Source organism: Strix aluco, chromosome 3, assembly GCF_031877795.1.
Source record: "Strix aluco isolate bStrAlu1 chromosome 3, bStrAlu1.hap1, whole genome shotgun sequence".
Classification (NCBI taxonomy): domain Eukaryota; kingdom Metazoa; phylum Chordata; class Aves; order Strigiformes; family Strigidae; genus Strix; species Strix aluco.
Window position 1 is genome coordinate 82606645 of NC_133933.1, and position 119207 is coordinate 82725851.

The 119207-nt window shown below is 38.9% G+C and overlaps 1 protein-coding gene across 4 annotated transcripts; it reads left to right on the forward strand.

Annotated features, from left to right (window-relative positions):
• The first annotated feature begins 8725 nt into the window (after positions 1 to 8725).
• Positions 8726 to 93864, forward strand: ATG5 (autophagy related 5). Of its 4 annotated transcripts, XR_012622581.1 has the most exons (9): positions 8726 to 8806; positions 9628 to 9785; positions 16935 to 17062; positions 26900 to 26978; positions 32893 to 33055; positions 46742 to 46836; positions 66414 to 66531; positions 87687 to 87853; positions 91492 to 91607. XR_012622581.1 is itself a non-coding variant. In XM_074819417.1 (8 exons), the coding sequence occupies exons 2-8, from the start codon at positions 9678 to 9680 to the stop codon at positions 91626 to 91628; spliced, it is 828 nt and encodes a 275-aa protein (XP_074675518.1). In that variant the 5' UTR covers positions 8726 to 8806; positions 9628 to 9677; the 3' UTR covers positions 91629 to 93864. The 4 variants fall into 4 exon arrangements, 3 of the variants coding, with proteins under 3 accessions (XP_074675518.1, XP_074675520.1, XP_074675519.1); XM_074819417.1 differs by lacking the exon at positions 87687 to 87853 and having other exon boundaries at positions 91492 to 93864; XM_074819419.1 differs by lacking the exons at positions 8726 to 8806; positions 87687 to 87853 and adding an exon at positions 9157 to 9340 and having other exon boundaries at positions 91492 to 93864.
• The last annotated feature ends 25343 nt before the right edge of the window (positions 93865 to 119207 follow it).

Below are 119207 nucleotides of genomic sequence, written 5' to 3' on the forward strand. Positions count from 1 at the left end.
TCTATGCCCGTGGATTGTCTTCTGGGAGCAAGGACTGGTCGGGGGTGATGGCACCAGCGTGAGAAAGAGAGGCAAGAGCATCTTTCCCAACAGTCTTGCTAATCTATTCAGAAAGGCTTTTAAGCAGGTTCATCAGAGTATGAAGATCAAAGCCTAAAAGGAAGTGGAGAAACAGGTTGAATTCAAGATGTTAAGCAAGTGAGAAAGGAATGTAGCAGAGTAAAGACCTGGACTTCATGAGAGTGGACTTCAGTTTGGTCAGGGAATGGGTAGGCAGGAATCCCTGGGGAGCCAAGAAAGAAGAAGTTCCCATTAGAGCTGATCTTCCAATAAGATCTCCTTGAAGCACAAGAATGGCCCATGATAATTGCACAAGAAGATGGGCAGATATGACAGGAGGCCAGATTGGCTGAAGAGGGAATTTCTAGCTGAGCTCAGACACAGAAAGGAAGTATGCACAAAGTGGAAGCAGAGACAGGCTACCAGGAAATCTAGAAGCATCACCCAGGCATGCAAGAGTCAAATTAGGAAAGACTGGGGTTGAAACCACCTAGGGATGTAGAGGGCAACAAGAAAGGCTTCTACAGGTAAGCAGCCTTGAAAGAAAGGTAAAGAAAAATGTAAGCTCACTGCTAAATAGTGCAGGGAAGCTAGAAAGGACCTAGTGACAAACTACATAGAAAAGGCTGAAGTATTTAATGCCTTCTTTGCCTTGTTTTTTACTGGCAAGGCCAGGTCTCTGTGCCTAGTGGCAAACTGGGAGGAATGAGGTACTACCAACTGTACAGGAGGACCCAATTAGGGAGAATTTAAGTAATTCTGGACATAGGACCAGATGAGATGCATCCGCAGAAATTGAGATGGCTTTGTGAGGCTCTTTATCACCTTTGAAAGGCTGTGGCAATGAGGGAACTCCCCAGTTGCTGGTAAAAGGCAAACGTTACATCAATATTGTAAAAAGCCAGGAAGGAAGACCTACAATCTGGTTGGCTCCTGGGAAAAGTAAGGAACAAGTCCTCCCCATTTCAGGCACATGAAGGATAGAAGGATGACTGGAATCAGCCAGCAGAGATTTATCAAGGTTAAATCATCCTTGACCAACCTGATTGCCTTCTATGATGAAATGGCTGGCTCTGTGGATGAGAGTTACAGATGTAGCTTATCTGAAGCAAGACTTTCAACACAGTCTTTCATAGTATACTTGTAGCTAAACTGAGGACATGTGGACTGGATGAGTAGACTGCAAGGTGGGTGAAAAACTGGCTGGACTGCTGGGCTCAGGGAGTAGTTAATGGTTCAAGGTTTTACTGGGTTTGCCTGGCAAGGTTTTGGTAAGCAGAGGAGCTACAGGGGTGGCTTCCATGAGAAGCTGTTAGAAGCTTCCTCTATGTCTGATGAAGCCAAAGCCGGGCCAGTCAGTGACGGTGGTAGTGCCTCTGTGATAACATATTTAACAAGGGGGAAAAAAACCCTCTGCACAACACTAGCAGCAGTCAGAAGAGAGGCATGAGAATATGTTGAGAGAAACAACTCTGCAAACACCAAGGTCAGTGAAGAGGGAGGTGCTCCAGGCACTGGAGCAGAGATTCCCCTGCAGCCCGTGGTGAAGCCCATGGTGAGGCAGGCTGTCTCCCTGCAGCCCATGGAGGTCCATGGTGGAGCAGAGATCCACCTGATGCCCAGGGAGGACCTCACGCTGGAGCAGGGGAATGTGCCTGAAGGAGGCTGTGACCCTGTGGGAAGCCTGCGCTGGAGCAGGCTTCTGGCAGGACCTGTGGCCCCATGGAGAGAGGAGCCCATGCTGGAGCAGGTTTGCTGGCAGGACCTGTGACCCCGTGGGGGACCCAACCTAGAGCAGTCTGTTCCTGAAGGACTGCACCCCATGGAAGGGACCCGCGCTGGAGCAGTTCGTGAAGAGCTGCAGCCAATGGGAAGGACTCACTTTGGGGAAGTTCACGGAGGACTGTCTGTTGTGGGAGGGATCCCGTGCTGGAGCAGGGGAAGAGTGTGAGAAGTCCTCCCCCTGGGGAGGAAGGAGCAGCAGAAACAATATGTGGTGAACTGATCGCAACCCCCCTTTCCCATGCCCCTGTGTCGCATGGAGGGAGGAGGTAGAGAAATCGGAAGTGAAGTTGAACCTGAGAAGAAGGGAGGGGTGGGGGGAAGGTGTTTTAAGATTTCATTTTTATTTCTCATTATCCTACTCTGATTTGATTGGTAATAAATTAAATTAGTCTTCCCCAAGTTGAGTCTGTTTTGCCCATGATGGCAAGTGGTGAATGATCTCTCCCTGTCCTTATGTCAACTCATGAGCCTTTCATTATATTTTCTCTTCCCCATCCAGCTGAGGAGGGGAGCGATAAAGCGGCTTTGATGGGCACCTGGCATCCAGCCAAGGCCAAACTACCACAAAGGTCTAACCAGAAGCTGGTTACTAGTGGCATTCCTCCAGCATCAGTACTAGGCCCAGTGCCATTTAACATTTTTGTCATTGACCTGGTCAATGAGCTGGAACATACACTTGGGTTTCTGGATGATACAAACTGTGGGGGAGGTGGCTGATATGCTGGAGGGCTGAGCTGCCATTCATAGGGATCCCAGCAAATGAGAGGAATGAGCCAGTGGAAAAATCATGGAGCTCGACAGAGGCAAATGCAAACTCCTGTGCAGCAGTGAAGGCCAAGAACATACTGAGCTACTTTAGGCACAGTGTGGTCAGTAAGTCAAGGCAAGTGATTGTGTCCCCCCACTCAGCACTGGTCAGGCCACTGGTAATTATACTTCTTATGGAATCAGATAGACTTTAGGATTTCTACTTTTTTCCCCATCAATGCTATCATCCATCTTCCTATTTTATATGCATGCTACGCTTACCTTTTTTCCCTGAGAAATCAAGAGTGATTTAAGAACTAGCTCATGTAACAAATACAACAAAGAAAAGAAACAGAACACGCATTCAATATTGATTTTAAATTCACCAAAAAGTCTTTGTAAATTTAAACCTTCTTAACACACTTCATTAATGGAGAAACAAAGATAGAGCTTCAGAACTGGACTTATTGAGACTTTATTATTATGAAATTATCAAAGTGAATTTGGAATCACTGAGAAAAATTCATTCCCTAGGTAAAACTGCTGAAGAATATCCAGTCATACCACAAAAATAATTTTTCCTGGGGTAGAGAAATCCTGTATTTTAGTACAAATCAGAAGTATTTCCTTTCAGAAAGCTAAGAAAGAAACTGTGGTCTAGGTCAGATGTAATAGATACACAGGTTTACTGAGGATATAAAATTACTTTTCTGAAGCCATGGTGACTTGTATGGGCAGGGAATCTGGCCTGCTGTACCTACGCCACACTTAGCACTGTGTTACCCATGAACCTCGATGATATTTGATACTTTATTGTAATAGTATGTCAGATTTCATAAATTAGCCAATAGACTAGGTTATAATGTGTATCTGTGGATCACTCTCTTAACTCTGATGCTTGAAATTATGCAATGTAACACAGAAAATGGATTAAATCCTTTTTGAAAGGATTTTAATATAAAGCTGTACAGCAAGAAGTCTTCTTACCAAGGTATAAAAGAGTACTTGTCAATAAACAGCAGTTAATGCTAGTTTCAGTTCTGGGAGTTCCTGAATACCGGGTGACACACGGGTGTCTTGTACTGAGGACTGGACTGCCCTTGTCTCAGAAGTTGACATTCCAACAGCATTAACAGGAGCCTTCTGTTCAGATTAAGGGTGAAACATCTTCTTGCCTAAAAATAAACAACCTAAAGGCTGTTCCAACAGCCAAACCGCACAGGATTATTGTATTATTGTCCTTATATTTTTGGTTTACTTCCTGACCAATTTACTTCCTGATTCAGCACTAAGTTAGGGGTGATCCTTGGTCATAAACAGCTAAATTTATGTATCAAACATAGATGGAGCCAATCCTGTCACATGTCAAGATAGTACTGACAAAGCCATTAACCTTTCTTTCAGTATTTCCGACAGAAAAAAAGGGAATCATCGGGAATCATCATCCTACTGCCTTTTGAATAGGAGGCACTCCTCTTTGATAAGTGACAATACTTTTAGAATAAGTATTACTTAGCTATGCAGAGGGGTGAAAATCTAGCCAAGTGAACAAATGGTTGTTGGCACTATTAATATATTAAAAAAGAAATCTTCTGATCTATGTTCATAAGAAATGTCCATACATACATATTGTGAAATCTTTTAAAAGGGTATTTCCCTCCCTTCTAAGACCAAGATGTCTTAATAGGGCTACAACAAAGTAGCAAACACAAAAAATTTTGTTTAAGGTAAATACTAAGCAGCAGACTTAGAGCTAGGAGTTCCTAATGTCCAGTCACTTGTTTTAGCAATAAAAGATTATTTTGATAGTCTGAAATATGACTTAGGAATTTAAAGTTATAATTAAAATAGGAAATCAGCAAAGTATAACAAAGTTTTACTTACTGTGAGGGAAAAATAGGATAGCTGTAAGCACATTTCAGATACTCAGACAAGAGTTTAAAAGCAGTCTAGTATATTTCCAAACCTATGCAGCTGTTGTAGAAGACAAATATTAGTAGGTGAAGAGGGCATGAAAGGAGAACTATATCCAGGTAAGAGTGATTTTTTGCCTCCACAAACATATAAATTAAAATTGTATCTGGAAAACATTAAGTGCCATCAGATGTAGTACTTGGATCTTGTAATATTTCCAGACAGGTTTCAGATGAATGAATCAGCTTCTCGCATAATTAATCAACTTAATTCTTCACTGGGAGTAGGCAACAATGAACTATTTAGCTAGATATAAATAGCAGCATTATGAGTTTCAGTTGACTCTTACTCACTGTTGCATGTTAAAGGTGTACATTAATGATTCTCACAATCTGTTTCTGTTTACATAATAACTAAGAAATGAAAACAAAATATGTTTTGCTTTCTATTGAAAACTGCTAGGGAAATGAAGGGAAAACGTAATTAGTGATTGCTGATCAGTTCCTAATGAAGCAACACGAATAAGTTAAGTTTCACATATCTTTGCGTGTTTTGTCATTGATTTAATAGAGTCAGGATTTTGCACAAAGAGGAACCAGGCCCGAATAAAAGCAATTTTTTGTCCACCTGCCAGGCTTCTTTGTTATACATATGAATGATCCTTACTTTGTGTATATGTAGGTGCCATAAAATACCAGTTCTATGAAACCTGCATTAAATTCATTCCATATGAAACATATATAGAGGAATACTGTTTCACATTTTATTTCAGGTGACTTTTAAGGAACCAAATGTTGGCATTATTTGCCTTCACCAGCATGATCTAACTTTGTAGCTACTCCTGATTTGAGAAGGGGTGTTGGCCTAGAGGTCAGGAAAGGACTCCAAAGGTCCCTTCCAGCCTAAATTATACAGTGATTCTGTTTACAAATCTTCATCTCCATTGCCATTACACAAAAACATAACTGCCCACAAATATGTAAACCATCTGTTCCATTTCTCTTCTTTCTGTTAGAATTAATGCATCTTTAATTATAATCTTGTTCTTTACAAGCATCTTCACATTCCATGGGTACTCACTAACAGGTGTTTTGATTTGGGTGCCATTTAGGCGATGACTCACGGTGTGTTGTCTGATGATGACGTTTAAAATGGGGGAATACTGCTTGAGGATCTTTGGAACTGGAAATATGTTTGTTAAGCTCTTTCCCTTCCAATTTAGACTGGTCCATTCTGCTGAGTGATGATGCAACTTAGATCACAACACGGAAAACAATATTCCAAAGGAGGTAATTCCTTTTTTATTGTATTTTTTTTGACATTCCATCCTAGCAATTATTTTTGTTTGAATTCAGATTCATTATTTATAGTCATATTAACAGAAAAGTTGGCATTCACTTCAGGTCTACTTTACTTGTTCAGTAGTTACATTATATCTCATGTATTTTTCTACAGCCAAGTTCATCTCAGTAGCAGAGCCTAATTTGCCTATAGAACTACTGTCTTTATAATCTCACACAGATTTTACAATGTATCTTTCTTCATCTGTGTCTGATAACTACAGCAGCAGCTTGCTAGGATGTTTAAATAGGAAGATACTCTTAATAGCAAGTTATCTCATTTTATAACTTACTGTGTTTTATTCTCTACTTAGCATCTTGTATCTAGATCCAGCAAAAGACTTGGGCACTCAGTGGTGTTCAGTTTGCAGCCTATGGAGAGGAATACATATGCCTGAGTCAGGTGCCTATGTTCCTTATACTATACATGAGAGAATAATGCAAAAGTGAATGTTTAATCTGTTTGGGAGTTGTCATTAGTAATCAACAGAACGCCGATTACACAGTCGAGCTGGCCAGTGGTGTGCTTCAAGAGCTGTAGCAGTAAAGGTTAAGTAAGACCTCAGGAGGTAAGCACAGGCAGCATCAAGAATGGGTCACATCCTTGGTATATACACACTATCAGTATTACTGCTAATAGCAGTGTCAGCAGAATTCTTCCTGCTCGTGAGAAAAAACGAGTGGGAGCAGTTGTGCCAGTGGATGTTTCTGGGCCACTTTCTTTTCAATACAAGCTGGCATTATCTTTAGTGATGCTGCTACTATGATCAGTCAAATGCTTCAGCGCTACCAAAGCAACCCTTTCCTGTAGAAGACCTCTGAGGAACTCATAGGAGGAAAGGGCAAAGAATAAACATGTGGTTCTCCTTGGTTTCCTGTAGGGAAATTCATATGTGTAAAGTTTTCTGAAAGTTTAAAAATCTTGTAACCAGGGCAAACTACTTTTTTTTTTTTTTTGGTGGTGCTGGCACCTCACAGTAGCTCCACTAGTCAACGCATCCTCATCAGACCAGTTTCAACGGACCTGTAACAGCGTTAAGGGGGTTCCTGGCAGAAATCCATAGAGAAACCTGTAGCAATGACCAGTGCTTGTGGGTTGGATGCCTTTGTAATTGCGGGATCAGTTCTGCGCCAGTCTCCATGGAAGTGTCCTTTTCCTTTTGCATCCAGAAGTTTCTGCCATTGCAGGTCTGCAAGACAGTCATTTCCACACCATCCACACCAGTTAAACTGTTTTGAGTGCACAGGGAATACTTCTGGAGGAATCCCTCCCCTTCCATCATCTCAGCATTAGCATGCTCTTTAGAGGTGCTGCCCAGTACATGCACCCAAGGCAACTAAAAGTTGCCTATATTTAGGAGTGTAAGGGAACTGGTCACTTGAGAGCCTAAAGCCCCGGCCCTATAGCATGTGCTATGTGCCGTCTTTCCCCGTGCTTTAGGGTAGATCATACCAAATATGAAGTTTACTCCAGGTGTACACCAGTTATCTGTTTTTCAATTGAATGTGTCACAAAAACCCTTGGAGAGAAGATAGGGAAAGTTTCACTGTGTACGTCCCAAATCATAGAAGTGTCACAGCTAAACTTTTTGCTTATAGAGCATTATCCCAAAAAATGGGGTTTTCTTCTAATCATTTATCGTAGGGCTTGTGTTCAGAACATTATGTTCTATCAAACAGAGGTGATCATGACAAGCTTATTTAAACTGGAAAAAATAAGCTGTTCAGACTTCTCTAATCTTTCAGATAACTGAAAAATACTAAAATTTCCCGGATCATACGGTTGAATCAGCAACGTACAAATTCTTTAAAAGGACAGTCTTTGGGTAAAACCCGCAAAAAGTAGTAACTAGTTAGCTCTTGAATTCCTTCAGCCCCCTTCAGCAGCAGTGGCCACTGCATGACATCTGGTGGCTACAAGCCAGCATAGCAAGAACATCGCACTACTGAAATTGCAGCGCGTGCCATCCACATCAGGTAGAAACTCATTTTATCAGTTTTCTTTCAAACTGCCAAAATACCAGTTGTAATACCTTTGCTACAGCTATACGTCTTGCCACAGAAGAACCCCGCTTTGACAACTGCTAGTGTCTGGCACACACTAGCAAGGAAGCTATGACACAGATTTTCCTTGGAATTATGGTGTTCCCTCTCACCTGAAAAGCGCTGTCCTTCCTGCCCACTCCCACAGTTGTAGGACATGGAGATGGGGATTTGCGGAGTGACAGAAATGCAGGAAATGTTCTTTAAAACGCAGAGATGGAATTCACTGCGAACTTGCAGCCGTTGGGCCGATAAAAACTGATCCAGAATGATACTTTGGTATGTAAAAGATGTTCCTGGTGGCAGCAGGTACTCCTCACCTTCCTGTGACCATGGTATAAAATCATGGTGTATAAAATCTACTACATAAAGAACAGGAAAAGAGCGCGATCGGGTAAGAGAGAACAGAGGGCTTAAGTGTTTAGGTTGCTCTCAAAATCCTCCACAGAGCATTTAAACCCGTAAGCACCCACAGCTTTCCGCATTAACGTTCACCGCCTCCCGCGCGCTGGCAGGAGCGCGGCCTATTGCCTGCGCGACCCCGCTGGCTCCTCCGGAGCGGGCCCGGCGCCCCCCGCCCTCAGGCCGCACGGCCGGCCGGCCGCCTCCGCCTCCCGCCCAGCGACTGCGAATCCGCCACGCCCCTCCCGCGAGCCGCCCCGCGCCCGCCCTTCTCCGCCGCCACCCTCCGCCCCGCTTCCGGCTTCGGGCTTCCGGCGCCGGCCAGGGGCGGGGCGCGCCGCAGGCCGCCCGCCGGGAGACGGGCGGAAGCCGGGCGGAAGCCGCGCGCCGGACAGCGCGTGCGCCTGGGGGCGGGGAGTGGGGCGGGGCCACGGCGGGGGCGGGGCCGCGGTTCAGTTCCTGCCTGGCGGGCCGCGCACCCCGCGCGCGGACAGGTGGCGGGGGTTGTGACTGAGGTAACGGCTGCCCCCTCCCTGCCCTCACACCTCTCCCTCCCCCACCGCCCTCGGCGGGGCTGCCCGGGGCGGGCCCACCCCCCGCGGGGCGCCTCTCGCCCCCGACGGGTTGGGGCGGGGCCGCTGCGGCCCGCCCCCCGGCCTTGCCGTTGCTCGGGGAGAGCACGTCGGGGGCTGCCGCCGTAGCGCTCCTCGGTCCGGCCCCGTGAGGCGGGAGCGCCGCCACGCCGTGCGCTGCTGATTCACCTCGGGCGGCCGCCGGGGAGGGAGGGACACAGACAGGCTCTGCGAGGCCTGGCCTGGCCTGGCCGGGCCGCTGCCGTGGGCACGGAGGGCGGCCGCCGCCCCGAGCCTGCTGGCCGGGTGCCTCCGGGTCTCAGCGCGGCGCTGGACGATGCTGGGCCCGTCCTGCGGCCTCGGTGACCCCCCCGGGGCCGGCCCGCGGCGCCCCCGGCGAGAAACTTGCTTGCTTCGTCGTTGCCGTCGCTGCCTGTCGTCCTGCCTGTCTGCGGACACCGGTTCTGCTGGCTGCCCGTGGGTCCGGGGCCTCGGGGGATGTGGGAGCTGCGCGGTGACTGCAAGGCTGTAACGGGAGCCGTCCCTTTACCTCTACAGTTGGGGCGTGATGCAGGTTTAGCAAACCATCAGCTACAAAACGGTGTGTTTGTAGTTGGGAAAGCATTAACTTAGAGGCCTTAACCCATTCTTCATCCAAACTGATGCATTTAACATCTCGGTGGCAGCGTTGAGAACCTTCAACAAGATGTATTTTATTTGCAGTCATGCTGACTTTGTTTCTTTGGGGGGGAATGGGGTTACAGTTCTAGCAGAAGAAAACTGATCTACATGTGCTTCGCTATCCGTTGGAAGAATGACAGATGACAAAGATGTACTTCGAGATGTGTGGTTTGGACGAATACCAACCTGTTTCACTCTGTATCAGGATGAAATAACTGAAAGGGAAGCTGAACCTTACTATGTGAGTATAACAAAGGTAGTCACAGATAGTCCAATGCCATAGTTATGTTTGTTTCCTTCATTCTCATTGTGTGTTCTACTATGTGTTGTAAAAAAGAAAAAAACCCAACTTCTTTCTTCTTACTCCTGGTACCTTCAGAAAGTAAACTGTATGACCACATTGCATGATTCGTCTCTCTTCACCAGTGAGAGAAACTTACTGCAGATAATTAAGATCTTTAAAAAATTATTAAAGAGTCAACAAGTAATTAGGTAAAAGGAGGAGGCTCTACGTGAGTTTGTATGTTCTTGGATAACGACCAGAAGAAGGGAGAAAACTTTCACCTTACCTTACACAGAAATAACTTCAGTCAGAGCTTTGTGCAATCTCAAACACTAAGATCAGTCGCCCATGTAACATAAACTCATAACAAACACTGGCTCCAGTATTTCTCCTCATGGACAGCATCTTCTCGTTTTCTGTTCTTGAAATGCTAGCAGCCATGAGGGATCTAGCTCAGATGTAGGAAGAGCAGCTACAATGTCTTAACAGTACAGTACCTGAACTGGATTGCTAGCCAATGATAAAAATGAGGATGATGGATGTATTTGAGTTGTAAACTAGAAGTGCCTTCTGTAATCATGTGGTATTTATTTATAGCATACTCAGCAGTTTTCATTCTTTTGGCACCTAATAGATGTTTGATTGCTAGAGAATGTTAGCTGATTCAATGAAACCTAAATTTGAAATGTAACAAGTATGTGGGAGGAAAATCTTGTACTATGAATTTTTATGTGATTCTGAAATCCTTGTCGTAATCCCATTCTACTCTTTTTGAAAATATTACTGGATAAAGATACTATTAAACACAGGAAAAAAATATTTGTATCATCAGTTTCTGATTTACATGTGCATTCAGTGGGGTTTTGAAGCCTAATAAAGCATTAATGCTTTTTGTTCAGTGATGATAATACTCATCTTTTGATGTTTTAGTTTCACCACTGGTAAAACAGAAGCACTTCATGTGGTTGAACTATTGCCAAATGCATCTGAGCTATCTAGAAATCTCAGATGTGTGTATATATATATGAGTTTAAATATATATGTATATATTGTATAAGAGCTACATGAAAGATAGGAGTAAGTATAGAGACATGCAGTCTTGATCTGTTTAACATCAGCATGGAAACCCTGAAACCATGGTATCTTCATGGTGTGGCAACCTTTCTAAGCCAAGGAGATAGTTTTAACCTGGTAGGGTTTCTTTTATTTAGTTCACTTAAAGTGTGCAGAAAAATTCTCAAGGCTTAATTCTCCATTTCTGCAAAATCTGGTTGTTCACGGATCACAATTCTAAAACTTCAGCTTCTTCCCTTTTCAGGTCATGTTGGACCTTTGCTTCTTGAAGGGACCAAGAATTTATAATAGCAGAAGGTTAGAATCACAATCAAGGCTTTAAATCATGGTTTCAGAGTGCATTTACATTAATGCGTTTGTTCAGATCTGGAGTGCATTTCTGAAGCAAGTCTTCATCCTTTCCACTTAATGTGCCCAGGTTTACATCACCCAGCAGTCTTACAGCCCACAAGCTGAATCATTTTCATGTGAACCTGAAGCAGCTGTGCTTCAGCTGCTAATGGGCATTTAGTGTTTGGGATCAAACTGGAGCTAAACTGAGGTAAAAAACATCAGAATCCTTAAAACTGAAGTAAAAAAGCATATGTAGTGAACATTCCCAGCTCTTGATACCAGCTGTTCAGCTTTACATGTCTCCTCTTATTACACCTCAGTACTTGTTAATATAGGTATGACCCCTGTGTGCCAGACTGCCTTCCATAAATGGGAAGGCTGCATGGGAAGGAAATACTGGCATTGTTATGTTAACAGGGGAAAAAAGCTTGTGCTCTGAGGAGCATGCTTCATGAAGATGGAAGAAGATACAGACCTGGAGGGTGAGAGGTTAGAATCAACAACCCTGAATCTGTGTGATGGATTTCAGTTTGTTGTGAGTGGTGTGATGGGAGACCCATATCTGTTAGATATATTGGCACAACGCAGGAGTGTCTGTGTGTATCACATTATGGCACTGCACGGGGGTAGCAGAGCTAATTTAAGATGAGCTTCTATGTATTTTTTGGAAAGAGCAGTGACATCAAGACTAAGCAGCTTAGGTAAAACACTGTCCTATTTCTCCCTGTAGTCAAGTCAGGTAGGTTTCTGCAGTTACACTGGAAAAGGATATGTCAAGTTTCTTCGGAGTGTTTCCTGCAGATGCTTGTGTTTGGAGTAGAAGCGTAATTAGGGACAGCTAGGCTGAACTACCTTTGTTGCTGAACTATCTGATTTTTCCCTAGTCCTAATATTGTTATGATTTTTATTTTAAAATGGTAAAATGGTGTACTGTCTGCTTCTTAGTGCAAACAACAGTTGGAAGTAAGATGTGTACAGGAAGCAGGGTACTCGTTGGCTGAGATTTGTCAGGTGTAAAGAACAAAATTACAGCAGAAGGCAGTCTTAGAATGATACTCTGCCCAAGGGACTAGACTTTACTGTGCCACTCTTTAAGCTTCTCCAGTGTCAAAAGGGTTGTTTTATTAAGATGTCTGTAAGAGTGAGCAACGTGAAGCTGTTCCATGTTAGGATGCTTTGTTTCTTCATACTGGATACACTAGTGATCAGACCAAGTCAAGTTCCTGTTAAATCTAGAATTTTTCTGTTTTGTAGTCTGTTCTGCATGTAGAATGGTGTTTTGCTTCGCAACAAAACCTGTGGCAATAGCTGGAGAGGTAGTCTTCTTACACAAAGATACATTGCAAGCGTGTACTTAGGCATTACTTGTTTCTTGCATTTCAGTTAACCTCTACAGAATGCATTCCTGGTTATTGTGATTAAATACTGTAGCAATATGCAACATGCAAAAGAAAGGTGTCGCGGTTTGTGTGATCTTGGGGATGGCATGTTCTAGTCTACTAGGATTTATTCTGCCTGGTAATGTATTTGGAGATTTACCTTTGCTTTCTTAATTTTATAAGAACTCCTCATGTTATTTGTTTGCTCCCCTTCCCCCCTGCTCGCTGTCAGTTTTGTATAGCTTTTTTGGTTTAAGCTGAGCAGATATGAATTGTGTGCGTATTTGTCACAATTTCTTGCAAAGCTAGGGCTAGAAATCATGTCAAAAACAGTTGATTATTCTTGTGTCTTGTTTTTAATCAAGAACTAGTACCTGTTTGTTTTAAAAGGATTAAATAATTACCTTGCCTATGGCCATTGACTTAAGAATTCAGATGTGAATATGAACTTTAGGGTTTTTTAAGTTCTCAAATGCAATTTTTTTAATTGTTAGTACAGAGCAATTTATTTATCTTGTCTTCATTACTGTTGCAATGGTTGGTCTGATCCCAAAAGGTTGTGAACATCTACTTGGCTTTATACCGTGTACCCTTGACTACTTCAAGGGAGTTTATGCCAGCTTCTTGTTTTTATACCGAGTGGGAGAAAACTTACAGAACTGGTTGCTGGAGGGAAAGGCACCCAGCCTTACTTAACATTTCAGGAATCCTTACTTGGTCTTGACACTTAAAAGCAATTCTTCCACTGACTGCTTTAGACTTCCCTGGAATCTTCTTACAAGTCTGTCCTTTCTAAGGGACACGGCAGATGTGGCAGCTCCTCAGCCACAAAGCTCAACTGAAAGTGGGGTTTTTCATTCAGGTTTCTTTGTTACGCAGCATAGTGAGTGGCAAGCATTACACTTGTCTGCCATTGATCAGCGAGCAGCACGGCAGTCAGTTGCCAAACAACTTGAATCACACCTGGGATTCTCTTCTGTTCTTTGCTTCTGTGTTATACCATGCACTTTCATGTGAGTTTCTCTCATACACTATTTAAATTGGTAACTCTTGAGTCCATGCTAAATATGCACTCAGTCTGTTCGTTAAAAACTTTGATACCACCTTGTCAGCATATTTGCCTATTCAGTACTGTAGGTTGTTTAATTTACGATGGGCATTCTGTCTTTTAGCGTATTATGTAGCAATTTATCAGTTCTACATTCAGGTTGAAGTTGTTACATTACTTGCATCGCTGGATGTGTTCTATTTTCATAGCATTGTTCTAACCTTTAGCACTAGGTCTGCTGACAGAAGGTTATTTGTCCAAAGGAAAAAAAAAAAGAAAAAAAGAAAAAAGGCAGTTGAACAAATTTGACCTGGTGGAATGTTTCGCTTGGATTAGTATGTATTGTCATATGATCATGTAGGTTTTTTATTAATTAGGTATTGCAGCCCTAAACCAAGAATTACTCTTATCACTGAATCATGGCTGTTCATTACCAGCATCTAGAAGTGCTGCTGTAGGGCAACCAAGGACTGAAGGGGTATAGCCTCCTTGGCCTGCAAGGAGTCAGTAGCAAAAGTGTTTGTGGGAGAGGTATTGTTCTAGAGAAATGGCTTTGCCTAAAAGGAAGGCTTCTTGCCACATGGCTGAAGTGTTAGAGAAGCTTATGAGTGTCTAATAGTCTAGAAGGCGAACTGCTGTGTAGAATTAGGCTTTTCATATGGAGGCCTTTATAAAACAATTAACATGATTCTGCTGTCAGAGAGATTGACTAAAGCCCAGCATATAGTTATATACATTAAGTGTTTTTTTCTAAATATTGTTTAGTACCTTTCCTCTGGAAATAGTAGTAGCATTTAAAAGCCACAGGATTTTTGGAATAGAAATGTTTTGTGTCAACGGGTGTCCTTCACTGAATGTAGACAGCTGGTGGAGAAGGGGTATTAAAAGGGATAACAAAATGAAAATGTCTTTAAACTATGCTTTTAAAGGTCTCACATAACAGATTTAGTATACTTGTAAATCTCTAGGATAATTACAGCTAGAAAAGTGATAGAATTGGATCCTTTCGTGTCTCCCATGCAAGGGGAGAACTGTAGCAAGGTAGAAGAGGTGGGAAGACGGAATAGAGTTCAGTAGGTGCTGCAAATGCTCAGCATCTCTGGAAAACAGGCAGTCCCTGTTAACCTGATGAACTGTTGGGTTTTGTACTCTGGAGAGGTCCGTTTGGAGTGCTGGCCACATTCTGTTAAATTCAGTTAAATGCTGTTTGGTTATTGTCTGTGATTTCTAACTGTGTTGAAATAGAAACTGCATCGTTGTTCTACACTACAAACTGAAGTATTTTACAGAGGAAGTTAGTTACGCAGTTTAAAGGGTTATGTTATACACTGTTGCAATCAATAATGCTTTAATATATTTATTAAATTCCTGCATGGCCATGCCACATGTAGCATGGTGAAAATTGGCTTTTGTAGCAGTCCAAATGGGTCTCATATTAGAATATGCCAGCATTAATTTAACTGTAAATATCACACAGAAATAATATGGAATTATTACCCAAAATATTTGGGTTTGAATGGAATAGCCTCGACTATGTTGTCTCAAGAGCAATCAGTCTAGATATGTGGAATTAGGTTGATAAAGGAGATTATCTTGTCATTCAAGTTATAGAGGTTCCAAACAGTTCTCACTTGAGTGTATACATGACTTCATTGAATTTGAGATTGTTCACCTTTTAAAACTGAAGGCTGTGTTCAGTTACCTTGCTGAATTAGACTCCTATGAAAGAAGGTAGAAACAATATGGGGATGGTAGTAAGAGCAACAGATGGAAAAAGAAAACCATATGGTACATAAAAGATCGAGTGTTAACTGACTTGATGACTGTGATAGTGGTGAAGCTTGATCTTTTGTAGTTTTATATAATCCTAAAATTTAGTTGTTTCATGGGTGTATGCAGATTAGTAACCTAATGCAGAATTATCTAAAAGACAAATCCATTATTTTTCATAAGCACTTGATTTACTCTCCATACTTCTTTGTGAATCTGATATTTATAAATAAATTGTTGTATCATGGCCAAAATATTATCTAATTTATATATCAGGTTGTGGTCTAATTATTGGAGAGATTCTGGAAGAATGTTGCAACTGAGATAAAGTTTTCTGTCAGCTAAATATATTCTTACATAGTTTGCAATGTCTATACCATAGACATTTATTTAAGGCCTAGCATTATCCATATACTAAAAAGAAAGTATTTTAAGAAACAACACTGGTTATGAGGAATACTGGAAAACAAATGTTTCTTTTTCCCTAAATATGCAAAATATCATTTCTATTTATTCCCTAGACCCATCTAGTTTATTAATAATTACAGGATGAATATGATTAATTTAAAATGGTTTAAAGCTAAATGTTCTTTTACAGGGAGATTAATATTTTCTCATTGGGATACTGAAAGGCATTGTTCGTTAAAGCTTACGGACTGATTCATCTTAAGTAAATGTGCTATACAGTCGCCAGTCAGTATGCTGATTGGTGCAGTCTGCTTAACCACTGTTACTAGGCATGAGACTTAAAAAAAGGTGGGGGGAGGGGGTTGCAAATAATAACACAGCATTCTGTTTTGGATAGTACATAACATTACACTTGAGAAAAAATGATAGTATACCAGAAAGCTGTAAGAAGGTGTCTTGTTTCAACTGGTAAAATATTGGCGGTTTTCTTTCTGATTTTAGAAGCTGGGCAAAGGATAAATAATGGAAAAATCATGGTAGCCTTGACTAATATGTTGCATTGGCAAGCCCAGTGCAAAGAAAATGGAAATTGTCAGTTATTGGAAATATAAAACTCACTTGGAAGCCAAACCCTTAAGCAGCTAGTTTTCATTATTTTCTTTTTTATATTTTGTAGGAATTTCCATTTTGAAATAATAGCTGATATACAGTTCCTCATTATATTCAGTAAGAAGTTAGAACATGTTCCTATGTGTTCATATGAAGAAGGTTAAAAACTTCATTCCTTGACCTGCTTAAATACAGAAAAGCAGAAAATAAATTCCATTCTTCTTCCTCCCACCACATCAGAAGAATCAATAACTTATTTTTTCACTTGTGTGTGTTCGTGTATTGGATACTACTATTCTGCATCTTCTGAGTACATAATTTTACAGTCTTTCATTGACCGTTAAGAAACTGTCCAAAAGACATCTTACCTTAAAGGGGGGGCGGAAAGAATGAATTTTGGTTATGAAAATGCATACTTGTTACAGATTTTTATTAATTTAGTAAATTTTATGTATACATAAAGCTTCTATAATTTTTTTCTTTCAGTTGCTTTTGCCAAGGATAAGCTATTTGACACTGGTAACAGACAAAGTGAAGAAACACTTCCAAAAAGTTATGAGACAAGAGGAAGTTAGTGAAATATGGTTTGAATATGAAGGTACACCACTGAAATGGTGAGTTTAACTTTGTACCTTTACTCAATTTATCATGTAAAGAGTTACCAAATTCAGCACGGTGTCAGTACTTTTCCTAAACTAATCACTCCATTGGGTTTCAAAGATGGCAAAAGAGAAGGAGTGTAAGAAAAGCATGTTTTCTGGGAAAAACAGAATAATGTTTAATGTTGAACATATTTCTGATTATTCTGCTTGTACTTACTATATGTATAAAGCAGAGGTTGTTTTGCAGCTATTGTTTTTGTTCTAGTTGTTACTGTAACACCAAATGCCTGTGGTTTTGGCTTTACTGTTTCTTGCAGTAGAATCGCCAAATAAATCTTTGTTTAGCTTATTTTACCTTCTTAAAAGATGTCTAATAACACAGATATGGAGTATGATTTTTGGAGTATGAATGCAAATAGGATATATGCTTAAAGGTAGTAAAATGTGCATAACCTTCACCTCTTGCTGGTGTGATATGTACTTGTACTGTAAAACAGATAATCTAATACTGACGCACTGGCTTTTGTTGAATTCAGTTCAGCTTTATTGAACTAATTGCTGTTGATTCTATTTTTGTTCTGTCATATGGCCTATTAAATCTTTTTTTTTTCCTGAGAGGTTGGGGAATCAGACCGACATTGTTTCATTTACTTGGCTTTCATAAATACTATTCATCAGATTTTGTATCTTTCTATTTTTGCCATGAAGAGTTTTAAAGAAAGCATTTTGAGAGCTGCAGTGTTTGCTAGCTCTGTATAGATAGCATCAGCTCTCCAGAAAATATTTAGTTTTTGAATGCTGAAGAGATTTTATTATCTCTTTTTATTTCCTGTATCATAATAGGAAAGAAAACGATCAGTGACCGTTTTAGCTTCTTGAACCTGGATTGTCTTGTGATTAGCAAGCATCGCATCATGGAGTCCCTTTAGACTTCGTGATGCAGTAGATGTCTTCTAGTCTTTTGTTTCTTTAAGACCAACCTAGTGTAAACCTTGAAAAATATGTGAATAGAAAAGCATAAAAACTAGCTTTATTCACTTTTTCAAAACTGGCTGGCAAAACCAGCTTTAGACTTCTATTTAAATTATCTGGAATTTAACAATAATTGGTGTCTTGGTGTGCCATAGTGACCTTAAGTAATGGATACTATCTAAATAAACAGCAAGGTACCAAGTTTGTTCCAGTATTCATAATCTTAGGCAGATGATGGGAGGAAACTTTATAATGAAGTTGTAACAAGAAAGGAAAGAGGGGCTTTTTACTTCAACCAAAAATACATTTGTATTTTCTGTAAGTTTTCAAATACTATGATGTTTAAACTAGAATGAAAAAAAATTATAGAATGTAGGTATAGAGTAAAAATATAAATTATAATTCTAAAATTAAGAGTTAGTAAACTCATTGAACATTGAAATTAAAGTGAATAGTGTAATTATGATATCCTAATTAAGGCTCTGATCTTTCAGAAAATCTAAGCATATTCTGCCGGGAACAGCTCCACTGATTTCAGTGGAACTGCTTTTCTAAGGCAAATGCTATCTGCAAACCATTATTTTAGAAGAATGGTAATCCCCTAAATAGCTGAAGCTTGTTCCAAGGAAGACCCAAATACCAGAACTGAGAATTAGATTGAGCTAGCAGTTTGTAGAAAAAAAATAATAAGCATTAAATGTAACTTCTGCATTCAGAATCAAATAGAATTCGCTAATGATATTACTTATTCTAATTGTGTGGTTTCAACCAGGTGGTTGGGATGTAGTGTGCGTCTACAGCTGCAACTCTTCTGTTTTCCAGTGAGATTTTGGAGGAAGTCTGAAACGTAGTTTCAACTTTATGGCACTCAGGCCAGGGTCCTGAAGGAGGATGAAGCTCTCCAGATCTGGAGCTACAGGGGCCTGGTGCCTCTTGCTGAGGCTGTTGGCACAGGGGAAGATGGTCTCCTTGCTTGCAGGAGGCGTGTGCTGCGGGAGGGTCTGTGTCACCAAGTTAAGGAGCTGCAGGAAGAAGTCATCAAACTGTGCAGCATCAGAGACTACAAAAAAAGGTGGATCAGATCTTCTCAGAGATCCTGCTGCTACAGGAGCCTAAACCTACAAATACATTGAAGGAGGTGAAGGCAGAGTCAGTCATTATTGTATTGGAAAATAGTCTCCTAAGATATGGAAGGGCTGGAAGTTTGTGACCTCTGGCAGCAGGAGGGAGGCTCCTTCTCCACTTGCAGTTCTGTAACTACAGGATAGCTTCAGTGCTCTGGCTACAGGCGAGGGACTGAACCTCTGTTCAATGATGCATCTGAGGTGGCTGAGCCTGAACTGTGCAGGAGGAAGTGGCAAGTGAAGTCAAAGGTCTGTATTTCACTTACTCTTCCTTGTCAGTCTGTCCAGGATCTTGAACTCTGACATTTCATGGTCACTGCAGTCAAAGCTGCCACTTACTATCACATGCAGAACTATTTTGTCTTGTTAGTAAGTAAAAGATTCAGCGTCAGCTCTGGTCCATCCAATGCCTGTATCAAGAAATATTGCCTACTTGTGTCCCACCATGTTGCTTTTCCAACAGATGTCAGAGCTTCTTGAGTTGTTTAAAGAAGACTTTATCTACTTTCTTACCTGGATTGCATGATCTGTAACAAACTCTCCATGATGTTGCCCTTACTAATCTCTCCTCTGATCCTAAACCACAAGATCTCAACCAACCTGTTGCCTGTTGTTTCATACATCTAAGTTGCTCCCTCACATGGAAGACAACCCTCATCTGCCCTGCCTGTCTTTCCTGAGCAGCTTGCATCCATCCATCTACAACAGCATTCCAGCTGTGCAGGCTGTTTCACCATATATCAGGTAGCCCAACGCTGTCACAGTTACAGCACTGCATGTGGAGCTCTAGTTTCTCCTGCTTGTTTCCCAAGCTGTGTGCATTTATGGTAGACTCTGTTCTACTCTCTTTTATAGAATCATAGAATCATTTAGGTTGGAAAAGACCTTTAAGATGATCGAGTCCAACCATAAACATAACAATGCCAAGTCCACCACTAAACCATGTCCCGAAGCACCACATCTACATGTCTTTTAAATACCTCCAGGGATGGTGACTCAACCACTTCCCTGGGTAAGCAGAGAGCATATTGCAGGGAAAGACAAGAATCTGACAAAAATCACCTCCCCCCTCCATAAAATGAGTGTGTCACTAGAACTAAGAAGGATGAAAAAAAGAAAAAAAACCCAAACACTTAGAAGTATGTGAGAACTCTTGAATCCCACAGCTACTTCAGGCCTGATGCTCTAAGATACCAAATATCATTTTGAGATCTCCCTTATATCTCTCACCTTTCATCACTTGCTGTCCACCCATGTCCATTAATTTCTACTTGTCTGTGGGTTGTTACTCATACCCCTGTTGTTTATGCTCTAAAGCTTTCCTCACCAGACTGGCCAGCCTGAAGGCAAAGATACTTTTGTCCCATTTAGGTGGATTCCATCTCTCCCTAGCAGTCCTTTATCCCCAAAGAGTGTCCTGTGGCTGTAAAAGCCAGGTCCTTGTTGTCACACCAGCTGCTCAAACAGTTGTTGACCTGCAGTCATGCCTCTCTTGAGACTTTCTCCTTTAGTGACAAAATTGTGGAGATGCTACCTTGCCCCTGGAGCTGTATAGTCACTCTTGATACACTCAAGGGTTCCCTCACAGTGCTTATGATTTGTGCCCATGTGGTTGAACAGCAAGGGCTAATAATCCCAGCACAGGACAAACCTTGCCAGTCTGTCTGCAACTTCTTAACAAGCAGCAAACCTCTGCAGGTAGCAAGGAGATTAGCAGATGGGGGAGGGCTCTGTCCCCTGTAGAAGGGAGTCTCCTACCGCTATGACTGCTGCTTCTTGGTGTAGATGTGCTGTTCAGGCTGCTCTGATGCTTCCTCAGATCTTCCAGCCCCTTGTCTCTATTGAGGCACTGACTGCAGCTGGAGAAGGAACTGCCTTCTCTTGCCAGACATTGCAAGACTCCGACCTTCACCATCTTGTGCGTCTCCATTCACCACTCCAATGACTACAGACCCTCTTTCCGTGCAGCTGGGAGTTCAGGCTCTCACCTCTGCAAGACCTCAGTGAAGATGCCATCAGTCTCTTTTTATCTTCCCTGATACTGTGCAACCAGCTGACATCCTGCAGTTCCTTAACTTGGTGACATAGCTCCTCCACTAGCACACAAATGTCCTCTAGGCAAGGACATATCCTCTGCTTGCATATCACTCAGGAGAGGTGTCAAGCTCTCCTGGCAGCTTGAAACCTGGAGAGCTGCATCCTCTTCTCAGGAGCTCAGCCTGAGTGAGCCTGAAGGCCTCTGATGTGCCAGGGATGGTTTCTTCAGCAGATGCTAGGAGATGACACCCTATGGCTTGTTACCATCCTATCTGAGGGCTTGTGCATGGTCTTCAGCAGAGTTTCTGTCCCATTTCTGTGGATTGTGCTCTAGCCATGGTAGTTACGCAGGTGTTTCTCTAGTACCAACTGGATGGATGCTTGACCTCTACTAATCAGGAATCGGTGGAAGACAAAAGGTCAAAGCGCCATTTGATCAGGCATAGCTGACACGTTGTTTGAAAATGCTAGCATTTGCTTAAAAGATCTAAGAAAAATTTATTTCATATTGAATACTAAGGGAAAAGGTAAGACTATCTTCTGATGCAGCCAAAATTTCCCTCAATGAAACATTTGTTCATAGAAATACCTAAACACCAGATTTTGGCCATTTGATATACTTGGTACCCCAGACAGTTCTGGAGCATAGGATTTTTTGTCATGTGACGTGTCTTACTGAATTACCACAGTAAATTATTCTGGTCTGAAAACAACCCACCAACTCATGCTGTCACTTTTTGTCCTGGATTCGTAATGAAATTAGTATAAAAGTAGTAATTAATTTTCCTTACTGTCCATCTGTCACTTTCAAAAATATTTTAAGTACTTAACATGGTGTTTTCCAGCACTTCTCTCACACTCTGAAACCACCCTCTGTATATTAATAAAGGCAGTAATAAATTGAGAATGGCTGGAAGTCAAGGTGCTGCTACACTTCTATAGATTGAAGACTTTCCAGAACCAATCATTATTCTAGCAACTTGGAAAAAAAAGATTTGTGGTCTCTTAGACATTTTCTCTTTGATATTTTTCCCATTATGTCCTTTGAGAAAGTTCTGCACAATCTGCCTGTCCATGGCTCCCACTCTAGTTAAGACCAGTTTGATTTCAGCAATCCAATACTGGTTTTTTTCAAAATTATACCATCTGGGCTGGATGTTTCCCTTTGCTGTTGTTTTGTTTGTTTTCTGTTTTTTGGGGGGGCAAATCTTTAAAGGCTCTCCTGGGCTTTTGAATTCTCTTTTTTTAATTCTCCTGGTTACTGTAGGTTCTAGAGAGCATTTGTGTATATCTTTAATTGCAATGCTTATTTTTCAAACAGAAGTTCAGAAACAACATTGCAGCAGTACCACTGGAAGCTATATCTTTAAGGAGGGAATGCTGGCTCATAGCACAAGGTGGATACACTCTTAAGAATGGAGTGAGGGAATGTTGGGGTTTTTTAATTTCATGTACAGATTGACAAGTCCTCTTCTCAACTTCTCTGTTTGTACCTCCCTTAATTCTTTATCCTAGTTAAGAAACCAGGTTTTATTATGAGGTAAATATAAAGGATAGCTTCATCATTGTTATATGGAGTGCTATTATTTCCAGACTCTTAAAAATGCTTGTAACTACATCTCAAAAATAAGTTAAACATGGCATTATGTATAGGCATTACTTAAGGCTTCTACTGGCTTTAGATTAAATGCCAGTGTGTGAGAACTGAAATTTGAAGCAGGGCACATCTTATGTTTCAGGATTACTTCACTCCTGCTGTGAGCTCTACTCTTAATGGAAGGCTGTGCTTCTGAATAGACAACAATTTCTCTCAGGTCTACTGTCTTCATTAATCTCATGTGTTCTGCTATGGAACAAAATTAATTTAGGGCTGACCTCTTTCAAAAAAAACCCCCATCTATCAACTCTGCAAAGCACAAAGATTTGAAAAGCAAACCACAAGGATTTGAAAGCTTGAGTACGTGAAATTCATTTTGTAATCTAAACTGGGTATAAAATACAGAAGCAGGCCAAGAACTGATACTTTTTTTTTTGGTAGCTAGCTATTTTGTTGGAAAGTAACTAAAAGTCATTGTTCGTGTTTAATTATCAAAGGAAACCTGATTTTTGTTACTTAGTTCACCTGGAAAACCATTCTTTCATGGAACTCTTGCTGAATCCCTGTTGAAGTACTCAAGACATGATTGACAGTAGTAAAAAGCCTCAGTAGTAAAAACTTGAGCATTAGCAGTGAATCATCATAAATCTGGATACGCATTATCTATATTCTTATCATAGAATCATATCATAGAATGGTTTGGGTTGGAAAGGACCTTAAAGATCACCTAGTTCCACCCCCTCTGCCATGGGCAGGGACACCTGCCACTAGATCAGGTTGCTCAAAGCCTCATCCAACCTGGCCTTGAACACTTCCAGGGAGGGAGCATCAGCAACTTCTCTGGACAACCTATGCCAGTGTACATTACCAGCTCACATTCAGTTTTCCATCCACTAATACCTTCAAGTTGTCCTCCACAGGGCTGCTCTCAATCCACTCGTCGCCCAGCCTGTATTTCTGCTTGGGGTTGGCTCGACCCGTGTGCAGGACCTTGCCCTTGGACTTGTTGGACTTCATGAGGTTTGCACAGGCCCACTTCTCAAACCTGCTAAGGTCCCTCTGGATGGCATCTCCCTTCCCTCCAGCATGCTGACTGCACCACACTGCTTGGTGTCATCAGCAAACTTGCTGAGGGGTGCACTCAATCCCCCTGTCACCCACAAAGATGTTAAACAGTACTTGCCCCAACACTGACCCCTGAGGAATGCCACTCATCACTGGTCTCCATTTGGACATTTAGCTGTTGACTACAACTCTTGTGAGTGTGACCATCCAGCCAATTCCTTATGTACTGGGTGGTCCATTGATCAAATCCATGTCTCTTCAATTTAGAGACAAGGGTGTCGTACAGTACAGTGTTGGATGCTTTGCATGGGTCCAGGTAGATGATGTCACTTGCTCTTCCTTTATCCACCAGTGCTGTAACCCCATTGTAGAAGGCCACCAAATTTGTCAGGCCCAATTTGCCCTTAGTGAAGCCATGTTGGCTGTCACCAATCACCTCTTTATGTGTCCTAGCATAGTTTCCAGGAGCATCTGCTCCATGATCTTGCCAGGCACAGAGGTGAGACTGACTGGCCTGTAGTTCCCTGTGTCTTCCTTTTTTCCATTTTTAAAAATGGGGGTTAGGTTTCCCGCTTTCGGTCATTTGGAACTTCACTGGACTGCTGCAACTTCTGAAACATGATGGATAGTGGCTTGGCTACTTCATCCACGAGTTCCCTCAGAACCCATGGATGCATCTCATCAGGTCCCATGGACTTGTGCACCTTCAGGTTCTTGAACCTGACCTTCTCGTACAGTGGGCAGTTCTTCGTTCTCCCAGTCCCCACCTTTGCCTTCTGCATCTTGGGCGGTGTGGCTGGAGCCCTTGCTGATGATAACTTGAGGCAAAACAGTTTTTGAGTACCTCAGCCTTCTCTATATTCTGGGTGACGAGGTCTCCTTTTTCCTTCTGGAGAGGGCCTACATTTTCCCTATTCCTCCTTTTATCACCAGCATACCTATAGAAGCTTTTCTTGTTGCCCCTGACACCCCTGGCCAGATTTAATTCTATCAGGGCTTTGGCCCTCCTAACCTGATCCCTGGCTGCTTGGACAGTTTGTCTGTATTCATTCCAGGCTACCTGTCCTTGCTTCCATCCTCTGTAGGCTTCCTTTTTGTGTTTGAGCTTGTCCAGGAGCTCTTTGTTCATCCATGCAGGACTCCTGGCGTTTTTACCTGACTCCCTCTTTGTCAGGATGCATCACTCCTGAACTTGGAGGAGGTGATCCTTGAATATTAACCAGCTTTCTTGTCCCCTCTTCCTTCCAGGGCTTTATCCCATGCTACTCTGCCAAGCTGATCCCTGAAGAGGCCCAGGTCTGCTCTCCTGAAGTCCAGGGTAGCGAGCTTGCTGTGTGCCCTCCTTGCTGCCCTAAGGATCTTGAACTCCACCATTTCATGGTCACTGCAGCCAAATCTGCCCTTGAGCTTCACACTCCCCCCCAGCCCCTTCTTGTTGGTGAGAACAAGGTCCAGCATAGCACTTCTCTTTGGCTCCTCTATCACTTGGAGAAGGAAGTTATCATCAATACCTTTCAGGAACCTCATGGATTGCTTATGACCTACTGTGTTGTCCCTCTAACAGATGTTGGGTTGGTTGAAGTCCCCCCTGAGGACCAGGTCTTGTGAATGCGAGGCTGCTCCTATCTGTCTATAGAGGGACTCATCCACTTGGTCTTCCAGGTTGGGTGGCCTGTAGCAGACCCCCACTATAACATCTCCTGTCCCTGCCTTCCCTTTAATCCCAACCCATAAGCTCTCAGTCAGCTCCCCATCCACCCCCAGACAGAGCTCCATGCACTCTAGTTGGTCATTGACATTCCCTGTATCAGGAAAACACAGTTCTAGATACTTTCTTGATATTTCCCCTTACTCTTTCTTGTAAGAAGTTACAAATGCCATAGGGAAGTTCAAGAATTATGGTACAGTTTTGTTTTGGTTTTTTATTTTGCTGTTGTGGTGACTTTGTTTTAGTTTTCAGGTTAGCTCACCTGTAGAGGGTGCTAAAGCACCATTGTGTGAGAGTTTAGCAGGTCAGGAAATTGGTTTGGCGCAGGTGCTTTTAGAGCAATGCTCTCAGTTACTGCTCTCTGGATTTTCAAAACTTAAGTACGTGCTTGGCGCAGTGTCCTGTGATCAGCCCCATTTAATTCAGTGAAGCTACTGAGTTTACAGTTCAGTTTGTGTTTATCTCTGTAGAACGAAAAGCTAGTACACTCTTTTAGTTTTTTGAAACATAAGAGAACAAATGGAGCTTGGTATGCTGAATGCAAAAAAAAATATTTATTAAAAATCTTGCCAGTGTCTGCTTGTGAGAAAATTTGCAGAAAGACTTTTTTAGAGTGCCTGTGGGAGTTTTGTGTATGTGATATATATTCCTTACATTGCTGGAGGCTTCTTCTGGTGAATTTAAAGTAGACAAAGCTGTAAGGCAGAAGTAAATATTTGGAGAAAGCAATTTCTTTGTGTCACTCCTTTAATCCAGAATACCACTGAAATGCAAAACTCCAATTAATCTTTCTTCTCTCCTTCCAGTCTTCTTCATTTGATAGTAAAGATAGAGAGTTCATCTTGATCTGTCTTCTTTCAGCCCTTTTACAGATTTTTTCACTTTTCTACTTATTCTCCACAATGACATTAGGCAGGTGGGAGAGGAGAGAAATGTTAAGGGTCAATGTGGTATAAACCCGTTGCATTTAAATATCTGAAAGCATGTATACATTTCTGTCAGGCCAGCTATTCCTACCATTATCAAGCTTTTTAACTAAAAATCCTGTTTTGAAGGATTCCACAGAGCAGCTGTTGGCCACTTACGCTGTTGCAAAACTAGCAGCATTTTGTGGGTGCAGCTGGGAGACCACTGGTTTAGATATTGAACATGTAAATTCCAGACTTGATTCTGCCAGAAACTGTCAGTCATTTCTACCTGCCTGTATAACCTTTCTGAGTAAGCAATAATGAATGTTAATTGTGGGAGTCAAACAGCTAATTTTTTCATGTAAATGCAGGTATGTTAACTGTTTATATGTAGAATTAAATGCACAGCTTTCATGTTTAGTATCTCTTAATTTTTAGGCATTACCCAATTGGTTTGCTGTTTGATCTCCATGCATCAAATACAGCCCTTCCTTGGAGCATCACAGTGCATTTCAAGGTAAAATTGAAATACACCTTTAGTTATGAACAAGTGAGCGTGGGATTACGTGAAATTTGGAAGCTAGGACAAGGTTTCATAATTATTTTATAAATAAGTGAATGGTATGACAAGGGGAGAATGTTCATTCTTCAAGAATCATCTGAAGTTTTCTGTAAATCTACGGCTGTTTTCCAGGGGACTGTATGTGCTTTCAAATTACTTTCCTTTGAAAATTATTCTATTATAATCTGAAAATCCAAAATTGTTTTCCAAGATAAGTTATGAGACTGTCAGTGCAATTGAGTGAATATAAGGGAAGAAATTTCTTTGATCTTTTTAATTCATTCAGTTTGAGATGACTGAAGATTAGGAAGATTGAGAAGTGCTCATCCTTTTAGGCAGATGAGTGTGGATATGAGATACTGGAGAAATCCTTGAAGTTAAGGAATGCTGTTGTACTTTGTGTGGGTCCCCTTTAGAGAACAGAGTGAAATGCGTTTGGTCTTGTGACATCTTAGTCACAGGAGAGACATTATTTTGATTGCACATTGTAAAACCATTAGGTATGACTTCATAGCACTACTGATCTTTGCTCAGAAGAGCAGGGTTAGTTTTGGTGCAGGATTCTTTCATACTCTGAAATGCATTGAGATGATAATACCAGGTCTGTTTTGAAGTCAAAATCACAACTAGAAGTCATGGTATTTAACTTTGAAACTTTCATTTCTCTGTTGCAGAAGAAACAATGCAAAGATCCAAAGGAAAATGCTAGGTTAATAGGCTTAACTTTAGTGTATGAGATATGAGATGAAATGAAAAGCATACTGGGGAGCAGTTATGTCAGAACGTTTTCATTCAAACAATTCTTCTCTTGAAGGTGTTTTAGAAAAGGTCTTGCTAACAGGAGTAGTCTGATTCTTTTTGGAAGTGTGCACTGAAATCATACGTTCTTATATGTATTTCCACATGTTGGAACTTTTAAAATGACTGACTGAATCTGAAGTTGGAGATGTTTTTGAAACCACTGTAATTGCTACACTTCTGTCTGATATATGTCAGAGAGAGCTTGGATGAAGAAACTTCCAGAGTGTTTTGAAGAAACTGTAGGGTGTCTAGTTTCATAAATCATGATTTAATTATTACATGTTTGGAGAGCTCTGGGAGATTAACAGTGGCAGCGTGTGGATGTTGCCATCCCAAAGTAGAGCCATCTTGAGAAATAAGTTGCAGCACCACAGTGCTTTTTGTTTTCATGTGGTAAACTGACTTTAATGTCCTTATATTTCTGCTTGCCAAAAGATCAGCTAATTTAAGTTTGTCTCAAGGGTGTACATTAAAGATCAGCAGGAATAATTTACTGCTAAGGCAGTATTATTTTAAAAGCTGATGTAATTTATTTTTTAAAAGTATAACACCTTGGATTAAGCACCTGCTTAATGTCTCTTCCTGTTTTTGATGTAATCTGAAAGTTTATTTAAATAAACCCCTCTTAATCCTTAAAGTCAAAACATAACTGAAATATATCAAAGTACGTCAAAATTTCAAGACATTTTCATGTGTTACAGTTTCTTACAGCTAAGTAGTTCAGGTGTGGGATTTCAGCCTGAATTATTCTTTTCATTTGTGTGTACTTAATCTTCAAAGAGCCATAATTTTTATTTGGCTTAATTGAACAGTATTAGATTTTTCTGAGGTTTAAATTTTGCTGTCATGGCTTTCTCCTTTCTTTTACCAAAGCATGAAGTCACCAACAGATACCTTGAACATATGTAAAGAGTGGTTTTTAACCTTTTTTTTCCCTCCATCACTTTTCTTTGTTTAAAGTTAAAAACATTTTAAAAGTTTATTTCTGTTCAGCAGAAGTTTGAAAATTGACAGATACTTGTAATTGTCCTCCTGTGTTATGTATGCAGACCAAATAATAAACACACTTATTGTTTGCATTTAAGAAACAGTTTCTTCACTTGTATTTCCACTATGCAATAAAATAACGTGTATTTATATCTCTAGTAAAGTTGAAATACAGTTGCCTTAAATAGTCGTAGAAGGATGAGCTTGAGGATGAGGAAGAGTGCTAAGGTCTGAGAATCATGAGAAGCCATAGTCTGGGAAGTTGCTGTTGTTACCCAGGCGTGACTTCATGGGGAAGAGGGAAACTATCCCTTCCTGTTAAACTCATCTCATGCCGCTCTGCGGCGTGCTTAGCGCTATTCATGTTCTTAGCGTGGTAACCAACTCTCCAGATTTTGGGCAGTAGAGAGGAGGTGGTGAACTGGCAATGGCAGCACTATTGGAGGAGAGCAAATTGGGTGTGCCAGGAGAAAGGCTGACCTTCTCCCTCTGCTGAAGCCCTTATCTGCTGGTGTCTGCTTCTCCACCCGTGAGCTGATGTAGAGGAGGAGAGACTGCATCTGGTTTTGTATAACAGCTGTCATCTTCATTTTCTTAGTTAAAAATTGTGTGAGGTGGAGTGAAAAGGAAGTACTTTTCCATGTAGCATATGGATAAATTGTGGGACTGCTAGGAGACATGTGGAAGCCAGAAGTATAAATATTTTTAAATTAATCTTTTTTGTAAAAAAGACCACTGATGGTAACTAAACACAAATATATGAATGCTGCCCCTGCCACTGGATATGTTCCTTATGGTTTTTAATGCCCTGTTATTGGTGTAATTTTCTGTAAATGTGGCCTAATGCAACTAGACTGTCACAGTATAAACAGACGTTTTGTGAACCAGAACTGATAAATATGGATGGAATGGAGTTATGAAACCAGACTGTTGAAATTACCTGCAATGTTTTTGGAACAGTTTTATGTGAGAGATCATTTAGTACTCCTGTGTACAGATGATACCTTCTTCTTCATGACAAAGTTTATGCTGCAAGTGTCTGCTGGTATGTGAAACAAAACCAGTATTACTTGAGCTTTCTAAGAAAATCAGAATCAACCCTTAACTTTTCTTTCAAAGATACAGAACATTGAGGGAGTAAGACACCACCAATAAGAGTACTTGAATTAAAGCTGCTTATGGGATCTATTAAAACTTTCTGCAAATCTCATAGTTGTATAGCCAAGGGTGGCTAGCAGCTTGTTTACAATTGTCTCTTTTTTCAGGGTCCTGAATAAAGTTATTTCCTTAAAGATCACTATTTCCTTAAGTAGAGGGAAGGCAAGTAGAATTTTTAAAAAATGAAAATACAAGTATACATGTTCTATATTTAAATACAGAACTTATTATTCTGTGCCCTAGTTTATGAATCAGTGGGGATGCCATATTTTCTGTTGGTAGTCTCAAGTAGGTGAAATTCTTTCATATGCTTCTTGTAGATGCAGTTTTCCAAGTTACACTTTCATGTTCAGGTTTTTCAGCTTCTACTCACAGTACTGCATAGATATGTGTCAGTGTTTTTCTTCTAAAGAAAAGAGTAGACAGCACTTAGATTGGAGGAGTGTTTTCCAGTCTTCCAGAGTGTTATCTCTTAGAAGCTGGGAAAATTAATCATACCACACCTTTGTACTACTGTGGCTAGATTCTTTCCACTAGCTTAGCTAGTTTTGACCGATTTTAAATATTTCTTTGCTGTTCTGCAGACCACACCATGTGTGTTCTCTGGAACACATCCCCAGGGAGTGACATTTCCTGTAATTTGAAATTCATTGGAAGAAAGTCAGCAGGGAAATGCCTACCTGTAGAAAGACAGGAATGTCCAAAAAAAGGACCCTACAGTTCAATATTTAGACATGTGTAGCAAAACATTTTTTGTAACAAAACTGTTGTTTTCATAAATGTAGCTAAAACTTCAGCTTTTAACTGTGAAAGTTTCTAGGTTCCTGTATTATTTGGCATAAGGTATATTCCATTGTCTCATCGTTCTTTGAGGGATGCCCATGTCTTACTTTTGAATTCCTGGATGTAAAGAACTTTTTTGAACTTGAAGTATGCTATTTCTGACTGTTCTTCTGGATTGGTTACCACACTTTACTTTTTTTATTTGAACAAGTAAGTTAAACTTCTAAAAGTATTCTACAGGCCTTTACAGATGTCAGCTGGCAAGTAACAATCCCAGTAATGTTTTCCATTCATCTTGGGCCCAATTATGCTGAGACACTCAGCTTTGTAGGGAAGAAAGGGAGTGAGGTCTGCCCTGGAAGGAGAACTTTCCTTTCTGTTCTGTCCTCTTTAATGTCTTCCTGCTTGGCCATCCTCATTTGAGAAACAAGCTTTATCTCTGTCCTTAGATTTCTAGTCAGCTCCACATACATCAGTCCTAAGTAGCAATAGCACTCCCTTTGTGAGTTCAACACTAAACTGTGTATACTTCAGTGCAAAAGGTATTAGCAGTCTTCTTGTCCCTTTATACTCCTGTTTTTGGAAGATAGTCATCCTTTCGATCCACAGTTTCCAGAGTCTGGGCTCACTGTCATAAGGAGGAATCACTATATGAAATTCCATTATTTAATTTCCAACTCTTTTCATTAACCTAATTATGAGGGAACTATTATTCATGTCCTCAGAATTACCTTCAGGTAAGGCAATCCCCAGCTCTCTTTCATACCGTCAGCTGTTAGTGCTTCTTGGATATTTTGAGTTCCTGTAGCTTGAAGCAGTCTTCGCTATTTTTCCTGGGTTTATGTGGAGGAGGGAAGGCATGTGATTTTCCAGCATTATATTGCTCCTACTGTGACATGTTAACTATGTTGTAAAAGTGGTTAAAAAATATCCTGCTATATATACTTGCATTTCCAAAATGGTTTTGACAGTCTCTCACAAAAGCTTTTTTAAATAGCCAATTTGTAATGGGTTAAAAGAAGAAAGGTCCTCTTGTGGAATAGCAGATGAGAATTAAAGTATAAAAAATACATGACAAGCCTTTGTTATAAAGAAGAGTACTAATGATGCCACTCTGACTCGGCTCTGGGGGTTTGTACTGTTCAGCATGGTCATAAACAACTGTGAAAAGATGATTAATAAGGAGGGGATAAAACATGCTGGGTTTTTAAACTTTTGAAAGCTAAAGACAATTAATTTGTGATAATGAATGCTTGTAAAATGCGAAATGGCAAGTGACACTAAATATTGCTAAAAAAAAAGAATTAGAGGAAGAACAACCCCTACTGTATACCTGTGTAGGACTGAACTGCTGATTACTTAATTTCCAAAGAAATGTTTTTTCTCTCTGAATGAGATTTACTATTATAATTTCTTAATAAGTGAATTGGAAAGGTAGCTGTCATTTACTGAGGGGATAAAAGTTACCTGAGGAGTAGTAACTGCATCTGCAATGCTGAATACAGTGTGCCAACTCTGACCAAATAAAAGGGGTATAGCATGAAGTCACACGGGATAGCAATAGGCATGTGTATTAGGTAAAGTTGGAGCTGACAAGGGTTTCCAGTAACTCTTAAGGAAAAAATCTTTCTAAGTGGAATATATGCTATATGTGGATGATGATAGTTGGAGGAAACTTTCAAAGGTCTGCATGGAAATGGGTGATAAACTGCTATTGAGAGTTAATAGGAATTGGGTGATTGTCACTTACTTTGCCCCCTTTTCTCCTGTTCATTGCCATAGAATTGAACATCTGCTTGAAGACATGTTAAAACTTTTCATCTCCTGAATTTTGGACATAAGAGCCTAAATACATTCACTGATGTATTAATTGTATTTATGAAGTTGAGGTTGGGTGATAGAAAGTAATTTCTGATTTTACAGAAAATTGTTCAACTTTTGTTTTTCCTGAAATGTCTTTTACTGCAAAACATTACTTGTCAACAGGGTGAGAGAATGGTTGTTACCTTGTTCCATAAGTAGAAGATTCCAGTGTGCTGCTTTTGTATAAATATAAACCTGATTAAAATTATAATTTATTCTTCATCTTCTAAGGTATGTGATGCATTTATTTCTCTTGATCTATCTCTTCTCTTTATAGAATTTTCCAGAAAAGGATCTTCTACACTGCCATTCTAAGGATGTGATTGAAGCACATTTTATGGCTTGTATAAAAGAAGCAGATGCTTTAAAGCACAAAAGTCAAGTCATCAATGAGATGCAAAAAAAGGATCATAAGCAACTATGGATGGGATTACAGAATGGTAAATACAGTGCATCGAGTATTATATTTAGGTCTAGCATGCTAATAAATAAATTTCTTCAAATTTTAGTCATGGTACAGGATATAAAATGTCATTGTTCTGCAGAATTTTAGTCTAATGTCATGGAAAAGATTTTTTTTTTTAATTTTTTTTAAAGTCACCATTTATGTGATAATCCAAATGTGGCTTGAGTTATTCAAGGAACTGAATTGGGCCATGACTCTATTTTAACAAGCCAAAGGTAGCAACGAAACAAAATACACGGATAAATATTGTCTAATGTACTTTTGTGCAATTGATGGTCTTTATTTGGGCGACACCTGGGGTGTAAGTGTTGTTCAGTATTGATGATCTTGGACTGTAAAGTAAAAAAGGTTGTGTCCTCTAGTTAATGCTTAAGGATTGTCACTGATAAACAATACAGGTAAACTTCAAAAAAAGGTTGCCCAGTAGATTAATAATTTTACTTTTCTCTCTGCCATTTTTTTTTTATTGCTAATATTACCATGGCTTTCACAAAGGTTTCTGCATAGATAAGTATTGACTTTAAAAAATCAGTGAAATAATTCAGAACATGATGTTCTAAAATAGTGTTCTTACTTTGCACAGATGGCATGAATCTATGTTGCAGTGCAAAATATAACTTCTTTTGGTTTTAGTGTCTCCTCTTTCTTATGATGGTTCTTAGAGGCCTGTAAGTTGAAAAGCTTTGTAAGTATTTCAGAAACTACTATCTGGAATGGGTGGTAGCACCACTTTCAATGTATTTTCTTCATCTCCTGAAACTTGTCATTTGTATTATTACTCGTAAATTTATTTTAGGGAAGCTGTAAGCAGAAAGATGTTTATTCTATGTTGAGATACAAAATACTTAACACTTAGAATTAACATCTTCACATATGTTTGTAAGGAAAATCAAATGAAAAGAAGAAGCTTTGAATGCAAGAATACTTGAGGCGTGTGTTTGCTTTAGACAGTGGGGTTCCAAATTAGTTTGGGTTTAATGTGTGTATCTAGTGAGTGTGTGGGTTTTCTAATTCTTTCTTTTGTGTGTTTTTAGTGGTACTACCTTTCATATTAAAGGTACTCCTGTAATAATTTTGAAGATGAAGTGCTTATTAAAAAATCTAGTTTCTATTTTTTTATTTAATTGGGGGAGAGTTAGAAATTGAGGTATTATCTTAAATTGCCATTTGAGTGGTAAAATCTTGAGGGATGCTGTACATACCAGCAAAATTTATCAAGTAAGAAATTGCACTTTATCTGGTTCAATTCAAAGTACTTCTTGAGAGATTCTGTTTTGTATAGATATTAGTCAGCAAACTGACTGATAATATATTTGCTTCTGTGAATTAGCAGTAAATGAAGAGTTCTGGTCCACTGGAAGCCAGAATCGGTGTAAATAGATGTTTCCCTAAAGCTCACATTGTTACAAGTCAACTTAAACTACAATTTTAATAATTGTTTGAAAAAAGTATTCTACTGTAACAGTATTTGTCTTGCAAGCAGTTTAGTTTGAGAGAAGCAAAATGCTGTACCAGCATACTTTTGTTTTCTATTTCAAGGATTATTAGCTTTATTCCAAAAAGAAATCCTGTCACTTTGTCCCGGTGCTCAGGTGTTCTCAGCAGTGCACCTTATGTGCTCTTTTTATTAATGGTTTTTAAAATTAAAACGAAAAGACCTCTAACACGAGTTATGAGTATAATGAGTTATGAGTATAATAATGGCAGAAGAGTTGACTACACAGTGAAGTGGTATGAGTTAAGGTTCTTTTCTTAACCAGAAGTTCTAGAACCTCGATACCCTCAGTATGTGTTTTTTCTGTGCTCATCTTGGGCTCTACCTTTTAGTTGGTTATTTGTCTAAGAGTATCTTCAGCTGTAGAGAAACCTGGATTTTACTGTTTTGCTTTATAATGTTAAAAACAGGGGTTGCCTAGCAAGGTTGATTTCAAGAAGGTTTCACTGTACTTAATGAGAAATCGCACCTGTGGAATCTGACACCTAAATGAGAAGTTTAAATAATCTTTTGAATACTTTCAAATGCTAATTTTAATTTCTCAGCTCTTCATAAAAGAGAAACAAGAAAAGCTTGTGAAACCAAGAAGACTCTTTTTAAGCATGTTGTATCTTTCAATATGTTTTTATAGGCTTTCATTTGAGATGTAATAGTTTTAAACCTCTTTGTGAAACAGAATGAACGACCACAAAAAAGAAAAGAAAGTAGCATTTGTGATAACTGCCTTGTAAGTAATGATACATCTGCAGGCTTTTTTTTTCTGTGAAACTTCAAACAATTTTCTTCAGTTCTTTAATATAGGAAGTGTTATTTGTTTAACGAGTGATAGCAGTACTTACAGGATATGTGTTAAACTTATATTTTTGGGGAAAAAAAATTTGCATGTTTGGAGAAATGTAACTAGCAATTACAAGTGTAATTGGGTATAAATGTTTCTGCTGAGAAGGACGTACTTGAACAGGTAGCATGAGAAACTTCTCAGTTGCCCGTAAATGGCTTTTAGGGGAAGAGTTATAATAGTGAATTTGTGGCAAAATCTTGTGTTGGTAACAGCTGGTAGGTATTCATAACAACCTTTATGTCCCTCCTCCCACCATTTCTGATTTTGTTTTAGTTTGCTACCAAATCAGGAAGATAAACATACTTTTCTGTCTATTGCTTGTGCTGTGGTTTTGCTTGTTCTTCACACTTCAGTTAATCAGTTTTCGTCCATAAACCAGATATTTCTTAGCTAGAACACTTCTATGGAATGGGTACATCTGTGTTGCCCTAATTTTGACCAGGTCATAAATGTCTGACTGTGGTAGGGAAGCGATAAAGACAGGCTATATAGCTATAATCACCTCTTTTCCTTTGTAAGAATTGATAAAATTCTTTGGTCAAAATTGATGCAAAATGTTACTACTGTTGCTTTAATAGTGTTATGGCCATTTTTATAATGAATAAAGAGGATTTTCAAGTGGGTGTTTTATTTCTTCTTGCCTTTTGTGTGGAAACATAAAGGCTTTCAGCTTTGAAACATTAAGACTCTGTGGGCCTAGTGATGACTCAGGATCAAACAAATGAAACCTCAACTGTTTTTAGGGGGAGAGCTGTATTTTTTTGCATGGTTCAAAGAATTAATATGTATAACTTCAGTGTACAGTGGTTCTGATAAAGGAGGGGGTTTAGATTCAACACAGCTGCTTTTCATCAGTTGTGGAGAGACATAAGCAACCATACCCTCAAATTTTGACAGGCATCCTTTATAACAGGTGAAGACTAGACTTGGTATTTCTGATACATTAGCAGGGGAAATAAACAGTAAAAACTCATAACCATTTTTGAGGTTGCTTTAAATATTATAAAATATAATTAAGTTGTCATTTTACTGAAAATACGGAAAAATAATGTGATGCTTATTCATGCTGTAGGACTTACCAGAAGTTAAGTGGCCATATTGAATTGCTCTTATTAAAGGAGAAAAATCCTGCAAACATTCAGAATGTGCAATATTTTATCTTTAAATGCATGTGTTCTCTTTCTTGTCTTACTGACAGAATCAGGCCTGTGCTGTCGTGCATTTATTTCTAAATTGTATCTAAATCAGTCCTGGGTTTTTGAGGGGCAGAAGTTGTGGGTTTTTTCTGGATTATCACATTGCTGTTTAGAAATGTTTGAACTGCCAAAAACAAAGTGTCGTACATTATCAGCAACTCTTTTTTGCTGTGTGCACATGGCCTACTCAGGTTTGATATGTATGTTTCTCCTCTTAGTAGAGAACTGTAGGAGCAATGCTGTTCTCTACCTGAGTCTGAGATGATGAGCGTGCTTTGGTAGCTGAACAAATCTCTATAATCTCAACTGATCATTTGAAATTTAAATTAAGCAATATGTACTTAAAAAAACCTTGGCAGTTTAACAGGAGAATGAATGAAGAAGCCATTAGTTTTTAAATCACAAAGCCATCTTTTTTCCTTCTTCCCTCTATCCCTACCAAAATGGTAATACCTTTCCATGTTCTATCTGTAGAGATTTGGGTAGCTGTGAAGAAAGACTAAATAATTCTTTTGAGCTTTGTAAACGGGTGTATTGGTTAAAAGAGGATTAAAAAAAAAAAAAATTACCTTCCTGGACTGGTGGCTAAAAATTCCTGGAAATGCATCCAGTTTTCTTATAATTAGTGTCAGTACCTGCTTATTCTGGAGTTAAAATAGCATGGCATACACCAAACACTGAGGTTGCTGATACTATGAAATCCAGGGGGTGCAGTGTAGACAGATTCAAATAGCTCTGCAAAAAGGCAGCCCAGCACTGTTCTGGTGCTGAGCCGGTGCTAGGTTCAGACAGGCTGGACCTGCAGAATGAATCAGATGCATCAGAGCAGGCCTTCCCAGGGATTTTTTTTTGTGGTGGTGGTGGTTTTTGTTTGGGGTTTAATTGGTTGTGGGGGTTTTTCTGGTAATGAATAGTGACCTAGACTTCAGTGTTAGTTCTGCAGTGTTTAGTGGCTTGTCACCGTTTCTGCACAAATGACTAAACTAATGCTCCACCCGTATAGGTGCAGTATCATGATTCTAAACTGTCATCCCCCCCAAAACTGGCTTTTGCCTTGTTACTCTTCTGTGCTGGCCTGGCACCTATTTGCATTGCTGCCCTTTGTCACAGTGCAAAGGTGGGGAATTAATGGCAGCCTGACTTCTCCCCTTGATTTTCTCTGCTCCGCTCTCAACAAGAGGGCAGAGCAGAGCTGCCGTGTTTGTGAGGCTAGTGAGAATTGGTGGGTCCCAAAGGAGGACATGAACTGCACAAAGGCAGAAAAGGGAGGAATGCAAAAGGTAACCCAGCACTCACAATGTTACTTTATACTGAAGTCTCCACCATGAGAGGACGTTGTCTAGAGATAGATAGACAGAGATAGAGATGCTTTCTAGTGTTTTCACTATCTTGTGTTAGATGTCCATGTGTCTAAAGAAAACTGTTAAACTGAGGGAGGAAGCTTGGAGGTCTCTGTATCTTTGGCACAGGGAATCTGCCAATCATATAATCTGTTCGTATGTATAGGGAAGTTTGAATTTATATACCTGTTGCAGTTTCAAGGGCTTTGTGTTTTGTCTTCATTTTGACTCTCTTCCTCCTGGAACGTTACCATTTCTTGAGAAATATAGCACCTTCCAGACTTCCTGCTAAAGCAGGTGTGCCTTTTGTCTTCAACCTGAATCACAAATAAGCTGATTCTCTACCTTCACTGCTCCCATCTTCTGTAGTTTTTTCAGGTACTTGGTAGACTTGGATTCAGGTTGAGAGAATCTTTGACTGTATTTCTCTAAATCTATTTTACTTAGGTATAAGTGATGCAGAACCTTTATTTTTTACTACCTCCTGCTTTCCCTCCTCCCCTCCCCCTCAAAATATGTTGTTTTCTGAAAGACATGTAAGGTCTAACTAAATTTCAAAGTAAGAAATCTCTAAAAGATGGACTTAATTTTAAAATTAACTTTAGTTGTTGGGGTTTTTTGCTTTGCAATTTAAAATGCTTCTAAGTGATTTTCTGCTAGTAAACTCCTGAATTTGACAGATGTATTAATATAAATGTTCCTTAACTTTTAAGAAAAGCTGTATTTTAGAAAAAGCATAGTACAGAAAGCAAAGTAGGTTAGCAAGTTATGTGGAGATATGCTGCTCTATTTTCATATATATAAACAGAGTATAATCAGAGGCAAAGACGATGTTAAAATATCCAGCCTATCTAGAGTTGGAGCAGAGAACTGGACGATGGGTAAAATTGTCTCCTTTTAGATCCATTGAACTCCTTTTTCCTTTGACTTAGGGAAGTCTTTAACAAGCCCTGCTGCTCTATTCCTACACAACCTGTGGGTTGTGTTTCAAAAATGGATTACACACATTTTTAATAGTTACCAGAGCTTTCTTTTTCACTTAAGTGACAATACCTACTGAGATCACCTGCTTTGAGGCTACACAGAAAGCTTAATTTTGGTAGGATATATGCATTTTCATATTTGAATAAAGGAAAGAAAGTAGCCAGTCTTGATGATTTTCTTCCCCTGAACCTTTTCCAGATAAATTGATGACCTAGAAATGAAGGAAGGTGGTGTTAAGCAAACAGTGTACTTAAAGTGAAACTTCTGTTTCGTGAGTACGTTTAGTAAGTGAAAAGAATGTTGGTAAGGTATGTCTCCCTTGTGTATATTAGAAGAAAACAAGGGGGAAAGGCCTTTTGGATCTGAAGAGTAAAATGCTCCTTTGTCATACAGTTTTCAAAATGTCCTGTTAACCTGCAAAACTTAGGCAATGTGCTTTTATTTCTTTATCTTTAGAACACTACTTTGCTATAAAAACTAATGGATAAATTATAGCATAAATGTAAATGTGTTAAATACACGTATCTCAAACCTAACTGTGCAGTAGTAGGGGAGGGATCCCCCCCCCCTTTTTTTTTTTTTTCTTGGGTTGCATCCATAGCTCAATTTATAGTGTGGCTTATGAATTAGTATTTTTTTAACTAGAATTTACAGCTAACTATACATAAGGAATTTTTTCCTAATTGTTCTCTGGTTGTCAACGCTGCTGTTGGATATTTGTTATAATGCATATAGGCAAGCAGAGTTGAATTGATTTAATTAATTTACACGATAATAGTATTAAAAAGGGAGTGACAGGCTTAGGTAGCCAACTTTGAGGTCCATACCACTGTACTTGACTATTATTAGTACTTGAGCTAGTTATAATGATGTTTAATTTTGTGGTGATTCCATGTCTTATTTCGCATGGACTAGCCAAGTAAAGCCTATTTTTTTCTTTACTTTCAAATTTTACAATCTCTACTGCTTTCCTGTGGTATTATATAGTAATATGCAAGCTGAATGTGAATTTGGAGGGTATGTAAGATTAATGGGCACATCATGCGGCAGAGGTATTTCAGGTAATGACTGTTGTGTAATTACAAGGCAAAATTATAACTAGTCCATATATGTACCTTTATGTTGAATGTTGTTACTTTGCATCTGTGACATGAAGAATGTTTCCACATATTTCTGTAGCTAGCTTCTGTCACATTAAGTCAAAACAGTTCTAAGGTCCTATCCATATCCGATAGTTACTCGTGCCTGAAGATAGTCTGAAAAGACTAATAAACTTGTGTGCTCTCTTCAGTTGTGGATTTGTGTTATATACTATGATCTGTCAAAATACCCAAGTAACCTAAGCATTTAGTAGCAAGAATATTTTAACTGTGGATGGTAGCAATACGTAAAATAGAAAAGAAAAAGAAAATCTTATGTTTAATGATGCCATACAGTATTTCAAACTGTGTTCTCAAAAAGGATGGCACTGAACTGTAGTGGTGAGCCAGAGTCAAATATGTATTGGAGTCTTCCTGAAGTCTTTGATAATTGTAATTATCTGTGTTTTTATTGTACAAGAATAAGCACAATGAGTTTAGATGGCCTAAAGTCATTTAGAGACAGGTCTTTAAATAGCTGAGAAATGAGAGTAACCAGCTGTAAATACTGTTTCTGAATAGCACAGTACAGTTAGTTTTGAAGTGTTTAAGGTATTTATCTTTCATCAAGAAAGCTGATTCATCCTTGAGGCATACTGCACAAACTTTAGCTTTTTGTAACATCGGTTAAAATTTCTCACCAGTCAGTAGAACTATGTATGCATGTAGAGTCTTAGTCTTTCTGGAAACAATGTGGAAGTAGAATTGATACTCAATTTTGAGAAGACTCTTTTCTGGCTGTAGCAGTTAAGCACAATGCTTGTTAGAGCACTTACTTTATGTTAAGAAAATACACTTTGTATCCTTGACTTGCAGCTGTAGATCTCTGAACAGTACAGTTTGTTTGATTATATGTTTGTGGCCGATTAAACCTGTAGTGAGTTTGTCTATGAGTAAAGGAAAAAATTGGTGGGAGAGATTGATAGACTGGAGAGCAGATCTGCCATTCAGGACAGCGAGGAGGTGGAGCAGGAGGCGAGCAGGAGCCTCCTGGAGCTGACAGATGCAAGTGCAAGGCCCTGCACCAGGGATAGGTAAAGCCCTACACATAGGGGCAGGCTAGGGACTGACTAGGAAGCAGCTTTGTGGAAGTAGGTAATGGTGAACAACAAGCTGAATGAAAAGTCTGTTGTGTGGTATTACAGAAATGAAGATTAACGAGGAAGCTGCTTTAGCCCTTGTGCCCCCTAGAATATAGCCAGATGGTGAGTAATTCTTCCCCTCAGCTCAGCACTTGTAAATCTGCGCTGGGAATGCTGTGTCCTCTTTGGGACCCCGGGACAAAAGAAATGTGGGTAAACACAAAAGAGTCCAGTGGAGTGCTGCTAGGATGATTAGGAGCTGGAGCATATGCTGTATTAGAAGAGAGTGGGATAACTGCCTTGTTTAGCCTGAAGACAAGGAGGCTGAAGGTGGATCTAATAGCCGCTTTCCACTACCTAAAAGTAAGGCTTGTAGAGCAGACGGAGTCATACTCCTCTCAGACATGCCTCCATTGGCAGTGGAATTGGGCAATTACAAAAGAAAATGATTACAAGTTGCAGCAGGAGAAAGTCTAATGGGCTGTTGGGGTTGGGGGGGAGTGAAAGTGGTTGGGTGGAAACCCGGAGACAATCAGAACTTCACTAGGCAAGGCCTTGAGCAAACTCATTTAACGTTGTGCAGACAGCTCTTTTGGGGCGGGGGGGGGGGGGCAGGAGCTTTTATACCAAAGCTTGTCCTCCACAGGCATTTCCAATCTAAAGTTTTTGTATGGTTCTGATACATCAGTTGGAAAGTCTTTGATCTCTTAGTTAATGCTGTGGTTGGTTCTGCCCAAGTACTTCTAGCTGTGCATCATTTCTATGGTTCATATGGTTATTAGACAGTGGTGAACCACTGAGAGTAGACAAAAGTTTTTTAAAGTCAAGGATTGGACACATTTTTATGCAGGCTGCAAATTGGTACTGCTTTCATAGAGCTAGAGATACAATTAAACTCCAAGCTTTTTTAAAAAAACTTTATACAGCTAGATGGCTTTTAAGAAGAAACCATGAATAGTCCAGACAAAAAACGTGCATATGTGCTACCCTGAGGGCTATACCTGTTTGTTCACTTTTATGACTTTCTAAAAAGCTATTGGAAGATAAAAGCTGTGAATTACCATTTTCTTTTTGATTTTAAACAATCTTTCCCTCTTTTTGCATTAATTATTCCTGTTATTTAAACCTTCTCCACAGCCTTCTTGAAATATATCCAATTCTGGAGTCAGCACTGTGATAGCAGTTGCACCAGTGTCGAATACAAAACCAAAATAATTCCTTATTATTAAGATACTTCTGTTGATAAATTTAAACATTAGGGTGGGGTTTCTTTAGTTTTTACCCACTGTTCTACAGTGGGAATTCCATTTTAACTGGCTATATGCTGTGACCCTGTGTCTTATCGCAAGTTACTTGTAGATATAATTTCTCATTCTGTGGTAATTGCCCATATTCTTTGTGTATGTTGATTTAAAGCTATGCTGCATTGAAACGCGTATGTTGATTGCAAGCACTAGAGCAGTGTCCTTTACCCTCACAGTGATCTATTCTGGTTACCAGTTTCATAGAGTCAGGTGGGTGGAAGAGACGCATCTAACATCAAGATCCATGTGAAATTTCAAGTTGTTTGAAGCATGACAGCACTTGAGTTTCAGAGAATGACTGTAAGACGCTAGCACGAGTGAAACTAATTTTTCTGTTTGTCTGAAGAACTTTGCCCCCAGGTCTCAACCTGAGAAAGAGGCCCAGCCTTCAAAATTTCAGCCTGGACTAATAATTCTTAGTTAAAAACTGCTTAACAGTAAAAGGTTCAGCAGTTACTGTCTATTAACTACAACCTATGACTGGAGTTACCAACAACTTTTTAATATCACAGTTATAAAATTGGTTTAATTTAAATGACTGCTAAAGGCTCTCCAGTCTTGCTTAATGGAGGAAACGATTCTCAAAGTGTCTACCTCTAACAGTTTGGGGTTTTTAAAACAGTTTTAAAGGGTGCTTTAAAGGCAAGAACTTTCAATTATAGATTTCTGAGCCCTAAATGCATGATGTGGCATACTGTATTTGTAAATTTATGTTTGAGATTTAATTTGTTGCTTAATGAATTTGTGTACTGAGGTTATTGTTATGGATGACATTAAGTCCTTGTAGTTTTGCCAACTCATACTATTTCTATATATATAAACAGATATTTTCAAAGCTCTGCTTAGATTCTGTACATCTCTAGCACTGAAGGCTAATGTCTGTCAGTTGTTTGGGCATTCAATGACTGCACTTCTAATAAGTAAATATTTATAAATATAAGTGATTTAGCTGATAGATTTTTTTTTTTTTTCCAACTGGATCTCTCCTGCATTATTTGGTTATTAGCTTTCTGATCTTTGACATAAAATACAGAGAGAAAAGTTTTTATATTTCACTTCAGGCAGTTATATAGCAACCATCCTCTCTTGTTTAAGAAATATGATTAGTAGAGTCATCTGAGACTTTTATACTGTCACTAATCTCACTTCTGTTCAAATCTTATTGCCATTACTTTAAATATTGTTATTCAGATATGAACATCTGCCTTTTGCAAGTACTGTTTTTTGCTAATACAGAAACTCTTTAACGCATCGGTCAAGCACTTTCTTAAAAACGGATTGTGGAAAACAAAAGTAATCAGATTTGACTGTTATGGGAGTTTAGATATCATGTAGACTGCATCAGCTTTTCACAAGGGAGGGAGATGAGTGTGTAAAGTGCTTTTGCTGATAGGTAAAGAACTCTTTCTTGTTTACTGGCTTGATGAAAACTCAGTTTTGTTTTGATTGTCAAACTTCCGGCCAGCACCTTCTGTCTTTAAGTCCTGTCTAGCCAAAGCACTAATTAGTTCTTATAGCTCATCATAGCATTAATAGCTTTCTTAAGTCTGTTTTGCATAAATAGGAGGTACTGACACACAAAAATGGGAGAATGATGAGTCCTTTCACTTATATTTTCAAGGAGATTGGGGGAGGGGAGGTGTTGGGTAGTGTTGGGTCTTTGTGTTTGTTTTGAGCTTTGAGGGTTAAGGGTTCTGTGAAAGCAGTTATTTTCGGATTTTGTATTTTGGAGCTTTAGGATTCTGGCGTTCAGCCAATGCACCTAATGCTAATAAAAGCTCTTGCCAGGTTATATCAGTATGCAAACTGGATAGCCTTTTGTGCTGCTTGCTTTAAAAAAATTGTGTTAATTCTCTTACACCCAGCTCAGTTTCCTGTAGTACAAATATTGTATCCATGGAAAGGTGTTTGGAGATCAGCAGTATAAAGTTACGAGGATGAATTAGCTTAGATGTCTTCAGACAGTGCTGTACACACAGTGGAGATGTGTCTAAGATGTCTGACTCTGTTATGTCTAGCCAATTTACTAGAAAGTTTTTCATTCCTCAAGGTATCAGGTGGATTGACAACATACTTGATTACAAAATGCAACAAGTTCATCATTCAGCTGTTGCAGATTTATTGCTGTTATATTTAGAAACTACAGAAACTATTAGAAATGTAAACATCTTGATAAAACAGTAGAATGTCTTGAGCATTGTCTGAGTGTTCAGAGAATAATCTGAGAAGTATAAGTTTGTAAATTTACATGCCTTTAAATAAGATTACCTGCATGATTTCTGGAACTTGAGGAAGCTGGAATGAAAAACAGAGGTGAGTTAGCTGTACATTACCACTGTTTAACTTTTTTTGTCCTTGAAAGATTCACTTGTTTGCCATATATGCCACAAGGGACAGTATACTTAAGCTCCTACCATAAGTCTGTTATTTGTTCAGAATTTCTTGTTCTTCTGACCCATAAGTTGTGTTGCTCATCTCTACTGCATTTTGAGAACAGTAAGCTGTTCACCCAACTTTCCTAGTTACTGCAATATGAGTGTTAAACAAGTAAATGAAGTTAATATTTGTTTTAGTTTTGTTCAGGTGGGATGTCTCCAAGTATGTAGATTCCTTATTTAAGAGTTTGCTGAAGCTCACTAGTTTAAGTAGATCTTGATTATTTTGTTTTGTGTATCACCATAGTTAATAGTTTTATCAACTGAGTTTATAGTCAGAAGTGGTAATTAAAGTATAAATTGATCAATGCCTGTCCACACGATCTGTAGTGAAAGCTGTAAGCCGTTCTCAATGCTGTCTCCAAGGATGAGGAAAGTACACTAAATCTTCACCTTCCCACTGTCAAGGGTTCATGAGGAGGATGCAGTCGTTCTTTGTGCCAGATACTGTAAGAGTAAAGCTCTGACTCTGTAGGCTGGGGTTCCCAAACGCAGGTTTGCTTGGGTACAGTCAGCTACAGGGTGGTCACTGTCACTGCTGCCTGCTGAGCTTCCCAGCCAGTGAGCTGTGGGGTAGCTACTACAGAATATCTGGCAGGAGTTTATTTATGGTTTCTTGGAAATTCCTGCCTTGTGTCATATTCAGTCAGGAAAAGCAAGGTTTTACAAACCCTGCAATATGTATTAACTGTGTCTTTTAGAGCGCTGACAGGCATGGAGTGAAGCAAATCTCAAACTCTTAATTTTCTGCAATTGCTTTAATTGTTATCAGCAGTTTTGAAAGCAAGAAGAACCTGTGTTCCACTAGTAAATTTCTGAATTTTACCTTGCTTCAGGGGGGCTGAATTCTGTAATGGTTATACTGCGGGTTTTTTGAGACTTGGCTGAACATTGTGCCAAGGAGGGAAAAATTGGAGACTGTGTGTTCCATCTGAAGAAACTTAACACTGTGTTTGGTGTCTTTGACAGTTAGGGTCTGTAAGGAAATTTATCCCTTGCTCTTCTAAAGCTGCCTTCTCCAGTAAGGCTAGCAGCAGCTTTATTCATCTTAGCTCTTCAGGTTCCTTTCTGACACTTTTGGTATTGGTTGTTTGCTTGGTTTGAATAATTGATATGCATGTATAAAAGCCTTTACTACTCTAGACCTATGCTGTCCTTAATACATTTTAAGTGCAATAAAATATTCAGTCCTTGTAATGTCTGAACAGGATGAAATGGTGTGCTGTCTCAGGCTACTTTTACTAAACCTAGTTACTTGGATAATATTAACAAAAATGTGTTTCAAAGATAAACTTTTATTTTCAGGTTGTGTGATGAAACTGGCAGTATGATTTCTGATTATACCATACATTGTTGCAGATTATTTTAAGATTTACATATCCGAATGTACACCCCTCAAGTTTTTCTACTGCTTTAGTTTCTCTACACTTTACACCTATTGTTCACCTATAGTTAAGAACAATTAAATGTTTTTAAAACAAACTGTGAGACACTGTGGACCAGTAGCAGCAGGGAGTGGAGAAACAGGCACTGTTAATTGAGGTAATGAAATCCATAACTTGTGGCCCAATATTTCCTTAACAGTGGGAAACACAATATGAATTCAAGTTGCTTTCTCTTTCAGTTTGGTAAGTTGCCACATCACTGTTTTCATTGGAGAATGCAGATGACTTACCTTTGGCTTCAGGCTAAATAGGGAAGAGAAATGTAGGAAAAATAAATTCATACAGGTCAAACTTCTGTAAGAAAAGCTTGCATGTTGTTCCAATCGTCTCATTTACCTCTTTTAGCTGAAAAAGAGTATATGTTGTTAATATTAACAAAATCTAATTTTACCTTCACAGATAAGTTTGAGCAGTTTTGGGCAATAAATCGAAAACTCATGGAGTATCCCCCAGAAGATAATGGATTTCGATACATCCCATTTAGAATTTATCAGGTAGGAGACAATGAAATAAAACCACTTTTATCAAACTGTGCCACTGAGGTGTCATATATCATAATCTGTTTTCAGAATTATACTTTCCCTTTTCTAACATTATGGTAAAACTTTGTATGCTTATCTTTGCTGGACCCTTGAATTGTATGAATTAACAAAGACAGAATAGATTGTCTTTATTCTAATAAGTAATTACTATTCATTATGATGTAAGTGTGTAATACTTGAGAATGTGCTACGGCTGGTATAGGTTATGTTTGTTTGGGGTTTTTTTTAAAAAAAAGCTAATTCTGTCATTAAAAGTAACTTCTGACTATGAAGACTGCTTTGGATGCAAAATGCCCTCTGAAAGGTCTGAGTCAAACATTTCTGGAACAACACTTTTCCCTCAACCACTGTGTAGACTTCTTTTCTTGTTGGCATTATAAGGTGAAAGTAGCGGCCTAGGTCTTGGATCTAGTTCTTACCTTTGTCTTCTAATTGTATACTTTACAATCCAAAACTAGCTTTGAAAATTTTTCTGGTTTAATATACCAGTGCTCTGTTTTTCTCAGCAGTTTATTTGGAGACATATTCCTTGGAATCCTTACAATTTTTTCTTGTCTCCTTAGTTTTTGTAGCATTAAGGTCATGATGAAGTTTGGAATTAAGTATGGTTAAAAGCTTGTACAGAATTCACATAGCCTCTCCATAAGTTAAACAATTCTTCTCTGTTTTGTCTTTGAAACATTTTCATCTAAGTTTTGCACCTGTGACTATCAAATAAAAGTCCTTTATTCATAGTACTGAATAGTCTGATACTACTTTATAACAGGTTTTAACGACCATAAAAACCTATACAATCTTGCAATGAGACTGAAGTAACTTTTAATGTTAGATATAAGACATTTACCATCATAGTGAAACCTTAGATTGAGAACGGAAGTCAGTTATTTTGCCAGAGATCATAGCAGATGGCAAGGTTTGTGTAAGTATCAAAAGGTATGTGTCAGGAAAAGTAGTTCACTCACAGCATTTTGTTTGGTTATTAAGTTGTTTGTTTGTTCTATGATAGGTGGGGGGGGGGTTAAGTCTTTTCATAGAAATCACATAAATGTGAAATGGAGGTTTTGCTGTTTGAATAAGGTGCAGACATTTACACCATGAGGGAAACTTTCTGTGATATCACATGATTTCATGCTAATAAAGCTTTTTAAAAAAAGAAAAAAAAAATCTAATCCAGTAATATCTATTGCTTTAGCCAGTAGTACTTGTCTTGATTATCATTATCTTTTCAATTGGAAACCCTTACTTGCTGTAGTTTAAACCCAAAATATCTAACTAAGAAGACCAAACACAAATAAAGATGATGCTGAGACAGCCTTTGAGAAGGTTGGTGTATATTATTTTCAGTAATGCTGGTCTTAATATTTCTAAATATTTTCAGTAATGTTCCTCTTTTTCAAAAAGTAGATGCAGGTGTTTCTAGCTTTTTTGTTTGGTTTCTTGGGTTGTGTACTGATTACTGCTCATCAGAAAAGTCTGTATATTTAAAGGAATCTTCAGAAAGTGTTAGGAAGGGTGAGATTATAATTTGATTCCAAGCAAGAAGTTAATTCCTGTAGTTTTAGACAGTTTTACAGTACTTAGTGACAGATTTACATATACTGAAGTAACTGATTCAAAAGTATTCTGAAGGTGTGTTTAACCCCCACCCCTATGGCATTTAATTTCCATTAGTGCTGGTAGAAATCAGGTTTGCATTCTAATTAGTTGCTTGCATATCCTTACATAAATACCTGCAAGCCAATTTAGCCTGGGTTTGTATTACAGTGGATATTTATTCCCTATGTGTTTTCACATAGTGTTTTTGTGAATACTTAAGGATATACAGGTGGATTGCAGGAAATCACTAGGCATTGCCTTCAGTGGGGAGAGTTCTTACTCTTACTCTTCATTCCTTCCATTACCCCAAAATTATTAGAAGGAAATTCTGTGAAGGGAACTGCCTAGATTGAGTTTTGGCAATATGAGGTGGATTAATTTCTTTTCCTTCAAAGAAATGTACTAGATTATGATATCAACTAATTAAAAATCAGTCTTAGCAATGATTAAATGTGACTGGGAAAAGTTGCTGCAGAAAAAATGCATGCGATAAAGTGATCTGACATGCTTTTCGCCGAAGGCCTGACATCTTCAAAACTCAAAGGCTCTTTCAATTGTAAAGCTTGTCTATTAAAATACATTTCTAAAGAATAATATGAATCATGCCTCATGCGGTATCCAAATCTGATAGTGTGTGGGGGAGACAGAGATGGCAAAAATATGAACATCGTACTTGAGTAAGTCAGAACTAAACTAACCACAGGTAATTTTAAAAGCCCTTGTCCAGTGCCTCCTCTTTTAAGTGTAGCAACTCAGATTGGACCAGAATCCTGGCATCTACTGTACAGTATGAAGAAAAAGCCCGAGTATCGCTAAGGATCAACTCATTTTCAATTTTAAAAGTTAGCTAAGAGATCTTGGAGATTGTATTAACAGCTGTCATATTCTAAACTGTGTCTTATGGAACTTGCACCAGATGAACCTTTGACATAGGTGGAAACTTTTTCTACCAGAGACGGTTTAAAAATAGTGATTATATTTTTGTGACACCTTTACTTAACATGCGTCCAAAACAAAAAATAGTGCCCCACTTCATCAGTTCAGAGGTATAAGCTGCTGTGTCTTCAGTTGACAGTTGCTCGAAAATGTTTTTGCCTTTTTTCCTGATAGTAGTGTTGATTACAGTGCTTTTTTTTCACTTGTTCTTTAATAGCAGGAGATAATAGTAATGTTTTGAGTATATTATGCATTTAAGAGTGTTGCTTTTCTTATACAATATTAGAGCTAGTTTGGTTTGAGGACTTTTTCCCCAGGTTTATAAGACCGGCTGGTTTTGCACTTTCTAATTGAACAAACTGTATGACTGATAGATGGCAGGAAGTTTTCATCAGTCTTTGGCTCCAGGCCCTGTGATGGGGCATATTAGTCAGGCACCGGAGACGACTCCGGTGTAATCTTTATCACTAGATAGAGACTACCCTGGTGAACTACTGTTTGCTGTCTTATACTGTACAGGGGAGCACTCTGAGTCTCAGTAGTTGTGCACTTAGTTTGCATTCATTTGTTATCTTGCTCTCTCCCAGTGTCATGCTCATCCACTTGTTCTTGCCTGCTCTCTCTCTGTCAATCTTCCTGCTTTCCTCTGGAGTCTGCCCTATGAGTATATAGGATTTAAAGTTGTAAATAGCATTTCATTCTTGAGAATAAAATTACAAAAGTGTGTGAAAGAACATGCATTAAAATTATTCATGACAAGTTCTTCTGAGCTTTTCCAGAGTTGCACTTGGCTTAAGGCAGGCTGGCTGTTGTGTGTTTGCCAGCACAAAAGGGGATGATCTGGGATTGTCTGTTTGCTTGTTCCCTTATGTAGGTACTGGGATGTGCCATGGTACTGGAACGAGCATTTCCTTTGCTTCTGTTTTCTAAGGGTTTTGATTAGGTTAAATTTATAGCCTAATTACATAGTAGGCTTTAGCTTTGAACAGGTTTTTCATATCATAAGTCCCTTAAGATGTTGTGATGAAATTGTATGATCACAAATTGTTATGTTGTTTATCTGCTTTAGTAATATGAGTGGAATTTTCCATACTTGATAATATATCTGTTAAATCCAACATTTTGCTCTTTCTGTCAAAGTTGCAGTACTAAGATGTCAGACAGTTTTAAATGTCTACCTGTCCTCTGAAAAACAGCAAGGTGGGAGGGGGAAATGAAATATTTGAGGACATTATTAATATCTGGCTTAATAAATGAATCAGAAGCCCAAGCATGGCCCTTTCCCAAGCAATGAAAGACTGTTTTATTTGTATTTCCACATTGATCGGCAGAGCTCAGATAGTCAATTGCAAAACCCATTACAAGTATGCAAATCAGCAACACAATTTGGGCCATGTTATGACAACTACTCAAAAACTGTTCAAAACAGATTATTTGGAAAGATACTGGGTCCGCCTGTAAAGTTTTCAAGTAATAATGAATCCATCTTTTTTTGCTAGTAGATTATTAAAGTCTTTCTTTGTTTTGGGGTGAAAAGCCTCCATTGCATTTCAAGGCTGAATTTGTTTGACTTCAACTCCAATTCCTAGATTTTGTTTTGCCTTGCACCAGTTTAAAGTCATCTGGCTTTTAAACCTCCAAATTTACTTACGGAGTGGTTTCAGCAACTTCCATTTTCTTTGGTAAGCTGAATCAATTGAGCTCTTTAAGCCTGTTGTCTTGAGGCTTGCTTACCAGTGCTGACATTTTTTTTTTTTTAGTCATCTTTTTGAACACTAGCTGATATTTTGATAATCCTCAAGATTAGTATTAAAGTTAGGGACATGTAGAGATCAAAAGTAAAGTTTATTTCTGTAGAATTTTAGATCAAAAATACTTCAAGCACTGGTGGGATAGAGGTGAAGTTAGCTGCTACTTGAAACTGCAAATCTGAAAATTTTTATGAAAGAAATTGAAATGCGATGACTCATCAAGCAAAAGAACTAGAAAATGTAAGTGCTGTCGACCTGAAGAGGGCAACACAACACAGCAAATTTGTGTCCTGTTGGCTAGTGCAAAATGATCTTGAATAGACATGAGCGTAATACCTTATTTAACTTTTTCTTTTTTTATTAAAAATGTCATTTTCATAAAAGACCTGCTGAAAATAGACTAATTTCTTTCTTAAAACCTTCCTTTTACAAAGAGGAAGTTTAAGTGACTAGGAAAATGTGAAATGATGGTGGATTTGTGTAACAGCTGTGCTCAGCTGAATTTCTGCGCTGTAAAGAAAAAAACAGACTGTGATTCTCATCATTTGAGTACACAGAATGACTTATTCTAATAACTGATGGTTCAGCACTGAAGAAACACTAGCACACTTTCACCAGTTTTAAATTACTTGAAAATCAAAGCTCTTATGGATGAGAAAGTGTAAAAGGTGTGGTAGGTAAAAATTTTCCTAGTGCCTCATTATAGAAAAAATACAACACCCTTCTGTCAAGTATTGCATATGGGCAGCATGATCCATAAGTTGCTATGAATTCTTGTTTTCTGAACTTGATTGCTTAGGTCTGTGCTGAAAGTAATAGCAATTTGACAAGTTGTCAGCTTGAGTTGAAGGTCACTGTTACCACAGTTGAGGTTCCATAATTGCATAAGCTTTTCTAGTCTATCTAGGTGCAAAGTGAAATGGGCTAGCTCAAACCAACGCTGTTAAAGATTACTTTTATACATGTTTTGTATTAAGGAATGTCCATGCAGTTCTTTTAAAAGACTTAATGTCTTTTAAGATTTGCACCCATGTGCAAGATTAGCCTTGGGCCTTTAAGAATCTCAGTACAGAATGGGGGCTATCAATCAGTGTTTAAAAGAAAAATTCTAAGATTATAAACTGTATTTGTTGTCAGAGATGTGACTAAAGTTTACATAAATATGCCCCAGTTATCTGTAAAGCTCTTGATTTGCCTAGTTCAAAGCACTTGTAAAAGTTGCATAGTGCTCAGGGAAGGAGGCACAGAAGAGATGGAGCTATAAAACCTCGATTTGGGTAGCTTCTCTGAGCCATGGTTGAACTGTTACCAAGCTGGATAGTTTTAAGCTAGCTCAGACTTGTCAGTAGGAGCTACAGGAATCCTTCTACTACTATAAAGTAGTCTTGCTTGTATGAAAAATAGTTTGTTGAGGTTCTGAATTACATTATAACTAGTTTAAAATAATTTAGGGATATAGTGGATTCTGCATATTGGGGAAAACTGGGTAGTTTGTTTTAAATCCTTTTTTTATCTTATCAGAAACTCTTAGCTCTCGGAAGAATCTAAGTGTATCAAAAACCAGTAGCATCTTAGTAGTTAATAAATTAACTTTGTGTAAACAGTTATATAGCTTTTTTTTGTTAGCAAAAGATAAGTCAAAATACATTTTGAGTTATGATGAAATAGTGAATACTTTTGGTGAAAAAAAATTGTCTATTCCTACTTTGAAAATGCTTTAATTTTACCAAATGTCTTATGTACTCCCTAATCACAAACTGGTGGTTACTTTTTTAGCAAGTTATTTTTGTACAAAAGTAATTTGTTACCTTTTCTTTGAATCGTCTTATGATAATGAACTTGGATATAAGTAAGTTTTTAATGTAAAAATTTGAATTTAAACCATGTGGTTTGAATTCTTGTGGCTCTATTTCCCTCAACTGTTTTATTAAAGTAGTACTCTTGTATATTTATATATCATCCTAAATTTGTTAGGAAAGTTAATGTATGCATACAATTAAAAAAAAATAATTGCACTTTTCACCTCATCCTTGAGTGTTAATTCTTAAGAATATGAGTATGTTGAGAGGCTGAGTTGAAGACAATGTATGAAGCAGTAATTCAGTCGCATTAGGTCTGTGTAAAGTTACTGTTAGATCTTGTAATTTAAATGCAGTGCTCTTTAGTATATTGCTGCCTTTCTTTTGATCATTAAAGCCGATCATTTTACTTCTCTGTTTCACATGGTTTAGTCAACACAAACTGATTTGCCACTTTCACCACATATATCATTATGTGGTCAGGTTCTTATTTTGTAGTAAGAGGGATTTTTGCTACCTGAAACTTGCAATCCAAAGCTGTATTCCTCTGAGATAGGCTCTTATATTCTGTCATAATAGCAAGAAAAACCCCAAACCCAGTCAGTGAACTGCTTTGCATTCAGCAAAGGGGGAAGAGCAGGTATGGAATTTTTTCTTCAAAGGGATGAAGAATTTCATCTTTGAGGGTTATTTCTCTGGCTATGCAGCATATGCAGTGCCTATTGCTTAGGAATTAAACTAGAACAAAGTCTAGTCTATGATGATGGTGCTGCAAAAAATTAACTCTACATAGATGACAGTCACAGCAGTACCTGTTTTGATTTGTCAATATCAGTATGCCATCTTATTTTTAAGTAAAATAGGTAAATAAAGAAGGTTAACTTTTGCACAAAATTGAGGATTAGAAAATACAGAAAATGTTCAGGGTTTTTTTGGAAAGTACTAAGACTTTTATTTGCACTTTCCAGAAGACTGAAAGCAAATTGTATACAGGTAAGTGTGGAATGGAACCAACCTATGAGGAAGTGGGATATACCATAATACTCTAGGAATACATTATGAATTAACAAACATAAATTTCTGAAATTTTCCTACCCTTGACTATAGGAGTTTCTTCTAGTTAATCATTATTGTAGAATATTAAGGAGTATTACTGTTTTTAGTGCTTTTAAGTATATTGAAAGTGTTGTATGAAGTATTGTACTATTCATTGTTCTTAAATGGATGTAAATCCCTTTCTAAAGTTGTTTGCTTCATAGGTAGTCAGTACTCAATTTTATGTGAGGATTAGGTCTGCATATGTGCATAAGACACTGCAGCTGTGAAAAGCAGTATTGATTTGTTGTCACTGACTCTTCAGATACCTTGATATTTTACCAGTTGCAAATACCTTTTCTGGGAAGGATTAATACTTCAAGGCCATGTTTATATTGTAGATGTCTCTTTCTTCTCTGTGTTCCACAAAACTGTCTCTTGGAACTGTTTCTTCTATTTAGTCTCTGTTATTTCTGGCCTTATGACTGTTGCCTGCTGTCCTGTGTGTTACCACTCTCTTAGATGTTGACTTTCTTCTGCTTCTAGGGTCTGTACAATTCACCTGAGGTTAAATAATGCAAAATCAGTTGTTCAGAGAATACAGGGCTATTTTCCCTGTACAAGCAAGTTTAACGGATCATTTGAAAGACTGACCAGAATGTGGCTCAGCCATGCTGGTTTAGGTATTTTGACATGAAAGTGATTGTGAGTGGTACTTCTGCACTTTTGGTATGGAACTGGTAATGGAACTTCTGGCAATATATATTCTTGCTAAAAATGACCCACAAAGTATAACAGGACATTTGCTTTGGATAATGTTTGTTCCAGGTTGTCCTAAAACCCTTTGATTTTTGGTACATTCTGCTGCTTGATTTCAGTGCCCAGAACTCTATCAGTTTTTCTTAGACCCTTGTAAAGCAGCTGGATCATCACCACCTTTCAAGCCTTTGTTCCCTTTTTCTTGCAACACAGACACTGGGTTGCTTTCATAGTATTACAGATGTACTCTATCCCTGTCACAAATGTAGTGCAGAAGGCAGCAAATAAAATGCTTATTTAGAGAAGCAGTTAGAGTTTTAGATTGTTGTGAAGCAAAATTGCTGCCTCTAGGCAAGGTATCTGCACTGTATTTTGGATTACAGCATGTACCCCTTTAGTTCTAGAGGGATTTATCCCTTTCTGGCAAAGTTGCTATCTTTCTTAGTTGGATGTATCAGCTATATATCTGCAGATTAAGAGTTTTTCAGGGTTTTTCATTTACTTAGTTACTGATAGGCTTCTTAGAGATCTTGATTTCTCTCTCCTTCCTCTCTTATGAGAGATCTTTTTCCTCTGTGGGAGTCTGTTGAATGAATGAATCTGTTCTTAGTGTCTTTATGTTACTATTACCTATTATTAAAACTCCAAGCAATTCTTTAAACCAAAATGGCCGGACTATACAAGCTCTTATAGATGGTCCTTTTTCTATCGCTACATATAAGAACAATACCATGTTTTGATCAATCCCAAATACTTAGCGTTTTCCCAGGTCAATATTCAAGATGCTGTGTTGCCAGAGTCTTGCCAATACTGCATGCATCCCAGACTGAAGTTTTGCTGCATATTTTTTTTGTGTTGTGGACTTTGTCTTTTGACTTGGACTGGGAAGAGTCCTTTAGGAGAGTTCTTCATCTGTTCAGCAAAAACCCCAAAGCACTGTCCACTTCAACACAGCTTTTTTTAAACCCCATATTCAGTTAAGAATCTTGTCCAAGTTGGTTAGGATACAAGCAAGTATTGATTAGGGCTCAATCTCTTTCTGCTCTAGCAATATTAGTGGCCATCTTGCAGACTTAGGGAGATTCTTCACACATTTGTTAATTTTTGTCACGTTAAGGAAACCAAAATAACATGACTTTTGTGGTGCTTCAGCCTTCGTTTAATAAGGGACTTTAGGACCATTATCCAAGTGATCATGCTTTGTAATGAATACTGCTTGGAGTATTATCACAGCATAATGAGCATTTTAAGGGTGTTCTTTAACACACCTTGAAGAACAGATGTACATACATTCTCAACCCTTCGTCTGTCCAACTGTTTTCTCACAGAAACGTTGAAGAAATATGAAAATCTTTGTTGAGAACTGAAGAAAGAGTAAACTCAGTCCTTCCATAGATGATTTGGCAGCTTGCAGAAGAAAGATCTGTGGACATAAAACACACTTCAAAGAAGAAGAATTGCTATTAAATAATCCGTATTTCCCAACAGCAATGGAATTTATCAACCATTTGCAGACTTGCTCAGAAACAATATGAAAATACCTTACTCTTAAAGGGATGTGGTTACATTGTGGCCTTCCTTAATCTAACAGGTCTGCAACCACTCTTACAGTAGACTCAAGTGTACCCAGTGGGACTGAAGTTCTACAGTAAGAACTTTTTATAAAACAGACAGATTCACTTCAGATGGAAGAGAGTACAATCTCTGAAGATCTCATAATGGTTTCAGTGTCTACACTCATAAATGTGAGGGTTCTTCTAGATAAACTTTGAATTCAGAGAATACAGGAAGTTCAGCCATGGGACCTACGGCAAGGAATGTTAAATGGTGTCCTGGGCTGGTTTAGGAGGAGTGTTGCCAGCAGGTCAAGAAAGGTGATCCTTCCCCTCTACTCAGCACTGGTAAGGCCACACCTGGAGTACTGCGTCCAGTTCTGGGCTCCCCAGTACGGAAGAGACATTGAGCTACAGGAGAGAGTCCAGCAAAGGGCCACTAGGATGATTAAGGGACTGGTGTATCTAATATGAGGGGAAGAAAAGTCTGAGAGAGTTGGGACTGTTCAGCCTAGAGAAGAAAAGGCTCGGAGAGATTTCATCAATGTGTATAAATATCTGAAGGGAGAGTGCATTGAAGAAGGAGCCAGGCACTTTCCAGTGGTGCCCAGTGACAGGACCAGAAGCAATGGGCACAAACTGAAATGCAGGAGGCTCCATCTTAACATCAGGAAACACTTTCTCCCTGTGAGAGTCACTGAGCGTTGGCACAGGTTGCCCAGAGAGAGTGTGGAGTCATGTTGTGGTTTGAACCTGGCTGGCAGCCAAACACCATGCAGCTGCTCCCTCACCCTCCCTCTGCCTGGGGGATAGGGAATAGAATTGGAAGGGTGAAGGGAGACTCATAGGTTGAGATAAAAACAGTTTAATAATTGTAATAAAATAAACCAATAACAATAACAGAAAGTACAAACAGGTAATACACAATGCGATTTCTCACCACCTGACGACTGATACCCAGCCCCTTCCCGGCTAGCGATTCTGAAAAACCAAGATCCCACAATTGCAATCCTGGAAGCGAAAGAGAACCCTCTTCCTTCCCGGCTGCCCCTCATTTATATACTGGGTATGACATTACATGATATGGAATATTCCATTGGCTAATTTGGGTCTGGTGCTCTGGCTGTGCCTCCTCCCAGCTTCTTGTACACCTGCTCATGGACAGGACATGGGGAGTTGGAGAGTCCTTGATGTCTTAGCAACTGAAAACATCAGTGTATTATCAACATTCTTCTTGTACAAAATCCCCTACTGAATCCAAAACACAGCACTATTTGAGCTTCTAAGAAGAAAAATTAACGCTATCCCAAGTCCCCATCCTTGGGGTAGTTAAAAGCCACTTGGATATGGGTATCTGTCTATAGGTGGCCCTGCTTGAGCATAGGATTTGGACCAGATGAACTCCAGAGGTCCCTTCCAGCTTCAGCCATTCTGGGATTCGGTGATTCAGAATCAACATACTACCATGCTGAAAGGCCATTTGGAAAACCCAAAAGATGTTCTATCAAGCCACAGAAGCTTAGACTGTTCCTTAGGAACCATTGATCTTATGAATTCTGTGACAGGCTTCTACTTGATGCTACAAAGCTGAAATCTAGGATTGCTAGAAGGATCTGAGAGAAGTTTGTGCCTTTTTTTCTCCTTTATGCCCTTATGCAGTGTGATGTGAATATGTTTGACATGGACACAAAATCAATGTGGACAGCATGATGCATCTTTAGAAACTGTTATAGAAACTGAAGCAATGTCTTCTATTCTGAAGTGTTACAATTAAGCCAACCCATTAAGCCAACCCATTAAATTTTTAATCACTTGAATTAGGTAAAGGATATGTTCTAACTAGGCATATCTCTTCTAGATTAGAAGAACATGTGCTAGGACTTTAACTGTCAAATGTTTTATGTGGTTATAATAACTCGTTTTGTTGCTATTACATAAAGCTTTTTCTAAAAGGTTGCAAGGAAGCACGTTGCCAAATTAAATAATATGGAAAAGGGTGGTATTTTAAATGATTCTTAATCTTTTTAAAGATGAGCAAGTAATGGCCTCTACATGTGTGGGAGAATTAATTGAAATAGTTGCCATATTTCTCTGTAGGTTTGTAATAATGATAAATTATTGTTGATTGTATAGGAAGTTAGGATAGAACAGCAGTTGCTTCATACAGTGTGGTCTGTTCAACAAAAGGCTTCAAGGAAGACATGAGTTGTTGCCCACACATGATTAGGAGAATAGTCCTTAACCATTCATGACCAAAAGTTGTTCAATATTACTATCTAGACATAACTGTAGTAAGCCCTACTACATATAATTTTAACCTTATTCCAGATGGGTTTTTAATTCTAGTTGTGGCTTTAATTTGACTACAGTCTCAACTAAGACACTAGTTAATTATGTCACTAAGTATTACTTGCATCAGTTCTTGACACAACCTTGCCACATAACAGACCATAATGAGTTAAAGCTTCCACCAAGGGAACACATCATATAGTTGTTCTTGCTTTTAAAACAGTGATCATTAATGTTCAAAAACTAAAGGATTTCCAGCTTGTGTAATAATGTTAAGAGTGCTTTCAAGAATAACAAAATTTTCACTTTACTTGGTATGTGTACGGGTTATAATTTTGACTGCAAATTTATATTTTCTTGACCATGTAAAGTATGCAAATGTAAGAAAATCAGTTTGAGGTAACATGCTTCTATAGGAGAAAAATGATCCATGGAGCCAGTTTGTATGTCCTTCATGCTACGCAGTGTTCTTTTAACAGTATATGTTATTTTCATATCTTATCCTTTCATGTTACTTCAAATCTTAGGAGTAAGAAGTTTTAAAGATATATCCAAATACACATTTGTTATGTCCATATTAAAGTGTATGTACAGGTATTCATGGAATTATGTGAAGCTTCAATCCAGTGGTATACTTCTGCACTACTAATTTGTGTGACTGCTGTTAGTGTGAATTAAATGTATAAAGTGTAGCTTGTTTGTTTCATCTGGGTTTTTTTGTTGTTGTTGCATGTCTCTTAAAAATATTAGAGTATAATGTTCCTGTTCATCACCATAAAGACTTTTCATGAGGAACCCAAAATTTCCTTCACACCACACAACTGCAGAAATCCTAATACAAACTCAAGAAAAAGTGAAAGGATACGTTTTTTTTCTATAGGTTGTAATCAGGTATATGTTGTCATTTTTACAGCCACTGAAAATATGTAATTTATTAGAGCAATTTAAAATGTATTATGGGAAAAACAAGTCATTTGATTTATTCTATATGTTGACTTTACAGCTTTACAGTTGATATCCCATCCTGTCAGTGAGTCAGTTTTTCTGGTAATTTTAGATGTGTGTTGAGCATGTTTATACTTCTTTTCATCTTACAGTTTTTAGTTACATATTGGACATATAAAACCATTACTTAGTTCTTTTATTCAAAACATTTTAATTAGTTCCATTTTGTAATGTGACGTACTTTATTCTCTGAACAGTGATGTGACGTTGTAGGTAAGCAGTTCAAAATTCTGAATGCTAACAAAAGCAGGGCCAGCTTTATTCAAAGCATACAAAATCATAACTAGAGCATCTATTCGATGGAGTTTGCAGAGACTAATTAAAGAAATACTAGAAATAGTCTTAATTTTCTTGGAACGTTGTTCCAGTCCTAACAACTTAGAGAGTAAGTGAAATAGAAGTCATCAAGGTTATACAATAAAGCAATGGGGTGCCTGGACGAAGTCCTCTATAGCTTCGAAGATTTGAAGGAGAGGAGAGGAGGAATGGTTACAGGAGAAAGACAAATAATGTTGTCATGTTTCATGCCTCTTGTAATGGAAGCTCAAAAAAAAATGATGAAATTTAAAAGGTGGCAGATTTCAAATGGATAAAACGAGATCATTTCATTTTGTGTGTGTGTGTTTGTATGTACTTCAGTTTGTTGAGCTGAAAATCAGGGGTGAACTTGCTGCCTTACAAAAGATGAAGTTTGTAGGTTTTTAATAGGTGATTGAGGAAGAGTGAGTTCTTTGAAGCTTCTTTCAGTGTGTATATGTATTTCTGATTGAGTTTAACTTTAGCCGGTTGTCCTTCATATAGTCAATCTGCTTGTGGATTTGATTTGAGGAGGGGGATGTTGCCTGAAACGAAGAAGAAGAGCTGTAACTTTAGTTTGTTTCACTGGGACTCTGGATTTCTCTTACGACCCACTGCTTTAATATTTCAAGGGAAGGCTAGCAGAGGGAAATGGAGGAGAGCAGTTCCTGCTTTTTAGCTGAGTCTTTGTAAAGGTATAAATGTTAAATCTGAGTAATCAGTTTGTGAGGTCTACTGCTGAGGGAGTTTCTTTAGTCCAAACTGCACTAATATGCTTTCTAAGCAAATGGTATGTTCTTCTAGCAAAGAAATTGTTTGGGATAAATTATATATGATGGCAACAGTGTAACCGATGCTTCTGAGAAAATTATTTAAAATAAGGGGACTGTGTTCTTTTTAAGAAATAAATAGATAAAAATAAAAAGAGGTATTTTAGTGTGTTTCATTTTGAGCATTGGGTTTCCTGAAGGTAACCTCTCATTTTGTCACTGGAAAGTTCTACATAGCATGAAAGCTGTGCTCTAAAGTGTCAGAGACAACCTTGCACTGCAGCTGTAAATTAGGCTTTGTGTAGGAATAAGCTGGTTTTACTTTTTCTTTTTAGTGGGACAAACTTGTAGAAATACCTTGTTTCAGTATTCTAGTTAGAATAAATATTATCAGCATTTGAATTTCCTCCCCTCTGTGTTGTCATCAGAAAGCAGTGATTTGCAAACAGACCCTTAAAGCATTAGTTGAGAGTGTTGCTGCAGAGTCTTGGGCATTAGAGCAATTACAAAATAGTTACCTTGTGTCCTTCTCGCAAAAAGAAAGGTGTAAACTTGAGCCCATCTTTCTCTGAAAGTCTCTGTTGGTTTTCACACTGTCAACCTGTGAGCATAAAAAGTGAGAGAACAACTTTTCTTGAAACTCCTTGCATTCTGGCAGCTTAAGAGCCCCTGCAGAATCTTTGGAGGGAACAGACATAAAAGTAATTTTAAATGGTTTAATAACAGAGTTGCAAATTCCATCCACTCTTCCTGCTCTGTGGACTGTTAGCATTGAATTTGGTATGTTGAAGTAAAATAATCACTTAAGGAAACAGAGGTGGGTAATTAATACTTTTTAATGCAGAAATTCAGTTAACTTCTTAAGATTTAATAAACCAATATGATTATTCTGAGCAGCTTATTTACTTAATTTTATATTTTTCTGGAAGTCAGCTTTGCTGTTACCACAACACCTATAAATTGAATTTTATAACTACAGCTTGGAGCAAATCTGTGGTGAATAATACATGATTTTAAGGACAGTGATCAAAGTTCCTTGCAGCACAGAAAAAATACCAGACTAATAAGAAAAAGTGATCCAGGGATATTTTAGAGGCATTTATTAAACTAGCATTCTCATGTTATATTTGCTGGGTTGGGTTTTTTAGTTGGTCAATATATTAACATTATATTTTCTCTCTTGCATTGTAATTCCAATTGTCTGAGGGCACTGAATGTGATGCAATTATTTAATCTTTGGCTTTATCACATTCATCTTGGTAAAACACAGTGTTAAACTGTGTATAAATTTAACAAAGGTACATGGTGACTAAAATGATTTTCCTCCTTTGGAAATCTTTGTGATGATAATTTCAGAGTGAATGGGAAGTCTCCCTCTGTTTTAGTCATCCATTTGTATCAGAATTTTCATTTAAACATTCTTCCATTTTGCTTCTATCAAGTAACTTGCTTTGAGTTGCTTTAATAAGATGTATTTTGGGGTGTAAGATTTCTGTATCTTATATTGAGATTTTTAAAAGCTAAAGTCAGAAAGTGTTGGTTTTGGATCATAATAAATATAACTATTATAGTTCTGTCTGACATAGTAACCATTTCTGAGTCTTGTTTGCTATCATACAAGATGTGAAGTGGAAAGAAACATATCACTTCCTTTTTTTTTTTTTCCCCAAACATTAATGAAGAATTAAGAATCAAACAGTTTTTTGCTTTAAATATGTTTTGTATCAGAGAGGAATCTGTTTTTTTCCTTCTGCTTCTCAAACTGCTCTTTGAGTAATGGCAGCTTGTTAAGAAAAGGCTTCCTTCATTTGTACTGAAATGAATAAATTACCTTTTTAATTCTTTGGGAAGAGGACACAATTTAAGTCTGTAAGTAACAAACATGGATTATTTTACATAATTTTTAAAAAAATCTGTAGGTTTGCAGCTAATTTACTGGAATATAGTGTTTGTGTATAGGTATACTGTACTACAGTTCAGTAGTGAAAATGCAGTTACCTTGATGTTGTGTATTTGGCATTTAAATAATGGATTTCAAGTTACGCTGTACCTCAAATCTCTAGCCTTAGGGTGTATAAGTATATTATTTACTAGTGCACTTTGAAAATACTGTTTCAAGGTTTTCCTGACTGAAGCATGAAGTGATTGCTTATAAAATAGTCAATGAAGAAATGAGTATAATAATTTTTTGAAGTAAAATACTGAGACTCCAGCTGACACAAATCTTTCAGAATCTATTTATTTAGAAGCATAAACTGGAAGGTATGCTGGGAAGTAGCAGCAATTGTGAATAGGGAAATATTTTAAGATTGAAAACACAAGTTAAAAGTAAGATTGGACCATAGGAGAGCAAATCAATTTAGTAAGTAATTCAGTGTCTCCTGTGGTTTTTAATTTGAGATTACAAATTAAGTGAAAGGAGAATTTGAAGTTTAACATCACAAGTTTGGGCCTAGAACAGTATTTCCTTCAATACGTGTTTGCCTAGCTCTTTTTGTAAGCTTTTGTTAATAGAATGATGAAATAGGAATCACAAGTATCAGTTAAGCAGTATTGATATTTTTAGCTATGTGATCACCTTTACTCTGTTGTGGAGTTGATTAGGATGCAAGTACCACACTAGATTCTTCTGTTGTCCTAGCATAATTTTAGGATGTCTTGATAGGTGGAACATAAATTAATACTTCAAAATGTTAAATATGTTGTATAAACAGGAAGTGTGCAGGGAAGTGCAAAAAAGAACTGTAGATATTGGCCAGTTATTTATACAGAAATATTTTGCAGCATTAATTTAACTTATAAAATTGTTTTAATCTGTTTGAGTCACACTGCCAATTGCAAAAGCAAATGATTGATTTTTAGTTTTGCTTTTGTTTAAGAAAGCATGATTGGAGATAGGAAGCTCAGAACAGCAGCACTGAATGGTGTGGAGTTAGAGGTCTACATACACACAATTTTGCTTATAAAGCATTTTATTATCTGCTGTGATCATCAGTTTATGCAGCCTGCAGGCATGCCAATATTGCAAAATAATGAATGTGAATTGGAATAAATCTGCGCTTATCTTTCTTTATTGTATAGTCACCTGTTTGATGATGATACTCAAATCTTTGGCCTGCTATTCAGATGTTCTCCCTCCTACATCTCTGATGTTATTTGTTGCATAGGCTGCCTTGCTGGCTTGTTTTGGCCATCTAATGTTAGCTGTTTACATATGTAAAAGCCCTCTCTGATGTGGTATTTTTTATTCATTGGTGATTTTTTCCAGAAGCCAGTCAAATGTTTCTATTTGCCTTATTCTGCAGGTATCAGGATATATGAAATGAGTTTAAGAGCCAAGTAATCCCTCTTAATATGTGACTAGTTTCAGAATGACAGTCAAAATATGGAGCAGTTGAAGCAACTGTAGATGACATTATTAAAACTGTAAAACTTGGAACAAGAGGTAGGGCAAGTTAAGGAGGACCACCTTAGGCTAGGTCTTCAGAACTTGCTTTTGCTACACACCCAGAAATAGTTGTTTCCCTTTCTGACACAAATTTTTTCTTACCTGAGTTTACTGGTGATTTTCAGTCTTAGCTGCCACTTCCATTTAATCTTTCAGTCTGATAACCTGCCTGTCTAGTTTCCTGTGAGTGGAGTCTTTTTTTTTTTTTTTCTTTTTTTTTCCCCAACAAAATAGAAACACTGGAAACATTGCTTGTTTCTTTTCTGCAACAAAGTACTTGGTGATTCTGGTCTAATATTAAGCAAAAAGAAGCCAAAGATACACACCCAAATACCAGCAGAAAAATTGTGTTTCAGCACCAGTGAAAGAGCAGTATTTCAGATGGGGCTTTGCCGCATATTGCTTTCAGACAGACATGGTATTGTGATGGTTCTGTGACTACAGCAATTTGTCATCTTTTCAATTAGTCACTTTTAAATTGTGCATTGAGATTTTTTAATTTAAAACATTTCTACAAAGCAGAAGACATCTTAGAAAATATATGGAAAATGTACTTTTGAGCAAATATTTAATAAAATTGATATGATATTTTCAGGGAGTAGTTAATTTTCTTGTACTTTGCTTTTTATATAAAATAAATCATTATGCAAACTCGTATTACTTGTAAAGCTTCTTGGTTGAGTTTAAATCAGTTTAAACAAAATAAGTTTAAATGATGAGAGGTGTTTTTTAGTGTAAAGTGGTTCATTACAAAACAGCAGAGACTATGAACTTGACAAGTTACTGAAAATATGATGGAGTATGTAGGGAAGCCTCAGGTTTTATGGTTTTGGGCTGCCAGCTTATGCACATGTAGGAATTCTTTTTCTACTTTGTGAGTTCAGTATGTGCAGTAACTTTTAGTTGTTTCAATACTGTTAGAGTAGCAGCAGAGTGTTTAGGCAGAAAATTCAAATCCTTTCCTTTAGATGGAAATACTGGTAACTCTCTGATTAAAACCCAGCAATTCTTGAGTTATGTTTTTCATTTTAAGATGCATCCTGTATAAAATATCTGACTAATTAAATTGTGGATTTCATTTAGTGTTTGATGTTCTGTTGATTCTGAAAAGGTCCAGGCAAGCTGACTACTCTTTATTTGGCAGGATGATAGGGAAGAAAAGTTATAACTGCTAGCACAGTACGTAACTGTATAGCTTGTCTCTGATCCTGTGAGGCTTTATGCTGCCTTAAAGGGCCTCTCAAAATTTTCCCGCACCTATAACTCTTCTCAATGCCACTGTACCTGAATAGGTAATTTTAATCTGTTTATTTTCTCACTGTAATTTTGTTTTCACTGTCACTTCCCTATCACTGTTACTATTTAAACTTTATTAAAAAGAGTAAAGTCTTCATTTGTTCTGCAATGCACAAGATTTGTGGTGCTGTGTAGTAGTATAGAACAATGAGAAATTTCAATTGCAGTAAGTCCAACTTCCTAGAAAGTATGTTAACTTAGAGTTGAATATTTACTTTTATAAAAATTTGATTATTTGATACTAAGTTGTGGACATGATCAGTGTAAAATGCACTGCAAATTTTGGGCCAGGTGATTGTCTTCATATGCTTGTATATATTTGAAGGCATTTCCTTTGTAGATCTGTCATCAGCAATTACTGATTGACTCTCACCTGTTGTATCCTGCACATGCATTTAGCATCTTTTGAACAGCTCACAGCTACATTGGGGCTAGACTGTAAAATAAAATAATTTCAAAAGCACTATATTCTGTTGGAGCTATGATAATTGTAGTAGGAACAAACAATGGGTACTGTACAAATACATGCTTTAGGCCTATGTAGAGTATTTAAAATCATTGTCAGTTAACAGTTATGCAGTGATGTCTTTCTGGGCTAGATTAGAGATAGTACTGTTTTGCGTGATTGATTAAGCAAACATTGTACAAAACTCAACATTATGTAAGCAACCCATAACAGAAGGGTTTTTATTTAAAATGAAAAAAAAAAAAAAAGACTTTAACACTCTTGTATCCATGACACTGTTTATAAATTATGTTCATGGTTTTCTTGAGTGTCAACTTGCTTTCAGTTGTTAATAAACAAAAATGTCCTTGCATTTCATGATATGAATGGAATGCAAGGAGGGAAAAAAAACCTCACAAATGGAAATGCCAGACACTTCTTCTGCTAAAACCTCTTGTTCTGTGCTATCTTCTGCCTGTCTCAAATAGTAATACCAAATATTTGCATGGTCCTTAAATTGTTGGTTTTGCTAATTTTGTTATTAAAACAGGCAACAACAGAGAGACCTTTTATACAGAAGCTATTTCGACCAATTGCTTCAGGAGGACAGTTGCATACTTTGGAAGATCTGCTAAAAGATGTGTGTCCTAGTGCTATCGTCCCTGAAGGTACTGTAGAAATAACTTTTGTCCAATAAGATTTTTTTTTTTCTGTTGACGTATTGTTTCTTTGTTTGTTTTTTTTTTTAATATGGGGATTTTGGAGGTAGGACTATGTTTCAGTACCAGAGTTTCAGATTTCACTCCTTCCTGGCCCTTTAGTTGCCCATTATACAGCACCTGCAGTGTTTGGAGAGGAAAAGATTGAGTCCTGAGGCATTCATGAAGGATTAATCTCTGGAAGTTTTATTTTAAAATTCATGTCCTCCTTTGCCATCAAGTTGTTCTTAATAAAAACATTCACGTTATTTTCTGCATTTTTAAAAAAGTATTCTTAAAGCAACATCCACAGAAGTTTTATTTTAAGTTACCTTTAATTTTATATAAACTTTTCATGTATAAAACTCCAAAATTGATAGAAATTGAAGATGTTTTCAGAATACTTTTTCCCCCTGTTGAAGCTCAACCTTGAAAAACGTACCAGAAAAGATTGTTATAAGTACGTAATAGTTTATGTGTACTAAGTAGTATTGTGTGACAAGATACCAATTAGTTCATGTAACATTGTATCATTTCATACAATGGCATTTGTTGAATAGCACTTTTCAAGAAAAATAAGCATTTCTGGATATTATTTTAGCTTCAAAGATTAAAACTACTGGAACTCTGATATACTTTTTAGGTGGGATAATGTAGAAGTTATGAACTCTGCAAATTAAGATCAAAATTATTTAGTGTGAAATGTTTTTCATCTTGTTCTTGCTGTACAGGTTCTTACAGTACCTGTACAGCATATGTACCCATATGCCCATACAGTATATGGGTAACTTTTTCAGTCAAAAAATCACAATTTGTTTTGAGAAATGTCTGATATTCTAGAGAAGATCTTGACACAGAATTCACCAGTGTAGCATCAGCACCTTTTGACAGTAAAGCACTAAATTTGAAATCAGTGTCAAAATCTATAAGATGTTGTTGTACACAGAAGTTGTGTAATTCAAAATCAAACAGTTGTCATGGATTTCTTTAAGTGTGGTGATCTTAGAAATCGACGGAAATCTCAAAGTATTCTTTTTACCCCTGTTTAATACTTGTTAACACATGGAAACCATTTCTAAAAATAACAAAAGGTAAGAAAAATATGGAATGTTGATAGCCATGTATCTGTTTTCCAAAAGCTACTATAAATTTTAGAGCATAATTTTAAGTAATGCTTTCAACTAACTGTCCAAAAGATAAAGTAAGATACAAATAGATACTTGAATGTTAGCACAAGCAAGTTTAACCATCTTTAAGTAGTTAAGTGTGAGGATCCTACAGACACTACTGAAAAGGTACAAAGTGAATTTTAAAGAGTAAGAAGGATGATGCATTTTGACTTGGAAGGCAGTCGAGTACAAATTAAATGAAAAACTCAAAAAGCATTTGTGCAAAAGTTATTCCAAGATATAATGCATGATGTTGTTTATGTGGATTTGCTAAAGCTGCAGATGGGGAATGTGCTGGTTACATTTAATGAAAGTGGGTTTTATTAAATGCGTGAATGTTATATAGTTTTATCTGTGTACCAATGACATGATGCTTCCCATTAGCAGTCCTTTTCAGATGTTGACAAATGTGCCAGCCTTTAATAGCAGAATAGAATTGTGCTATGCTAATTGCTTGCTTCATTTTTGTTAAAGGCTAAAAAAACCCCTTAAACTGTTTACTCAATGGGGGCAAAAAATGGTGATTACTTGGAAGAAAATAGGTACTATCCTTACACTTAGGAGGAGAAATTTGAAATTTGGAGAGGATAAGATTGAGTCCTTGGGCATTCATGAAGAATTATCTCTGAAAGTGTTATTTTAAAATTCATGTACTGCTCGTATTTTTATTTTTTTCCTTATATTGGAATATACTTGTCTGTTCCAGTATAAATCTGCTTCAATTTGGCCTAGTTCTGATATTTAAGATCCTACTGAGCAACTTGCAAACTTAAAGTTCAATAAATTTGATCCTTCTCATGGGTATGAGCTATCTGGGATGCAGCAGAATTTCTCCTGTAATGTGGCTTTGTATTGTTGCATTGTCCAATTGTTGCTCTTATATTCAGTGTGTTCTCCTCTTTTGGTAGGTAACAGAATGAAAGCTGAGCTAAATGCAGACAATAATATGAACTCTTGAGGAGATATGGGGGTAGACTGGTACATAGAGCCAGTGGAGGGGGAGGCAGACTGACTCAACAAGTAATTCGGAAGAAAATGACAGATCTGGGAGTCATTAAATGTGATGGGGAGAGCAACTATAAACAATGTGGCAGGATGAAAGAGACTGGAGCGACAGCCAAAAACTGACATAATAACTGTGAACACCTGGACAGAGTAAGTGGGTTAGGAGATGGTAAAAGGATGAGAGAGAAAAAGCAGCATATTGCATCTGGATCATACACAGAGATTGTGTAAGGCATCTGTGAAAGAATGGCAGTGGAAGTCCTGCTGATGAAGTGATTCCGATGGTCTGGAGACCCATTTGGAGAAACAAATTGAATCAGAAGTTGAAAAGAAGGGCAGTTTGCACTGGCAAAGTGAGAAGATGCAGGTGGATAGGTGGTCAGGTCAAGCTGGAGGTAGTCAGATAAGGGACTGGGGGAAAACTTGTTCAGGGTTTGCTGTACAAGTAGACTGCACCCCAGACAGGAATACAAAGTAGAAAATTAAGCATGGCAACACAGAAAGAAAAAAAGACCTAGGAGATAGATCAGACGGAAGGAGAACTAGGACAAAATTATGGAGAAGGGATCAAACTTATGGAAAATGACCTGAAAAGATGGATGTCCGTGACAGCAGTGATTCTTACTGCTGAGGAACATGCACAGGTAAGGTCAGTGCAGTTAAGAGGTCTGAAGGGCAGCACTGATTTAGACTTGACTGCTTCAGTTCATGACTGTTCACTGATGATTCAACCTAGCCAGTAAGTGAACTTTGATTGTGCTCTTGCTTGGCTTAATCCACTCATCTCATTCACTATTCAAATCTAATGTGCACCATATTAAGTGTTCGTGCTCTAATACATGCTCTGAGCTATTAAAAAAAAACCCCCACCTTATTTACCAGACTGCATAGTGCCACTTGTGAGTTTTGCCTATAGAAATGTTAGCCATAATGAGGACATACTTAGCCGTTTTCCAGCAAGTAGACTAGACTCCTGAGACTAAAGAACCTCAGCATGTCTGTGCTACTGAAGTCTCCATGAAACCCACTCAGTCAACTCTTTCTCTCTGATATTGGTTCACTGAGAGTTTAACAAGCTTTCTCTGTCAATAGATGCTCCATCGGTTCAAAATGCAGAGGAGATTTTAGAGCTGAGTGATTCTATCCATTTTATGGACATATGAGAATTTAATGTGCAAGCATTTTTTGGAAACCTTGGAAACTATGCATAAATGTTTTTCTTCTAAAGTAGTTGTATCCATTTGAAGTTGAATACGTAAAATTTAGGAGATACCAGAGTTGTAGACTGCTTGTACAATCTTAATTTCCATGACATGCACACTGCTCATTATACAGCTTATAATCACTCTCCACCTCTCATGTCCCTTTGTTTTCACTTTTGTCTTCCTGCACAGGCTGGGCATGTTTTGGTGTCAGAGCTGTGTAGTGAAAAATGATTGTCCTGACTGTTGAAATGATGGATGGAGAATGAATGTACTTCAGGAAGTAGTATAATTTAGGCAGCTGAAAACTGACTTTGGGAATTGAATTCAGTTTTATCCTCTAGGGATTTCATTCATGTGATACTAAGCAAGCTGAGTGTTACAAAACCACCCATTTTATAGAGAGGAGCACTGGAAAAACCCAGTGATCAACGTGAGTGTTCTGCTGAACAGCTTGCTTGTACTTGGAATCAGTGAGAGCTCTGGGGCTTTGAGTGTGCAAACACCAGGCACTCTCTGAATCAAGTTCTAGGCCTCTCATTACTCTTCGTCTTTCCCGTCCTCCAAAAAATGGATACTTCTGGCCATAATGTCTCTTTGACTTAAGTATATCATAAAATGATGATAATAGTCTCTTTCCACAGAAATATCGTGATGAAACAGTTTCTGAAGGAAAAAAAGCTTGTGGTCAAGACCGTTTGATTTTCATGATATTAAAAATTTGTCCTCTGGACCTTTTTTGGTATCTTCTAATTTTTTGTTCTTGTAAATTTATATGGTTTGTCTTAATCTACAATTTATATTTATTCTGGTCAAGGCGTTAGAATAACGTTGCAACAAAACAGTATACTTTATCAAATATACGTTAGAAAATGATGACAGACATTTCCACATGTGCATTTTCAGACTTTATTCAGTGTTACCAAAGTTTAGATCTACTTAATTTTTCTGAAAAAAAGGAAAAAAAAGTAGTGTCTTGTCAAAGATATGCTTAAAGACATAATAGATATTGGTGAAGCAACTTGCTTTCAACCTTTTTCACTCTTGTTTTCAAAAACCTAGATATTTTTCCAAGACTCTTTTTTAACCCCCTCTTTAGTGAATGAATGCATTGGTGACATTAGCTGCATCATTTTGTCAGTGCAGCTTCTCTTTCTTTCTGGTTTTCTCTGTCTGTTGAACTCTTTTTTTTTCCCCCTTTTTCCTCCATGTTTTTCTCTTTTCCAATTACTTTTCATTCAACTGGAAGCTTCGTGGTAATTGTGATGATTGCTTGTCTATGGTGACATCCGTAACTGAGCTTTGTGCCGTGGGAACACAGAGAATATATGATTTTCAGAGTCAGCATTTGTAGCCATATATGTGAGCTGTTCCTGCTGCCAGATACTTAGGGACCACCACAAGAAGAGGGAGGGAAGGCTTTCAAGAACCACCCACAGTGTCTATATGCCTTTGCTTTAGGAAATATGGATATAATTAAGTCTCTCTTTTAACTGTGCTGAGAAAAAATATTTCAATGAAAAAATGTATTTTTATATATATGTGGATTGAATATATACATTGATTGCCAACTGTTGAAAACATGATGTGAATAACATTGTCAGAAGTAGAACAGGTTGAATAGTGACATTAAAACACTGATAGTGGAAATGGTCTTTGTGAAATACTGTGTCGATGTTACTTTGGACTGTTATAGACTGTGGGTAACTGTTTAGATACTGCATTTTATTTAAATTAGCTTATGAAACTATTTATTCAAGGCTTTTATTGTTTGTTGAAGTTCTCTAACAAATAAAAACTTGGAGCAGCTATTATCCCGACCCATACTTCCCCGTCTGTCCTCAAACTGATCCTTTATTCAATTATGTATATATTTTCCTGCTTAATGGAATGCTGTACAGTGCTCACCTTTCTGGAATGCTGAATAGTTTCATCTCCTTAAACTGTTCATCAGAGGAAAACTGATGGATAGAAGTTAAAGGATTTTTGTCATGGGCATTGTTAGACCAAAGGAAAGAGTGGCTTCTACTAGAGTCTGTCCTTTAACTCTTCGGACTGAAGGAGTGTCACCTTGATCTTTTTTTTTTGTCCTAATCACTGCAGTGGAATTGTTGCAGAGAGTATAGCAGTTTGGAAGCCATTTGTCAAAATGCATATCAAGCAATTTATAGATTACTAGTAATGATCAGAAATTGTGAAGAAAAGCAGTACTTCAAATTAGAACAAGCACTAAGAAGCCAGTGTAGTTCTTAAAACTTTTGGCAATTACATTAATTATCTTGACTGTAAAGGATACCCTGTTCCTCTAGAACAACAGGGAGAACGGCTACCTTTATTAATAGCAAACATCTTTAAGAATAATACAATGTGGAGAGAACCTTCAGAGAAGCTGTTCTTTTTTCACCTTACAGGACTCCTACTGCAGTACTGTACAGTACTTTCTTCCGGAAGACTAGGTTAGAACTGATCTAATATAACCCTCTCTTAATTTTCTGTCTAAATGAGTATTTAGACAGCAAATGTGTTAAATCAGATGTTTTCTCATTAGCTGAGTAGTTTTTCTTGGTGCCTGTTTAGCTGCTTCATAGGCAGAGGTTGTGGTTATGTGGCAACAGAAATAGTAAGACCAAGTCATCACAGAAAGTGCATCACCTTGCATTAAATATTGATGCATTTAATTTGTTTCAAATTTTTTTTCTTGCTTCTGGTCCTTCTGTGTTGACATGAAGTCTGGGAAACAGTGAAGTCCTACTTGTCATGTTTAATAAATATTAAAATTAATATTCTCAAAGACAAACTAATCCAGTAATCACTTCCTCTGTATTGCAGCCTACTGAAATCTCTAAGGCATGTTATAATTTGGGTTTTAGTTATTGTAAAAATAAATTGTAATTTATCAGTTACACAGCAGTTCATAAATGAAAGACACACACCTTGGCCTGACATTTTACTACGGGTAAACCTATGCTGTGTATTAGTACATTTTTTATTTACTGTATTTCCATAATTATTGTTTACTTAAATTCATCTAAAAGCTGCATACAATTGAAATTGAACTTGGGAGTTCTGTGGTTGTATAGATAATACTTAACTTGTTATTCATGGACTACTATTCCTGACCTCCTAGAGTTATTGGTAATCCTTACTAGAAGATGTGCAATTTCATTTCAGTTTTCTAAAGTAAAACTTTGCAAGTTCTGCAATTCGAACATATTAAACTGTGTTTAGTTCTTAGTTGTGATCATATCCTGTTGGGGGGGCTGTGCTTGGTTTTGTTTTTACATTTGTTTCTCCCTGGTTGTTCATACTTAAAACCAAGGCAAGCTAATCATTTAGGTTTTGGACAGTGTTTAATTATTTCTGATCTTGATCCCAGCATCATGGAAGAGTGACACTTATCTTTCAGGCTTTTTTTAATTGTGTTGACCCAACTTTTTTTCTTTCATGTGAATGGCTCTATAGCTGTTTCCTTTCTTCTTCCTCCATCACGTTCCTTCAATACCTCTATTCTAGTTATACATAATTCTTGTTGCTCTGTGTTACTCTTTTAATATCTGCTTTTTTGTCCTTTAAAATTGGCTCCTCTTCTTCTTTGACTAAGCTCACCATAATTTGTATAACTATTTTTGTAATTTTTCAAACCTTAGTTGATTTCTTAATAGAAATAAATCTAGATCTTCAGGGAAGTAGTTATTCATTGTCACTTCTGCTTTAGTTCTTTCTTTGTGCTTTCCATCCTTTTGTCCTGTGGTGTTCCATTACCTGTACTTCCACTTCAGTTTCAATGAGTTTTTCAACATTTTTTCTACCGTTGGATATGAAAATATAAAATATTTAGATATTAAATAGGGACCATGTCTCTCTATCAACGTTCTTTCATTTCCCAGTTTAGATCTCTTGGTTTTCAGACATCCTCCAAGAAGACTTATGTCCTGGTTACTCAGGGAAGTCCAGAATAAAATTGTCCAGTATCCCCCTTTTTGTTCATCATTTTATACTCCTGAAATTGTACAAAGATCCTTTCCAACCAACAGTCCAAAGTCCTAGTTTTACTTCTCATAGACTGTGCATCATGTAGTTTTGAATCTAAGCTCATGACAGATGTCTTTTTTTATTTTAATATGAAACACTCATTCATGAGGATTCCAGGGTTAGAATCAGATTATTCTGATTACTCATGCTACAGCTTGTAAACTTGTCTGATCTTTGTTCCTGTGCTTGTGGATGCCACTTGCACAGACAAAAGTTGATCCTTTAATTGGGCAGTTCTTGTGTGGTAAAGTGAAATTGTCAGCAGTAGTTCCAGTTCCAGAAAATTAGGCAGTCTTTTAAAAAACTTGAGAGTTATTACTATTTGTGAGAAGATTTAGTGTATTATGGAGGAACAGGCTAATATGAAGCTCGATATTACCTGTGGTCTCTTAGACTGCATAGTTAAGGTTTCTGTGCCGATAAGGAAGAGAAGATGTTAAGACCATGTTGTTGCCTGCAAATACAGCATAAGGTCACGTAGCTGATATGGTAGAACACATTACTTAGGGGTATTCTTCCCAAAACTGCTGAATAACAAAATTAATTATCTGTGCCTGAAGGAGATAGCACCATGGCTGTTTTTCCCTACTGTCTAATAATCTCTTTCTTAGTGAAATTAGGTAGATTAGGCTACCTGCTTACAGCAACAGTGTCATTTAACAGATAAATAAAATTAAGTGCTACCTATCTGTTGCTGCTAGAGAGGTCATGCTGCATTTCCCCATGGTTTTATGCATGTGATGATAGGTGTTCCTGTTACCAATTAAGAGGCCTTTGTTTCCAGAAGTAGTGATAATCAGTTCTGAACTTCAGAGTTTATAAAACTTGAAAAAAAACATGTGAATAATTCACAGCAATTTAAAAAAAAATAAAATTGTTTAGCAGACGTTTATGAGGTTCCTGTAAAAGAACATCTTAATACTGTAAACAGTTCATTTAGAAATGGTGACTCATCTTATTAGGAGAAGGGGATGAGCACAGTATGATCTTACATAACTACAGAGCAACAACTGCAAGAGGAAACAGTGTTGAGTTCAACAGAATGCTTTGAAGAGGCAAAGGGTTAAAATGATATAAACCAGAGTTGTTCTGGGGGAGGGAAAGACTTCTTTCCTCTTCCACACCAGAAATTTAAGACATTGTGAGTAATGCAAAGATAAAAATTGTATAATGCAGAAGGAAGCAGTTTTCTTCCACTGCTATCATGTCTAAACAATTCTGGATACAATTTTAATTTGCCAGTGTTGTTGAAGTCTTCATAAAAGTTGTTTTGATTTTTGTCTCATGCTTCCTTGAAGACTCAAATGGTAAACATTTGGACATAATGACGCAAACAGTAGGCTATCAATCAATCCCAGTTTTCACAGCATTGTTGTTCATTCAGAAAAGCTGTGTGAACTGACCTCTTTCTACTGCAGTGTCATTAGTTCTTTCAAAAATAAAACAAGGATCAAAAAGACTTCCAGGATTTTTCTCTTAAGACTTGCTGTACTGAATGATTTTATGAAATTAAGGATCAACTGTTTTCAATTACCTCTCAGCTTTTTTTAATGTATATTGTATGAGAGACTACATATTAATTGTTTTTGTTCTCCCTCAGTTTTCTAAGCACTGACTTCCAGTAAATTAGTCAAACAGAAAATTGAATTTAGATGAGATTTGCTGTGTGGGCTCCTAATTTTGATGCAAGTGACAAATAGTGCAATAGAAGGAGGTAGATGTGTATGCAGTGTGCATGTCTTTGGATTAACCTGAAATATAACTGAGCTTGCTCTGTCTGAGGTCAGAATTAGCTGGACCTGGCATATACCACAGGAGCTGCACGGCACCATCCCAGTCCTTGCTGCTCCAGTTGTGAGCAAACTTACAAAGCTTTTGCTCTCCACATCTAGGTAGTAAGTGTGACAATCTGTGCTCCCTGCAGGCTAGTCTCTCCATTTCAGTGCTATGGAGGTACAGTGTTGAAATACTTTTCCAGACCACCTAAATTTAGAAATATAACTAGCCCTCATGAGTTTTAGGCAGTTACTATCCACACTTTGATCCCACATGGGTATGACAGTATTGTGAAGGGCTAGAGGTCTTGTAGTGTACATGCATACTAAAAAATTATTAAAAACTCACCAGTGATAAGAATTCTAGTCCAGCGTTTACTATGAGAGTCATCTTGCAGGTCAGAACTGAACTTCAGACCACTACTTAAGCTATTCCACTCTCCTTGTGTCCTTGACTCGGTGGTTGCTCTCCATGTTAGAGGAGGTCATCACGTACGTCTCCTTTCTGGTGTGAGTCATTATTTGTGACTTATCTTTTCCTAACCAGGCCATCTGCTTGGATTATCCTTCTGCATCTGCCTTTCATCTGTCTGATTTCTGACTTTTTGATTTTTTTTTTAATTTTTTTTTACACCCACACACATCTACCTGCCCCAGTTACCTTTTCTTTTTAAGTTGAAGTGGAAAGATTTAATTTTTCTCTGTGTTAAAATTGCATGCCTTTTGATTTAGTAGTTCTTTTTGATCAAAAGGGGTGGAAGTCCAGAGGTTGGCTCGAGACTATAGAATTAATAGTCATGACTACAGAATTAATATAGAATTAATTGGTCATGACTACACAGAAAGGTGCAAATAATCTGAGAGTTAATAGTGTGGCAGCTGTGCTATTTATATGGCTTCTTGTTAGCCATCTTCATTTCTAAACAAGCTCTTTGAATAATCAGAGAGGGCTTCTGTGTATACAGACTGTTCTGTCTTGCTTCTCTCAAAAGAAAAGAAAAAACATGGTGTGGATATAGGGCTGGTTGTGGTCTTTCTGCATAGAATTTCTCTGGAAACAGCAAGCATAACTTGGTTTTAAGGATTGCTCCAACGTTACCTCAATTGACTGTACAAGGATTATCCATTTGGTAAGTCGTGAGCCCTCTGCACCTTTCCTAGTGGCAAATGGGATGAAATTTAAGAAGTCCAAATGCCAGACTCTGCACCTAGGATGGGTTAATGCTGGGCATAAGTATAAACTGGGAGAGGAGTGGCTGGAGAGACCCACCTTGCAGAAAGGTATCTGGGGGTGCTGGTTTGACACTAAGCTCAACATGAGTCAGCAGTGTGCCCTGGCAGCCAAGAGGGCAACCTGCATCCTGGGGAGCATCAAACACAGCATAACCAGCAGGTCAAAAGAGGTGATTATCCTCCTGAATTCCGTGTTGGTGGGGACTCACCTTGTGTACTGTGTGCAGTTCTGGGCCCCACAATTTAAGAAGGATGTGAAGGTCCTTGAATGCATCCAGGGGAGGGCAACAAAGCTGGTGACAGCTGGAAGGAATGTCCTGTGAGGTGTGGCTGAGGACTTTGGGCTTGTCTAGTTTGGAGAACAGGAGGCTGAGGGGTGACCTCATTGCTCTCTACAGCTTCCTGAGGAGGGGAAGTGGAGAGGGAGGTGCTGAGCTCTTCTCCCTGGTATCCAGTGATAGGATGCATGGGAATGATTCAAAGCTGCACCAGGGGAGGTTTAGAATGGACGTTAGGAAGCATTTCTTTATCAAGAAGGTGGTCAAACACTGGAATAGGCTTCCTAGAGAGATGGTTGATGCCCCAAGCCTGTCAGTGTTGGAGGCATTTGGACAATGCCTTTAATAACATTCTTTAACTTTTGACATCCCTGAATTGGTCAGGCAGTTGGACTAGATGATCACTGTAGGTCCCTTCCAACTGAAATATTCTATTATTCTAGTCTAGTTTTTCCTCTTCCATCCAGCAACTGTCTTAATATCACAAAAGTAATGTGCTTTTTCTTTGCGACTTAGAAGTGGTTTCTGGGCATGCACATGCATGCACATTCAAAAGGGTAGAATGTAGGAAGAGGTACAGCAAGTAGGGGAATAATCCTGTTTCTCGGACAAGCCTTTAGAAATTTGTTCAGCTTCAGCTATATTTGTTCTGTTGGCCACCCAATAAGTTTTATTAGTATCAGACTCCAGACTGTTCTCTTTAAATTTGTCAGAAGGCCAATGACTTTATTCAGGCACAACAAAGTTTTTTAAGTCTATTATTAACAGTGGTAGTATGAAATGGAGAAAGTAAAATCCTCCACAGAGCAAATAACTTTTTCAAAACTTAGCTTATTCTGTTTAGAAATCACAAGCCAGCACTTCTAAAATTCTCTGCAGAAGAGAGGTGGGATTTTTCATCCTGGAGTGGTCTTCTTCATGAGCTGCAGCAGAGCTGCGCTTCCTGGGAGCACCAGCGTCCTACCCCCAAATCCCTGATGGAATGCTATGGATCTGAAATCTAGGCAGTCAAGAAAAGATTGTGGAAAATTACTAGAAATTGGGCAAGCTTTCTGTCAGTAATCTGCCATACATATGACTTTTCCTAAAACTGTTGGAATCAAAACATCTTGACAAAATGTTTTGGTTGTGGTGAATTTTCAGTTTTAAAAGGAACATTTTTTGTATTTTAGGAGGAGACATCAGGTTCTTTATGCGTTGTACGGACATGGCAGTGTGTTCCCACAGAACTTATCACTTAGACAAAAGATGAGTGAAGAGATACAAAAAGGAAGGAGAAATTAGAGGCACAGAGGGGTGATGTGGCTTGCAGCTGGTCACACTGAGGCCAGTAGCAGAGTTAAGAAGAATTGGATTTTTTCTGAATCCTGATCTAAATCAGTTTGTCTTACCCCAAGGAGATCACAGAGGTCACTCAGTATGACTGAGTCATCAAAAACTTCACAGAAAAAAACACAAAACAAACCTTTCTTCTCGATTCTCATATATCTTTGCTCACAGAAACAAGCTTGTCAGCAACAGCTAAAGTACACAAAGTGTATAGATTTACAGGATATCATTTATGGTTAGTTTCATAGAAAATGTGAGAATGCCCCAGAATTCTTTTTTTCAGTAGGGGTCATCATGCTGTTAAATGTTCACATGCTGTATAATCACTGCTGGCTTTAGTACTGTAACTGGTGCAAGTATAACTGGAGAATTTAGTGGGTATACAAGAGCTTTCAGGAGACAGCAGTAAACCTTCATGAAGAATTGCAACATGAAATTCTCAACCAGGACACTGCAGTGCACGGCTGGATTTAGACATTGTGGTGTCAGTGTTTTTATTTATACTAGTAAACAAAAGAGGGCTAGAACATGTGGTGTTTGTGCTGTATGATTATTAGCAGTTCTCTGTCATAATTTTGGTCTAGGCCAATTAATACTCTCTCAGAAAATTTGAGCAGTGTTTATGGATTAACAGTCTGGGGACTATTCTCAGTAAGCAATATGAAAGGGGAGATAATTCAGCTGAATAGGCATGAGCTGTTCTCTGACACTTGCCCTGAGGTCAGAGAGTGGGTTCTGGTCCATTTTGAGCTACATCTATACCTTTAAATCAGGTATATGGACTGTATCTTTAAGGGGGGGCTGAGAAAAATCGTTCCCATCTTCCTTGCTTCTCTCTTGCAGTCTTGTTCTATTCTGCCTTGATGCGTATAGGTATAACCTGATTTTCCCAGGAGATAAAACATCTTACAGGACTAAAGAGAACCTTCAAACTAAAGGACCTACAAAAAATAATTAAGAGAAAAGTAGGAGCCTTACCGATAATGTAGAGTAATCCACTAATAAACACTATTTATTGTGTCCTACTCTCTTCTTTAAGGATTCTCTTCTTCAAGGAGAAGCACTTGTTAATAGTAGTTGTCCCCCTCTTGAATACCTCATTTTAATCAGAGATTTTGATAACTTCCCATTCAGTGGATAAATTGTACTTTCTATCTTATTTGGCACTTGTAGCAATTTGGAGGATATTTGTAAGAAAACAAAGGTAAAACTTTTTCTTAATGTCAAAACCATAGTCTTATGCAGTGGCTTGGCATATGCACAGAGGTGGTATAGTCATGGAAGATTTGAATGCCCCTTACACTCCTTGCCCTTTTTCCTGATGGTATCATCACCACACTTACAATGAGAAAATGCAATGAGTGGCTACACTTTGGGAAGCTTCACTAAGGCCAGTATCTTAATGCCAACTGTTACTCACTGGCATTTTAAGTAAAGAAGCCAGATGTATGGACCAGATACACAAATAGATGCCATTCTGCCACTTGTGATATTGGGGTCAGTATTCTCAGATGGAAGGGTGGTTGCAAAGCCAGCTGTCTTCAAAATTGCAAACTAATGCGGCAAAATCAGCTGTAACTCATTTCAGAGCTATGTACCTGAAGTGTTTTGTCCACATAGCTTAGTAATATTGCGAACTAATTAATGATACTAACTTAGCAAATTCTGTTTGCATATGTTGTATGTATGTGTTGTAAGTTTTATGAATCTACTTTTCTGCTGTGAAGTGGAAGATTTCTGAACTCGAATAAAAAGAATACTTAGGTTACTAGTCAAACTCTCTTTAAAAATAAAGATTATATTATAATCTATCAGCTTTGAAGCTAACTCTTTTGATATTTTGGAATGGAAAAATTAAAACGAGCTTTTGATGAAAATTCACTTCCAATCTTAACGCTGAACAGGTAGCTATTGGGGGGGAGCGATTATTTATTTATTTATTTTTAAAGTTACTGTTCAGTGTAAAGAGCCATTCAGGTATTCCATTACTCCTTTATCCACTCTTTCCTGAATTTTTCAAGAGTAAATTCTTTAATTTTACTGTGGTAGAGATCTCTAAATACTTTAATCTACTAGCTGTTCAAAAGAACTTACAGTGGATGTACAGAAAAGATATTTCATGTGTGCAAACTCTATTGCCTGCTCATTAAAGAATTTATTTTTCAATGAGCAAGGGCCCGGAAGAAGCTAATGTAAGTATTTTAGCAAGGGTTTGTATTTCTCTGATAAACAGCACTCCCCTTCTGTTTGTGATCACAGGATGAAAGCTCTCTAAGCTTGTATATGTACATTTTTACTGCTACATCATGTAGTGTGCTCTTAAGATTGAGATCTCATTCCCCAGGAAGCATTTCTGTCTAAGATTAATTGCCCTTTTAAAATCAGTGTTTGATGTATTCCTTTGGCTATATCCTGACTCACTTTAACCCTCTTTGACCTGACCCCACTGACTATTACCGCCATGGCTGAAGCAGAAATCCTTCAGCTTGATGTATGCAGTACAGACTTGAGCCTGTGGTTTTTCACATCGATGGATTCAATTAGGCAAGTTTTTACGGATCAGCTTAGCAGAGGTTGAAGAATTTGTCAGACATGGAACAAAACTATCCATACTTTGGGGTTAATTGAATAGCTCATCTCCATTTTCATGTGTAATTTGCTTGTGAAGTTGTTTACTTTGTTAAATATCATCATAATATTACTGGAAGTAGCACTTTAAAAAAGGCAAAACCAGTTTATTTTTCTCCAGTTAAATGGGGGAAGGTAGAAAACATGAAATAGCAACCATTAAGCCTTTGATCTGTATATATTGCTTATCACTTTTCAGGCAAATGTTTTTAAACTAATTATGTTTGAATGTCCACTTTTGAGTTTGATTTATTAAACTGGGCAAATAAACTAACAATTAGCATTATGGCTTGATGAAAACAAGTAAATGTGCTGGTCTTTTCTGCATTGACAATGATTTTGCAGCAACAGTAATTCTTTGCTTCGCCTTGCTAGGAATAGTTCATCATTTGATTAGCTGAAAAATTCATTATAAAAGATGAACGACCATTAGTATTGAAGAGTATTTACGGGCATGATGTGAATTATAGTAACTTGCAATTGAAATAAAATAGAGGTTGAAAGTTCAAGAATGCCATTAAAAACCTTTAAAAGTATTATGAATGTGCATATGCACAGAAAATATATAATATGATTGTATAGAGAATTTGCTATTTAATTGTTTGGCATAACAGTATTTTGAAAAAAAAATACACTATAAAAGTTCTCACAAACTATTAGCACAAGAGGTCTTTTACAGCAAATTGATTTGCTTTATACCAGTCTTTATAGAGAAAGATCTTTATCAAATGTTTAATTTTTTTCAAGAGCCATATTGATCACATTTAGCTCCCTAGCTGTACACAGAGATAGCCTTAATTTCTGAGGGTCAGTTGTACACAGTTTAGAGGGAAGGGAAACCTTAAATCAAATTAAGGACATAGTGCATGAAAGGGTTAACTTTTTGTAAGTCAAGATGCCTGCTGTTTAGAAAAGCTACACAGCTCCTAAAAGTGATTTAGCTCTCCTTCAACAATGGAAAACATATCATGGATGAGTTGGGCTCAATTTGTCATGCATTCAAGTGCTTATCTTTTAATGCACACCTTGCCTGTTCCTTGTACACATAAATGTATTGTGTGCTTGCTTGTTACATGGAACAGCAGCATGATTTGCAATGAACTTTGCCACTTTGTTCACATGTGCATAGACCAACTTAAACGTGTTGCAGAAAATTGTTTTATAAGCTTCAATTGCTAACCCCAGTCTTTTATAAACTAGCACAGGTTTATTGTTTGGTTCAGGACTGAGGCTAAGGCACTGGTGCTAAGTAAGAAGGAGTATAAGAGTATTTCCTAGGAGCTTCATCTTATAAAATTATTTGGTTTTTTTCTTTTCTGCCTGAAGCTACATGTTTGATGGGAAGCATCTCAGGCTCAATCATTGTAAGGTCTTCTAAAACCTTTTAACTACTAAAATGTTAGATATTTAAGAAAAGTATTTTAGGGTTCTGTCATAAATTAGTTTGGGACTTATTACAACAATCCCATTAAAAAGCTTCTATTAAATAGACAAGAATAAAAATTAAAAAAAAGAAAAAACAACTAAGTGTAGTTAAGTAAAGCTTTCATTTTCATCCTCTGCTTTTCTGTTGAGCTGCATGAACTCTTTCACAGAAGGAAAAATCCCCTTGGTTGTCTTAGATGGCATTACTGTCAAATACTGTTAACTGTATTGGACTGCATGGAGAATTGTTAAAAGTAGTCTGCTCAGGCAACCTGGATTTACTGGTGTTTGAAGCCAAATTCACTTTCTCTAAAACCTTTTTCAGTAAAATAGAAAAAAGTTTTCTAGATTGTATATGTACTTTCTGGCTGCTATGAGATTAGAAGTGTAACCCAAGTTCTCATAAACTGCTCCAAGTTGTAATAAACTTTTGCTTGTGGTGATAAGTTTAATCCACATTTTTTGTTATGTTTCAGAAATGTGGCTACCTAACCTAAGGATAGACTTGAGGTAGAAGATGACTGGAAATAATAAGAGAGGAAAAACAACATAAGAAAATTATGAATAGGGGTGATGCCAAGTATTTGATTTTATCTCAGTATTTCATGATAATGTAGATAATAATGTTGCATATTCATCTACTTTCGTTTTGGGGATAGAGAAAGCTAGTACTGTGCTGGAATATAATCCAGGGAATATAATCATACTAAGAACTGTGACAAAGAAACTTTTTTCCTCTCCTTTAAGTCACAAATGTCTAAAGTCAAGTAGGAAGATGTTTATGCCATGAGAAGATCATGTAGAGATCAGCCAACTGACCTATGTCAAAACCATGTAAAGAAATACAGCAGTAATTAAAGTGAAATCATATTCACATATGGACTTCATGACAGTGTCACAATGGAGGAATACTTGAGATATCTTGCGTGGAGTTGGGCTTCTGTAGTTAAGTACTGTACAAGAACAGAGTTCACTGGGGCTGATACAGGTCTGGTTCTATCATAGCATTTTGGACTAAGAAGCAGTAGTTCTTATGAGGGGCTCTGGTCAGATGACATCAAGGGCAAAATTGACACTTAATATGAATGACAAAACACTCCATGATGGAGAGAAACTGATGTTTTGAACTGTTTATTTTGAAGAAGAATTTTAAAAATCAAAATAATGAGTTAGAAAAGATAGATTAAGCACTCCTGTTACCTGTAAGGACTCGTTCAGAAAACCTGATAAAAATTAACATTCCTTTTAAAAGAGATTTTTAAATAAAATACAAAGTTGTGGATTTTATTTAACGTTAGTTGGCTTTGAGGACAGGAACTTGCCATTACTTAAAAGCTCTCTGGGATATCTGTGTAGATACCAAGAATATCCAGAGCTGAGAACATGTATTTAGGAAAACTGTGACCTTCTGTTTGAGCAACTGAACTCATCTTACTACCAGTGGTTAAAATGAGAGCTATCATCTTGTTGCTGTGAGTTAACCAGAGCTACCTGATTGTTTATTTATATTCATATTGGGCAGTTAGATTATATCCAGGAACTGAAGTTCTTATTCTCCAAACCACATCTTGTGTTTATTCCCGATACAGAATCATTTTGAGGAAAGAGACTTGTTCTGAATGATGCATTGACCATGTATTTCTGTGTGCAAGTTCTTCACCTGAAATCAGCATCAGTGGTTTTCCTCAGGCCTGGTGGGATATGTAGGCAGGAAGGAAAAGTCAGTCCTGTGCTTTTGTGTCACATATCAGCCCCTAAATTTTTGAGGTCAGAGCAACCTTTTGTTGTGGCTAGGCTATTTTAGCATCAGCTTTGCAGAATTTTTTGTGTGTTCTTGCTCTTGGTAAGAGTATACTGAATAGCATATCCTGCTGATTGTGATCCAATATATCATCCGTGTTTCTGTTTAAACTGATAATTATTCCAAATTAGGGGAGAGGAAGGGAATAAGGATTTTGGTAGTTTGTGTGATTAAAGTGAGGTGAAAACTGTGTTAAGATTGCTATGGAAAATGAGTCACTTCTAGCAATGGACCCTACTACTGTGGTGAGCAGGGTCTTTTTTGCAATAGGGTGGAATTCATGGAAAAGTAAGGAAAACCTGGGATGTGATCACTGAAATAGGCTAGTGTGAAGCTTCTGAAAACTCATGCTAAGATTTTATTCCTATTTTAAAAAATTTAACTAAAAAAACCCCCTGCTCAATAGAATCTGTAGTAACCTTAGACCTCAAAGCTATAATTTCTTAAGTAGAAAATATTTTGTATCAGCAAAGAGAAGTTAAGTGTTCATTGTCTGAAGTACTTGTGCTGCATTCGTTCAAAGAGCAAGTGATTGTTTGGCCAAGATTTGACCAAGCTCATCTTTTTTGGTATGTACTTCCCATAAAATTGCATAGGTACTGAGCACCTGTTAGTACTCAGCTGAGTAGGTAAGATTTGTTTAAAATACGTTTGTTTTTCTATTTGAGACCTGTATACTGAGGTCATCATTACTGTGGAATCTGAACATCTTGCCATGTTTCTGTACTTTGGTTGCTGTTACATATACACATGCCAGAAACTGACTGCAGAAATGTTCCAGTTAGATTTGACTTTATGAATGGAAAAGCCTGAAATAATATGTTTTAAGTTCTAATTATTTAAAAAAAAAATATATAAGAAAAGCCAAGTGTGAATATTTGATTTATAGATGGGTTGAATTCATTCTGTAGCTAAGCTTGCTCACTGAGCAAAGAAATATTTTGCCATAAATTAGAAAAGATATGGTATCTGGCTAAAGTAAATATTACAACAGTGATGTCAAAATGTTCATAAATACCCCTTAGCTTAATTTTTTTGAAGTTTATGGATATTTTATGAGCACATGTGATTTTTGTAGCACACGCAATGAAAATAATAGTGAAGCTTGTTTTGTTATAAATGGTATCCAGTCATTGCCAATTTTAATATCAGACATTGGAGCTGGTTTCAGTTTTGGACAAGTTAGATGCTATTCATCAGTTTCAGTGCTAGTAGTTGAAAGATCCCTGTATCAGACTGAACATTACTGACAACATAGAGGTTTTGGGTTTTTTTAGAGATGTTACCTACTTAAAAGTGCAGAAGTGAAGTATGTTCGTCAAGTGCTTGTTTGTTTATATTCCACTACTGATGCAGAAGTCACTGGAGTACTTCTTTAGACGATGGGGCTTGTCTGGGGCTGTCTCTTCTCTGTACATCCTAGAATATCCCACCTGAGGTGCCTAGAGAGAGGACAGATAACTTCAACCACTATCCAGTTCTTTCTTACCACCTGTGGTTACAGGTTAGAACATAGTCTTTGAATTTGCTTGCTAATATAGTGCAGTCTTTTGTAAATGATTGCAAATAGTTTCATATGCAATCCTCTGTGCTAGACCAGAAGTCTACTTTCAAGAAGAAAATTTTCACCTTTGCTTGCCAGGGACTTAGCCCCACCCAGCTTTGGCTTTAGACTTTAAAAATTGAGTCAGCAGTATCTATCAGTAATGAATTTAGTGGCTGCATCTACACATGAAGCACATTACTCAAAGCTATGTATCTGTAAGTAATTTCCTAAGAGATCCTAAAGAAGTAGATTAAAATGTACCTGGTGAAGATGTTGGTGTGTCTCTTCAGATTCAGAGATGTCCCAGGCACCAGCTGCTGAGCACACGCTGTCAAGGAGTGCTCTGACTGCTTCAGGGTATCTACACCTAAAGGCCTATTCTCCTGCCTGGTAATCTGAGGAGCAGGAAGGGTGGAAGGGAAAGCAACTACACCACAGCCACAAAAGGAGAACTCTGTTCCTTCTAACCCTGACCCAAGATGTGTCTTGTTTTCCTACAGTGTGGTATAACCTATTGTCAGGAATACCTTTAGTATCATCTAATCCAAAATATATGATCTATTCTGAAGATAAGCAAGCAAATGTTTATGCCCTGCTTCATAGCTTGAAACTAGTTCCATTATTGATAAGGCTGCTACTACTAGACAGTTTCCTTAGTTATAGTTACTCCTTACACTTTTTAGTGTTCTTGTCCAATGTAGTCCTGTGGCCTTGTATCATGCAAGAAGGTCATTGTTTGCTCCTACTTTGAAGCACAGGGTTCTATTTCCCTTTTTAGGGTTTTAAAGCCAATTTTGTAAGTGGTGCTGCCCTGAGTAAGAAGCTGTGGTTTCTGCATTGTCCATTTTGATGACTACAGGCAGGTTCTGGGACTTGCTATGTAGAGGACTTGCATACAGAGGATTCTAATCAAAGCACTCTAGGGACATTTTTGCTAAATCCTGAATATCTTGTATTGTCTGTCAGTGAAGGAATTTAAGCCAGCTAAATTGCCCTGACAGGTGATTGCTAGAGGCCAGAAATCAGAAGGGAGAGGTTTCCACTAAAGAATTTTAAGTGGTGCATCACAGATGTGGTCTGGCTGTAGGTGAGAGTATGTAGCTGCAGCATTGGTGAGTATTGTGGTGCTGATCTAAGTGAAAAATGGCTGAAATATGTACCTTTGCCAGAAGTAGTGCCTTCTCACTATTCTGTTCTTAAGTGCTTGAATCTATCTCAAAAACAATCTCTTCTTTTCCCTCCATCTTTAATTCTTCCTTTCTAAATAAAAAGATAATTCAGTGGAAAAATGTATTTAGATTGCAGCAGGGGAATGTGTAACAATCTGAATTGATGCTGAATCAGCTAATTGAATACTTTTGTTTCCTAGTATTGAGTGGTTTACTCTGCAAGCAATAACTTATAGCTAAAGGAAATAGAAAAACTTATCATGTAATACCATGACATTGCACGTCTTCCTACCTTCTCTGAAGACTACAGATTTTCTCTCCGTTGTTCTTTCTCTGTGTCTCACTGATTCTTGTACATTAAGGGTTTTCAGAGGAATCTTGGAATTAGCAGCAAATATTGTAGTAGTTAGGACACTCTTCTTAAAGAAGGGAGAGTGGACTCAAGCTGCCTTAGGTTGAGGAGGGCTTTGAGCCACTGCCTCAAGGACTCTGTCGAGATGCAATCGCCATTATCTCTTGCTTACTTTCAGCAGATGCCTATCTGCAAAAGACAGTCCTTTGCCGATACTTTCTTTGGCTGGATCAAGGTGGTTTCCTGATCAGGAACACTGAGGCACCTTGTAGATGAGAGAGAAGCAGACTTCTTCTTAAACCCTTCACTTGAGAGCTGCCTGTTGGAAAACTCTTCTGACTTGACATGGTATGATTTATTAGCCTGGGGTCAGGTACCTACTTTAAGTGTTTCAGCCTTTGAGTTAGTGTCTAAATAAAGTGATCTGAAATGTCTCAACAATGTCGTAGTGCACAACATGTAAGCATAGTTATCTGCCTTCAGGAGATGGAATATTGTTAAATTTTACCAGAAAGCTTTATAATCTGTGCTTATCACTTGCCAGTAGTGAATTCTTGGGGCTGTAGTGCCTTCTGTATTTGTGGATTTCCACAAGGAAAGCAAAGAAAAATCATTTCATTGTCGGACAACCACTCTGATGACTCAATTGGTTTTGAGGCTTTTTTTTTGTTTTGTAAATGCCAAAATAGTATTTATTATTTGTGCATCACTTCAGTAATAAAAATACTCCTATTTTAAGTAAATAGTTACTATGCACACACATTATAAAAACTGCCTATGAAACCTGTATTTCTATGCTTTTATTTTTCTGATATTTCCACTTCCATCATCTTCCTGAGATTAATCTGCAACAAAGTAAAAGAAACCATCTTTAGGTCATATGATAGCTAACATGTAACTCAGTTCTGTCATGATCTTAAAAGGGAAAAAAAGTCAATGAGGTGACTGGAAAATTTGAACTTCTTGTTTTTGAGGAAATCATGGGGTTTTTTTACTACATTACTGAATATTGTAAAATGGGTATTGACAGTAATGATATTATCATGTCTGGACCCTGTGCACTACAGATGAGCAGAATTACTTGCCCTAATTTTTATAGGCCTGGTCCAATGACACAGAATGGCATTAATCTTTGTAATTAAGTCATTTAAATCTTATACCACTCATTTAAATGTATGTTGTGTTTAGCAACCTGCACACTTCTATAGAGGCATTTTGTCAGTCTAAAAAGACTTCTTGTTATCATAGAATATGGGTTGGGGAAGAAGAGGACAGCACTTGGTGTGTCAAGATGCATAAATACGCTCTTAAGACTATGAACAGTAATGGAAGGAAAAATGTTTTGTAAATCTATTATATCTACATATCAGGTGGATGAAGCTTTCCTGATAGCTGGCAAATCATCCAGAACCCAGATCACAGTGGTAATGGTGGATATGAATTAGACATCTGTTGAGAAAAGAATAATATTTTCCAGTAAATTTTTTAGTGTATTTGCTGTTGACAACTTTTTGCTACATAAAGCGGAGGAGCCATCTATAGGAGAGAGGCTCTGAATGTGGTTCAAAATGGGGAAGTTACTGAAAACTTGAAAGTTGAGGAAAGTTTGGGTAAATGTGACTTAAGTGAGAGTTTATGGTCTTTAGTAACAAAAGGAGGGAAGAATGCTGAAGTAAAAACAATGGATTTTGTGAAAGGCTGCTACAGTAAATACAGAATTGGTAGATAAGATCTCTTTAGTCAGGCCTCAAGGGGAAAAGGAATTAAGGAGAAGTGATGCTTTGTCAGAGATAATACTAAAGGACAAACAATGCTAATGCAGAGATTTAGACTTTAATTAAACTGTAAATTCTACATTGACCTCTGAGACTTTCTCAGTTTGCTGAGGAACAGAATAAAAGATTTGTATGAGAAAGGGACGAAGTTGGGTAGGGAGCAGGGAATGGGGACACCCAGATTAACTGCATTTCATTTTTAAGCAAGAGGCATCAAGTTAGTATGCACATGCACACACATCCAAAAATGTTCTGTCACACAGTAAAAGAAAAGACGAAGTGTTTATTACTTATAAGCCTTTCCTCCAATGGCAAGAAAATTATACTGAGGTTCTAGAGCTTTTAATCTATTTTTAGTGCAAGTTTTTGCTAAGAAGAGTCAGCTATATATAGGTGGCTAGCACAGTACTAATGCCGAAATAGCATTTTGCCATCTGTGTATGCAAATTTGTTATTTCTGAAAATTAAATGTTATGAAATGTAAAAAAAGGTCACCAACTCTGTGGCAAATTTATGGAATACCATAGATAGATTTGAATTTAAAAGTGTTAAATACATATATTTGGGAATTACTTTTAATATTAAAAATATTTAGATGTTCCCTAACTTCTCAGTGTAAAAACTTGGTTTCTAAGTCTTTTCTTTTGGAGTTTATACTCTTGACAATCTGGCTGATAATGTTTCAGCCCAATAAATACCTGCTTTGGTTGGAAATACCAGAAGTTTATTTTTAAATTACATGCTGCGTTCTTCTGACCTGTCTGCAATAAGACCAGAAACCAGCAATTGTTCATGCTTAATTTAGTGTGATAATGTGTATACTATGCCATTTAGAGAATCAAGCTTTATATATTTAATCAATAATTTGTACAGAATATGATACCATATGTAGGTAACATGTAAATAATGTATAATGTTTTATTTTAGGCAAACATAATTGCTTCTGCAGGAAGAATTATTACTAGCATAAAGTCAACAGCATGTTCAAGGATGGTTCTTCCTAGTCTAATTTAGCCTGTGTTGGCATAGGTACCCAGGTATAATACAAACTTCCTCAGGCAGCTGTCAAATCATTTTGATTACCAAATAAATTAAGATTTTATCTATGTTATAAAATAGGAATTATGCTACAACTGGGGTGGCTGACTGAAAGAGCTAGTAACGGTACCTTCACTTCTACATTTTGCTCTCTTCCATGCAACTCTTGGGCAGCACAGTGGTTTGTTCTGTAATATAGACAGCAGAAGGGGGGTATAAAACGCCAATTAGAGAAGGCAGGGCTATTTTGAAGCACTGAATGTGGATTTCACTGTGGTAGGTCCATGTGAGAATGCCAGAGTATAGTATAAAACCAGTAAAAGGTCACTGCCTACTTTTTTTTCCCCCTAACCATTATTTGGAGCATATTTCAGATGCTGTTCTCGTCTCAAGGCTCTGAAATAAATTTTCATTTTTTGGTTTTTTTTAGTTCATTTCATGACAGTTATGTCAGTTGCTTTAGCTGGTTCCCATCATTTGAATCAAAGGATCAAAGTACTTGCATCCTCCGGGACAAGTATAAATAAAAAGAATTGAAATATTCTTAGAAAATATTCTTGTCATACTGTGAATCATTTGCTAACTTAGCTTTTCCAAGAGATGAAACTAAGTGAGAAAAAGCTGGTGCCAACTCAGCCTTCTGAGCAAGTCTGAAATATTACTAGAGACAAGTAAATTATTCTTAGCAAAACAAAATTACTTCAGGAATATTATATGTGTGACATATTACATGTAGTCCAGCTCTTCCAGGAGATTGCAGTATTAAGAATACAACTTTATTAGTACATCTTAGGAAGCTCAACATCTTAAGCATGATCTGTGTAAAATTCATATGGTTTATAGCCAGGCGAGATGGATGTGCCTTAACTGTGTTGACACCAAGCTGTGATCACTGTAGGGAAAAAAAACCCTTGCAACTAATAAGAAGAGTGGCACTTTCATTAAGTTCCATTTTAACCAAATTTTTTCTTGGAATTAATTTTAACAGAGTTTCTGTTTTAGATGATAGAAATCTCAGCATTCTCCATACCAATATTTTCTGCTTTTTGTTCTGTTAAATGTTAAACTCTGTAACACCAGTTAAATCTACTGTAAATTAAGTATAAGTAAATGTTTAATCTTTCTGTGAACTTTGAATGGTATACTAGTGGTTTCTCTTTTTCTTTGAATTAGATGGAGAGCAGAAGACTCAAGTGATGATTCATGGAATTGAGCCAATGCTGGAAACACCCATACAGTGGCTAAGTGAACATATGAGCTATCCAGATAATTTTCTCCACATTAGTATCATTCCTCGACCTACTGATTGAAACTCGGCTATATTGGCATGAGAATCATTCTCAAGCTGGAATTATAAGGGCATGTCAACTTCTTGCTTCTGTCAGTCTTGACAGAGGCAGCCTGACCAGAAAAAGGAAGAAAAAAAAAAAAAAAAAGCAAACAAAAAAACCCGAAACAAAACAAGAAGTCCTCACTGCTGCAAGCCAAACAGGAAGAGAGATCCTATCATCAGATAAGGGCAATTGGGCTGATCTTATTTTGCATCACTGCTGCTTTTCTTCACCGCTGTAATTAAATCAGTTGCGATATGGAAGAATTTACAGGACCTCTACAAGTCTCCTGTTTTCTTGTAAAATATAATGAAGCTGAAACCGTCAGCTGAAGAGCAAATGGAAATCTGCCACTTGATTGTATTTCTGATTAACAAATAAACAGGGCTGTTTCCTAAAGAGGTAGTGTTTCAACTTTGAGAGTGGAAACATTGGTTTAATTTTCTAGAAAGTTAGACACTGAGAGATTCAGTTACCAATAGCTTTTTGTAAAAGATCAAATTACTGTAAACCCATCTTTCCTTAATGAGAAGTTCATGTTTACAGTATGTGTATTGGTATGCAAATGATCTTTTAACTTTGATAACAAGCAGTGAGAGATTTTAAAGTAAACTCGTGAGCATGTTTTGTCATTTAAAAACATGCACAACTTAATAATTTACAAATACTTTTGCTTTGTATGCTGTCACTGAATACTCCAGTATGTTTATTATTCAAACCAGTTTTCATAGACTAGCAAAGATGTAGGATAATTTGTCTCAGGATTTGTCATGGCATTTCTTTGTGCTCATCTAAATATTTTTTTTCTGTAAAAATATTTTCTTAATTTAGTTTAAAAAGTTTTAAAAAAAAAAGTAAACGGATGTTGCAAATTATTGTATCCTGCTGTTTATTCCCATAGACTAGAAAACAGTTAAATCATAGAATGATGAACAGATGTATTGCTTTTTAATAATTTTGAATTTTGGAGAGCTGAGTCTTTTCCAAGCTAATACTTCCTTACATCTGAGTTTAGTTTTCTACTGCAGTCCCTGAGCAATCAGTCTGAAATTTGGAAGCTTCTAATCTCATTGCACAGATTTTTCCTGAGTTTGTCAGATGTATTTTTAGGTTATTGGATCGCTTTGGTTTCTAAATGTTTGTTACCATTGCAGCTGCTACTAGGACTCTACCATTTTTTTGTGTTACGCTGAATTCATCAAACTGTGTGCTGTATTGCTTTGTCTGCAGTTTGTGGCTGTTTGTGGCACAAGACCATGTTTATACTAGACATATTATCAAATATGACAAATATTATCAAATATAAAGAAAGCATGACATTTTCTTTCAAAAACAGTAGCTGTTGAAGTTTCTACTCAAAGTCTTGACTTCCAAATGTCTTGTTAACTCCCAGTGCTGTTCCCATTCATATCCATGCTCCCTTTATGGTAGGATACTTACCTGTATCTGAAAAAGAAGAAAACAAAAATCAATCAAACAAACAAAAGCCTCTTTAAGAAGCAAGAGAGGAAGGATCTCTTTGGGTGAGGATAGAATTGAAGCTAAAAAAAGCCCTAGGGGCAGCAAAAGTCAGTAGACAGATAGTGTTTTAAATGTAAATGAGGAAATAACATTAAGGAAATGGAAGGGAAAAGGTAATAGTGAAATAAACCTGTGCTGTATTCTGCGGATCATGAAGAAATTTTAAAACAAACCAAACCATGCTGATCTGTGTTTATGCAGAATTGAAATATAATATTCTTATAGTGGGATGATTTGGTTGAGTTATTCTGATTTTCAGTTGTTTGGAATTTTTGTTACAGTATTGGATTGGCATTTATAAACTTTCTTAGGCAGACATATCTAAATATTCTGGAGAATTTCAGTCCTGCCAATGGATAAAGCAAATATTTTGTAGAGTCTTCATATTAAAAAAAAAAAAAAAAAAAAAAAGTATTTTGTAGGGATAATTTTTCCATTCATCAGGATAAGAGGCAGTACATTTAAACTGTAAAGATTGTGGTTCCTTTGTTTTAAGGTAAGCTGGGGTAAGTCACTGGCTATTTTAATATATTCAACACCAGCATTTTAATTATACAGCTCTCTTCTCATGGCCCATATTTGCTAGTAGATCCAACATTTAAGGCCTAGCATGGAACAAAAAAATAGCTTGGCTTTAAAACATACTCTTTCCTCTTATTTTAACTATTTAAACTTTATTAAAAAATAAAACAAAGTTGGAGTCTGTCTTTATTTCCAGCTAAATAAGGATGTTTGTCATGGAGTGACAAAAACATTTAATTAATACTTAATAAGTAGGAATGTCTTAAAGAGCTGGTTGGGTGATGTATCTAAACAAAAGCACATCATCACAAAAATGAAGTGATGTCTTTGCTCTACCTGATTTAAATCACATTTTTGTAGTTTCTTTTACTTAGTTTGTGAATAACAATAGCAACAGAAGGTGTGTTGTGGCTTAAGAAAAATATTTTTCTTCACTTTGAAATGCTATAACTTCTGGAAAAAAGAGATTTGGTCTAAATTGGTCAGAATCTAACATAGTGCTCCCTGAATTAATTTCAGTAATAAGGAAAAGTGCCAAATACATGCACACTCACTCCTCTGCATTTAGAATTTAAGTGTATCTCATGAGCAAGTTAAATTACAGTTTAAAAAAAAGCAAAGTACAGATCTTGTTGCTGTCTTCACTGTATTTCATGTTGTTTGACAATGGCTACGTCCATTTTTGAATGTTCAGTGAAGAAAGGGAGAATTTTCCAATTAACTTCTTTGATACCACTGGCTGTCACTCAGCACACAAGGCGATGACTTTTCATTAAGTGCTTGAAATTGGTTATTTTAGTTTTAATTTCCATTAATTCTTTGGGAAAAAAAAAAAAAAAAGTATTGGTAAAAAGTTGGATGACATTGCCACTACTGGGAAGAACGTGAGCTTGACATCTGAAGGCCTGGTAGCCCTGAAAAATGAGGAATGGGAGATGATGTTGAACTGAATACAGAGTGGGCACAGGGCCTAAGGAGAAGGATTTCTGCTGGGAAATTAGAGCTTGTACAACAGTGTTATGCTGCTAAAGCACCTGTAATTCTGGGTTCCCATTAGGTACAGAAAATTCAGAAAAAGGCAGGGAAGTGTTTGCCTGCAAGGGCAGTGGTTCTCACAGGGAATATTGGAGGGGGAAGAGTCCAAATGCTCCTGCAGAAAGAAGAGATTTGGGCTGGTATAGGGACTGTGCTGCCTTAGTGGCAGAAATGCAAATACTGCTGGGTCTGTGTGTTGGTGTGATTGGGACACCTTGCAGGAATATGAAGAAATATTAAATCTTAAGGACAGATCAGGCACAGGAACATGCAGTATGAACAAGCCATTAATAAACATGGAAAGGAAAACTACTGAGCTACTTCAAACGCACTCACTTCTGGACTAAGGGTTTTGGGAGCTGTGGAGCAAGCCAATGCGAAGGTTAAGTTGTGAAAAGGAGAAGAACTGATTGTTATTGGGATCAGTGAATGGAAAAATCCTTTCAATTCTGTGTTCCTGCGTGTTTTGCTCTGACAGCCAGATACCTGTCAGCTGATGAAGACTCTTGATCATCACTTCCAGTATTATTTATATCCTGCATAATAATTATGGCCTTTTTTTTTCCTTAATATCCTTATATGGTGAACGAGGTCTGAGTGACAACTCCTTGTTTATGGCACTGATGATAGCTGGTGTTTTTTCAGTTTTGATATTTAGGAAAATCTGCATCTTGGCTGTACAAGTGTGTTAGCACACTGTTAGAAGACTTCTAGGCCTAAAACATGCCTGTTCACTTTAGAGAAGGGTTTAAGCAAATTTCACAGCTTGCCAGTGATACTTTACCAAATCAAGGGACTGGACCAGAAAAGGATAGATTATTCCCTTTCATAGGTACTTTCCAAATTGAACATTTTTGCACGTAATCATTTTAAACTCTCCAAGGAACCTAGATGTTAGTTTGCTTGTAAATTTAGCAGTAGCTTACAGAATGTATTTATTCATATGCTGCCATATGTAGATGTTAAAACTGATTACATACTTGTAGAAGTCTAATATTGATGATTATCAGATCATGCTAGAACAAGAACCACATTAGTGATTGTGAGAGTTCCCATGGGTGCCATTGTTCTGGTGCTGCAAATGGATGAAATGTGGAGATGGGGTGGATCTCTGGCAAGTACTACCACTTTTTCCAACTTCAGCCTTTCAGCAAAACTCTGTCTTTACTGACAAAACACTGTTATTTTCTTGACATGGCAAAAGTGTATTTCAGGGGAAAATACTCCACCACCACCACCCCCAATATTTTTGATTCAAAATTTGTAGCTGTATCAGAATAATAAGGCTTTTTGGAAAGTGACTTTACCCATTGATTTTAGCAGTTCCTGTTTATTTCGACAGGAAAGAGATTCCTGAAGTGATTTTTTTTTTTTCTTCCCTTAGAATGAGAAAGAGTGTGCACAGAGGTTCTTAGAATATCACATCACATATAGAATGGATTTCTGAATTAAAGCAGTTAGGTGTCTGTTTTGCATTAAAACTTCTGGTTTTGAGACAGGGATGGTGACATTTCAAAATGTCACACTAAACCTGAGTAATATCTCTTGAGAGAGAGGTTAAAAGATACGAAGTTTCAAATGCTCAGAAGTAGATTTCAGATTTTTGGATTCTCAAGTTATACTATCAAATTAGCTCATGAAAGAGTTTAAAATGAGAGATGTTTTCTTCCCTTGCCTTTCATGTCTCTATGATTCAAGTAATTAAGTTCTTTTAACTGTGAAATGAAACAGAAGTTTCTCTAAACAATAGATTAAAGAACACAAAAGAATACAAAACTTCTTTCAAATACAGCTATGCAAACAGGTACACGAAGAGGAGTTTTGTGTAGTTCAGGTTTTTATATGAATAAATTAACTACAATTATATGAAGTTTAAAGGTATGGTTTTCCATGTGGTTTTATTAGTATTTATATGGATAAAAAACACTTAGGGTAGAAAGAGAGGCAGTCAAACACTGTGTTAGGGTTGGAGGTTGAAGGAGCTTGACTTTTACTGCACTTGAAACTGCCAAAATACGTCAGATTTTAAAATAGCACTTTCCACTGAAGATGTTTAAAGCCTTAATCCTTGCATCATTTCACTAATATAGGTCAACAGATACAATAAAATGAATACGTTGTGGGAACAAATGTGTGCTCTAGTTACTAATACACGTTATATTCTTATCTTAGTGTTCACAGTAATTGTGAGTATTGTACAGTGGAAAAGGTAAAGCCAATTATGTGATATAGTTTGCATCTGCCAGAATTTGAAGGATTGCTTGCTAGACTTTGTCAAATGCGTTTCACAAGTTCACATGCGTGTCTTAAAAGCAACTAGAAGTTAGGTCCTCTTTCAGAGAAGACGGGGCTGTGGTGGAGGAAAAAAAAAAATCAATAATGTTGTTCATGAAACCTCTTCCTTCAGTGGGTGCCTTACAGTGAAAGGCACGTTAAGAGAGTGCACGTGTGAAAGCTGGTGATGTCTTATTTCATACAAATATGTATATAATTTCTCCTTGTGTATATTGAGATTTTGTTGCTTAGGGTTAGTAGTGTCCCAACTGCCATAAAAAAGACAATCTGTAATCCTTTCAGCTAGACAGTAGTGATGAGATACACTGACGAGTGTTTTCATCACTACAGAATTAAAGATCAAAATGGAAACTATCTGGCTGAAACTTGGACCTTATATGCTCTTCTAGCTATAATTAAAATAATCTGCACTTCAGAGGTTTGATTTTCATCAGCCATATGTACACACACTCTCACTGGATTTTTTCCACAGTTTAAAATTAGCAAAATAAGCTGGTCTTCCTTCATTTTAATGTTTATCCGAGTCTGTACAAGGCAAATGGGAGGCAGAGATCAGGCCGTGGGAGTGGCCCTCAAGCCCCAAAGTGCCAGCATGACCCAGGAAGTTATACAGCTTGTTCACTATTTCCACTGCGACAGTTTTATCATACGAGTTATGTCCCTTACTTGCAACTCTTCTTTAATTTGCAGCTTCTCTGTTTTTAGCTAATCCTTGACCTCAGCCGACATGGGATGGGTTGAACCTACCCCTTGCTCTCCAGTGCCCGTCTCTCCCTTGCAGGCTTGCTGTCAGTAACTGTACAGTGCGTGTGACTAAAACCCTGATCTCTGGAGCACTCCATGACCCTTCTTGCACAGCTTCTCCTTCGACATCTGAGGTGTGAGTTCGTTTCTGCTGGCTGTTACCACAAACTAGGTAGCCCTGTAGGAAAACAGTGAGAGAAGGGTGCGGAGGAGGGGAGAGGGAAACAAGAAGAATTAAAACACAGTGAAGGTGGGGCTCGAGAGAAAAATACTTCGTGGGGAGTGAAATGACAGAGCTGGATTCTTGATCTCACCCAGGTTTCTTGTTCACTCATCATCTTACAGCTCCCACCGTGTGCTTTCCTTTCCGTTCTTTCCATGAACGTGGTGGTGTACTGGCTTTCACCTGTGAAGTGAAATGTCTGGCACCTCTGGTGTCACCATCTGCCGTAGCTGCCTTCTCCTTGGAGCGAGCAGTACGCTTGAGAGGGTGTTTCACTTTGTTGTTTTAGCTCGTTGCTTAAGAAGGCATTTATTTACAAAAACCGTTACAGAGTTTCTTCATCTGCAGCAGATCCTAGGCCTGGGCCTTCTTCAACTGCAAGGAATTGGGAGGTCCTGCACAAAATAGTGACATGGTTTGCACAAGCACTTCTTGTTCCTGTTTTAATATGTTGTGGAAAACCAAATCATCGGCATTGCTTTTTTATTCAGGGAACAGATGATGGAGTCACTCAAGGACCTTTGTGTCATGAAAATTACTGTTTCATGGTTCTGAAGTTTTACTTTATACTGTTATGAATGTTTCATACAGAACAGCAGAATACATTTTCCACGTGTGTAATAAATACCAAGCTCAGTTTTGGTCACAAGTCTTTTCTGTTTCATTTTCCAGTCAGAATAAGATTCCATTATATTGGGTTTAGTTGTAGAAAAATATGTCAATATTCATAATTGGGCTGTATAGGCAGTAGAAAGAAGATCTGTCATTTTTAATCATCAGCATTTCAGCACTTTACATCTTGACACCTTTCAGTAGGAAGACACACAAGGACTTCTACCTTTCTGATGAGGTGTCCTTTTGCTAAACCACCCAGGCAATTTCTCTGCCAATCTGAGGGATCTGCTCCCTTATGGAAACAGTCCCCCCGTTTTGTTTTATTGCATATAAATTTATACTTGACAGCTGTTGAGGAATCACTGGAACAATAGCCATAATAGCAATTAAAAAAAGAAAAAATCAGCTTGATTTATTGCTCAAACATCCTTCACTAAGAAATCATGTCAGTTTTTAGTGAAATTAGTGATGTCCTATTTCTGGTTGTGCATTCAATTATTTCAGTGGTAAGAGGGCACAATCTTAATGGGTCAGCTTACAATTTCTTTGAAATATGTTGTGTGTCTCTAACATGCCAATAAGAGGAACTATTTGGTCTTTATTTTATCTCTTACTGAAACTTGAATGTGTTCAAGTGTTCTGCTGCAATTGGCTTCCTTGGGGAGGTGCAACAGGAGTTGTATCCCATCTGGCCCCCATAAATCATGTTGAGTTCAATGTCTTTTTGGGGCATGAGGGAAAATATTTCAGTTCTCGGAAGCTTACCTACTTGCACTCTTCCCTCCCTCCTTCCCCAGACTCTAGTCTAGATGCCACAATTTTCCTTAATCCAGCCCTTTCTTTTTTTGTTGCATGCTTTGAACAACAAAGCAGGTGAACTATAGCTACTGGGCATAACGATTAATTCTCTGGCTGTCATTTCAGGGGGCTCTGAAATATAGGTCTTTCAAGTTTTTGAGCCACACCTCTAACAGAGGTTTGGTCTGGGGTAACCATGCAAGCTTCCAGCAAGATAACAGAAAGTATAAATTAAATTCTCTTAAAAATTGGCACTCAAGTAGATGGACGTATCCGCAAAGGCTGATACCTACCTTTGTTCACACTTGTTTTACTGTCTCTGTGTAATGAGCTTTCCGTATACTTTCAAAAAGCAAACCTAATCATGATCGTGTGACGGTGTATGGAAGAGGCCTATTGCACAACTCCCCTCCCCCTGCCCGCACCCAGGTCTGTCCCTGCTTGTGTCACTGCAGGCAATTAACAGTACTTCAAAACCACATGCGGCTCCTATTCCAAAATGCCATTTGATGGTATCAGGAGACTTGAGAGTTCAAGAAAAAAATGTTTATTTTTTAAAGGGAGTTTGTTCTTCATCATTAGAAGATGCTGAAATAATCAAAGGCATCGAGTGTGCAGCATCAGCAAGTAGATCTTTGCTGCAAGGTATTGTCTGGATGGGATAAAAACACATTCTTCATCTTTAATATAATATATGCTTGAAATGAACTGTAACGTATTTAGGTGTTCTGCTTTGATCCTAATGTCTTGTGAGGCGCTACACTGAAATGAATGCGGATACCATCGATAAAGGAGAAGATCCTTAACATCTTAACGTATGGGCATGTGCTGCAGTTGCCACATAATAAACAAGGGCGTGAGCTTTTCAGAGTTGCCCTGAGATAGGGAACTTTTACCTTCTGTTGTCCCAGGGTGAACAGGTTGCTCGTGTCTCTGAGAGCAGCAGCTGCTTTCTCTGGCGTTGGCTGGGGAGGGAGAACGTGAGGATGAATAATTACTGTGGATTTGCCAGAGGCTCTGTAACCACACATGCATCTTGACCGATAGTAATGAATCTGAGTGTTCATCTTTACCTGCAGGATTTCTTCTGAGTGATTTTGTCATTTGTATCAAACAGGGTTTTCAGGGATTTGAAGTAACCTTAGGACAGGGATCATTTTGTTGACTAGCATTGGTGCTAATTATTTGAAGCAAATCAGTGGCTGGGATTTTTATTTAATTTCACTGTGCAATGAGATATGATTAAGTGTGAATAGTGTGGTTAGAAATGTCTTGAGAATTATTTCTTTTGCAATGGCAAATAGGATCACAAGAACAAGAGATTGCTCCTGTTTGTGCTGTCTTTCTGCTGAGTGTTTTGCTGGGTCACTGTTTGCCTGCAGCACTGCCATTCAGATCATCCCTCTGCCGTTCAGATTGTGTAGTAAGGGTGTTGTACTGGTTGAAAAATCTCCTTCCCCAAAATAAGGGCTGACCTAAACTTGAGTCTGTGTCACTAATAGAATACCCGAGCACAACCACATTGTTGCTTGCTCAGCGTTTGCAGCTTTATCTGGATTCATTGCCTTGCAGAGATAAAGCATGCTATTTAGTCTAAAAAAATCCTACCTCAACAAACAAAGAACATCTTAAAAGTTTTTAAAACTAGAGGCAGAAGCCAAGAGCTTGAAAGAATGAGCAGCAACTCCCATGATGTACCAGAGAGAGAGGAGCTCAAATCCTGCGCTTTCCATCACTTCACAAGCTTCTCAATGCAGCAGAAGGTTTCTCAATGAGTTGTTCAGTGTCCAGATAGGGAAGATAACTAGGGATCTTGCTGCTGATGATGTTAATGTCAGTACTTTCCACTTTGCAAGCAGAGTTTCTCAGCTTATGCTATAAAATCTGCTCTCCTTCCTCCACAGGGATGTGGAAATTTGGGTTCCAGGAGAACTGTTGATTCAGTATTACTGGAGGAATGAACTGGTAGAAGTTTGGGAATAAAAGACAATGTTTAGAAGGCTACTTATGGCAGAAGGTCCTTCTCAAAGCCAAGTTTAATCTTGCTGTGCAGCAAACGCTGGACAGAACTGCGGTTATGTTGAACCATCCACTCATGCGTTGAGCAAGCTTGTCCATAATGCCCTGGTGATGGTTCAGACGGGTGCTGTCATGCTTTGCAGTGTAATGTTTAAAGGGTGTGTGATACTGAATTCACAAGATGGCACAGTTTGGTAAATGATGCATAGCCCATATGGTTTCTTTATGGGGTGATTCTTTCATAGCATGGTACTCCATTAACATGAGAAGTATTGTTTTAATTATCTCAGCTGATGTTCCTCTGAAACTGCTCAGTGGGTAATTGTAATGGATGCGGTATGGAAATCGTTGCACCGGTAGGTACAATATCTGTTCATCTTATTTGCTTACAAATGTTCCAAGCAATCACATATGACACCTTCCTGCAAATGAGGTAATTCCTGCTTGGCGCTTAGGCCTCTAAAGAAGAAAACTTTTATATTGTAACATTAAAGGCAGACACTTTGTTTTAATCAGTTGCCAAAACAGCTGAAAACAATTATTAATTAATAGGAAACACTGACTTTTAACTTTGCAAGCTCTCCAAAGAAGTGTCTGTAACAACTTGCATCTGGATTTATGGATTATTTGGATATAGTGAAACTGGGCATCGTACTGCAAAGGTTGACTGCTTTAAATTCATTTTAAGTGTACACATAGCGCTCTTAAAATTAATATGTTTATAAACCTAAATTGGTTCAGCTGAATGCCTTTTGTTCTCTTTCTGGCTTCATTTGAAGCAACAACAAAAAGCTGTGCTTGTTTGTGTGTTTAACCAAAATGTTAAATGCAATTAATCTACCAAAAGCACACAAATATTTTTTGAATAATAGAGGCGTCCCTTTCACAGTGTCTTTGGTATTTAGCACTATGGTTTGGAAAGTAGAAGGCAACTTTTTCACATCTCATAAATAAAATTTTTAAAATCTTTTGCTTGGCTTGTTTAATTTGAACCATTGCAATGCGGCACCCTCAGATTTTCTTGACTGCTTTGATAAGGCTGAGGTTAGTATGTATGGTTAGGGGGAGGCAGCATTCCTAGTATTTTGGATTCTGGATCTTACTTTCCCTTCTGGAAAATATTGTGTCTGCCAAATGCAGCTCCCAATAAATAAGAAGGGGGGGATGAATATTGCAGTCTGAGACAGAGCCCCTCTTTGATCTCACTCAGAGGGTGATTATGTGCGGATTCATCATACAGATCTACTGGTTTTGCTTCTTTTGTCAAACAAAATAATAGAATTCCTTGGACTGTCAGAAACAGAGAATATCCAAAATATTTCAACAAGATCAGACCACAAGAGTTAGTTTGTTATCTTAATTGAGAATCTTGAGACATCCCAATTATTTTAACAATAGGAGAATGGCTGCCTAGCCTGTCTGCTTCTAGCCAGTCCACTTTTCAGTTATTGAGTAATTCTTGGGGACAAGTTTAGTAACTGCAGATTTTTCATCAGTTAAAATCTCTTTTCTAGCAAACGTGAAAGCCTTGCTTTATCAATTTGCTACTGAGACTGTTCTCTTTTAAAAAGTGTGTGATCTCATCTTTTATTTAAAATTCTGCTAGTCCTGCTAAACCAGCAACTCACTTTTCTCCAGGTAACTCACTCTGAGCTCATCTTCTGGGCATGGGACTCAGTGTTAATTGCTGAGGATTGGCTGGTCACACCGGGTGGCTTAGGTGACTGACAATTTGGGTGCGTCCAGAGTCTATGCCTGGGTATAGGGAGCCAGGTACCAGACTTCATCCATGTCATTTGAAGAAAGGTCATCTGTTTCCCTCTTTAACATGCTTACTTCTCAGTAATTTATAATGATTGGGAATCCGCTTAGTTCTCCTTGTCATTTTGATCAAGCTACAACATTCATAGCTATTCACCAAGCTATGGAAGACAGAGGTAGCTCTATGTAGTCCTATATTTATGGTTAAGAAGGAAATTGTTATGCTGTTCAAAGGTTAAGTTGTGCCTTCAGATAATAACACTTTGCTTTTCCTGGAGTGTTTTGCACAAGTTGATCATAAAGAGATTGAACTTGTCCTTGTTTTATCAAATAGGGCTTAAATGGCTACAGAAATTATGCCTACAGCTAGTTCTCCTTCCCACCCAGTGCTGTGCTCCTGTTGGAAAGGGGGGTGGATGACGCAGACATGTGGCTGCAGCATCTTGAAAGTCAGATGTATAGGAATGAGGCGTAGTGCTGGGTCACTGGTGGAGTGACATCTCTGCTCTTGTTGATAGTGGTCAATAATCTCAATATCAGTGACCAGCTAAATATCTGGGGATTTTATCGGCTGAACTATGGCAACTGCACTACTTAAATTGATGTTTGTACCTGCTGAAGTCCTACACATTTATCTTGAAATTACTTTTTATTACAAATGGTGGCTGTTTGCACAGAAAACTTCATAATCTCAAAGCAGTTATCCTTCTGCAAGTAGTTAATTGGGTCGTTACCAGTTTTTCCTCAAAAGAAGGGGAAAAATTGACTAGTCTAATACTTTTCAAATGCAGACTGAAAGGAAAGAATAATTTCTGCAGTGTGTCAGCATTTTATATACTTCTGTTCTCTGCCACCTGCTGCTTGATATATACTGCTCAGCTGGGAGACCAGTACTAACGTCCACCATACCAGGCATAGTAGAACAGTGAACTGCACTTGTGACCATTCATGAAAGAAAACAGTAGGTTGTTACTGGTTACTCACTGGCGTATTAGATTTCTACTAGCAGAACAGTTTTCAGGTTTCTCGGTTGTGTGTGGCAGATGGAAATAATTGCTTTCAGTATGCTCTGGGGTATTGCTATCTGAACAAGAAAAAGACAGCGCAGCTTCCCTTTCCCACCACCCAGGGTTCAGGATATGCCTAGCTGGAGTGCAAAGAGGATCTGGGTTGACTCCCAAGTTTAATTTTGGTGTTCTTCATTATTTCTCCACAAGCAGTTGAGGGATAAATGTAAATTCCAAATGTCAACTTCCAGGTAAAGCATGAATCTGATCTGTGATGGCACTTGTTGAGAATGAATTCAGAGTACTCTTAATGCTCAGTTTTTGCATGGTCTGCGATGATTCGGGGTTTGTCCAGATCAGTGAGGTTCCTTTACACCAGCATTGGCTTGTGCCTTTTGAGCAATATCCTTTCCAAAGGCTGTGCCTCAGTGCCTAATCCCAGGTGCAACCCCCATGGGGCAGAAACCTCCCCCAGCTCTTGAGTTTCCTAAATGCATTCTGGGATTGCAGCATCCTCTGATGCTTCTGTGTGTAAGAAGTTTTTTGGCTTTGGACTGTTCCTCTCCAACTCTTTGGATCTTCCAGCTCTGTGAAAATAATGGGATGTTAAAATTTAAAGATTAAAATATGAGGAAATTATTAGATATGCCAACTTCAGAAGACAACTGCTGATTAAAGTGCACCTTTCTGTGCTGCTCTCTTTTTGACTGCTGTTTTCTGTTACTATAGTAGGATGAAATTTGTGTTATCCTATGCTTATGAGAAATGGGAACCAGCAGATAGCTAGGTATAGAAATCCAGTATTAAACAAGTGATTTGTTAATTTTCTGCAGTTGTCCAAAAGGTAAAATGCATTGTGCTACCACAGAGGAGTTCTCACAGCGCTCCTTTAAATCAACAAGCTGTTTCTTTTCATTTGGCCGTCTTGCTTAAGATACGAAAGTGACACCTGAGTCTCCTTTGTGACTTTCAACTGTATTTGTGGAGCATTTTGCAAGTGAAAACTGTGGGGTTTGCCATCCTGGTAAACAATATTGCAAACCCCACTTCCAGAACAGGGAAATGCCTCCCTGTCCTCACAGGTAGAATTCAACAGATGCTGAATTTTGCAGTTATTTTATGTCTTGTGGCATAAAAGCCACAGTACAAACATCGAGGAAAGGTCTTTTGTCTATGAAAACTCTCAAGCAATCTTACCAGCAAAGCAAAGCTGCTTCCCCTGTCCTGAAGAGAACTTCAGTTAGAAGCAAGGACTTGCAGCAATGAATGAGAAGGTTTGATCTAACTAGTCTTTTTTCTTTGGTAAGATCAGTAGAATAGTACTTGCTGTGGTATGTTGCTGAAATCTCCAGTTGTTATTAATCAGAGCTAGAAGAAGCACCAATACGTGTTCTTTTTTAAAAAAGAAAGGCTGATTTGAAGAAAATCAACGGAAAAGAATGCAGGAAGCTGCTGATGTGGAAAATCTTCACACCATGCCAAGACAACGTTTTTATCAAGTTTTTTCCTTTAAGGTGTCATTTTGCAAAGTTCTTGCTTATTGCATGCTGATGATAATGTTTTGCTGCTAAAGCTGGAGGAAATGAGGCTGATGAAAATTTTCTGTGTGAAAACATATAGAAGTTGACTTCAAACAGAGAAATGTCTGTAAAATGCGAATGTGGCAGAGATGTTCCACGGGAATGTTTCAGCTATCAGGAATATGAACTGCGTTGTGAGCATTTCCCCTCTCAGATTTGCATAGATGGAGATATGTTGATTCAAAACAAAAGGATTTTGATGAACAGATAGCTTCAGCCATAGCTGAGTAAAGAGGAAAAAAGGTAGATCACATTCAAAACAACGGAAACTCAACAGCTTAATTATACTCTACAAATGGTCCTGCTTCCTCACTCAGCAAAGATGGAAAAGTCCTTTCTTAGATGTTATTAGTACACATGAAACTGCAGTCTTCAAGCCAATGCCAACTGCTTCTGAAATCACAACAGTGAATACTTCAAACTATGCTGCAATTTCTTTTCCTGAAATCATGTGTTTTAGCCTACAAGTGAAACTTAATTGGGTCAAATGAAAAGGTTTGGATTTGATAAATGAGTTGGTATATATTTTGTGAAGTTTTGTTGCTGTTCTGCCTTTTCAGTCAAGAAATACTAAAAACTTTGGACAAGATGAGTTGTTAGTGAAAGTAATGAAACAGCTTAGATAATGTAACTTTCATGATGGCTAAAGGATGGCTGAACATCAATTATACATGATCAGTAATAAGACTAAGCTAAAATTATAGCCTGACAGTGCTTAGGAGGAGACTTGGAGTATGTGTGTAATATATTTCCCTCCTTCCAGAACTTGTTGGACTAGCAACCTGACTGCAGGAAAATCATTGTAACTTAGCTTTTGTTGGCAGTATCGGCAGTGGAATCTAGGGCATAAATACATTGCTTTGTATATATCTCAGTGCAGATCTAACATGGGACTATGTGAATATGGGAAGGTTTGCACTGTTGTCTCTTTTCCTTTTCTTAAACAGGAACATGAACAGCTCCAGTTTGGTCATGCTGGAAAGCAGACATGCACTTAAAAACATTACCTTTATTTCATCCCAAATATTCTATTGAATGGAGAGATGAGCCCACGTTTTATCCAGTCTAAATCAGGGACGCTCTGGCAGACAGCGGGCCGCCTCTCAAACTGCCTCGGAGGAGGCACATGAGGAAACTCATGGTTCAAAGTTTCAGGCTGGGTATGGAAAGGCAGTTCACATTGCACCCAGCCCCCATCTGGGATGAAAGCAGTAATCGCTGCTCTCTGGACTGTCCCCATGCCTCAAGTCTGACAAACATTCCCGTTTTCTTCAACTCAGTCACTGGCAAACATCTGATGCAGCTCGTGAGCTTTGCTTTGTGGTGTGTGTGGGGCAGAATTTGTTTCTTATGGTAGGTAGAGACTACAAACAAGGAGTACGGTGGGTCTTGGTTTTAAATTTTGGAGCAGTGGAATGGACAAGCTGTATACTGGATGCATTCAGTTCTGGCTCCTGTGAGCTGAGGAAGCACTCGTGGTGACATGTTTTGTCAAATAAATGAGCATAAGCAGACTCAGGCCAGCCCTGAGCGTGTCACTGACCACTTTGGTGGCGCTTTTTGCTTTACTTGTAAGAAACCAGGGAACTGCTGTAATCTGAAGAGCCAAATGTTTGAGTTTGTGCCAGTGCGCACCTGTTAACAGGGCTTTGTTGTGGTCTTTGACCTCCAAACATAGATAAGCTGCTCTTGTGGGTTAGGAGATTTGAAACCGCTGGGCTGAAATCCAGCATGTTACAAGCCAAGCTCTTTACCTTTTCCTTGGTTAATAGGTGCTTAAACTATTTGGCAGAGAGCCAATGAGGTCTGCTAGGCCTGTGATGGGGCAAGGAGTTATGTTAGAAGACCCAGTTTCCAATTAATCCAGGGCCTTTGTAGCTCCATAAGTAGCTTGCCCAGAGTCAGGCCGGTGCAGGGTCACCCTTGTCTTATGAGTGCAAGACACGGTAGGTGAGGCTTCCAGTTCTTCTAAACACTGAACTTCAGTACAGATCATTAACATTTTGAAACTATCCATTGAAAATTGCTAGAAAATTATCTGTGTGATTATATCTTGAGGAGCAGAAGCCAGAGCAGAGATAAATGTCTTACGTTTCTCTCTTGGGCTGGAGTTCAGCATTGCCCTGTGCTCTCTGCTGAGACTGTTTTTTGAATAAAATAGACCTTTGCATGGAGCTGTTCTTGGTGTAGTTTGTGTTTAGAGGGCATGAGAATGAGGGAGAACTCTTAGCCCAGTGTTTTTTCTTCTTTCTGCATTTCTGATGGTAGGTACTGGATGTAGGGAAATTGCTTTGCTGCACCAGTCTGGAATAGTTAGTATAGCTTTGACCAAGGTTGTAGGAGATGGTCCTTGCTGCAGATGTGCCTTGGCTTTACTAAGCCACATGATTGGGTTTTATATGTTCTTGGTTCATGGCAAGTATCTTTCAAAGGTAATCTGTACCCTCTGGTGCTGAAGGATGTCACGTGTGGAAATATGATGACCTGGTAACTCTAATACATGGCAGAGCTTTTTGGTCTAGTAGTATCACGGTGAATACCCCTTTTCAGCAACTGGGGTGGGGTTTTCTAGCAAAAGACCTGATTAACATGATACCTGTACAGTCAATTTATCAACAGATTCAAAGCCGTGATTAGCAGTGCAGTGCTGGCAGTGCAGCTTCCTCTGCTTCTGGTTGCGACTGAAACAGTGGTCATCTGCAATAAATGGCAATTCGGTGTGGACCCTTGATATACTTGCTCGTTGCTTTAACAATTCACCCTTACAGGGGATTTCAGGTCCCTCAAATTTTACTTGCTCAAAGAGAATTCATTTTAAAGAAAATAGGCCAATAGCAGGCCTCACACAGGAAGCTTATTCTGCTCGTTAATATAGTCTTTGTAAATATAGTGTGTTTGTTAATATGGTGTAAGTTGAGTTAAGATAAAAGATCTAAGAAACGGAACTCAGGTTTCCTGAGTCCTGTGTGGTGTATGTTTAATGAATTTTCACTTAATCATCCATTAATATGTATGATAAAAATAAACATGGCAATTGAACAGCACAGTACTAAATACTGTTTTGAAATAAAACCACACTGGGTAAACTAAAACAACTGCATTTCTTACTAATCTACACAATGCATTTAATCTAAAAGGAGAATTTATAGTATTTGAAATATCCTACCACATACTGAAACTTTTAGTGTAAACTGCCACTTTCTGACTATCACATATTGAAATACTTGTGGCACATAGTGAAATTTATGTTACATAGTGTAAAATATATAGTGAAACCGAACTGATGTATAATGAGACACACATGTGCTTGCAATGACTTATCAGTTCTATTATTTTCTAGCTAACACTATTTTCATGATCAAGTTTTTCTGGGTCAGAGGAAGACAATGGTGAAGACCAAGACTGGTATTAAAATGGAAAGTGTAGACCCGAACTTGAACAAAAACCCCATCGAGCTGTGTTATCCTTTGTCCTTTTCGGAGATAAATTCTAAATGCAAAGTCTGTTAATGGTTACAACATGTCTCTCTTTCTCTGCCAAAGCTTCACTGCGAACATCAACATCACCCCAGCCAGGGAAATACCACCAGCCACAAGTGGAGAGGCTGAGTGCCCAATTCTCAGCAGTTTTTACCAGTATGGGGCTGCCACATGAGAGACCCTGGTGAGGTGTGTGGGGCCTTGCAGGAGCACCCAAGCACAGGTTGGGTCATTCAGACCCATTCAGGTCTCATGGGAGGTGGCAGCCAGGCATCTCAGACCTGACCTCCTTCATCCACCAGTGCTTCCGACATCCTGTGAAGGCTCAGGGTGGATGGGCAACCTGCAAAACTTCCTTCTCTGCTGCCTAGATTTGTTTTTTCCTTACTTAAGCTAGGTCCTGACTAGGCAGCCAAGCATCCCTGTGGGGCAGGGCGGGCAGGCTGGCTGCTGGGTGTGCCCTGCTGCTGGCAGGGGAGGGCTGCGGCAGCCGGTCCAGCAGCCACTGGCCTCCCGGCGACCTGGGCGCTGCTCTGCAGGACTGTCGTTTGCAATTCACACTTGCTCTCCAACCTCAGCAATGGTTTGGGCTGAGTATGTTGACTCCTGGCCTGGCTGACTTGGGAGGCAGTTTTGTCCCTGTCCTGGTGGACCGTGGTCTTGCAGGTCCCACACAGCTCAAGGTTGCAGGACTTCTCCAGCCCTGCCTGCTCCTGCCCAGAGCTTCCCGCCAAACTTGGACCACAAACAACGTGATGTCTCCGAGAACTGGCCAAAAAAGAAACCGGGATCCCAATGCTGCTCAGCCAGAAGAGGGGGAAATAAACCACAAATCTCACATCTCGACCAGTCCTACTCCAAGCTCCATCAGAGGGGTTTCTTTTATGGGTTATCTTTTACTTGGTTTTGCACCAGTGGTAGTAGGACCAAAGCATTTAATGCTCGGAAGGTGATAACAGCCACGAAGTTCCCTCTTAGTGATCTGCCTCTATAGCACTGAAGTCAAGGTGTGTTTGCTCCATCCTAGCCATTGGACTACTGGCCTTTTGCTAAACCAAAACAATCTAGGCCATACTGAAACTGAAAGAAGACCTTCCTACTTCACAGCTCTTGTGCAATCGATGCTCATCAAGGGTGGTTGAAGGCACAAGACAAAACACACCCTGTGTTTGAGGGTAAGGTATATTAACCTTTCCACTTGGAATGCCTAATTGCTCAAATATTGCCAACATTGTTCAAACTGCCAGATATGTTAGGGAACAGGCAGGACTGGAGGGACAACTCTATATAAGGGGTATGACAAATTTATTGGCTAAATTGTATGGGAGTGCTTAACCCTTCTCTCTGTTCTTTTTTATGTAAGGACAACTGCCAAGTAGGGTTGATCATGACTAATTCATGTGAGGAAATAGCACAGAGAAGTTAAACAGCAACAACCAGTTTAATTTCACTTGTTACCAATAAGGCCTAACTTAAGTTTCAAAAGGAGATGAAAGGTAAATCTGCCATTTGCTCTCTATGTTTTAAAAGCTGCAAGAGAGCTTGAAGAGACATGTGCTCTGCATTATTAATGCCACCTCTGTCTTTAGAACAGGGGGAGGAGACAAACACAATTTAATTCCCATGTATACCAGAACAAAAGTTCTCCAAAGCATTGGCTTTGTCTTTTGGTTTTGTTCTTCCCCATTCCTAGCCTTTCAAAATTATTCTAGAGAGGTATGTTAGTTATCCCTGAAGCAGGGCAGAGCATATGCAGGCTCCTACATGTGTCAATGCCAAAACTGACCAAGATGGTATAGGGACAATAAAAAAGAAATTGTCGTGAGGGAGAAGTAGTAAGCAGGAGACATATCATAAGTATCTGAGCATCAAACCTAGGAAACAACATATTAGGCATGAATATTTCACAGATGGTACAATCACTTGCTACCTCTTTTTTGACCTATCTTCTTATCTCCCCTGAATCAAAGGGTGTGACAATGGTGACAGTGAGTGGATGAGGTACTATGTATTTAGACAACATTGTAGAAGATGATCTGCTGACAGGGAAACAGAAACCTTTCATAATGCTAGGAGGAAAATTCATACAGTAATCCCAGAATAATAGATTTTTAATCCTTGATTGTTTCCGTGTATGATACAAACTACTGAGTGTCATCCACTCCTTTGAACCCCTCTGCAACTTCACTGAGATAGACCATTTCCTTTTGAAAGATGCTCGGTCCATACTGAAACATTTACAGATTCCTTCATCTCTGTGGTTAGATTGAATAGAGCAAAAATACTGCATCTTTTCAAAGGCAGTATATAGAATTATTATCCCTTTGAGCTAACTTTGGTAAGCCAAGCACATGGCTGAGCTTTCATAAGATCAGGTTTAAACACAGCTCTCTTCATTTAAAATGCTTCTGCATAAACCGGTCTTGATTTAAATGTCCACTACGTGAGCTGCAGATGAAGTCTGTCCAAAATCAGGCTGCCAAGCTGGATGTGCCCTCTGTTGAGCTAGGTGAGTCCCTGTGAGGAGGCTGAAGGCAAATGGCTCTTGTATACATTTGCAGCTTAGCTGTTTTCTCAGCATCCATGGGAAGGCTGGTGGTGATCACTTGCCAGTAAAGGGGACACTGCTAGTGTGGGCCCAGTTATTTTCTTTCCTGGCTGTCTGTATCCAACCATGGAGATGTCAGTGCGCTAACAAGAGCACCATCTCCACAACACTGGATTTTCAGCTCCAGGAAGAAGTATTAGCAAAGTAAGATGTGTCAAAATACGGAAAACCCTAAAAAAGAGAGTAATATTGCAATATCAACCCAGTAAAACATTGAAGGTGAGCTTTGGCAGGGTGGTAGCAGGCTTCTGCAGAGCCACAAAGCATTGTGGATGTGTGTTTGTCAAGTCATGGGTGAAATTTCATGCCTCAGAGTAAAGTCAGAGATGAGAAACTCTGGGCCTTTCAACGTGGGAGAGCTGAATCTACCAAAATAGTTTCACTTTGCATCTACAGACTGTGAAATGATGTTCTTCCTTTTTTTTTTCCCTCTTAGTGTTTCACCTCACCCTTGCCCTTAGCTGCATTGGTCCCCTTGCTTAGGAGGCACCAGGTTTTCCAAAGAAAAGGCAGCGTTTCACTGCTTCCCTCCAGCAGAAAGTCTCTCTCTGGGGAGACTGAGGAAGCCAGTGGCCACCTTCCGCCATGGCTGGTGTGCTGGCAGGGCTGGCAGGGAGCTGGGAGCCCCAGGGATGCTCACCGAGAAGGCAAGAGGCCGGGGCTGGGTGCAGGGAAGGGGAGGATGAGAAAGGTAACAGGGATGGAGAGAAAGAGTGTGGGGCTCACCACTTGCCTGTGCTAGTCTACATAATGCGTGACAGGCTGCTCCTGGCAGCAGTGCCATGGCCAGCAGAGCTGGCAGCTTGATTGGTGGAAAACACCAATCCTGCTGCATTGTACTGACATACCGCAGGCCAGCCACGGAGCGGGACAAATCTCGATGGTGTATGTGCTTTCCAAAACCGGGGATCTTGCCCAGGCAGCCTGGAGAACAGCACCGAGATGGAAAGTTCAGGCACTCGGAAGATAAGAAAAGACAGAATTAATGTGTGTTATGACGTGGTCTTTACAGGATGTGTGTTACCTTTCCCCATGGCCTTTGGCATCGGGAATCAAAGGAGGCTCTAATCTGTAATCCCCACACCTCAGTGGTGGTCTCTGTTGAAAGGGGTGGGGTAGACGGAGGGGCCGTCTTGGCCAGGAGCTGGGTGCTGCCTGAGGGAAACATGTTTTTCAGTGGCTATTACCCAAGGAGTTGTGCATAGCACGAAGCAAGTCACTTAACCCGAATTTTCACAGGCAGCGAAGTATAGTACTCTCTGGTTTTAGGTGCTCAGTTTGAAGGCGTTGAGGATTCCCAGTGACCCCTGAAGCTAGGATGAGCTATGCTACAGTAAAATAACATGTCAGTTGGGATAAACTGCCCTGGAAAGTCTGGGCACCCAAAGAGAATATTTGACTTTCAACTCCTGTATTTTGTTTCTTTTTCTGTCATGCATAGGGATGCCACCTTCCTCTCCCACGTGGACATTGAGTGACACAGGTGAGGCCTTCAGCCGTCCTCCTGATGGGCCCACCAAAAGCACCAAGGAACAACTGGCTCCAGCTGGAGAGGGGGCAGGAGCACAAAGGCCGGAGCCGTGTGGCCAGCAATGGAGAAGGGAGGGGAGGGAGGGCATCCCTGCCCCATCCCGCACAGGACGATCATCCCCCGCCTTGTGCGCTGAGCGAGGTAGAAGCCCTGTGGGAAAACCAGTGTGTGATCCTGCAAGCAAGGGCTGCTCCTGAAGCTTATGTGTGGACAATCTTAATTAATTCTGGCATTTCATAACTTTTTGGTGCTTGACATTGCAACCTTGCTTGCGTTGCGTTAATGAGGGAAGAGGGGTGTGTGTATGCGAATGAGTGAAAGTAGCATCAGTGTTTTGATTAGAACAAGGTTTCCAACAGGTACAGACACATGTCTGACCTGATACCTGTTTGTTTCCAAGCGATGTGAAGTGAAGGCCCACTCAGTTTCAGCACACTTCTGGGGGCCCGGGCTTTTAATAGCGTGTAATATTTTTGGCAACAGATGAGAGCTAATATATTGTGTTTAAATCTGGGATGAGTTGTTGACCAGCTGTGGTCTATGTGCAGAGATATCAAATGCTTTTCTTTGGATAATGTCAGCTCCAGCCTGCAACCCACATGTGGGTCAGAGGCAGGGCTGAAGACCAGCAGAAATAACCCATTTAATCTCATGAAGCCATGTCTCTCCTGCAGAGCCTTTGGTGCAGTTGTCCTCTAATGATTTAAACATTTCAGAAAGTTCTGGGTGACCTGGTTCCTTTTTCAGTGGGTCGATGCTGGTGGGAGGTTTCTGCCCTTCTGTCTGCACCAGAGAGGTAAATTAGTTAAGCAGAGGCATGAATTATTTGCATGCAGCTGAGGTGGTGAATGTGTTATCTTAACAGCAGAAAAGGAAATGGTTCTCTATAGATTATTAGTTACTGAAAAAGCAAAGGCATGTCTTTTGTTGCCACCACACCATGGTCTGACTGTTGAGTAGATACGGATCAATATCCCCCCTTCCTCCTCACCCCCCTCCCTCTTCACATTTTCACTTAGGCTGAGGTGAAGAGGTTTCACTTTAATTTATGTCATTCTTGTATTGCCAAATGGCATGCCAGAGCAACCGAACCGGGCGTGATCTGACTCTCTGTTGTGTGTTCTCACATGCAATCCCCTCGTGGGAAAATGCTGAGAGAAAATGGAAATTTAAGCTGTGCACCTAGCCACTGTGGTTTTTTGGGTTTTTAATAGTGCTTCATTTGTAAGCTCCTTGGGGCAGAGAGAGTTTTTGTTGCGTTCAGGGTAGTCACAGCCCATAAGTGAGGACTTCTAAATATTACGATATTGCAGATAGTACTATAAGCAACTTGTTCTCTCTACGAACAACAATACATGCTGTTACATACTGGTGGATCTCAAAACAAGGTACAAATATTAGTCTTACACCACAACTTGCACAAGTCTTGTACCTATTCTACAAATGAGTTGGGCGTTGTATGGGAAGGTCAACTGACTTGTTCCAGACCTTGCTACCAGTTAGTGATGGTACCAAAACCAGAACCCAGCTGTCTTGGCTCCTGGGTCCCTGTCCTTGCTGCAAAACTTAGATCTGGGCTTGAATTTCTGAAATTTCTAGATAAAGAAAAAGTCTGTCTTTAAATCTCCATTGTTAGATAAGCTTAAACTTGGATACCTTCCCCTGTGTAGATGCACATCACTGCCTTAGTATTTAGATTGAACTAAGCAATTACATTGAAAATTAATTTAAAAAAATAAATGCATTAGGAATTGCACCAGACTTAAATACCCCAAATCTGGGGGAAATGAGAACCTGTAGCTGAACTCTGTGGCTGGGTCCATCCCTTAATGTATTTTTGGAGACTCAGATGGGATTGATGCATTCCCTTGTAGCTAACAGGCGCAGAGGGAGTTGGCGGACAGGAGGCCAGCAGCAAAGGACTGAGATTTAGGATGTTCATGTCTAACAAGGCTCTTTTAGAGTGTGTTGCAGGGGTTAGTGCTGCTTCAGAAGAATGGGTTTGATGGTCAGCAAGGGTCCTTTTTTTCTGGCCTCCTTAATTTGGATAAGTAGCTGAGATTTTGAAGGAAATCAGAGAGCACTGTGCCTCTAGTATGGTCTGCACCCTTCACTCCTCAGCCTGCCTCTCTGTTGGGTGCTAGCAGAGTCGGGTGCCCTAAACAACAGAAAGTCCCGTGCCACGTTGCCCCTGCCCCAGAGGAGCCTGGACCACTTGTGCATGGCAGGGCAGAGGGAGCTGTACCTGCAGCCACCGTTCCACCACATCTCCTGGGCTCCTTTTTGAGCTCAAGCAAGACAAGTGACCGTGCAGCAAACAACACAGTTATTCCTGAATGTTGTACTGGGGGGGGGGGGCGGGGGGGGAGGGATTAAAAACCTCAAGCAGATCTGAGGAAGGGAGGAAATCTGCATGTTGCTCCTAGCAGCTATGTAGGTCATAACTTAATTTGAGAAACGCTCAGGAATTTTACGAACAAGGATCCCAGTGGATTGAAGCATGTGGCACCCAAAGAGGGTGAGAGGAACCAGGGCGTCCCAGGGGAGCTGCACTGAACTCCTCCTGAATGGCTCCAGATTCGGGGGAGGGCAGGGGGGGAGCGTTTTTCTGTAGATTTCAGCAGCAACTGCTGAGGGTGCTGTGGGGTCTCTCTCTTCAGGAAACAGGCTTTTCTCCAGAGTGATGATGGAACACAGGGGCTGCTGTCATGGGGCTGGTGGCCACACAGGACCCCCAGGCGGGAGGCACAGGGATGGAGGATGTGGGGCATCTCTGTCACAGCCCATCTGGGGACAGCCAGACGGGCAGCATGGACTTTGGTGCGTAGTCTAAAAGATGGGTGTTTTTAGCAAACAGATGTAAAGATAGCAACACTCATTTGGAAATCAGCTGCATGGCTGGGCACAGGGATTACTGTTGAGACCACAAGTCTCTGGAGCCAAACTAGAGCTGCTTCCCAAGGGCAATGGAAGTACCTGCCCTGCCCTTCCCTTGCTGCCGTCTCTAATCATGGGCACAATTTTGGTCAGCGGCTCACAGCCAGGCTTCCTCAGGGCCAGCCCAGGGAGGAATGGGGATGGGCAAGTGCCTCCTGCAGCTGCCCAGTTTGCAGCAGTCAGGCCAGGCCCCTAGTGCTGGGGCATTGGTGCATGGGGCCAGAGGAGATGGTGCAGGGTTTTAGGGTGGTGGGGATGTAGGAAAAGAGTCCTAGCCCCAGGGTCCTGGCCAGCACCTCTCAGGGTGGTGCCGAGGTTGTGGCTCTCGAGGTGACTTATTGCCCCACTGATTGGGGAGCAAGGGTTTTGACAGATTGGGATGCTCTGGTGAGAAAAAGCCCTCTGGTTGTCACCTCACTCGCTTTCCTGTGCTTAGAGCGTAGTTTCTCAGTTTGCAGTGTCAGGGGGCCGGGCGCACCATGAAGCTATTTGGATTCTGCGTTGATAAGGCGAGTGCAAACTGTCCCCACAGCTCTCGAGAGCAGAATCAAACTGAAACTTACCACTCAGAGTAGAAAGCACATAACACCCACAGCTACAGACATGCACAAATTGCTGCAATATAGGTTAGAAAAGGAGCCCTGTTCTGCACCCTCTGGTCTCATTAAAAACACACACACGCACACAAAATCTTCTCTGAATGACTACAAGCACCAGAGCGTGTTCCCTCTTAAACACCCAACTAGCTTGTAACGGCTTACTAAAAAGGCAAATTTTCACTTTTCATGTATCCTTGCTCCCTTTCACACCTGGTTGCAGTTTCTACAACATTTTTAACTTTTGTTTTTTTCATGACCAGTTGCGAGTAAAGTGAGACCTCTTGGGGACACCACCCAGCCCAGTTAACTGGGTGCCCGCCTGGGGACATGGCTCCAATGTGGCCAGAAGAAATCAAACCTTCCCAGCTTACTAAAGAATTTCTGCACGGGGCTTTGAGGCTGACAAGAAGAGCAGATCTTGTCTGTGAAGATGCACAGGACCTGTCTTTTAGGAAAAAAAGGCCATCTGAATACACAAGGTAGACTAAGGATGGGGGAAAGCAAATGTTTCCTGCAGTTTGCAATGGGACAGTCCTCATGCAGAAAGTTTTGCTATAGGAAAGCTGTAGGGAAGTTGGGAACCGAGATTATAGTATCCAAGAAATCCTGTATGGACTGCTGCCTGCCACACTCCTCTTCCTGCCCAAAAGCTACTCTCTGCCTTGCTCATTTAAGTTAGGATTTACCATGTAAAACTCAACTGGTAAAGGCAGGAACCTTGGGATCTCCCTAACCCTAAGTCTGGTATCACATTGTGATAATTGAGTCCTCAGAATGGGCAAACGGGGAAAGAGGTTTTCAGCCTTTGATTTTGCTGTGTGTGGTTTCAATACTGTAGGAATCGCTGCACACAGTGCAGCCACTTTGGGGCAGGAATGCTGTAAGGAATCTCACTTGGTCCTTGGATAAGGAAATGATCAAGGACTTGCCTATTCACAATTAATGGAAAAAAAATGCTGAAGGCCTTTATTAATTATTGCACAATAAGGAAGTCATACTGGTTTGGCTCCCTTCAATAGGGCTATTTGGTCACACCTACCTAAGTGGTTTGGCATCCCAACTATCTCCCCGCGCACGACTGGGGAGGAGGAGGGAAATGCCACTACGGTGCCTGCCCCTGCTAATGGGGCAGGGGGAGCTCCGAGTGCCCATCTCCCTTTCCCAGAGGACCAGGCATCTCTTTTTAGAGATCTCTGTCCAACGCACACACCAGTACCACCCGTTCCCATGTTCAGGGGTTTCTGCCCCAAGCCCTGGCAGCAAAAAGGAGCAGAAGTTCACATGTGCCCTGTGCCAGAGTTTCCACCCTGCCAGCTGCAGGGGTCCCTGCCGGGAAGGGGGAAGAGTCTCCTCTCAGGGATGTGTGCCACCTGCCCAGTTACTGCAGCGCCTTGTCCTGCTGCCAGGCTTCTGCTCGGGGCCCGGCTTACCTCTCATGGCAGCCAGTCTGTTTAACCCCCAGCTCTAGAGAGCACTTGGTGACCAGATGTGATGGCTGGTGGGTGCTTCTGAACTGCCAGGAGACAGATGTTCAGGTGCTGGGCTTTGTCTGGCACATGGGGCTGCACTGCTGTGCCCTCAGAGAGGGTGCCGGGGAGAATTTTATAGCCAGTGGTAGGACAACATCAGCGCGGGATGAGCAACAACACTTCAGGAGCCCAGGCTACATCTCAGGTACCTTTCCTAGGTGAGCTTGTGCAGGCTGAAGTTTGCAGAGCTGAGTGACCCGAGCCCACTGAGCCTGTGCTGCCTGGAGGTGGAAAGCATCATGTAATCTTCCCTGTGCTGGGTTTTCCTGCACAGAGCACCATTCAACCTGTGCCATGCTGCAGTTTGTCACGGTGGAGGTAAGGAGGCTTGCCTTTGAAACAGAAAGCAATGTCTGATTGCACATCTCTCTAAGCAATCGACATCTGACCCCTCTAGCATCGGATAAGAATACAACTTTGGATCCAAAATAGGCACCAAGACAGCAAGGGCTTGGTGAGGATTAGCAGCTCCTCTCTCCTTAGGCAACTACTGTGAATTGCTGGGAGATCTTCCCCAGCTTCTTTTAATGAGCGAAGGCTTGTTGGAAACTCTCAAGCCTGGCCTCAATGGGTGTGCAAATGTGCTATTTGCCAGCACTGACACATGCAGCTCAGGAGAATGGGAATGGCAGCCACTGTGCTGTTTGCAGGATGGCCCTTTTTCAGCATCTGATGAAAAATTAAACACCTGTGTTTTTGGGAAGTGTCGCATCTTTGACAAAAGGTCATGTTTTCCCACTGTTCAGGCAGGACTG

Coding starts and splice junctions, on each gene's coding strand:
- ATG5 (XM_074819417.1), top strand. CDS start 9,678: ATGACAGATGACAAAGATGTACTTCGAGATGTGTGGTTTGGACGAATA. Junction 17,063..26,899: donor GAAGGTACACCACTGAAATG/GTGAGTTTAACT, acceptor CTTAATTTTTAG/GCATTACCCAATTGGTTTGC. Junction 33,056..46,741: donor ATGGATGGGATTACAGAATG/GTAAATACAGTG, acceptor TTACCTTCACAG/ATAAGTTTGAGCAGTTTTGG.